Raw genomic sequence first — 144,179 nt, 5'->3', positions numbered from 1 at the left:
AGCAGCCACCTTCCACTCCATCCACCTTATCCATCCCTTGTTTTCACCATCACCTTCACTAGTTTTTCATCATTTTTCATAGAAATCCTTCTAAGCACATTAAGTGAATCCAGCCATCTACTATCTTTGATATTGACTCCTGAGTGATCCTAGACCTTCTCCCACTCCATTCCACCCATCACACACCTTTCCTAGGCCTTCCATCACCTCTAATGCCTCACATTTTTCTCTCGGGTGTATCATGTACGTTTACACGGAATCCTGTAGGTTTCTAGTACATCCTGTAGGTTTTCCTAAAATGACCTGTTTTAAGACCGAATTGATGGAAAACCTCTAGTAAGTCACCAAAATCCTCCCAAGGGTCTTCCACACTATCTAACCATCTCATGCCCCTTCCATCCATCCTCAAACATCCTTAATTCACCTGCCACATCCACAAAAGAAATTTGTTTGCATACTTGATTTTGCAATAAAAGACAAAAAAAGAAAAAACAGATTTAGTTCAAGTCCCTTTACTTGCACATTAGTGATGCTTGATGCTTCTTACTTCTATAACTTAGATAGTAGCATTTGTTTCATGTTGATTTAGCATTTCTACCAAGCATAGTTTCTTAGTGGGTAATTAGGAAATGGTGTGATTTAGCATTACATGTCGACCTTCTCCATTATTGCAGTAGAGTAACTCTCTCTTAGAGTAGATTTACCTTTCTTCCATCAAATAATCAAGCTTCTTTTGACTCCATAGAAGTCTAGCTTGGATCCCCAGTGGTCTCTCACCAATTGAACAGTGACAATAAGCAGAACCATCACTTTTACTTGTGTATATAGCACTGTCACCTTCAAGTTTGTACGAACCACGGGTTGATAAAGTAAAGTTGGTAGCCCAGGAGTTGCAGCATCCTTGCTGCAATATTGGCGCTCATCAGCGATGCCTACGTATAATAAAATCGACATCTTTGCTGCAATGTAGGTTTTAACCCCGTACAAAAATTACCTGCATACGAATTCTAAAACACAGAAAATAAACAATGCGAGAGCATAACACATAAAACACATATACACAGAGATTTTCCCCTGGATCCCAAAACCGGGACTACTAGATTGATTTTTTCATTATGTTCCTTTCAATGTTAAAATACATATTTATATATGTTGAAGCATCCAATGCCATGGATCAAAAACCATCGCGTCCAAAACCATGGACTGAAAACCATCGCATCAAAAACCATGTGCGAAATCATGCACAAAACCATAGGTAGGTTTGCCCAACCTAATATAGGGTCCAAAAACAAAATTTTCCAGGGTGCTGGCTCGAACCCCATAGAGTGGGGTTACCTGCACCCCTTAAACCCCCTGTGACCCCCCCCCACTACGCAATCGGCGCAATGAAGGGCTACGTGGGCTAGTCGTGGAAAGAATATAACACAACCCAACATTCTCCCACTTGTTGTTTTCTTTCCGCAGGGGACCACAAGAGAACTTAGTCATTTATCCATTCCTGCAACGCCCATTGTTTCTCTACACCAAGAGAACTTCTCAGAGTTCACAGATTTTGTCAATGCATCTGCAATATTCTTCAAAGTGTCCACCTTTACCAGCACCACCTTTTTGTCTTCTATCATATCCTTCACAAAGTGATACTGAACATTAATGTGCTTTGTCTTTGAATGATATGTAGGGTTTTTTGCTAATAAAAATGCACTTTGATGGTCACAGTCTATCCTTATAGCTCCCTATACTAACGACATACTTGAACACAATCTCTGTAACCAAACTGCTTCCTTCCTTACATGAGTGTCTGCAATGTATTCTACCTCTGTAGTTGATAGTGCCACTACATATTGTTTCTTACTCTTCCAAATGAGTGCACCTCCAAATAGGTTTAACACATACCTACTTGTAGATCTTCTTTGATCCAAATCTCCAGACCAATCTGCATCAACAAAGCCATGAATATCTAACACTCTGTCCAATCCTGGTCTTCCTTGGTAGCACAAACCATAATCACTAGTGCCATGCAAATACCTAAAAACCTACTTCATTGTTGTCTAGTGCTCCTTCCCTGGTTTTGACATAAATCTGCTCAATACTCCCACTGCATGTGCAATTTCTGGTTTAGTACATACCATCGCATACATCAAGCTACCAATTGCACTTGCATATGGAACACGGAACATGTCCTCTTCCTCTTCTGGTGTCTTGGGACACTATTCAGCAGATAACTTTACACCTAAAAGAACAGGAACCTTCACCAGTTTACTATCATGCATATTAAACCTCTGCAATATTGTCTCGACATGCTTCCTCTCATTTAACCTTAGCTTCCTCTTTGCTAGATCTCTTTTAATTTCCATGCCCAAAATATAGTTTGCAGCACCAAGATCTTTCATGTCGAATTTGGAGGACAATTGGATCTTCAAATCCTGGATTATTTCTTTGTCATTTCCAACCAGCAACATATCATCCACATACAAGACCAGATAAATAACACGGTCACCAATTAATTTAAAATACACACAGTGATCTACTTTGCTTCTGGTGAAACCAAGTCCCCGTATAAATGTATCAAATTTCTGATACCACATCCTTAGTGACTGTTTTAACCCTTATAGAGACTTCTTTAACTTGCATACCAGTTCTTTCTTACCCTTCACCACAAAGCCTTCAGGTTGCTTCATGTATATCTCCTCTTCTAGATCCCGATGAAGAAATGTTGTCTTCACATCCATTTGTTCTACCTCAAAATCAAAAGCAGCAGCAATAGATAAAAGTAATCTAATAGAAGTTACCTTGGCAACAGGAGAAAAAATATCACCAAAATCAATTCCCGGCACCTGGGAATAACCTTTTGCTACCAATTGAGCTTTGTATTTCTCCACCTTTCCTTTTGCATGTGTCTTCTTCTTGAACACCCATTTGCTTCCAATGGGTTTCCTTCCAGCCGACAAATCCACCAGATCCCAAGCCTCGTTTTTGTGCAAATATGCCATTTCATCAACCATGGCCTTTTTCCAGAGTTTTCCATCCTCTGAATCTACTACTTCCTTCATAGTTTTGGGATCAACATCAGTAATAGATAAAGAAAATTTTGAACAAAAAGCAGATGGACTATACCTTTCTAGCTGCCTTCTTTCTCGAACTGATCTTCTCACACCCGGAGTTTGTGGCTCTTCATCTTCTGATTCCTCCTTTGTTGTAGAGTCTAATTCTTCCTCCTTAAGCTCAAACTCTATCTTCTCAGGTTCCTTTGGTTGGACTTCATGTTTAATAACATCTTTCACCTCTCTAAACACCACATCTTGGTTGTACACAACCTTCCTTATTACTCGGTTCCAAAGCTTATAATCCTTTAAACCATCCTTATACCCAATAAAGATGCAATTTTCAGATTTACTATCCAACTTGGTTCTTTTCTCCTTTGGAACATGAACATATGCATCACATCCAAATACCCTCAGATGTGAAAGAGAGGGTTTCTTACCAATCCGTACCTCTTGTGGAGTTTTATCCTCCAACACTAATGAAGGTGATCTATTGACCAAATAACATGTTGTCTCCACTGCCTCTACCCAAAATTCCTGTCCTAACCCGGCACCACTGAACATGCTTCTTTCCCCTTCCATCAATGTCTTGTTCATTCTTTCTGCAACTCCATTTTGCTCAGGTGTGTATGGAGTAGTCTTCTGCCGTTTTATACCACACTTCTTACGGAATTCTTCAAATTCCTTACTACAAAACTCTCCACCATTATCTGTCCTCAACACCTTTATCTTCTTCTCTGTCTGGGTTTCTACCAGAGCCTTAAATTCTTTAAACCTGTCGAAGAATTCAGATTTCTTCTTAAGGAAATATATCCATGTATTCCTTGAGAAGTCATCTATAAATGATACATATTACACAGACTTACCTAGTGATGGAACTTTCACAGGTCCAAACACATCACTTTGCACAAGTTCTAATATCTATTTCGCCCTCTTACCACCAGAGGGGAAACTCACCTGATTCTACTTCCCATATACACAATTTTCACAGAAATCAAAATCCAAAGAGCTATTACTCATAGCTTCTGCCATGAAGTATTCGAAGGCCCTTCTCTCCAATATGTCCAAGCCTTTGATTCCACAGCATGGTCTTCTCTCCAGAGACCACTATATTTTCTGCTCCACTTTCAAGAACCAAAGAACTATTGCACCCATCAACAACAGTGCTACCTTGCAGCTTGTAAAAAGTTCCAATTCAAACTCCCCGCATCAATACTAGTGCCCCTCGAACCATCTTGCAGGTATCCTTCTCGAACTCTGTTTTTACACCTACATCATCCAACTTGCTTATAGAAATCATATTTCTGGCTAATGCAGGAATACACAGAACATCCAGAAGTGTTCTAACCCTTCCACCTTGCAACTTCAACTTTAATTTTCCGCAACCAATGATTCTAGCCTTCCTGTCATCCCCCAAGAAGACATCACCACCATCATATTTCTCATACTCACATAACCAATCTCTATGGGGAGTAAAGTGAAAGGATGCACCTGAGTCAATCAACCATGCCTCATGATCTACATGTGTACTTGAAGAAACTAAGTACACATCTCCACCTTCATCTGAGGTGGTTTTTGCCTCTGCAGAAGGAGCATCATCAGATCCCTTTCCTTTGTCAGGAGCTTTAGATTTACAGTCCCTTTTGTAGTGCCCTTCCTTTCCCCATTTCCAGCAAACCACTTTTACATGTTTTCCTAGAGATTTAGATCTCCCTCTAGATTTAGATCTCCCACTCAATGACTTATTTTTGTTTCTATTCTAGGACCGTCCTTGTACAGACAAGGTATCACCATTCTGGCTCTCCATATTTTTCCATCTTATCTCCTCCGTCAGCAAGGATGATACTATTTCATCAAACTATAAGGCAGTTTCATTGCTACCTATTGCAATAACCAGACTATCCAATGAATCTGGTAGAGAACACAAAAAACTGAAGCACTTATCTTCATCTGAAATTTTAATATCAACAGATAATAACTGACTTACCACAGTATTAAATGCATTCATATGCTCTGTCACCGAGTCTCCATCTTTCATCCTCAGGTTATAAAAATTTTTCCGTAGGAATAGTTTATTCACCAGAGACTTAGATTGGTATAAAGTCCCTAACTTGTCACACAAAGCCTTCGCTGTAGCTTCCCCTAATACATTCAAAAATACTGAATCTGAGACACACAATCATATTGGGCTCTTTTCCTTCCGATCCAACTTCTTCCATTCTTCATCGGACACTCCTGTTGGTTTAGTACCTGGACCTACTGCGACCCACTGATATTTATCCACCAATAGATCCTCCATCTTGAGTTTCCATAACTAAAAACTCTGACCATTAAAATTCTCGGTCTCTATCTTTCCACTGCATGCCATCCTCTTTCACCACCAAAATCGATCCTGCATATCTCCCACTAAACAGGGTCTACCACAGGCCTGAGTGAAACCCCTCAGCAACAAAGGCATCCCCTTGAAGCCAAAACAGCTCTGATACCAAATGTAGGTTTAACCCCGTACAGAAATTACCTGCATACGAATTCTAAAACATAGAAAATAAACAATGCGAGAGAATAACACATAAAACACATATACACAGATATTTTCCCCTAGATCCCAAAACCGGGACTACAAACTTGATTTTTTCATTATGTTCCTTTCAATGTTACAATACATATTTATACATGCCGAAGCATCTAATACCATGGACCAAAAACCATCGCATCCAAAACCATGGACCGAAAACCATCGCGTTCAAAACCATGTGCGAAATCATGCACAAAACCATAGGTAGGTCCACCCAACCTAATATAGAATCCAAAAACAAAATTTTACGAGGCGCTGCCCCGAACCCATAGAGTGGGGTTACCTGCACCTCTAAAACCCCCTATGACCCCCCCCCCCCCCCCCCCGCTACGCAATCGACGCAATGAAGGGGCAACTCCACCCCCCTTCTAACCCCCCGAATTACTACGTGGACTAGTTGTGGAAAGAATATAACACAACCCAACAAGTTTCTCAGTGGGTAATTAGGAAATGGTATGATTTAGCATTACATGTCGAACTTCTCTATTATTGCAATAGAGTAACTCTCTCTTAAAGTAGATTTACCTTTCTTCCATCAAAGAATCAAGCTTCTTCTGACTCCATAGAATTCTGGCTTGGAACCCTAGTGGTCTCTCGTCATTTGAACAATGACAATAGGCAGAACCATCACTTTTACTTGTGTATACAGCACTGTCACCTCCAATTTTGTATGAACCCCGAGTTGATAAAGTAAAACTGGTAGCCCAAGAGTTGTAGCATCCTTGCTGCAATACTGGCGCTCATCAACAATGCCTACGTATAATAACATCGGCGAAATAGCTACTCTGTTTCTCTTCAATCACATCATTGCAAGATTTGGGGTACCATAGGCTTAGTTAAAAACCATGGGAATCATTTCTGTAATCACATGATGTCTAAGCTCACTACCAATTTGGGCCTTCACCATGAAATATCAACTCCCTACTACCCACAAGCGAATGGGAAAGTTGAAGTAATCAACAAAGTCTTTATAATGATGCTTTAGTGTATGATAGGGATCCAAAAATTGGATTGGCATCTTATCCTTTATGTATCCTTGTGGGAATATCGAACCTCTGTTCGAACTTCTACTGGATTCATGTCGTTTTAATTAGTGTATGGTCTGGAAGCAATCCTTCCTATTGAGTGTGAAATTCCATCTATGAAACTTGTTGTCGAACTCCTCCCTACCACTTTCGTAGAAGAAGAGCATCTCTTGCATCTAACACACTTAGATTAAATCTTACGCGATGTTGTGATGGACAATGAGGCCCATAAGAAATGCATTAAGACACAATACGATAATAATGTCAAGCCTCATGCCTTCTTGGAAGTTGACCTTGTCATGTTGTATGATCAAGAGTCTGACAAGTTAGGGACTTCAAAGTTTGAGCCAATGTGGCTAGGCCCATACATTATTAAATGTGTTCTTGCTAAAGGGGACTATGAGCTTATTGATTTTGATGGAGTTCCATAGGCAAAGCCCAGAAATTGGTTGTACCTTAAGAAATACTATGCTTAACATATTTTTATAGTTCACTGTGTACATATTGTCTATAGGTGTATTGAGTGTGTTTGCAGTGTGTCCCCTTCGAAGTTTCTTATCGTTTCTATTAATCTTTCTTTACATTTGATTTGTATTTGTTAGTGTCCCTTCAACCATATGTTGGTTACGTTGGTGGCGCTAGTCATGGTACTCAGAACCTTCCCTCTGCAACATGGGCTTTATATGCTCTAAATGGTGAGTTAGTGAGTTTACGAGGGATTTGTATCAATCGCTCTACCAATAACATCGTTGAGTATAGTGCAGTGATTGAGTTGTTGTTTGATGTTATTTCTCACTGTATTTTTCGTATAGTTGTCAGAATTTACTCACAACTTGTAGTACTACACTTGACTAATGTTTATTCACTTAGAAGTCCAACTATGATTTGTATGTTCTTAAGTGTTCACCTTCTGGAAAGACATTTTGATTATATCCAATATCAACACATTCCTAGAAGTCTAAACATGTTGACAGATGCATTGGAAAATAATGTTTTAGACAAACATTTGTGACATATTTAAATTCAATTCAATTCACATCACATACATTGAAAAAGATAATAGCACACATAAAGAAACATGGATACATAGATAGTTGTGTATATATAAAAAGTTTGTTTTTTAAAAAAGATGTGCTCGAGACACATATGGCCACGCAGTCTATCATATCGAAAATACATGTAGTCAAAATATGGATCTATAAGCCTCCTAGTTGACTAGTCCTAATGGCGCTCATGATAACAAACAATTGTGCAAGCTACTTTGCACAGCAGCTGGCTAATACGCTTGGGTACTCTGATAGTATGGCGTTGTAGTCTCATAGGGGTCTGATTAACCCTGATCTCTGGTATTCCATAAGTCAATCCCTTTATATGTCACTCGACCTCTGCGAGAGTCTTAGCCACGTTGAGATCCTGCAATACCTCTCAAGGCCCTGCAGCAACCTGTACTCCAAATTATGCCTACTGTGGGTCTCCAACACACTAAAGATATGGCGAACCCACTAGTTTAACAGGTCCAATGTCTACATGTAAAAATCGATATTTATTCTTGGATACATGAAAAATACCAAAAAAATGTAAAACCCAAAAATCTAAAAACAATCAAAATTATTTTGTTTTACCTATGTCACTCCATTTCTTGCCTTCAAGTAACACGAGCTCTGGATATTCATGGTAGTCCATCCCTGCATATGGATAGTCTTCAACCATAATGAGTTTCATACACAACCATTGTAAGAAGACAGATGTGAAACTCATGGAAGATGGGCCTGCATGTCTAGACAAGAGGTCTACCCACCGCCTCATCCATGGAGATCTAGGATCCAAAAGTGCGAGAGAGATATGTTCTAGGTAGAGTAATGGAATCCTCTCCAGAGTAAATGAGATTAAAATGGAACCATACCCATAATATTTCAATTGCCCATCTTTTTCCTTAGTGAGTTTTTCCTTCATGTTTGATAATACCCCTTCGCTCCAGTTGAACATTTTCTTCTCTATGCACTCTAATTTGTATTGAATTTGGGACATGTTAGCCAAATGAAAGGTTGCGTTGTTGGCTAATCTAGAAATAGTTAATAGGATTGTCTTGAAAGGAAAACATACAACATCCTTTATCTTGATTTTCCCATCTTTTGTTGGTTGAGATTGAGGACTATAGTATGTAGTAATATACTCCTTGATGGTCTCTCCACCCCTCCTCAGACCATATAGCAAGATAGGATCACCTCTCCTTGATAAACTTGTCAATAAATAAATGTCTTCTACATGTATGTTGAGCATATGTGCTCCAAACCTGAAGGATTGTGCCTGCACATCCCATGCCTGAACAAGATACTCTAATAGTTCCATCTGTTATCTCATTACAGGAAACCAAAAGAATTTCAGAAGTCCATTGTTTTTCAATGCTTGGATCGTCACCGGATCATTGGTAGCATCCATGTCTTGGACTTCATGTTCTCTTTCCCACCAAATCAAAGTCATTTTGTTTCAATGGATCCCTGAAATGTGATAAGAAAAATCATTAGAATAAATCTCATGCAAAAATATGAGAGAAATTTGAGTGAAAGGAGTAAAACATTTTTTTCAAATGTGCCCAATGCACCCTACTAAAGGGATATAGTGCGTTGTAGCACCCTCCAAAGTTAAATTTTTACCGGCCCAACGCATTGTTGGGGTGCATTGGGGATAGGGCACAAAATTAAATCCTTGAGTCACTCAAAACCAGAGAGAGAAAAAAATAAAAAATAAAAACAAAACAAAACAAAACAAAACAAAAACAAAAACAAAAACAAAAACAAAAACAAAACAAAACAAAACAAAAACAAAAACAAAAACAAAACAAAAACCAAAAACAAAAAACAAAAAACAAAAAACAAAAAAAACAAAACAAAACAAAAACAAAAAACCAAAAACAAAACAAAAAAAACAAAAACAAAAACAACAACAACAACAACAACAAAACAAAACAAAACAAAAACAAAAACCAGAACCATGAAAAGAAAGAGGAAGGCAAGATCTCCTACCTAGAAGTGATGGCACCGAAAATGATCCACCAGATTAGCTACGATCAGTTGTTGAAGATCGGGGGAAAAGTACAGTCAGATGTCACTCATCAAGAGGTAAAATGTGATGCTAAATGAAATTACATTTCTCCTATATATGGTCATTTTTAATGATTATTTTTTTATATTTTATTATTTTTACCTAATTTTACCATGTATCAGATATTTTTAATCTGTTGGTGATGTTGTGAGCAGGTTAACAAATATTTTAAGGAAATTATGATGTTTTTTAGTTGAAATAGATCATTTTGACTACATAGTATACTTTTATCACATTTTCAGGCTCTGTAAACTCACAAAAAAGGAATCCCCTGGAGTCCTTCTTCATATCTTTTCAGACTCCCTAAACATGAAAAGTTTGTCGAGCACTCGTCTTTTAGAACTCGTTAAAGTAAATGAAAAACTATCTCCTCAGTATAAATTTAACCCTTTTTCGGATTGAGATAAACTATTTACAAAAAAGGAATACCTTTGTCGAACATGGCTAAGAGGTTATCCTAAGTATTATTTTCTATCTTTTCGGACTCAACAAACTATTTACGAAAAGGAACCTTTGGAGTTTTCTTTTTCACCTCTTTTTAAAAATCTCTAAATATGAAAAAAAAAGTCAAGTTTCACCTTTGTTGGACTCATAAATGTTGAAGATGCAACAAGAATATCCTAATTTAATTTTGTCCTTGTAATTCCACATCACAAGATAACTTGTACAAGTTAACTAAGTTAACTTGACTTGGTTGGATCAATTAATATGAGTTGAGGGTCTAACTAGAGTCATGTAGAGTGTCTCCTACATTATAAGAGTCATGGTTGAGTTTATTTTGAGTTGTAATTAATTAATTTAGTTTAACTGAGTTAAAGTCAATTAAACTAGTTCCAACTAATGGAGGAACTAGTAGGAGGTCATACAGTGGGGTGTTGCTTCATGTGTTCAACCAGTTAACTGATGATTCACTCATAAATAACTCATGCATGTTAGATCTGAGAGTTACCTAGTTGATATTGGAGTTCAAGGGTAATGTACTATCAGTTGTATAATCATCTGAATTGTACAAGTGGTGCATGCAGTCAGAGGAAGGCCTATGAGGATTGCGCAATTCATATTGAGTAATTTCCATAATTAATAGGGTGCAAATTCTCAAGGAAATTGGGACTTGGGAAAGAAAAAATGGTTAGGTATTTGCCTAGGACTGTCTAGGAAGTTGTGAGACAAATAGAGATAGTGTAGAGGTGGCTCGGGCTTGAGAAAAGCATTGTAATCTTCTCATTTTTTTTACTAATGTAATACATAAATAGCAAGGGTGTTTAGTTGTTGATTTCCCCACGAAATCATTGTGTAATGTGTTTATTGAATTATTTCTCTTGTATGCTTCGTGATTTCGTGATCATTTAATTGTTTCCACTGATGAGTAGAGTAGATTCAAGTCTATTGTTTTAGTAAATTATAATTAGCAGTTTGAATCTACAAGGGATTTCTACATGTTATCATAATAGAAATCACTCTAGAAGAGGAGAATATGAGTTTACAGGTGAAATTGAATTTTCAGTATCATTCTTTAGATCCAGCAGGATTTCATTCCACAGATTGATACTCGAATATGCCCTTGAGGGTAGTTCGAACTATATTTCTTGGAAGAACAAGATGGAGGCAATGTTTGGCCTAAGCCTCCAACAACAAATGCTCAAAATCTGGCAGAGTGGAAGAAATGTGTTGCAAAGGCAAGGAGGATCATATTAGAAGGAGTTCAAGATCATATTGTCTCGAACCTCCATGGAAAGGATACAACATATGCAGTGTGGCAAGCCTTGATCAACTTGTTTCATAACAATAGTGACCACAGGAAGCTGGCACTGAAGGACAAGCTGCAAGAGATCAAGATGGAGAAGGGCGACACATTACCACAATACTTGAACAGGTTCACCCAATGTTGGGATGAGCTTGGGAGTGTCAGTATTACAGTTGTTAGAGATGATATGGTAATCCTAGAAATTTTAGGCCTTCCCAAGAGTTGGCATAGCTACCAGGATTCAGTAAATGGGAGGGAGCATCTACCAAAGTGGGATTGTTTTTTGTCCAACCTGGTGCAATAAGAGATAAGGTAGAGCACCAAATATGGAAGCTCATCAAAGCATGATGATGAGGAGAACTATGCCTTAGCTGGAAAGGAAATAAATTCCAATCCAAAGGAGATTCCAATTAGGGTGGCAAGAAGAAGGAATTTTTGAAGATTAAATGTTTTCATTATCATGAGCTGGGACATTATTCCACGAAGTGTCCGCACAATAAGGCTGACAAGAAGCCCTCAAGAGGAGCGGTAGGTGAAGCTCTTGCTTCACAATTCAAGTTGGATTTCACCCGCATTGCTTACATGGTGACATTGGTGATGGGTAGTGTGTGGTATTTGGATAGTGGAACCTCATTCCATATGACTGAAACAAAGAATTTTTCAGTGACTTAGAGGAGAAGGACCTCTAGATGCACACTAAAATTGGAGATGATGGAACGTATAGTGTGACCAACATCAGTACTGTTACTTTTCAGAGGGAGATTGGTTCTCCTCTCACATTAAAAAATGTCATGTATGTTCCAGGTCTCAAGAAGGATTTAGTTTCAGTTACTATGTTGGAGGACCATGGCTACGATGTGATATTTAGCAAAGGAAAGACTTTCCTTCATCACATAGCCACATCGCAAGTGAAGCAGATCAGGGTTCGGGTGAAGAACCTCTACAAATTGGATGTAGAATATTGTGCAAAATTGAGTACAAAAGTAGAGAAGGTGCAGAGCCAAGACATCGGTCAATTATGGCATAGAATATTGGGCCATCTTCACCATGGAGCTTTCAAGATCATGCAGTAGATTTCTATAAGACTTCCCAAGGGTGCACTAGAGCAGAGGCATACATGCATAGGGTGTAAATTAGGGAAGTACACCAAATCCACCTTCCATTATAAGAATAGTCAAGCACAAGTGATCCTTGAAAAATTTCACTTAGATGTGTGTGGACCATTCTTGATAGCCTCCACGACCAAGCACAGTTATTATGTAATATTTGTAGATGATTTCTCACGTAAGTGTTGGATTCTCTTCACATAGAAAAAAGATCAAACATTCTCTAAATTTTTTGAAGTTAAAGCACTTGTTGAGAAAGACACTGGTAGGAAAGTGAAGGCTATCAAGAGCAATAACAATGGAGAATATGTGCCAAATGAATTCAAGAAATTTTGTGCATCAGAAGGCATTCGATGGGAGTTAATAGCACCCAATAACCCACAACAGAATGGGGTGGCTGAAAGGAAGAAAATAAGTATTGTGGGAGATGTGCAGGTGATGTTGCATGATTAGGGCCTATCGTTGCACTTGTGGGATGAAGCATGAAACACAGTTGTATATGTTTAGAACAGGAGTCCTCATCGGATTCTCGGTATGAGTACACCAGAAGAAGATTTTTCAGGTAAGAAACTAGATGTGGCACACTTCAGGATCTTTGGTTCACCAATTTATTGTCATGTTACCAAGGATGCAAGAAAAAATCTAGAACTGATAGTTGAGTTGGACTTATTTGTGGGGTACACCGATACACCTCACAACTATCGGGTATACCTACCATCTCACAAGATGACAATGGTTCGTAGAGATGTGAATTTTGATGAAGAGAAGGCCATGAGATTTTCCCTTGAGAGGGATCTTCAGCTGCATGCATATGAAAATATTTTATCTCAAAAGGAAGAACCTCAAGACGATGTGGAGTAGCCACATGTAGAGGAGCAGAGAGTGGAAGCACCCACTGAAGCAGAGACTTCTAGAGATGGAATGAAGCACACCCGAGAAGCTAACATATTAAAGCGTGATGCTAGAGAGAATGTGTGAGCACCCACATCACAGCACAGACAGAGGAGATCACCAGATCGATACACTGGCTACATGGATTTGATGTCAAGCGAGAGTGTAGAGATTGATCCATCCTCATTCAAGGAAGAAGTGCAACAACCAGTATGGGTTGATTCCATAGTAGAGGAATATGACTCCATTATCAGAAACAGTGTTTGGGAAGTGATCCCAAGAATAGAAGGCAAGTCAGTGGTGAGTTCCATATAGATTTACAAGGTAAAGCAAGCATCATATGGGAGTGTGAAGAAACAAAAGGTCAGATTTGTATCCATAGGGTTCTCTCACATGGAGGGAATTGATTATGAGGAGAACTTTGCTCCAGTAGTAAGGTACTCTTCAATTAGATCTATTCTAGCACTTTCAGCATAGATGGGATGGAAGATACATCAAATGGATGTGAATATAGCATTCCTCAATGGGGTGATTGAGGAAGAGGTCTAAATTGAGCATCCAGAAGGATTTGATACCTTCAATAGAGAGTCACATGTGTGTAGACTCAAGTGAGCGTTGTATGGATTGAAATAAGCACCTCATGCTTGGTACACTAGGATTGATAGCTATTTCATGAGGTTGGGCTTCACCAAATTTAAGTAGATCCGAACCATTACCATATTCTGGTTGAAGGAAAATTATTGATTATAGTATAATATGTCGATGATTTAATTCTAATAGGTGATGAGAAGCTGGTAAAATTTTGCAAAGAGGATCTTGCAAGATAATTCTAGATTAAGGACATGGGGCCCATGCATTATTTCCTTGGTATGGAAGTATGGAAAGGAGATGGGGAATTGTTTGTCTCTCTGGACATGTATGCCAACGAGATACTGAAGAAGTTCCACTTAGAGAGAAGCAAAACCATGGAGACTCATCTAGCAAGAAATTGGAGGAAGGAAGATGTTACTTCAGGAGAAGTAGTGGAGGCTACTATTTACAACCAGCTTCTAGGTTCACTTATGTATTTTGTGAACACACGACCAAACATATATTTTGCAGTTAACCAGTTTAGTCAAGCAATGGTTAAGCCAATAAAACTGTATTGGAAGGCAACTAAACATGTGTTGAGATACCTCAAAAGCACCACTCAATTTGGTCTTTGGTACAAACAGACAAAGAGAGTGAAGATTCAAGGCTTCACAAATGTAGATTGTGCAGGGAGTCCATCAGACAAGAAGAGTACATCAGGGGGAATCTTCAGTATTGGGCCAGTAGCGGTTTCTTAGTAAAGCAAGAAGTAGATATTAGTTTCACTCAGTTCGGCAGAATCAGTGTACATGGCTGCTAGTCAAGCAGCTTGTGAGGCTATCTTGATGATGAAGTGTTGATGACTCTAAAATCGTCGCACCAACATTGGGGATAACCACCCGGTCCGGCCCTTAATGCAGTTCCTTTTCCATTTGGTATGGTGGCTCCAACTGGATAGTATGGGACCAATTTCCCAATAGAATGTGTTTTGATGAATTGGTGTTTGAGATATATAACAAAATGATAGATGGTTTGGACAATAAACTTATGAATAGATATATATATATATATATATATATATATATATATATATATATATATATATATATATATAGATATATATATATATATATATATATATATATATATATATTGATGACTCAGGTAATCCAATATCAATGCGATTTATAATGATTTCTGGAAATCAAATGCTAATGAAGATCAAACACTTGGCTACAGAAAGGTTAAGCATAAATGATGATCACTTTTAAACAAAGTGATATAAAACATATCGCATATCATAATAACATCAATTGTTAACATATGTGTTTAATAATATCAATTCAAACTTACTGAAAAGTGATGTAATGCAGAATTGTATGAAAATTCACATATAACAACAATATCGAATCAAAAGACTGTTTAATTGCATAACATGAAACAAAAAGACATTGATAAAAGTAGCATATGTATTTAAATACTCTTATGAAAGTAACAGTCTGGTTCGCTCTTCTTATTCTGAAAACTACAAAAAGATACAGAAATATAAGTCCTCTTGAAATCCCTTTACAACAAGTTTGAACCTTGATCCCTTCCTTCTACAAAAGTAAATTAAGAAGTGCAAAAATGCTATCTTCTTCAATCTAATTTTAATACAATTTCAGGAACCTTTATAAAATGACATGAAAGGGTATTTATAGTAAAAATAAAACAAATTGTTCGTAAAAGATGCTTGGAGTGGTTGGAACAGCCTCTCTCGAAATATGGGATTTCATGATTAAAATAGAATTGCAATAACTTTTAAAAAGATGCATTGCATCTATCATTCCTCCTGTGGCTTTAACTGACAAATCTCGAGCATCGTTTGGATCTCTGGTGGATGACTCATCCTAGCATGCAACTGACCTATGTACACTACATCTGAGAGTTCTGGCATCATGCAATTGGCTGCATCAGCAAGACATTTGATTGTCATTTGTTGGCTATGTGGTTTGACTAAATAAACCCAATGTGTATCCCAGTTGAGGTTTTTTAATTTTTTGAGTTTCTCCTCTCTGGTATTCAAATCTTGCTTCCATTGTTTTTCCAACACTTTTGCCTTTGGAAGATTTTCAGGAGAACACTCAAAAATTAAATTGGTGCTGTGTAAATTATCATTTATCAGCTCAATGATATTATTCCTTACTGCCCTGGCCCTTGAATTTGCTCTTTCTGCTTTGAGATTCTTCAATTACCTGCAATTTAGTAGCCCTTCCCTTTTCTCTGTTTTGCCAAGAGATGTAATATGTAATCTTGTCATCTGCATCCTCAAATTCCAACCTGGAATTGACCGCTTGATCTATCAGTGTGTTGGTTTTGATACATAATGGATGAATGAGGGATATCTTTTGGCAGAGTTGGGTTAGCTATTGTGATAAGAAATTATTTATTTCTAAGGCTTCCTTTATAAACTCTTCAACTTTGGGATTGTCTTTGAATTGCTCTATTGAGAGTTGCAACTACTTTGTTTGTTCGTCCTTAGATTTAATCTCTTCATGATGTGCCAGTTTTAGTTGTTCAAACTCTTGAGATAGTTGTTGTTGTCTTTCAATAGCCTACTGATCAATCCTCTATTTTTCCACCCTTAGTTGTTCTTCAAGTTGTTTAATCTTTTGATCCTTTTCCTTGATCAATTGATTAACTTTGGTTGCTTTATCAATTGTGGCGGTTGTATATGCCCCTACAAACTGAGATAATTAGGTCAATTCCTCAGAGGGATTGATTTCTGAATCTTTCCAAATGAAATTCATGGATTCATTTTGAGGAATTGTTGCTGATGCTTGGTCTATTTTTTTCTTTTTCCTTTGCCTTTTGACTACAGCTCTGTGTTTAGGGCTATAAAACACATCCAACAGTGGGATTTCCTCAATGCTCAATGTAATATCTGATGAAGAATACTTAGGGATAATCTCAGTTTCTATTATAGCTAATTCCTTGCTGGATGGTTTTTCAATCACAGGATCATGAATCATGGGCTATTGTCTTAAGGGGGATTGCGGTGTGATAACATTTTGGATATCACTTTGACCTTTGATCTGTTGATCAAATTGTTCCCATTCTTTGATCAATATCGGATCAATGTGAACATCTGTATCCAACTGTTCACTTGCCTTGTCACTCGTCTCGGCTGCACCAGAAGTTTTTTCTGTATCCTGCTCTATGCTTTGCTCTATTTGCTGGACGACTGGTGTAGTATTCAATAAGTCCAATGGTACTGTCTGAAGCCTTTGCGTCCTGTAGTGGATGAATTGGTCCATTTTTTTTGGTTCCAGCTTGATCTTTGCTAGGTGGATCACTTGTGTGAATGTCTCTACTAATCTAAATAAATCATCGAATTCATCTTTTTCATGGACGAATTGCTTAACCTTTACCTGAGTAGTAAAATTATAAGCAACTTTATTTGGGTCATACTGTCTTTTGGGAATAACCGCTAGGTTCAAACCCCTTATTTTCTAGGCTTCAATTTGGGCATGTTTATAGTCATGTAATGAATAGATGCCGCAGCGAACAGGGAAGGTAGGCCATAACTGTTTCTTGGAATCCTTGAGCTTTTTTGTGAGCCCTTTTTCAACTGTCTGACAAGCTATTTCCCTAGCTAATAGTTTGTCTGGAATGTAAAGAGGAAGGACATGCGGGTCGGTGATGCTACCAAAAACCCTAATGTATGTAAACATTTCTTCCCCAAACCAACTGCCAATTGAAGTTAGATCAATACTAGCGTCCTCGCACAGCCAAGGAGTTGGTCTATTAAAAATGGCCTGATGAATGGGTAGGATGAAACCGTGACAAATTTTGTAGAAATGTTTCTTATATTGGGACTTCCACAGGAATTTATGGTAAATATGGATAGGGGTTGGATCCTAGATAGTCCATTTCCATCCCATGATAGGAAAATCGGAATTGAAACAAATGGTATTGACTATATAGGCACTCATATAGAATGGGGGACAACTCGGGTGGTAACAAACCTATTTTTCCTATAGTCAAGTATTTGGATGGCCATTTTATCTAATAAGATGTTATCCCAATCCATCACAAAAGAGTTCAACACTGCTTCAATTAATGGAACCATTTCAACGGAAAACTTAGCAGAATTGGGGCTTCCAAATAATCTACACATCATTGCGGCAGCATAACAATATGGAGACGCTAGAGAGTCCACAGAATACATACCGGATGACTCGTGCTTGTGTTTCTTAAGGAAGTGCCTCCATTTCTTGATGGGGTCTGACTCTACTTCATTTTCCTTCAATAAAGCTTCAAGGAATGATTTATTATAGTACTTCTAAGGCTCTGGAAAATGATACATTTTCTTCAAGTCTTCAAGCTTGAAGGACCCAAACATTCTTCCATCAGCTGTGAAGAGCGTCATGTCCATTATATTGATGCTTTCAACTACCAATTTTACCATGTCATTGTATGACAAAATCTTTGGGCGGGCCGTTATTCAGTGAAGAAAAGAATCGGCTAAATCACCAAGTGTATTTTCTGACTCTACAGGTCCATCAGTCGTTGCATGTCCTTTTGTTACCTTTGGCTTTTCCATTTCTAGCATATCATATATACCTTCCCATGAAATTTTCCCACAATCCTGACATGTGGATCTAAGATCAACACGATTTTTTCTTGTCCTTCCACCATTGTAGGGGGGCCTTTCGTCTTTCGAGCTTTCTTTATCATTTTGGCTGGTTGCATACTTACATATTCAAACTGCAAAAATATGAAACAGAGAACAGCAAAATACTAAAACTTTCAGAGCGGCTAATGCTTGAAAAGATAGTGGTGATATTAGTACAGATGAAAATCAGGGCAGAAGCATTTGATGCAAAAGATTTTGTATTATGAATTGATATTAACATGAAAGATGAAATATTTGAAGGACCGCAGTCATTATTATTCTTAATGCTTTGTCGTATCCAACGACGTGAAAATTTAATGCTCAATGAATAGATCGCATCACAGTTATCCTAAGGCCTTATTAGAATGTGTGCCATAAACTTTCCAGTTTTGCGATGAGCGATTTCAATAAATTATTTTAATATTTAAATAGCAATCACATTTCGCAAGTCGAGAGTTACAAGCGCCATGTCCTAAGAGTCTTTTGAATATCCGCGATTGCGATAAGTGATGACCTAGCACATGGAGTTGTGAAATTCCTTATTTAACCACCCACATCATATTTTCCCTTTATTATTATTGAACCACTTTATTATATTTTAACATCGCATCGCGCATCCTTGAGGTGAGTATCACTTATTTCCACTGGGATTGCGATATGTGATCAATATATATCGCATCACAAGTTTTCGGGTCTGGCTTCCCTTTGGTTTTCGGCGATATGCGAATGCGAGAATCTTATCGCATCGCAAAGTTTTAATGGTCCGTTAAAGCTTATTTATTAGAATCAGCGATATGTGATATGCAATAGTTTTATCGCATCGCATGTTTATCAATGAATTGCTTTAAGAAGCCCAACGATTAGGATTTTGCGGTAACTTCACATCGCAACATTAATATTTATATTGAAGGCTTTTTAGCCTTAAGCGATTGCGATTTCCGATGTTTGATTTTTTTAGAGAGTTTTTTGAAGCACTTTTTCTTTAAAAAGCAAGAAATAAAGCAATTTATTTCTATATAAAGGTTTTATTGCTTTTTACAATCTAAAGGGACCCTATTTCCTATTTAGCATCTAAGAATAAGATTAAGAAAAATTTGAAATGGGGGGGTTGTTGTATAGCACGACAAGAAGATCCTTGTTGGGTTATTTTGTCAGTATATGGATCCTACAGTGATTTAATGTGACAATCAAAGTTGTATCACACTCTCTAAGAATCCATTTTTTCATGATCAGTCCAAGCATATCGACATTCGGTATCAAAATCTATGATATTGTGTGCAGAGGAGAATCATGTTATTGGAGTACATTCCTACAGAGGAATAGGATGCAGACATCTTGAATAAGCATTATCAAGAGGAAAATTCGAGTTCCATAGAGGCAGGATTGGGGTATTTGATAATCACTTTCTTGTTGACAGGGAGTGTTGAAAATGCAACAACAAAATCCTAATTTACTTTTGTCCTTGAATTAAATTAGGAATAAAATTGTAATTCCACATCAAAAGACAACTTGTACGAGTTAACTAAATTAATTTGACTTAGTTGGCTTAGTTAATTTGAGGCGAGGGTTTAGCTAGAGTCATGTAAAGTGTCTCCTACATTATAGGATCCCTGGTTGATTTTATTTTGAGTTGTAATTAATTAATTCAGTTTAACCGAGTTAGATTCAATTAAACTAGTTCCAACTGATGAAGGAACTAGTAGGAGGTCATACAGTGGGGTGTTGCTTCATATGTTCAACCAGTTAATTGATGATTCACTCACAAATAACTCATGCATGTCAAATCTCAGAGTTACCCAGTTGAGATTGGAGTTCAAGGGTAGTGTACTATCAATTGTATAATCATTTGAATTGTACAGGTGGTGTTTGAATTCAGAGGAAGGCCTATGAGGATTGCAGAATTCATATTGAGGAATTTCCCTAATTAATAGGGGCTAATTCCAAAGGAAACAACGCAAGGAAATAGGGACTTGGGCAAGTGATAAACTGGTTAAGTATTGGGCTCGACTTGTCTAGGAAGTTATGAGACAAATAGAGATAGTGTAGAGGTTGCTTGAGCTTGAGAAAAGCATTGTAATCTTCTCATATTTTCTAACTAATGCAATAAACAGATAAAAAGGGGTTTTAGCTCTGGAATTCCCGAGGAAATAATTGTTAAATGTGTTGATTGAATTCTTTCTCTTGTATTCTTCATGATTTTGCAATCGTTTAATTGTTTATGCTAATGAGTAGAGTAGATTCAAGTCTATTGCTTTAGTAAATTACAATTAACAGTTTGAAACCACAAAGAATTTCTACATTAAAAACATCAAACTATGATGGACATGTTGAACATGATGAGACCGAACCACTCCTTCTTAGGGTTCGTTAAAAATACTCAAAGGGATTCATCCGAAGGATGAACTTACAGATCAAGCATATGTTATGCTCCTCAATCTTATTAAAAAATAAAGAGGTACTGACTAGAAATGGTTGGAGAAATTTGGAAAACAGAGTAATCTACCTATTAATGGTTGCGAGCTGCTCTTGAATATGACACTCTTCAACTTCATCTCTGTGGTTGTTGGGTTGGGAAATCTGCTTGTATTTTTGGTTCATCACACCATATCAAAGCCTTCGTATTTGGTTTTGGGTCAATGCTTCCAACTCCATTCAGTGTTTTTGATATGTTCAAGAGAAGTCATTTAGTTGATATCTGCTACAATGCTCCTAAGCCTTCATTCATGTCTATCGTTCCTGAACTAGTTTTTTATCAACATCGTTCTGTCTCAAATCTTGATACAGGTTTCATGTCATTGATGGGGGATACATCAAGGCCCTCCTGCAATAGGTTACTTCTTGTCATCGTCAGCTCATTATCCAGGAAGTTGACTTAGAAACTTCCTTCATTACATTGGGGCTTGCATACATCAATGGAAATTTTCCTCGCTCTCGGTGACAGGTTTTCATCATTTTCCTTCGACCTAAATATTTTGTGTGGTGTTAAACTTCAACTCACTCATTCACACCATGCAAATTGTATTTTGGTACCTTCAAAGCCATTAACATCATTGGTGGTTTCTCTCACATCCGTTAATGGCTTAGATCATTGGCCTATAATCAAATAGTGTCTACTATGTTTGACTTCATCTCATTCATTTGCATTGTTAGAATCCTACATTGAATGATCGAGTGAATGAGATAGAAGACCTTCGATCTAGTTTCATCCATCCAAGCTACGATTTCAGGAATAATTCAAGATTACAGATTATGATGGTTATGATCATACAGACAGTCATCCAGGAATGGGTCCACTCTTTTTCATCAGTGGATGTGAATTATTGATCATTATGCATGTAATATTAGTTTATGTGTTGATCATGGTATGCCTCCCTCAACAAATATATCATGATGAAAATGTATTGTAACAAATGATTATCTCGACTAGTTGCTCTTGATGCAGACTTGTCACAAGGTAAAGAACTTCAGTCACCAACTTCCATTTCAGACTTTGTACTTTAGGGGGGAATCTATTATAGGCCATTTTGTCACATATGGTTAATATGCCTACAAACCGAATCAATCGACATCTGTGAACATGTTGTCATCATCCCTTCACAAAGACATAAGCATGACCTTTCCAAAAAGTTCGAGTTTCTAGGATTAATAGATCAAAATCAATGTTTTTATCCTCATCACACCCAGTCCCTTTAGCCACCTGTGTTCAACACTAGTTTCTCCCTTCTGTGCCAGCGTTGTTCAGCGCTAGTTGCTCCATTTAATAGGTGCACTGATTCTAGAAATTCGGGAAAATTAAAAATAATTTTGAATATTCCTCTTCCAGAAGCTTCCAAGGGTTGTTTTAACCATTTACCATGATAAGAAGCTCAAATCCTATATGATCCTACCTTGGATACTTCACCTCTTATCCCTTGAGCTCATCTTCCCATCATAAGTGGATCTTAAGTTTATTATGGTAAATCCTAAATTAGCATCCTTCTCCTATAAATTTATTGTCATCCATAGCATCAGGGTTGGATTTTAGAGATTTATTGTGCCCTTATGTTGCTGCCTTGAACCTAAAGGAGTCATCATCTTCATGCATTAGGTTTGATATTGATATGTGTTTTATGACAAGGAAGAACAAGTCAACTTGGGGAGACATCTACAAGATCAACTATTATTTATGGTTGTAAACTCTCTCCTAATTCTATTAATACAAAGGGTATATTGTTTTCCTATATGTGTTTTATTATGTTTATATTCAAGTACTTCAATGCCTTGTTGATTCACTGAATAGAGATGTTAGACTATGCTACTTGGTTATTGTAGATCCTTTTCTTGTTTTAGGCGTGTGTGTAGGTTCTAATTATAGCACTTGGAGCTACAATTGGAGCTTACAAGCGAGGAGGAAGGAAATATTGTTACATATTCGAGGTAGGCCTCTTTCTATTCTCTAACTTCTCTAAGGAAACCTCTATATTATTTGTCTTTTGTTGTCCTATACTAGTCCACTCGGTCTAGGGAATTGACCTTTGTCTGCAATCGTAAATTCTGCATAACATAAACGAAATCACTTGAACTCCTAAACTGAAACTAGCATGAGAAAGAACTATTTTCATTTGATGAATATATAACTAAAGAAGGGAGGGAGTTTCAAACAATGATGCAGAAAACAACAACTTCCAAACAATATCTTCAAATTTATTATTCCAATTCAACGGTTGAAAGCCCTAATGCATGAGAAAATGAAACTCTCTTTTCTCTTTATTTCAATCTTCAATGTAAAGAAAAATGAAAATATGACAAGATTATTGAATCAAAAAGAATTCAAATAGACTGGAATTGTAATATGAAAAGAATTTTAATATATCAATAACCAATTCAAATGATAAATACCGTTTGTGAGAAGAAGAAGCAAAACAAAGAAATCTCTTTATCAAAAAGGCAATCACACTCAATTTTACACAAGTTATTTGCTTTACAAAGACCTTGGATAGACCAGAGACTCAGGAAGACACTGCAAACAAAACATAATTTAGAGCGAGATAGGAAAAATGCATTTTTTGTATTTTTTAGGGATCATTATAGGGACATTATAGGAACCAATGAAATGGGTCACATTTACTGAATTGGACAAGTGCATTAGGTCACACTACCTTAGAATAAAAAGTGCGATGGGGTAGATTCACTCAAAACACGAGAGAAAAACCCTAACTAAGCTTGAAATCAAACTTTCCTAAGTCTAATGACAGTCTGAACAAGACAAATAGATTCAACTACATAGTTCCTAAAGGCTATGGAAAATAAAACCACTAAAGAACATCTTGTTCCCCAGTATGGTCACCAAGTTGTTTTGTGGAAAAATTACTTCTACTGATAAAATTAATCTCCCTAGATGTAGTGGCTTATCCTAGAAACAACCAAGACAAAACTACAATGTTTTTCCTTAGAGATGTTTGAAATATGAAAGAAAAAACTACTTGGAATCCAATGCAAGCTTCCTTCTTCTCCTTACTTGTTAGCTCCAACTCCAACTCCAATTTCTAAAAGTGGAACCTACAAATCATCCAAAACAAGAAAGAGAACAAAATATACAAGATAACATATACAAAAAACTATAAATAATAAGTCTAGGATTCATGTTCTACATATGCATAATTAAGACATAATGTATAGGAGAAACAATGCACTTTTGTATTAATAATGGCAGGAAAAGATTACAACCCTTGTAGGCCTTGACTTTGTGAATCTCTCCCAAATTTATTGTCCTTCCTTTGCCACAATGGTAAGCCTTCAATCACACCTAAAGCACATGGATGGATCATGGACCTCTAGACACAAATGGGCAGCATAAAGGCATAATCAGAGTCTCCAAAATCCAACCCAGACTCTATGGCGGGTGTTGGATTTATAGGGTAAATGAGGCGGTTTTGGATTTACCATTATAGGGTTTAGGTCCAATTTAGAAGGAGGTAATTTCTATGAGATAAGAGATAAGACCTCGTAAGTTGGAGTTCAAGATCAGATCCAACATTAAATGGTTAAATCCACTCTCGAAGCTTGTATAGAGAGAAACTTCAAAATTATCTTTTATTTTTCCTCATTTCCAAGAGTTCATCACACTTTTTGTGAAGGAACCTGTGATGACCAGTGCAAGTTGCATGTGTGCAAACTGCACCATCGTAGTTTGTCTTAAGGGTAAGTGTGATAATCTCACAAATTAGGGTTTTAAGCCAATGTAAACAAATATTCTTGTCACTTCTTGAAAGGGAATGCTTTTTTATTTGTAGGGGATGATTACAAGGTGTAAACAGATGATGATAGATCCAGGTTCAAGGCCATTTGTTTGAATGCAAAAAAATGACTTGTAACAAGTAGAATACTAGAAAGCTCGTCACTAAATCAAATGAGCCTTAAATATTGTAAACAGATAGACCCATAGTATATCACATACCCTTTATTTGATAGTTGTCCTTGCATAATCTTGGTCGATATAGCCCCAAAGATGTAGCTCCAACTCCTAGCACTTGCTTCTTACACACAAGATAACAAGAACACCAATATAAAACCATTTTAAGCAATAGGAATTTTGGCTACTATTTGATCTAACCTAATCTACTCAATAAAGGTTAGATATACCAAATTTTTTTCCCATAAAAGGTTGAATACACAAGATAATGAAGCATAAAATCATATAGATATATATCCATAATAAGAGACACATTACATCAACCAGGTTTTTTTACATTGAGTCCCAATCGAAGGTCTCCTAGATTCTTACTTCAATTTCTCTTTGGCCCTCATACAAATATGAATGCTTCAATCTCTAAAGGTTGTTGCAGAAGATTCAACCAACACTTAAAGAATCAACAAAATAATAAAATAAATTAAAAAAAATTTTTATGAATAAATAATAATTAAAAATACTTGAGTGCATGAATACCTGAATGAGCTCCTCTTGGTTTCAAGAATAATTTATTGGAGTAGTCTAATCTTGGATCAAACCTCCCTTGATTTGACAGAGCAGCAGTGAAGTCAACATTGACTTTGTTGTTGCTCTGTTGGATCAAGGGAGGTTTGCTCCAAGATTATTCGAATCCTAATTTATTCTCTACTAAACAAGGCCAACCATGTGAAGGTGGAAACTCTTATGGCCCCTCCAGCCCTCGCAACATCACTCTCAATTCCCCAATACCCAATCTATCTACTAGAAAATAGTTGAAAGCAACATATTAAGATCCATGCATAAACACTAGACAACCAGAAAAATCATAAAGAAACATATATCAATCATTCATTAACATAAAACATTCTTCATTCATTTATTAATCGTAGACACAAAATACTTCATCTTAATAAATTTTATCGTCAAAAATACGTTTTCATAATATGGTACATGATGTTTCTAATTATATTTTTTTTTACATGAATTGAGAAAGGAGGACATCAGTTTCTTCTTCCCCTTCAATTTTTATGGTCTCTAGAACTCTTATTGACAACCTCATCATGTGCTCACAACATGGAGGTTGTTGCAATAGGGGTGAATGATCAACTACAATAAGAAAGACATATGAAATTGATATTTTTTGCTATTAGTATTACAATTATTTCATTAATAAAAGGACCATTAGAGTGTTCTTTACCTACTTGAGTAGCGGAGGCAAGCAGAGTAGTTTCTTGTCTAGCCTCATCCTCTACCTGCTCTGTAGTTGAAACAAGAAAGGTTATAATTAATACACCATTTGCAATTAAATATTTTTAATTGTAATCATCTTTCTAAATGAAGAAAAGGTGAGGCTACCCAACAATTCAAAGAACTCATTCAAAGGCAATATCAATATCATTGAAGTAGTTCATTAATACTAAAAAGTAGCTTTGCAATGTAATTATTTACCTAGTGCACTAGTCGACACCATTGGAATGGCTACCCTGTGCTCCTCTTCTAGTAGAGGATCCTCATGTATGATAGGCTCTTCCATTCAAAGCACAAAATTTATAAGTACACAATTGTAAATTACAATCGTTAAATTTATAATCACAATGATAAAATTACTCTCAAGGGCCTCATCTAAAGCAATATCATGGGGCTGCATAGGATAACTATGTTCTAGTTGTACTCCACTATCAATTGATGATTCTTTATATTGCTACTCCCCTATTTAAAACAAAGAAACACATTAAATTTATGTACGATATAAAACATGATTGTATTTTATAAGTAATGAAAGGTTATTGTGGATTGATATTTATTTATCGTGTCCTTCAAATTGGATCTCAAAGTTTTTCCCATTTTTATTCAGGTATCATCAACAGCTTAAAATAAAAACTTGAAACCAAGCAAGAAGTCTTCCTATGTGGCTTGGGTTCCAAACTCGTCAACCTCCAATGCATAAGAGTATTGGTTTTTTTATTGGCTAGCACAATTCCCAAACAATTAGAAGGCGATATAACAAATAATATTGTTAATATTTTTGGGTTCTTACAACTTATGCATGTAACTTTGAATATTCTCCCTAGCCTAGTTTGTGTTTCCCATGTTTCTCAAGCCTTTCCTTGGTGGCTTTCGAAGTTTTGGGGAGCCTATGAAAAGTTTCAAGTATGTTATATACTACAATTTTATTTAAAACTAAATAAAATTAAAAGTATTGAATTGAAAATGTAATTTACCTTGGTGCACCAGGTGGTGTTTTTCCTTCTTTTCTTTGTTTCTTCTCCTCTGCATCGACAATGAGGGCCTTCCATTCCCTCAGAGGAATCATGGGCGGATGCTCATACCTAGATTTATTTTCCAAGTGACCCCTATACATGTCTCGTATATATTTTAAATAGTTATCGACTGCAACGCTGACCACACTCTTATTGAAGGTATATACCCCAAAGAGACCTTCATAGTAGTCCATAAACTCTTTCTTCAAGTTGAATTTTTTGGATTTCCACCCTGTGTATATGGTGGGCCCAAAAATCAACAATGATTTGTCATTCATGTGTTTATAGAACAAGTTGTTTCCTACATGCAAAAAGATACGATCATTAGTTTGGAAATAATAATCTAGATTATTTATATTTGAGAGACAACATGAAATAGATAGAACATTAATAATTACTCAGGAATTTTGGTGTATTTATTGGAATTCCTTGCTCATTCACCAAAAATGTGCACCGTGTTGGTAACATGTGATGATCCAAGAAATGAACCCATAGTGTCATCAATAGTATCACCTCTGCCACCACCTCTAGAAGTTGGTTGTGTGTTTACCTTTGGGGGCACGTGCTCATGGGTCAAAGCCAAAGGTGTGGACCAAGTATGACTATTGGGATTATGACTACTTGAAGGTGGATAATTGAATAGCCTCGCAGGTATATGTTGGCTCGTGGTGGTTGGACGTTATGGTGTCTCTGCTAAAAAATCCTAGAAAAGAAAGAAAATTCTTTATGATTAGATAATATAAAATTTAAAAAAACAAATAATTCAACTTATGACATAAAAAAACACCACTTTAAAATATGGTTATTACCTCATATCTCTTTAGATTTTCATTTAGGATGTGCATCATATGTTTCATCTTCAAGAATTTTATCTCTAATGTGAATCAAGCGAACAAGTTCTTTGTTTGTTTTAACCACAATATTTGTTATTGTTTTGAATGGGTTGGGTGAATCAAACAACTCCTCCTCATCAAACCAATCACGATCACTATGTTCATGTCCCTCATACTACATATTTCAACAAAAGAAAATTTGTTTCAATTATTTAAACAAGTAATCAATTTCACATTTAATGTGAATTGAAATCATTAATTTCTACCTATTCTGACTCTGCTGGCACTTTTCCACGATCATCCTGCCACATTATAATATAATTTTTGGCTTAATAAATACATAATAAATCAGATAAAGACCAATTTGGACTCTAGTTAATTGGATTATATATACACATTATTATAAAAAAGTTAGCTGCAAATTCATTTATTTACCACTCAAAAATGAAAAATGGAAATATATATGAATTTTGTATAAGTCATCATATGATGTTCATTGGCCATGAAATTTTGATACATACCACCCCCATAATAGAAATATTGATTTTATTTATTCGATTCAAGTTTTAATTGATAAACAAGTCTTCTCTTGCAACTATTGATTTTATTGTGCATATGAATATGTGGTTTACTTCATGTCCCTCAAATATGTAATTGGATTCCTTATTTGTTGTGTCGAGTACTATTTATAAACCTTGCAATATTCCCCAATGCTTTTAGACTTCCGTCAATATAAATAGATGCTCCTTTATTTTTATCAGTGTCTCTTAGTTGTATATAATTTGAAACCACTTTGTATCTTTGCATACCTCATGTATATTGGACCAACTACATCCAATAATTGTAATTGTAACTGGGTTCGAAATACTCCATTAATTCAGTTAATCCATCATAACAAACCTTTATTACATCCATGGAAAATAGCCCCAAACCATGTAACAATGATGGAGCAATCTGATATATCCTCTCATTGAAGCAAAAATTAGTGTTTACTTGAGGAAGGTCCTTAGGTACCCATCATTTCACTCGATGTTTGTACCTCAAGGTCACTTCAATGTCATGTATGCTCTCAGCATCATAAGAACATGACCCCCTTCAGCAAGAAAAAATTCCATGTGTCTATAGAACTTTATTCTAATATGCTCACCTTTAGTTGATCTTTGTCTATTAGACATAGCATATCTTTAACACTTCCTCCACTCTACCTATAAAATCCCTGGGTTAAAAGTTCATGTAATAAAGTTAATAAAGGAAAAATAAGACCAAGTTCATGGGACACATATTCCAAGTTGAATGTTGGGAAAAACATCCTAGTGGGCATCAATTGTTGTTTATTATGTCTAAGGGTAAATTGGCAAAGGAAATGGCAAAGGTTTTGAAAAGGAAAAAGGACATTATTGGCATTTATTTTTTGAAAATAAAGTAAAGTAAGAGAAAAGGGAGGTGAAAGGTCACAGATTGCATGTGAGGAGGAAATTGAAGGAAAATAGAGGAAAAATGAAGAAACTAGAGGCATAAATAATAAAAAGACATCAGAGCATCAGTTTGCGGCCTTTTGTTAGTTTTGTTTTGGAATTAACCTCATAGAGGAGAAAAGCACCAAGAGGAGAATGAAAGCAATCAAGAAAAGGAAGGACAAGGAAAGTGAAGGAAAGCAAGGATCAAACAAGGAAAGTTTGGATCAATCGGCTTCAATGGGAATATTTGCATGTAACAGGTTGCATGTATGATTTCCTAGCTAGTTTTGGCATGCATGGTATATGCATGTGTGTATTTGGTTCATTTGTTGTCAGTGGCATGGGTTTTGCCAGGTTTTGACAATTGTTTTAGCCTTGCCTTACCATTTCTAGATAGCCATGGTGTGATGGGAAAGGGATGCTGAAGGAATATTGAGGCATCTAAGCTTGGTTTGGTTTTATGATCTTAAGACCATCTTAGGTGAGATCACGGTAGTGTGAGGGTGGAGGTAATTTCACCTCTGGATTCCCTTGGTTGTTTATGGATTGGTTTATCCCGTGAGATCCCACATTCATGCTTGGAATATGACACAAGGGTGATTGGCTGAAAGAAATATTTGGTTGAGCGCAATCTATAGTCGGGTGGTACGTGGAAGTCCCTGACTTGGTTAGCTTTTGCATATGTTAATAAGAGCTAAGTTCCTCTTGTATTTTATGATTAAATGTACTTGTTATTATGTGGCTTTAATGGTTGTTATGTCATTGTTATTTATCTAGATATATGTTGGTTATAAGCATGGTTTTATGACAGGTCCAAGTTATGCCTCTTATCATGTTTGGTTGATAAATGAATGGTTATTAAATGCGTGACCTAATATATGTTATTGTAGCTATTGTGAGAGGGAATTATTCCTTCTTGTTAAACTTCATATAAGTTCCAGATCCCTATGTTTAGATGTGAATTCATGACCAACAAATCTCGTGTTCTCAATGTGTTTATCGGAATGGCAGTCATGGTTAGGCCGAGTTAGGTCAAGTCCTTATCTAATTTTTGTGTATCTTTATATGTATGTCATTCATCATTCTAGAAGTTCTCATCAAGTTCTGGGCAGGGGTCTGGAGACTAGCCCTAGAAAAGTGGCTTAGATCTTGCGGTCGCTGCATTGAAATGATTGAAAAAGTATACAACCGCTAGGATGCAATCTCATGAGAGCAAATGAAGGGTATCAGCTAATAGCTTTCCTTGTCATGGGAGTGACTAAGAGCCCAGGTCAATGACAAAGAAAGGTAACTCAAAGGTTGGGCATGTGGAGTGGTTGGTTAGCTCCTAGGGATCTTGTAGCACCTAAGGGAGGTTAGTAAGGTCTTGTTTTGTCGACTCCATTTCCTTAAGGATATCTAGGAGGTTGACTCATGTCATAGTAACCCTCATCTCATGTTTACCTCAGGCAAGCCGGTGAAAGTGAGTAGATATGAGAGGAGGTGTTACACCACTTGAACTTCCCTTGCTTGAGGAGATAGATCTCACAAGTACCTTTTTGGTTGTGCCTACATTTCATCGAATGAGAGAAGCATTTAGTGAGTTGATGGCCTGTAACATGGAGCTTATTTCTATCCAAAAAAATTTGAAGGTGCTTCAAGGTGGTTATCTAGTTGGAAGCAATCTAAGAGAACCTCATTGACTCACAATATGGTTCATCATAGATTTGGTAGCTGAGAGATCCAAAAAGAACAGTGCACATGTATATAACAATAATAAATATAATTTAAGGTCACAGTCAAGCCAAAAACCAAAATGGTGTATGAAAATACCTTATTTTTTGGACAAGGGAACCCTTTCCATGTAGTGATTTGATTGTTAAAGTGTATGTAGGTGTACATACTCTACCCCCACCCACCCCACCAAACATATTTGAACTTGTGACCTCTTAGGAGGGAAAACATGTATGTATGTATGTTGTGCCAAGTACAAGGGCCAAGAATATGTATGTTGTGCTAAGAATATGAGGAAAAATATGCATCTTTGTAGACCTATTTGTGGGATGTAATTACACGAAGGAAGTATGGGTCAAGTATTTAACATTGTTGAATGGAACACATAAATGGGAAAGGAACTCCTTATTAGAAGTATTCAAAACCTTCTATGAGGATAAGGATGTATGTAAAAATAGATCTTTCCCAATTATTATTTGTTGGGATATATGGAGGTCTATAGATGAGATTAGTTTCAAATATGCCCCATTATCTTCAATATAAGTATACTGGGGTGAAATTCTACCATGAATAATACATAGACATTGTGAAGAACAAGTAAGAGCATCAAATTAATCCTTTTTGTGGGTGATTATTCCCACCCATGTGGCTTCTTTGATGGTGCTTCCCTAGAAAATATAAGTAAATATGATGCATGGGATTGTCTTTATTTTAGTTCCTCTAATTATATATCTTTTTCATTGGATCTTGGATAAGGGACCAATAACTGGGCCAATTTATCAACCCTAATAGCCATTCTCGGATTAGCCATTAATGAGAGTGTTTTTGGAAGCATGAACAACACTGAGAGGGGGGTGAATTAATATTGTTCGTGGATCATGAGTTTAAAACTTTTCACCCTTTTAACAATTTACTCAATCATGCATTAGTTTACTGGAAACACATTAATCAATTAACCAACAGTAAAACATGTATAACCATGTGAAACATGAATAAGCATAAATAAAGCATGAGAGCATCAATGATCAACACATAGACATCATCACATAAGGAAACTGAATATTAGGTAGAAAACCCAACTGGGAAAAAGCATTGTTGTTGCTGACTTCATCTGCTTATTATTATTATTAAAAATATTCTTCTTTACATCATATACATTGGCCACCAACAGTGTGCAAGCCATAACTTTCTAATCAAGCAAGCACAAGTTATGGCTTGCACACTACTTTGTGAACTTTGAAACACACCACTTGCTAGAAGCCACCACTCCCACAACTTTGTAGGCCACCACCTGTTGGATTCCCCAACACCCAGTATTCTATATAGCTACCATTTGATGGAAGCCACTACTCCCAAGTTCTCAGGCCTCTACTTGAAGGATGTCGCTACACCCTAAATTCACAAGCCACCACTTATTTGGAAAACCACCACTTTCCCACTGAAGGCCCCAACCTTCAAGCTCCTCTTGTGGACCTCGTTTCACAATATTTCATACTAGATCTAATGCTCTTGTGAGCCACATTTTGTCCATTTTCATAATGGAATCACAACATCTCTTCCACTCAATAAACAATGCAATCTACATACAAAACTTTGCAACACAATCAACCTTTGCAATATAATCAACTCACAAAATCAATCTTCTCATAAAACTAAATAACCCAACAACAACATACAATATAAATCTCAACGTCATACTTAGACATCACTAATATACTCCATCAGTCATACAAACCACATACAATGATGCTACAACAATATACTTTTCAATGGAACCCCTGCAACAATACTCAGATCAGTAGCACACTATCATAAACATCAGTAACAAATGGAAGCAATACAATATGCAACACAAGCATGTTAGACATATAGATATACAATAGATCCATAATCCTCTAACATATGCTCCAAATCTAATCTCAGATCTGCACTCTATCTCTGCATTATTGTAGCTTACTTTCTCATACTATCCAACCCCTTCTATTGCACACTCCAACATTTTTATCAATGATGAAAGATGCAATCAATACAAATCACTAATTTGTAATATCATTGGCTTTATCACCTTCTAGAATGTGGACCAACTCAATTTTACTCTATACCATCAAAAACATTGGGAAAATCCCCTGAAATATTCTTAGTAAATTATGTTCATGCACAAATCAGAATTTTTCACCTACATGCATCATCACTAGGATTGTACTAGAACCCCGGGATGATCAACACAAGGATAGTGTGAGCACCCAAGGAGGTTACTGATATCCTCGCTCTGTGTTATTTATCGTCCCAATGAAGTTGCTCTATCTTAGGGAAAATCAAACTTTCTTTTCCCAAAAATCGTTTCTGTTGTAACATCACTTCCTCAAGCACCTCCAAGACTTGTACACACCTCAACAACACTTCAACAAGCCTTTGTCAGTTGTATTCCATAATATGGTGTATCTGGTTTGCTGAAGGATGTTGAAGTTTTTAAGAGGTATCTATTTTTGCAGTAGTTTCAGGATGTATTTCTAGTAGAGATCTCAGAGCTACCGCCTCATAGGGAATTGGACTTTTCTGTTGAGTTGATTTCGGGAGCAGCACCAGCATCGAAAGCACTGTATAGGATGAGAACTCTAGAGTTGGTGGAATTGAAGTTTTAGATTAAGGAAATTATTGATAAGGGATACATTACGCCAAGTGTGTCACCTTGGGGTGCACCAATATTGTTTGTGAAGAAGAAGGATGGTACTCTCAAGTTGTGTATTGATTATAGGTAGTTGAACAGGGTGATGATCAAGAACATGTACCCTTTCGTGCAGATTGATGACTTGTTTGATCAATTGAAGGGAGAAGCAATGTTGTCAAAGATTGATTTTAGACTGGGATACCATCAAGTACGCATCAAAGAAGAAGACATCTACAAGACTAATTTCTGGACCAGGTATGGGCATTATGAGTTTGTTGTGATTCCTTTTGGTTTGACTAATGCTCTAGCTACTTTCATGTGTTTGATGAATAATGTGTTGTGTCCTTATCTAGACAAGTTTGTGATAGTATTCTTTGATGACATATTGATATATTCTAAGAATGAGGAAGAGCATGTAGAACATCTAGCAGCGGTATTGATATTGTAAGAGAGCATCATTTGTAAGTGTAGTTTCTTTTAGGTAGAAGTTCATTATTTGGGGCATTTCGTTTCCAAGGAAGGTATAACAGTGGACCCAAACAAGATCAAAGTTATCATGGAATGGGAAACTCCTAGGAATGTGGACGAGGTCAGATAATTCATGGGACTATCAAGTTATTACAGGAGGTTCATCAGGAAATTCTCATCGGTATCTTGTCCTATTACATCATTGCAGAGAAAAGGAAAGAATTTTGAATGGACAGAGGAATGTGCAGCTAGTTTTGATAAGTTGAAGCAATTGCTTACAAATTCTCTAGTTATAAAGATTGTATATCGAGATAAAGAGTTTTTCTTATGTATAGATGCTTTCAAAAGAGGACTTGGTTGAGTTTTGATGGAGGAAGGACAGGTAGTATGCTACAAGTCAAGGAAACTAAATGAGCATGAGCAAAACTATGTGACTCATGACTTGGAGTTGGCAGGGATTATTCATGAATTGAAGATGTGGAGGCCCTATCTTCTTGGTAGGAGGTTCATTTTTATGAGTGATCATAGTGGGTTGAATTACTTGTTTGACCAACGTAATTTGAATTCCAAGAAAGCGAGCTAGTTAGCTATGCTCAGTGAATTTGACTTCGACATGAGGTACATTAAGAAAAGGAGAACAAGGTTGCAGATACTCTTAGTATAAGAGTGTAGGTAAATCACATTGTAGCTATGATTTCATATGAGACAAATTTATAGGAGTGAATCTTACAGGTAGGACAACATGATGACAGGTATTAGCAGCTTAAGCACAGGTTACAACAATAGAGTACAGGTAATAAAGATGTGGATTAGCATCTCATGAAAGATGGTTTTATGATATTTAGGGACAATATCTATATGCCAGACAATGGTGAGCTCAAGAAGATTATCTTAAGGGAATTTCATGTCAAAATATATTCAGTTTACCCAAGATATCAAAAGACTTTGACAACTATGAAGAAGTTCTACTATTTTCTGAATCTGAAGAAATAGGTGGTTGAGTTCGTCACTAGGATTTTGGATTGTCAAGTGGTAAAAGCATAGTGTGAGAATCCATGTGATTTATTACAACCAATTCTAATTCTAGAGTTGGAAATGGGAGGCTATGTGCATGGATTTCATTACATGTGAACAGACATCATGATTCTATTATGGTTGTGGTTGACAGGCTGGCTACAGTAGCTCAATCCATTCCAATTAATTCTAATAATTCAGTGGTTTGAGGTAGCTCATATTTTCATCAGGGATATATTGAGACTGCATGGTGTTCCTAAGAAGATTGTGTCAAACAGAGATGCCAAGTTCACTTCTAGGTTGTAGAAAGAGTCGTTTGCAGGTTTGGAGACAGAGTTAGCTTTCAGTATAGCCTATCATTCGCAAACAGATGGATAGACAGAGAGGGTTAACAAAATTCTTGAGGATATGTTGAGGATGTACGTCATGCATCAGCAGCGAAAGTGGGACAAGTATCTACCACTAGTAGAGTTTTCTTACAATAATGGGTATTAGGATTCCTTGAGGATGAGTCTGTTTAAGGCACTTTATGGGCAGAGTTGTAATAAGCCTATCAGTTGGATTGTTCCAGTGAACAGGATGTTGATTTGATCGGACATGTTGTCAGAGGTGGAACAGGAAATGCAAGTTATCAAGAACAATCTAAAGGTACTGCAGTATAGGCAAAAGAGTTATGCAGATCAGCACAAGGCATTTTAGGAGTTTCAAGTTGGGGATCATGTGTACTTGCATATCAAACCCAAGAAGAGATCCTTAAGGATTGGTTCATGTGCTAAGATGGCACCTTAATTTTGCGGGCCTTTCAAGATCCTTAAGAGGATTGGACCAGTGGCCTATCGACTTACACTGCCTCTGATAGTGAAATTCCACGATGTTTTTCCATGTTTCATTGCTTAAGAAGTATGTAAAGGATGGTGATCATGTAATTAATAGGTATGTATTGCAGGTGGGACCAGAAGGAGAATTACAACTAGAACCTCAGTTCATATTGCAGCGGAAACATCTCATGCTCCAAAAAGAGAAATCGAGTAGTATAAAGTGCAGTGGAAGAAATTTGGGCCTGAAGAAGCTACATGGGAGATGGTTGATCAGATGCAGACTATGTATCCTTATCTATTTGTTGTTTAAGCGAACGTATTATGGTATATGTGCTTGATGTTGTGTTATGGTTATGTATATATATATGTTGTAAATACTGCATCGAGTTGTGTTATAAAGCTCCAATAAGTGGCATGGTGTTTATGTTATGATGGTCATGGTATTGATAGTATGATATGATGTAAATGTTGCATCAAGTTGTTTTATAAAACTCCATAGGAAACATGTATTTTCTAGTTTATAGGTGTCATTGATTAATTTATGGCTAAGGAAATTGGCAAAGGCAAAGAGGCATTAAATGGCATTTATTTATGAAAATAATGGAAAATAGGAGAAAAGGGAGATGAAAAGTCACATATTTGTATGTGAGGAAAATTGAAGGGAAAATGAAGAAAATTGAGGCCTCAATGATAAAAAGGATTTTGAGGATTAGTTCACAGCTTTTGTCAATGTGTGATCCTTTTAACAATTTTTGGGTGGAGCTCTCTTCTATTCTCTCACTCTCTCATACTCTTGCACACATAGAGTATTCTTGGAGAATTCTTGGAGCACTCTAGTTTTCACATGGATTGGAGAAAGAAGGCAAAGGAAAGTAGGAAAGTGCAAGGGAACAAGTGGATCAGCAACTATAGTCAGGTAGCTTCACAGGTAATAGGTTGCATGTATGATTACCTTGCTAATTTATGGATGCATGGTATATGCATGTGGTTATCCGGTTATGTGTTGTCATTGGAATGGAAGATTCCCTAGATTGATAGTGTTTTTATCCTTGTCTTTCCATTTCCTCGATAGTCATGGTGTTGTGGGTTTTTCCACTTGATTATTTTGTGATTGGTGCTCATAATTCATTATGGTTGTGGGTTGGAACAAACACTTTGGAAACCCTAGAATAGCTTGGGTTGAGTTACTAGTCCTAGAGCTTAGGTTGGGACAAACGCTCTATAGCTCTTGGTGGGTTGAGTCACTAGTCCCTGGAGTCGGGTTGGACAAATGCTTTGGAGCCCTGGAAGGTTGTAGGTTGAGTTACTACTTCCTAGAACCCTAGGCAACTTGGGTAGAGACTAATCTGGTTGGTGTTAATGATGTCTGACCCTGAGGTGGAATCACTGGTTGAGGGTTGAGGAGGTTTGGCCTCTGGAAGCCCTGGTTTGGTTTTTTTTTGGCTTATTCTATGATATCCCACATTCATGTTTTGAATGGTGATTGTTTGAAAGAGAGATTTGGTTCAGCCTAATCTATGGTCGGGTGGTACATGGAAGTCCCTGACTTGGTTGGTATTTTCATATCTTAATAAGAGTTATTATTCTATTGTGATTCATGTATATTTTTAGCGATTACGTTAGTGTTATTACACTTGTGTTTCCATGGTTTCTATGTTGGTTATTTTCTGGTTATATGATGTGTATCATCCATGGCTCTTGTCATAATTGGTTAGTTATTGATTCGTTGATGAATGTATGGACTAATAAATGTTGTTGCAACTATGTGAAGACAACATAGGTCCTTCTTGGTGACTCTCAAATAATCTCATACCATTTATTATGATCAAATATGCATTCATGACCTAGAACTTAAATGTTTTTCATTTGCTTGACGAAATTTTTGTTATGTTCTAGGTAGTCTAGGTTAAGTTTTTCCTCTAAGTTTAAATGTATAGCCTTGTTTTTATGTCACTCATGATTCTGAGAAATGTCAGGCAATTTTGAGCAGTGGTATGGAGACTGACCTGGAATTGTGGCTCAGATCTTGGGACCGCACCCTCTGAACAGGACAATTTGGGTCACAATCACACTCAGGTAGTCTTGTGAGTATAGTTGGAGGCCTTTAGCCACATGGAGGCCTTATCATGCATGCATTTGGGAGTTAAGTAGTGTGAAAAGGATCCCCATCTTAGGGTTTGGTCACCTTGGGTGTTTCTTTGGCCCTTGAGTGTCATGTAGACCTGAGGGATGTTATGAGTTGTCATTTTGTCGTCAGTTTATAAGCCCCACTTCCTTAATTGGAGCTGGGAGGTTGGGTCATGTTGTAATAACTCTTCATCTCATGTTTACCTAAGAAGGCTAGCGAAAGTGGGTAAATGCAGGAGGGGTGGTTACACAATTTATCTACTATTAAATATTTGAAAGCAACATAGTAAGAATCAAGCATAACTGCAAATTACTAAGAAAACAAAATTTTAAGGTAAATGAAAGAGGACAAATCAATTGAAAAATATAAACATGTGCCTTGTACATTTCAACATTTTGATATCATTAATCTTATTCTTCATCCAAGTCAACATATGTATCATTTGGTTTAGAATTGATGTTGATCAAAGGATTGACCATATCAACACCATGATCAATTTCATCATTTCCAATCAGATCATAGTCATTATCATCATCAAGAACATTTTATCCTACATTTCATTTGACTTCTTCAGGTTCTGCATCTGACAATACATTATTGACATCATCTTCATCTAGAACTTGTCTTAAATAACATCTTCATATGATACATGAAGTAACTACTCGTATACTATTAAAATTGGCAACTAGGGAAAAACTCCATGTGGGTCATCTTATTTATGGCAGCTAATATTTTTCCTGGATCCCTCTCATCGATAGGTGTAGTATTAATCTAAATATCATCCGATTCTGATAAGTATTCATGAAGATATGAATTTATTTGTGTTATTGGACAAATCGTCAAGGTTGGCCAACAACCAAATAACCCCCACATGTGCTCAACGTTTTAGTATAAAAGGAGATGACTTGAGAGTCATTTCACACACACTTCACTCTTGATTTATTTCCACTTGCTTTGGGTTTTAGTGGAAGAGAAATCTAGGAGGATGAAGCCCTAGACGGAGTCAAAAGGAGAAGGCTCTAAGCTGCCCTAATGGAGATCAAATCACAGCTATGGTAGGGACCTATACGCTGACCTAAAGGAGCCCTTACCTTTAACGCAATCACGGAAGTAGTTTTAACGCAGCTATGGAGGAGGCCTTAACAAGGTGGATATATTATATGGTGAAGAAGGCTACATGCTGCCTCATATGCAGGTCTATTCTGCCCTAGCTGCAAGTCTATCCTGCCCTAGCTAGAGGTCCATGATGCCCTAGCTATAGACCACTTCAAGTGACTGAATTGTTGGAAGGAGGGCCATGGATCTAGGGCTGAGAGGGTAGGCTACTAGGTCGAGTAAAGGAGGAGCTAAACGCTAGAAATTAAGTCATTGTTTGGGCACGTTGAGGAGACAAAAAGCTACTGCAAGCTAGGCTGCAAGCCATAGCAAGTTGTTGGAGTTATTCTAGGGCTCCATTGAGGTGGACAAACCCTCAAGAGGACAACTTGACATGGAGGAGCCTCTCCTAGGTTGGTCGTAGCACTAGAGGGCTAGTATTGCTAACTAATAGTGGGATAGTAGTGCTAGTAGTGTGACAGCATGGTTCAGTAATGTCACAAGGCACAGCAATGCCACTTGGACAGAAAAGTGGCAAACATAGTGCAACAATGCCACATAGGAGTAGCAAAAGCACATTGGGACATCAGTGGCAAGCATGGTGCTGCAAGCACATTGGGACAGCAACATGGTAAGTGGTACAGAAAGGACATGGTGCTCGATGGAGCATGGTAAATAGGACAGCAAGGACATGGTCCTTGTTGGAGCATGGTACTTGGGGCAGCAAGCAATCATGGTGCAGCAATGAGATGTGACAACATTGTGATAAGGTGCAGCATGATGTGGAATGTTGTTGCATAATGATGGGCATCGTAACAAAGCGAAGTGTAGCATGTTGTGTGCAACACTTGCAAAGAGCAGTACAATGATATTAAATGCTACAATGAGATGCAGCATGATGGGCACAGTGAGGTACAGGATGAGGTAACACTAGTGAGTGCAGCAAGATGATAAGGTACAATAAGATGTTGTATTACAGGAAGGTGTAGCATAAGGTGCAACAGTATGGTGTGTGCAACATGGTAATGAGGTCTAGCATAGTGATGATGGGTGCAGCATGGTGCAGCATGATGACGAGGTGCAGCACTATGGTGGGCGATGGAGTCACCTTGGAGAATCATTTGAAGTAGCATGTCTTCAACTGAGTTCAGCTACCTCATGTATTATCTTCTTAGAGATGATCTATGCTCTTATTTAGATAAGTCAAAGTGTTGACTTCTGTTGTATATGTACTATCTCTCTCTCTCTCTCTGTTGAACTATTGAAGAACATATAAGAAGAATTGATCAAGGGTTCTCCACATTGGGGTTTGTCCCTAGCTAGCGCCACATCTTGTGTCCTCTTGTCTTGGCTTGTCTTCTGCGATTTATTTTTATGTTCTATCTGCAATTTACTATTATGTTGATGTGATTGCTAATCTGGAAAATATATTGAGCTAATCATGAAAATTGAAATAAATTGCTCTAAGCATAGAACATACCTAAAATTAACATATACATCACATTATTCTACTATATCATCTACTTTTGCTACATTATACTCTACCCTCCTTCCTCTTGGATCATATCTAACAACATATGACCAACCCCCTCTACCTAGAACATCTGAGTAAAATACTTGTTCGCATCGGCTTGGAAGTACATAGTGATTTGTTCCTGGCTCAAATGACCTTGTATAACCAATGTAAATTCATTATCATGCTAAATATTAGTTATATCGGGATCACATTCATTCATTCGTAGCTTGTACCATTTGACGCCAAACAAAATGAATTGGAAAGAATTAAATTCAAACTCAAGTATGTCATCCAAATACCTATTATAGCTCATTTTGTCACATCTACTCAAAATTCTTGAAAACCATATCAGTCAACATCCTTAAACACTTTGTCATAATCCCTTTGTAAAGCCCTAAGCATTGCCTCTCCAAAAAATTTGAGTTTCTAGGTCAATCAACTCAAAAACTATGTTTCTAGCCCCAACACACCTTGTATTCCTATCCACCTACAATGGTTACAAGCTGCATAGATGAGCATATGCACTAATTAGCGTAGGTTGATCTACTCTGTAGATGTATTGATTCTAGAATTTTGGGAAAAAAAAAATCGAATCTTCTTCTTCCAAAAGCTTCTAAGGTGGTTTTAACCATTTACCATGGAAAGAGATCTCGAATCCCTATTTGATCCTACTCTAGTGGTCTTATCTCTTATCCCTAGAGTTTAATTTCCCATATATTTGGATCTCAAGCCTATATTGGTGAATCCTAAACTACCACTTTCACCCTATAAGTTTATTGCCTCCCATAGAGTTTGGGTTGGATATTGGAGATTATTAGTGCCCTCATGATACTACTTTGAGCTTAAGGAGTCATCATCCATTTATGCATTACAGTTGAGTGAGAAGGCTTGCTTTGTGGCAAGGAAGGACAAGACAATTGGGGAGAAATCTACAAAGTCAGCTTCTATATATGGTTGTAATTCTCTCCTTTATTTATTAATACAAAAAGCACTCTATTTTCCTATACTTGTGTCATGTTGATGCTTATGTATTTCAATGTCACGTTGACTCATTGATTAGATATGTTGGATTATGCTATGTGGATATTGTAGTTTCCTTACGTGTTTTAATCTTTGTTGTAGGTTCCATTTATAATGTGAGGAGCTAGAGTTGGAGCTTACAAGCAAGGAGAAGAGGAGGACTTACTACAGATTCCAGGTAGGTCTATTTTTCGTATTTCAATCTCTCTAAGGAAAACATAGATCTTTTTCTCTCTATTGTTCTAGATCATATCACTAGATCTAGGGAGTTCATTTTTTTCCACATAAGTGGTTCCATAAAACATACCCATAGTATCGCTTTTTAGAGACTTGTGGACATGTGCCACTTCTAGAGGAAACATTAGTGACCTGCAAGACTACAGTTATCCCACAATCAGAAGTTTCCCTCTTTTCATCCAATTGTTTGACGTGAAATTTACAGCCATTATAGCACATAACCTTGTGGTTTTCAACTGCAACATGCCAAACACATAACAAGAGGCATTGTAAATTAATAAACATATTATATAAATTGGAAAGTATATGAAAAAAACACACACTTGCATTCACATTAATAATTTATAAAATAACTTAATAAAATATTGCAGGTTGAAAGTGCATGTTTGCATGTTTATCTTTCAAACCATTTACTAAATCAATTTCGCTCTACATAATATTGGTAAGTCCTTTACGATGAGCTTCTAGAACCAATGTAGACACCTCTTCCCATGATAACCTATCATCACATTGTATACATCTTTCAATCCATACCTTCATCCAATCAAGGTTGTTTGCAATGTACATATGTAGTGCATCCCACTCTCGACCAACTTTATTATAAAATCACAATTCACCAATAAATATTAGTTACCATGGTCAATATTAATAATTGATAAATGAATAAAAATTAAATAATTATGATATGAACAAAAAGGAAAATTTATATGTATTATAAATAATATCCACATCATTTAATTACCACCCTTTGCTTATTCTACCTTTCCTCAGTAGGTGCTCCCCTTCAAATTTTTTGATGGAGTTCACATCCCAAATGCAATGAACATGCATGTTTGTTGATAATTTAGGAAGATGTTGACTAATATACACCATGGATTGATATACCATATATCCCTCAACCCTAGAACCCACAGGACATGTTATATTTCTAACCAAAGCCTTAAATGATTTCAAGTGCCTCTCCACCATCCACATTGACCTTGTGTGTACAAGTCCACACAATTCAATCTCCTCAACTTTGTGTATGATATAGTGTTCTTGTGCATTGAAAATTTTCGAAGGTAAATACTTTTTTATTTTACACATTAGCCAAGGAATTTCTCTCTTCCAATAATTTATATCTTCTTTATGGATTTATTTCAATGAAAACCATCTACGAATGATATAAGCAAATAACATATTTCATAAAACATAATATATTTAAGTACAAGTAAAACGCATGTCATTAAGTTGAACAACAAATTGGAAAAACAATTTTCATATAGATCGTTGCTTACCTCATGTATTTCCCAAAATCATATATAGTTTGTTTGACGTTGTTGTCGAAGTTGTTTGGGAGAGAGAGAGATAGAACATACTATAACAATAAAAATGAATCGTATTCGTTTAATCCAAAACAAAAAACAAAAAACTATGAAGATATATACCAATATAAATATTATATATAACAAAATAATTACCTTAATGAAGTTATGCCAATCATTTGTTTTTACCTCACCAAAATAACCTTTCTTTATTAAGAATTTTGTATGTTTGAAGAAAAACCTATGGGAAATTTAATTCTTTAAATGACCTCTTTTACATCATCGCTTTGCTTCTCTATTAATCAACATGGAAGGTTATTTCAGTCTCCGTTGTTATTTGATCAGGTTACACTTTGCATTACATGATTGGATTCTTGAATGTCACTACAAATTTTAAGGATTCTTTCTTTATCCCTCCTACCATCTATGATTCACCATAATGTTTCTGTCACATTCTTCCTGATATGCATTGTATCAAATAAATGAACTATTCATAGGTCCTCATAGTAGGGAAACCTCATGAATTGAGTCATATAACCTTTCACTCCTCGTGGAAGCCCATTATTAATACCTTCATGATGAAGCATAGAAGAAATCACAAAAATAATTATCAAATACGATGAAATAGATTATATAAAATCAAAATCAAAATCAAAACATTACATATATGATACATAAACAAATTGCATACCTTAATTACTTCTATTATATTCCAACTTCCATAGGTGAGGTGTCATTCTTTGTGGTTTTAATAAAGTCTTTTCTTTCCCATTGAAAATGTGTTTTTCAATAGTGCAATGCATATGGTTATGTTGACGATGTTGGACTCACCAACATTCAAGGGATATTCCCGATATGAAGTCCCAACTAGACCTCAAACTGTTTGGAGTAGGATTCCCAGCAGTGGGTGGTAGTGTAATGCCTTGATCGTGGTAGTGCGCAGAGGTAAGTGTGAAAACTTTGGGTGAGAGCAAGTGTGTGACCCTGTTAGCTTTGTTGTGCAAAGGCATCAAAAATGGATTCAAACACTCTCAAAGGTTGCAATTACACTTATAAATATGCCAAAGGATCCATGGTTGCTGTTCAAATTCTCAAATTATGGCTAAAAGTCTTCCACCGATCGAAAAAATTGCAAGGGGAAAGCCCTTTGGAGGGCAGAAATACACTATCGGGAGGTGGAAATACCCCAAAAACCATGTAAAAATCAAAAGCGCAGGCTTAAGGATCCGCATCAATCTCAGCCGTTGGATCTGGCCGATCAACGGTCCAGATCGCGTCGGCATATCGCAAGTCGGGGGAGGCAGCGGCAGCGACATGATACATCGTCGATGAGCGATCGCCGATATCGCATCGGCGTATCACTATCGGCATTTACAATGGAGCATGGGCCTTTTATGTTTGCGATCCGATGGGCCGGACCCGACGGCCATACAATACTCCATTTCATATTATTTTGGGTCCGCACCCTTCACGTTTTTAATGTTTTTATGTATTTTCTTTGTATAAAGAAATTACAAAGGAGGCCTTGGGCAGATGCCGATTGCGATGGAGTTCGGACCCGATGGCCCGGACCCGATATTTTATGAATCATTGCTTATAAAATTTCAAATCCGCGCTTAATACATTTTCAATGGTTTTGGGCGCATTTTCTGTGTATAAGGAAATATAAAAAATACAAAGGATGGGCTTGTTATAATATGAATTGCGACCCTAAAGGCGAACCCGATAGTTGGATGAACCATGCATGCACCTCTTAAAAGTCAAAGTTGAAGCAATGATGGGTAGGAATGAACAGTTTGGGCAGTGTTTCACTGCTTTAAAGCAGCACAGTCATAATGGAGTTGTTTTTAATGATCAGCAGCAGAAATTAATGAGCAGTATGGCCAAGGAGGAAGCAGGACACCTCTGGGGAGTTCAGAGCATTCAACTGTTATGGTTCCATTGGTATTTCACGCCATCTGCTCAAAGGAGGACTACAGAGCACCAGAGAGGTCAAATCCATTTATATCACAGCCAGATTTGTATCAGCAGCCCCATTTTTGAATGTAAATGTGGTTGGTGGCCATTTATGGGCTCCTCCACGCATAGCTAACAGGGAGATTGTGTAATGAGACACCATATATACTGAAAAAAGAGATGTAGTGGGATTGATGAGTTTTTGATGAATGATAGTTTTTGTTGTTGCATTTAACTTCTGGAGATTGTTGCATTTAACTTCTGGAGACTGTAAATACTATGAGACCTGCAGCTTCTGGTCTTGATCTCCATTAATACAAGCTTCTTTTGGTGTCATATGCTCACCTTCCACTTCTCTTTTTTGTTCCAGGCTGTGCCTGCTTGCATTTGTTTGATGTGCTGTGTATTTTAATATCAGAGGGGCTGTCATCCCACCTCTATGTTATAATTTAGTGGTCCATTGAAATTGCTTGCAGATTGCTATTGCTTTGACCTCAGGGAGCTGTCATCCTGCCTGTGTGTTAAACAATAGTTTCACAGATATTATAACTGATTGCAGCTGGCCATCATAGGGTCCTGTGCATCTGCTGGTGCAATTAGTCTTCTCCATTATCACCTATACCTTAAACTGAGAGTAGTTGGTAGTTGAAAGCCTTGTAGTTTGGGGGTCTTCACCCATGTCTGGGGATAGTCATAGTAGGAGTGGTTATCTGGCTTAAATGTGCAGCATATCTTCATTTATCTATCATCTTATCCAACCATAATTGTTGAATTTTTAATGTTCCTGAGCATCACTGATTTACAACCTAGGTGAGTTTCTTGGGGTGATAACATTAATTGGTGCTATTGCCGAGGAGAGGAGAATTGGAGCTCAAGCTTCCCTCGGAAAACGACATAGTTTCAAGCTTTGATGACAGACAATGTTTGAACACAGTATTGGTTGTAATCTTCTGTCTAGCGACTCCATTGGTGGAAGACCATCCTTTGGTGACTCCACTTTGAAGTTCTAGCTCAGTTTGTGAGGCATACTAGAAGAAATCTGCAGAAATCTCCAGCTGAACCATTGCATGACCCTGAGAAAGTTGTTAAATCGAAGAAATCATCACAGAAAGGGGCATCAGGATCAGGTAAGCCTAAAAACTCCAATTTATCTTTGAAAGATGAGTTTATAACTGAAGAATTACAGCTTGAAGTCTTAGAGCCCAGTACTGTTAATAAAGAAATTATTTCAGAGATTAGTTCAGCCCCTTGTGCAGTTAGTTCCCCTTTGAATCTCAGTCCAAAGAAAGCTTCCTATACTGTCCAAAACATCCCAATATCTCTGCCATCCATTACATTATTTCCTACTGCTCCATCTGCTAGTGTTCTTCCACATATTCAAAACATGGCAGGACAACAAGCCCCTACTAGGATTGAGAGGATTGTTGCTGCTAGATATGGACCTTTGGTATTGCCTGTGCCTCTAAATCCTATGCCTGTGGGAGAATATCAAAAATATATGCCTAAATTTACTGGAACAGAGGGAGTGACAGCAGAAGAACATCTTGAAGCCTTTTACAGTTATGCTGATAATTTAGATATAAATGAGAATGATGTATGGATGAGAGTTTTTGTCCAGAGCCTTGATGGAGAGGCTAGGAAGTGGTTTAGAGAATTACCCCAAAGATCCATAACAGATATTGAAGCATTAGATGAGGTATTTTTGAAGCAATGGGGAGATAAGAAGGACTCGTTGCATTATCATACAGAGTTTGGAAACTTGAAAAGACAAAAGGGTGAATCTTTGCCTGACTTCAATAAGAGATTTAATAAGATGTATAGTAAAATACCAGCTGAGGTAAAGCCTACCCCCACTGCTGCCAAACTCACATATGCCAATGCTTTTGACTCTGATTTCTGCTTATTGTTGAGAGAAAGACGATGTGCTACTCTGGGGGATATGCAAGAGGCAGCCCTGGAGGTGGAATCCAATATTTTGGCAGCAGAGAAGTTAAAGAGTCAAGTTGATAGAAGAAGGCCGAGAGGTGAGGCTTCTTCTTCCCCTGCCTCAACTTCAGAGCCTAAATTAGAGAAAATGACTAAAATGATCGAGTCATTGGCTGCTGAAATTTCTAAGTTAAAGGTTGAGCAGACTTCAGGCAAAACAAGGCAGCAAAACACATTTGCTCCAAGAAATACAAACCCATTTAGAAAAGCAAATGAGCAGCCACAAATTATGCAAATGGTTGAAGAAGCAAAAGAATATCATAAAGTAAAAGCTCCCTTTCAAAATGTAGTCATGGAGGGGGAACAATTTGAAGAAGATGAGGATGAAATTCACTACTTGGAGGATAAAGGCAGCGCTGCATTTTTAACATTGGCCAAATATGAAGAGTCATTACTGCAAGAGCAAAACAATCAGAGGTGGGACAGTGGTGTTGTTCTGCAATCTGGTGAGCAACAGCAAAGATATAATCTAAGATCCAATGCAAAGAATGTCAAAGAAAATGTTGCACAAGAAGCAGCTGCTCAAACAATGCCACAGAATAGCAGGCAAAGAAGACCAGCAGCTGATCCTATCACCCTCAAAGCTCCAGTTCAAGAGGTAAAAACTGTTGATAAAGTATTCTCTTCTTTTAGTTTTGAGTCAGAAATTCAGAAATTGAAAATATCCATGCCTCTGGCTGAATTGGTGAAGAGTGAATTATTCAGAAAACCCATCCTTGAAGCCCTTGAACTAGAATCTAAACAAACCTCCATTGACTCTGTCAATTTGCAAGATGACAAGCCTGCTATTGTGCTTAGCCCCATGATTGAACCTGCTGATAATAGTTCTCCATCTTTCTATGTTTCATTAACTATCCATGATAAAATCCTCCACAATTGCCTGCTAGACACAGGGGCCAGCCACAATCTAATGCCTAAAATGGTCATGGAAGATTTAGGCCTTGATATCACTAGACCTTATCATGATTTGTTCTCTTTTGATTCAAGGAAGGTAAAATGCCTTGGATTAATTAAGGATCCGGCCATTACCTTAACCCAGCTACCCATGAAAAGTATGATGATGGATATAGTGGTGGCTGATGTTCCTCCGAAGTTTGGTATGTTGTTGTCTAGAGGATGGATGAAAAGACTAGGTGGGACATTGCAGAATGATCTATCTTATGCAATTGTTCCAGTGTTTGGAGGAGAGAGCAGGAGGTTATATAGAGAAGCACAGCTGGCATATATCATGAGTGATGAGAAGAATCCTACAAACCATCCCATATATGTAGTGGACACTGATTTTGGAGCTTGCATTCTCCAAATAGAAGAATCTCATAAGGCTGCATTGCAGATCAGGAAACCAACAGCTCAGGCTGAGCATGATACAGGTGGTCAGATTTGGGAGATATTCTTTGATGGAGCGTGTACCAAGGAGACTGCATGAGCAGGGGTGGTGCTAGTATCTCCACAACAAGAAACAGTTCAGTTGTCTCTAAAGCTGGTTTTTCAGGTGACAAACAACATAGTAGAGTATGAAGCACTGTTGTTGGGTCTTCATGAAGCCAAAGATAGAGGAATAAAAAATCTGAATGTGTTTGGAGATGCTGATCTGATAATCCAGCAAGTAAATAAAACATTCTAAGCAAAGAATCCAAGGCTGAGAGCTTATAGAGATGAGGTATGGAGAGTCAAAGAGTTCTTTGATTTTTTCTGCATTTCATATATTCCTAGAGCCCAAAATCAGCTTGCTGATTCCCTTGTTGTCTCTGCTAGTTTTTTCATCCCTCCATCACCTCGCAAACTAGTTTATGAGGTACAAATGAAGTATAGACCCTCTGTGCCTGATAATGTTCACCATTGGAAGGTTTTTGATGATGATGATGAGTTAAATAGGTTCCTTCAAGTCATTGAAGAGTTCCCTGAAATGCATATTGACCAAAATAATGATGCTTTGTTAGAGGATCCCAAGGCCCAACTTAGAAATAAAAGTGGCAAGAATAGCATAGTCCAGCTTCCTAGCAATCATATCCCTAAGGGTCTAATTCCTCTTGAGAGATTGTTTGACCACAATGATGTGTCTTACAAAGCTGCCCAAAAAGAAGATCAGTCTACAGTTTGTAAGCATGATATAGGAAATCCAGGTCAGCCCAAATCCATAAATCTGTCCACTAATTTATCTGCTGATCAGAGTGCTAAATATTGAAAATTAATGAGGCAATTTGCTGATGTGTTCGCTTGGGAATACAGTGATCTGAAAACATATGACAGGAATATAATTCAGCATAAAATTATGCTTGAGAAAGACACTATTCCTTTCAAACAAAAGCTGAGACCAATGAATCATATGCTCCTTCCTCTGGTTGAGAAAGAAATTAAAAAGTTGTTGGCTACTAAGATTATAGTGCCTCTCAGATATTCTAAATGGGTGGCCAATCTGGTTGTTGTGAGGAAGAAGAATGGAGAAATCAGACTCTGCGTTGATTTCAGGAATCTAAATAAATGCTCTAAAAAGGATAACTATCCCCTGCCAAAAATGGAGCATTTGTTGCAGCAAGTCTCAGGTGCCAAAGTGATGTCTTTTATAGATGGATTTTCAGGCTTTAATCAAATCGTTGTGCATCCATATGATCAAGAGAAGACAGCATTTACCACTCCTTGGGGCATGTTCATGTATGCCAAAATGCCATTTGGGCTGATGAATGTTGGAGCCACCTTTCAGCGCACTATGGATATTGCTTTTGTGGGAGAAAAAGATAAATTCGTGCTGATATATCTTGATGACATAACTGTTTATTCTGGCAGCCATCATGATCATCTATAGCATTTAAAGAAGGTGTTTTTAAAGTGCAGGAAATTTGGAATTTCACTCAATCCCAAAAAATCCCAATTTGCTTTAGAAGAAGGCAAACTGTTGGAGCATGTAGTGTCTGCTACAGGTGTTCAGATTGACCCAGAAAGAGTCAAAGCGATTCAAGCCTTGACTCTTCCAAGATCAAAGAAAGATATACTATCTTTTCTGGGCAAAATTAACTTTGTAAGGAGGTTCATTCCTAATTTTGCATAGTTGGTTAAGCACATAACCTCCATGTTGAAAAAAGGAGCAGAGGTAAAGTGGACTGATGAGGCCATAAAATCATTCGAGTCCATTAAGATGGCTATTGTGGAAGCTCCTACTTTGATAAGCCCTGATTATAGCAAGGAGTTTCATCTATTCTCATTTTCCTCTAAGGATACCATTGCAGTTGTCTTGTTGCAACAAGATGAAGCAAGGCAAGAGCATCCAGTGGCCTTTTTCAGCAAGAATCTGAGTGATGCTAAACTAAGGTATGATATTATTGAAAAGCAGGCTTATGCTCTTATCAAATCTTTGAAAGCTTTCAAAGTATACATCTTGCATTCCAAAATAGTTGCATATGTGCCTTCTGCTGCAATAAAGGATGTCTTAACGCAACCTGATGTTGATGGAAAAAGAGCGAAATGGATTGCAAAAATGATAGAGCTTAACATAGAGCTAAAGCCCACCAAGCTGGTAAGAGGTCAGGGGCTTGCCAAGTTATTGGCTGAAGAAAATTGCAGATCTTTGGACATCGATTTCTTGTTCAATGTAGAAGAAAATGGTCTAATGCAAGAGCATGAAACTGCTGAAACACAAAGAGGACAGTCAGTGGCCGAGAACCTAGCTTCATGTAGCTGGTATGCTGGAATAATTAATTTCCTGCTAAAGCTAGAAGTTCCTTCACAATTTTCTCAAAGTCAAGTAAGAACGTTAAAGCTCAAGGCAATGAAATATTGCATAAATGATAGCTTGCTTTATTGGAGGGATCCATATGGAGTGCTTTTAAGATGTCTGGACAAGGAACAGTCAATAGAAGTTATGCAGCTCCATAACAGCATGTGTGGAGGACATCATTATTGGAGAACTACAGCCCAAAAAATTCTCAGAGCTGGGTACTATTGGCCCTCTTTAGTTTCTGATGCATTTGCTTTTGTTAAATCTTGTGACAGGTGCCAAAGATTTGAAGGTAAGCAACAGTTAAAATCCCTGCCTCTAAAGCCAATAATTGCAAAAGGACCTTTTCAGCAGTGGGGCTTGGATTTCATTGGTGAAATCAACCCACACTCCAGTGGCCAGCACAGGTGGATATTAGTTGCCACTGATTATTTCACAAAATGGATTGAAGCAATTCCAACAAGGAAGGCTGATCGTAATGTGGTCATGAAATTCTTATCAGAAAACATTTTCAGCAGATTTGGTTGCCCATACAAGCTTATAACAGATAATGCAGCAACCTTCAAGGCAAAAGAGTTGGTGGAAATGTGTGATTCAATGGGCATTAAACTTGTTCATTCCACCTCCTATTACCCCCAAGGGAATGGTCTAGCAGAATCCTCTAATAAAAGTCTGATTAGAATTATTAAGAAGCTGTTAGAGGAAAATAAGAAGAATTGGGATGCCAAGCTCAAGTATGAGCTTTGGGCAGACAGAGTGACCATCAAGAGATCTACAGGCTGCTCTCCTTTCAAGCTAGTATATGGTACCGATGTTTTTTTTCCAATTCAACTTACCCTCTCTGTGGCAAAGTTGCTCCAAACAGCGCAGAATGAAGAAGATGATATGGGAAATAGAATCACTGATTTAACATAATTGTATCAGATCAGAGAGCAGTTGAATGAAAAAGCTACAGCACATCAGAAAAAGATCAAGTCTTTGACAAGAAGGCAAAAAGAAATAATTTGCAGGTTGGGGATTTGGTTCTAAAATGGGATGCATTTAAAGAAAAGAAAGGTAATCATCGGAAATTTGATGCTCTCTGGACAGGCCCTTTCATCATTTCACAGATTCAAGGGAACAATACCTTCATACTGAAAAGTATGGGAGGAGAACCAGTCTTTGATGGCCCAGTTAATGGGCGGTTTTTGAAAAACTATGTGATTTAAGGTCTTTGGGCCTTAAAAGCTGTAAATATTTTGCTTTTATCAGTTTTTAGTATAGCTGTAGTAGACTCCATGCCCAATGGAACACTAGGAATTTTGGCTAATTTGTTTGTTGTTGCAAAGGCACTGATCTATAGGTTCTTGAGACCTCACAGGGAGGATCTCATCCCCAGAAGGAGTCAGTTTTAGCTTTGTTGTGCAAAGGCATCAAAAATGGATTCAAACACTCTCAAAGGTTGCAATTACACTTATAAATATGCCAAAGGATCCATGGTTGCTGTTCAAATTCTCAAATTATGGCTAAAAGTCTTCCACCGATCGAAAAAATTGCAAGGGGAAAGCCCTTTGGAGGGCAGAAATACACTATCGGGAGGTGGAAATACCCCAAAAACCATGTAAAAATCAAAAGCGCAGGCTTAAGGATCCGCATCAATCTCAGTCGTTGGATCTGGCCGATCAACGGTCTAGATCGCTTCGGCATATCGCAAGTCGGGGGAGGCAGCGGCAGCAACATACATCGCCGAGGAGCGATCGCCGATATCGCATCGGCGTATCGCTATCGGCATTTACAATGGAGCATGGGCCTTTTATGTTTGCGATCCGATGGGCCGGACCCGACGGCCATACAATACTCCATTTCATATTATTTCGGGTCCGCGCCCTTCGCGTTTTTAATGTTTTTATGTATTTTCTTTGTATAAAGAAATTACAAAGGAGGCCTTGGGCAGATGCCGATTACGATGGAGTTTGGACCCGATGGCCCGGACCCGATATTTTATGAATCATTGCTTATAAAATTTCAAATCCGCGCTTAAGCCATTTTCAATGGTTTTGGGCGCATTTTCTATGTATAAGGAAATATAAAAAATACAAAGGATGGGCCTATTATAATATGAATTGCGACCCTAAAGGTGAACCCGATAGTTGGATGAACCATGCATGCACCTATTAAAAGTCAAATTTGAAGCAATGATGGGCGGGAATGAATAGTTTGGGCAGCGTTTCACTGCTTTAAAGCAGCACAGCCATAATGGAACCATTTTTAATGATCAGCAGCAGAAATTAATGAGCAGTATGGCGGAGGAGGAAGCAGGACACCTCTGGGGAGTTCAGAGCATTCAATGGTTATGGTTCCGTTGGTATTTCATGCCACCTACTCAAAGGATGACTGCAGAGCACCAGAGAGGTCAAATCCATTTACAGCACAGCCAGATTTTTATCAGCAGCCCCATTTCTGAATGTAAATGTGGTTGGTGGCCATTTATGGGCTCCTCCACGCATAGCTAACAGGGAGATTGTGTAATGAGACACCATATATACTGAAAAAAGAGATGTAGTGAGATTGATGAGTTTTTTATGAATGATAGTTTTTGTTGTTGCATTTAACTTCTGGAGAATGTAAATACTATGAGACCTGCAGCTTCTGGTCTTGATCTCCATTAATACAAGCTTCTTTTGCTTTCATATGCTCACCTTCCACTTCTCTTTTTTGTTCCAGGCTGTGCCTGCTTGCATTTGTTTGATGTGCTGTGGATTTTAATATCAGAGGGGTTGTCATCCCACCTCTATGTTATAATTTAGTGGTCCATTGAAATTGCTTGCAGATTGTTGTTGCTTTGACCCCAGGGAGATGTCGTCCTGCCTGTGTGTTAAACAATAGTTTCACAGATCTTATAATTGATTGCAGCTGGCCATCACAGGGTCCTGTGCATCTGCTAGTGCAATTAGTCTTCTCCATTATCACCTTTACCTTAAACTGTGAGTATTTGGTAGTTGAAAGCCTTGTAGTTTGGGGGTCTTCACCCATGTCTGGGGATAGTCATAGTAGGAGTGGTTATCTGGCTTAAATGTGCAACATATCTTCATTTATCTATCATCTTATCCAACCATAATTGTTGAATTTTTAATGTTCCTGAGCATCACTGATTTACAACCTAGGTGAGTTTCTTGGGGTGATAACAGACCCTGTGAAGAGTCAAGTGTGATTCATGAAGGTTCTAACACACATAGGGGAAAAGGAAGTGTGCCCCTTAGAAGCCTTTAATAGTACGTAGATTGAAAGGAACACACGAGCGGAATAACATCACAAGCTAAAATACGAAATAGTCCACAAATTAAAGTGATGGATTAATCCAACAACACGCATTCAACAAGATTCATACAATTGTATACAAAGTAGTTCATAAGAAAATGCGTAAGTTAAACAACATACATTGCTAAAGCAACCAAAATAGTCCAACTACAATAACAACATATGCATGAAATCGTGTTGGCTCTGATATTATTATTATAAGTGAAAGTTCCATCCATACATACACCATTGATGACCACTAGCCCCAATAGTTGAACATTAAAATCAAGAACACCTACTCCTCCATAGAAGTATACTCGCTCTACATTGTGGAGAAGCCAAGGCTTGTCACAATGCTCCCAAGCCTTTTCCAAGCCTAAGTCTAGCCAAAATTTTGGCTCCCAAAATCTCGTTCTATGAGTTATGAGGTTCTATTTATAACAAAGGGTGGGGTGACCCCTGACATCCCCTTTTATGACACTTTGACTACCCTCATGACTCTTCAACTTATTTATAAGTAATTCATTACATAACATGATGACTTCTCACATTCCACTAATGACACTTGGAAATTCACTTACAACATATTTACAAATAATATTACAAATTCCACACGTACCCATGTAAGACGAAATAGGCAAGAGATGGCCTAATAAGACAAAACACTATTACTCCGAAGTTTGGGGAAATACCAACTTAGAAACCTCCACTTAGTGCTTCTCAGTCACATATTGATGACAAGATTGGTACTGCATGATGGTGTCTTCCTGAGAAAGGACTCTTGCCTCCATGACATTTGGGTATATGGTCTCAGAACTTGTATCTAACTCATTCTGAAGCATGAGCAACATGGTGTTGACCTTAACAGGACCACTGATGTACTTCTACATGTTGTTGACTTTTAGCTCCAAGTTTTCCTTGGTGGCCTCTCGTCTTAGTTGCTCAACATACTCATCATTCTCTAGTCGGACTTGGTTCTTGTGTTTAGCATTAGTGAGGGAACCTGCATCTGTTCACTCTCTTCCTCGGCTGCTGGTTGTTCCGGCTCATCAACCTGTATTGACGTTGTTTTCTCTGTCATTGTACCTTGCCTTTGTTCTTCTTCCTGATATGCTTCTCTTATTTTTCTTTCCTCATTGGCTCTTGTACTTCCTTCAGTTCTTGTTCTGCTTGCTGCAATCTTAGTTCTGCTACCTGCAAGCTCTTCTTTTCTCTCTTCCTCTACTCTGTTGTCTGTGTCCTTTGTTTCCTTTTTCTTCTGCTACCAAAGCTACATGCATGAATATTGAATCTTCTTTCACTCTGCAACTTTTTTCTCCCTTTATTATGTCAGCAACTTCCTCCTTCCCTGATCTTGTACTGGATTGTTTCCTTTTTCCACTGTTGTTGGAATTTTTGCCATGTTAGTGTTGACTTCTTTTTCTATGAACACTTGAGTGTCCACATATATTGGTGAGTAAACTAGCACTTGTTCAAATTCTTCCCCTGTGCTTCTTTCAGTGGTATCCCTTGAAGCAACTCTCTTTGGTTCCATGGTAAAATTACTAATGGAAATAAGTGCTTCACGAGTGTTGTACCTATGGGACAGAAAGGACACTCATGGCAAGCAAATATTAGCTCTTACAAATATAACTTCATAGCATAATCAAGCAGCAATCAGGGCATCTGATGAGAGGGGTTGCACAATTTTTACTGACAAGGGCGACTGACTCATTGTGGGAACTACACACTACGCAGTCCCAACAGTCAGTGTGGAAGCTTGATGACTGGAACTGCATAATGTGCAGTTCAGCCTGGGCTAGGGCCTGGGAGGGACTGCACATCGCACACTCCAGTGGCCAAGCTGGGAGACTGGATCCTCGAATTGCACAATGCATAGTTGGATCCAGCCTAGGTCATGCTCTGCACATTTCCAGAGACCAAGATAGAGGCTTGAGTCCCTAGATTGTGTAGTGCATGTTGTGCGTAGTGAGATCCGGGAAAGGGAAACCCAGATCTGCCCAAGGGAGTGTGAAAAATCAAGCAGATCTAAAGGATGGTGTTATGTTGAGTGTAGAGCTAACTAAGTGTTGATGCATGCACGTGAAACAAGTGCAACAATTGATTAAATTTAAGGAAAATGAAGCATGTCAAGAGAGTCGCCACAACAACGACCATTGGTGAAAAAATGGGAAAACTCATGCGACACTTGGGAAATGCAATCTATAACTTGAAACAACACTTCTACAAGCTAAAACAAGTTAAAATGCCAACAGTCGTTCAAATAAACAAGTGAAACAACACTCACACAAGCTAAACAACAAAAAGCGACAGAAAAAGCAACAAAAGACAATCAAAGCAAAACTCACCCAAAAAAGCAATGAAAATGCTCTGAAGGCTCCTTGATCTCCTCGAGAATGCTATAGATTGATGATTAAATGTACAAATGAGCTCTAGAGACATCCAACACATAGAATTTATCAAATTGGAATTTATGACGCGCATGCTTGAGATCAAGGAAAAAAGCGACACTTGGCCGAAACTTCTAAGGATACTAATGTGCCACCTTCGGGAAACTAATAATAGATCCCTACTTCCTAGGGATGCTTCTTGCCCTTTAGTTTTCTTTCTTTTCCAAGGGGGGAGGGGAACCTTACATGCATTTCCTGGAAATATTAAACAGTTCTAGGAAGGATTGGGCAACTCTCTGGCTCATGCACTGTGTAGTTTCTGAGCACAGTGGGTTCTACGCAATTTCTGGGTTGAGTGGCTATGGGTTTCCTCTCATGTCTTGCAAAATTTTCCAGCTCAAGGTTGGTTTCAACTAGCACTACGCAATTCTTGAGCTCAAGGCTCACTGTCATCTTGGACTATGCAATTCTCGAGAGCAAGGCTAGTTGCCCTCAAGGATTGCACAGTTATCTAAGGCAATCCTGGAATTGGATGAAAACCAAGTCAAGAGATCGGCTTGTGGATTAGATAGTAAACCAAGTAAGCAAACCCAAGCCAAGATGCAAAGGATGAGGCTTAATCAAAGCACAAGTACATGGATCAGTGCAAGATGAGATGTTTTGATTTATAAGGGAGGCTCCAAAATGAAGCATAAGCAAAATTTTGGTGGGTGGTTGTAACTAATACAATAGGTTCTTAGAGAGGAAGTGCATACATTCATCAAACACCTCATTTCCTAAAAAAATTGAACAGTGATATTCCATCTTAGGGCCACAAAATGGACGTGTAAATTCACCCTTTGTTTGAACACCTACATTAAGAGATCGATTAATGTCAAGTATATGAAGGTGCTATTTAAAAAACATGCATGATATATTCAAATAATTATATACTATTAAAGTGCAATATTGGAATGTTCCATACCACAAAAGTGTGTTAGTCCTAATGCATCATGAATTGTCCATACAAGTATTCCATGGAATTGAAATTGCATTTGCCTTATTTGTTTACAGATGTCATACATAGTGATGTCGCTCATGTGCCGACCCATAACTTTAGTAACTCATCGATAAGAGGCTCGATATATACATTCATATCTTTAACTTGGGACTTACCTAATAATTATTTGTTTCGCGTAATTACTACCATGATATGTATGTATATAAGTAAATAAACAAATATAAAATATGATGCAACAAACAAGACATAAAATGTTATATTCCAAAATTGATGTAAACAAATACCTAGAAAAATCAATGTCAACATTATGTGCTCCCTCTTTATTGACATCCAAGGAGGAAGGTTATTGTTGATAACAAATATTGGCCACACTGAGTAAATAGACCTAAGCTCTCCAAACAGATTAACAACGTTAACTACCAATGCAAGCCTAACATTACAAAGTTCATCTTTAAAATGCAGTCATTTTTCCTCAATTTCCCTTAATGCATAACCATTTGTAGAAATTCAAAGAACACCATCTCCACTTCTCTTCTGTACATGGTAATCCATAATTTTTTTTATGCTTTCACACTTGGAAAATCTCTACAAACATGGAATTATGGCAATATGATGAAGAACCTTTTGAGGCACCTTTTTTGCTATTTGATTAGTTCAATATCTACTGCTCTAACATTGCGGGTAATTTTTTTCAATGCATGTTGTCCATAATATATAATATGGTCATTAGAACATTCATCTATAGCTTGATACTCCATTCCAATTTCTTTCATAATGGAATATAAATCTTGGTATGTGAGAGATAAAATATTTGACAATGGCAACAAAATTTCACCTAAAAATCTAGAACATAAAAATCACTAGTTAATGTAAAGAATATTAATTGTAAACATTCCATTCATATTTTACACATTAATTAACATAAAAGGGGGGGGAAATTAACCTGTATGCATAATATGTGATGAAGCACATTACACACCTTAGAATTTGTGTCATACAAGTGTTTGACAAACCATTCAAAACCGTTTAAGTTCACTAACTATAATGTAGTGGGGAGAAGATTTGCTTTCGAGCCTCCATAAAGTGGAGTCATTGTCTTTTCTATCAAATGTCCATCAATAATATTATTATCATTTCCCTCATCCTCATCATTGACTGGTCAAGCGAACAAGTCTTGGATCAATTCATTTTTCCCATCATCTTGAACTATGTTATTATTGTCATCTTATTCTATAGGATCATTAACTTAATCTTCAATAGTTTCTCCATGTTTCTTAGCTTGTACAAAATTTCTACTACTACTTGGGGCATTCAAAGACCAACTAGGGGGCCAGGTTGACTTTATAATTAGAAATAATCTATAACCCCTCACCCCACATTTACCCGCTTTCACAAGCTCTCTAGGGTAAACATGAGATGAGTGTTACTATGACATGACCTGACCTCCAAGTTCCAATTATGGAAGTGGGGCCTACAAATCATAAACTTTTTTATACCTCTCAGGAGCACTAGATCACCTAGAAGTTATTCCACAACTTTTGATGATTATTTCCTGAGCTAGAACTTGTTTTACATACCAAACACCCCAACCACGCCCTTGACATACTGTGCATGCAGTTATGGGGATCCAACTACACCCATAAGCCTAGCTACTAATGGTTATGAGCCTAATTCCAAATTTTTGTGCCAGTAGTTGCGATATTTGTGCCACTTTTTTAGGTTAGGCTCCACACCACTGCCCTTAACTACCTATACCTTTCTAGAAACATAAGAAAGATGATAAAAAAATCAAAACTTGAGCAAGAATTTGACTAGAACATGCCTAGGGATTGATATACATTTCATCAAACATATGGCAAACATGAAAGCTATAGGTCATGAATGCATATCTAATCATAAACATATAAACTTCATCTGAGAATCATGAAGAAGGCTCAATGCCCTCTCAAGCTAGCAAAGCCCTGAGAGATGCCCCCTTGAAATATAACATAATGGAAAAACAGGCCTTGGCTTTAGTCAAAGCCATGAAATATTTTAGGGTATACATCTTATATTCTCACATAGTAGCCTACAATCCCAATTCAGTAGTAAAAGACATCCTAACTCAGGATGGTCCTGATGGAAAGAGGGGAAATTGGATTGCTACTATCTTAGAGTGTGATATAGAAATTAAACCTACAAAGTTAATTAAGGCCCAAGGTTTAGCCAAGCTCATGGCTGAATTGAACTGTCAGACCTTGGATATAAACTTTATCGCAGCAATAGATAATGAAGAGGAGATGGTGACTCCACTAATCAGCCAGGCCTTTCTTGAATCACCATGGTATGCTGATATTATTTATGTTTTACTAAATTTACAAGCTCCTCCTGAATTATCTAGGACTAAAAGCAGGTTTTTAAAGATGAAATCCTTAAGATTTTGTATATTAGACAATGTTTTGTTTTGGAGATACCATGAAGGTATTCTTCTCAATTTCTTATTAAAAGAATAATCTAATAAAGTTTTACAAGAGTTTCATGTAGGTGACTGTGGAGGACACCTTTATTGGAAGACTACTGCAGATAAAATCCTTAGAGTTGGTTTCTACTAGCTTACCTTGTTTGCTGATGTCAAAAGATATGTGACCTCCTATCACAAATGTCAAATTTTTTAGGGAAAGAAAAAACTCTTACCTTTACCCCTCAAGCCAATCTCTGCTAGAATACCTTTTCAACAATGGGGTCTAGACTTCATTGGTGAAATTCACCCACCCTCCTCTACCCAACACAAATGGATCCTCACAGCCATAGACTACTTCAAAAAATGGATAGAGGCCATACCTTCAAGGCAAGCCACAGATACTGTTATCATAACCTTCCTTGAAACCAATATTCTATCAAGATTTGGATGTCCAACTAAGCTCATTACTGATAATGCAGCAACCTTTAAATCCAAAAGAATGATAGATTTATGCAATAAATACCATATCACCCTTGGCCATTCCACAGCATATTACCCTCAAGGTAATGGATTGGCAGAATCCTCAAACAAAAGCCTAGTAAATATCATCAAGAAGTTACTAGAGGACAATAAGAAAACTTGGAATAAAAAGCTAGTCAATGCCTTATGGGCAAACAGATTGACTACTAAGAAATCAATTGGTACTTCTCCCTATCAACTAGTTTATGAAATGGAAGTTGTCTTTCCATCCTCTTTGGGAGTACCAGTAATGAAGTTACTTCAAGAAATACAGGTTGAACCAAATAGTATCCAAAGAAGAATCAACCAAACTATTCATCTACAACAAACAAGAGAAGAGGTCTATTTCAGATCTCAAGTTGTGCAAGAAAAGATTAAGAAGATTTTTTATAAGAGAGCCAAGGCTAAATATTTCTACATTGGTGACAAATTGCTCAAGTGAGACTCAAGGGGGGAAGATAAAGGAAAACATGTGAAAATTTGATTTCCTATGGAAAGGTCCCTATGTCATTTATGCTTATAGAGGAAATAATGCTTTCTTCTTGAGAGAAATTGATGGTACAGATGCAGAAGGTGGGCTAGTGAATGGTCGAATGCTAAAACATTACTCTGAACCTAATTACTAATTTTCATTTGTGTATATTCTATTTTTAAAATTTTAGTTTGGATTGGATAATGATCTTTGAAGTTGAAGCCCGACAAAGCCCTAAGCTTTAAAAGATTCACTATCATAAGTATCAATAATGCAGATTCATAGAAGGACACTTTGCAAGGCAACATCAACAACAATTCAAAGGCTATTGATCTCTAAAGTTCTTGACATTTCACAAGGAAATGCCATCCCCAAGTGGAGCCACTGTTAGGTTCCTATACCAATAGGAGTCATAATTTTGAATGACTAAGGTTAAGCCTTGTAATATTGTACATACCTTTGCATTCTGCAAATGTTTTCCATATTATAAAATTAAAAAATGTAAAGAGGGTATGTCCTAAAAGAAAAATCAAAGGACAAAAAGAATAAGAGAAGGTAAAAAAAAAATGAAAATATATGAACCCCAAAAACAAAAAGACCATGAAAGTGTGCAATTCTAAATGCCACTACTATTTGCTTTTATGCATAATAATGATTGTGTGAAACTTGTTATTCATGCCACAATCCATGGTAATCAAACAATTTAATCTTGGTTATTTCATGCTTTGAATTTTATGTTTATAGATTAGATAATAAAATATGACCAAACAGTTTAATCTTGGCAGATCATAGTTAGGTAGAAAAAATAAAAAGAGCTCATAAGCTTAATCTAAGCCCTTGGATGATATAAGGTTAGAATTAGATAGATTACTTTTCAAAAGAAAAATAGATGAATAAGGGTTTGCTAGCCTAAATGCACCCAAAAAAATGAAGAAAATATGTTAGAGGTAAGAAATGGGTAAGTAGAAGAAAGTTTGTCGAACTACAAAGTTAATTGGATCAAAGCACATGCATCATGCTTAGACACATCTTTCAACATGTATGGTCGATTATGAAAGCAAAGACAGATTTACAAGTTCATGTGATTAACTCCCCCTTATTCATTTTTCCCCTATACTTACTAATTTCCTATCTACAAGTATGTTCAAGTACTTTTAATCCTACAAGTCAAAGAGGCTCAAAGCATTTCTCTCACTTTTGGTGGGACCGGACCCTCGGCTTAATCACTTATGGACACAAGTACTAGAATCCCCTTCATAAAATCCATTTCCCCTCATCATCCTAGGAAAATCCATTTTCCTAAGGTTTAAACTCAATTTACCTAAGAAAAATGGAAACCCCCCATGTAAATCCCTTTTCGCTCAAAAAAAACCCACAAAAATCCTTTTATCCTAAGTATAAAGCTAAATGCACAAATACATACTTTTTACCTTTTTACTAAGGAAAAACCCACTCTGCCATCGCATTTCATATTAATTATTATTTTTATTGTATAAATCCAATATAACCCTTTTTCACGTATAATAATTAAACCCATATGTAAATACCCGAACCCTTAGTTTTAATAAAAACTATATGAATTACCCATATCTCGATACAACTTTACTTAATTTACATAATCCTGGTAAACCCAAGTTAATCTCGACATTAACCTCACCTGATTCCCTAATCCCACGATTAAGCCCCACCCGATCACTTAACCCAGGATTTATTCCTAAGTTAATCCCAAACTATCGTGATTAAAACCCCTGGGCCCCCCCCCAACTCCCGTTCATTTCCTCCGCACAGCTTCTCCACCCGACTACCGTCAGATCACAATCGTCCAAATCTAACGAACCACAGCCATATTGGTTGAGCCCGATAGCCTACCTTTACCCGCCCGATAAGGCGGTTTTCCCCGACCCCCTGATGGCTACATGTCAAGCTCCGGCATACATCGGGTGACCCCTCCTAAAAACCGCCCACGCCACAAAAGCGGTGCGACGACCCTTAAAACTGCCTCCCCGCCAACCCAATAAACCGCCTATCCTCTGTAAATATGAAATTTCGCACCTTACTTGAAAATTTTCCCGTTAAAGACTTTAAACCTTGAAAACCCATGTTTTCAAGCCTTTCGCCCGTTTAACAATGTAAACCCATAAAACCCTTCAGCGCCACCCTGAACCTCTGTGATGCAATTCCACCTCCATTCACGTCCAAAACACTACCACGACCCCTTTCCCAGGCATCCCTGTGCAAATGAAGCCATCAAGAGTCCTTCGAGCCATTCGAAGTTTTCTTAATTATTATTGAATTTTGCAAATAATCAGTCGAAGACCAGAGCTTGGATAAACAGTTCTGATACTAGTCACAAAACTTGTTTACTCCAAGACTCGACCAGAAACCTGTTAAAATCCTATATTCAGAAGAAGAAGACCCATTATACAAGGAACAGAAGATGAAGACAATTACACACAGAGCCAAGAAGAAAACACTTATACAGAGCATGGACAGTCAAAACAGAGGAACCAGACTGAAGATGCAGTTAGAAGACAAATAAATAAAACATACAGAGGCTTGATCAATATCCCGTTCCCGATGCTCATACACGTAAAAACTATGGAATTGATTGTTGAAATACACAGTAAAAAGTTAAATTGTACAGTAAAAGGGAAAGACACAGAAAGGATAAAGACAGGTCATCAGAGTGAAAGAGTATCAGTGATAGAGAGTATCAAATGAAAGCCAAAAGTAAATAAAACCTCCAGCGTAATGATTCAAACAACAAAGAGCATAAAGAGCTAAAATCAAACCATAACAGCCAGTAATACCACAATAAATGGGACAGCATGAAAGCAGTTCAATAGCTGCCTCTATCTTCCTGCGAGAAGATATTTGTATTTCCTAGATTAAATCTCAAGTCAGTTTGAGATATTTGTAATAAAACCTTAGTATAAATACTTCACAATTCGAAGTATGTAGGGTGGATTCTTAGACATTTCTATAGATTTCTTGATCGAAAGACTGTAAAGCCATTGGAGCATTGATTGAGCCAGCAAGTTGGATTGATGAATAAAGACCAGATATTTCAAAGGATTCATGTGCAAAGCGAAGTGTAGACAAGTATTTTCTCACGTTGTTGTTATCTCTTAAATTTTTTCCATATTTTTTATCTAAATCTGAATGCAATAAATAGAGTATTGTATCAAAATTTGTTTAATTACACACTGTTATAACAGTTAGGAAAATACATGTTTTCTACTGATAATCTAAGTTAAGGAATTCTTAATTGCTCCTTAGTTTAGGTTGTTTCTTTATAATCTATAGCAAAGGATTCTTAATTGCCCTTTGTTTCTGATTACCCTCTGTTCCTCGTTTCAATTCCTGACTGAGAATTCTTAATTTCTCTCTCACCCTGGTTAAAACCTTTTCACCCCTCTGGCCTAAAGACCTGCACTCTACTATGTTATCTTGCCCTTTGAAAATTCCCTTTAATGAGTTGATCTAGTCCTACTGCTCTTTTCTTGACTCCATATGCCCAATGGTCTAGAGACATCATTCTATCCATCTGTTTAAAGAACCCCACCACCCAATCTTCAATACAAATCAAAAACCCCTTGAACATTAAGAACTAGCCTAAAATCCTGTCAAACAAAGGTAAATCATATATAGAGAGCCCTCTCTGGACTTAGGTTGGCTAGAGCCTATGCCCAAAAGTTGGTTTGTGATTACCTCGGTCATTTTCTTTATTCTAATAACTTCTAGAAAAAATTCTGAGTGATAACAGTGCCCACAAGAAAAGTGAAGATGAGCAGGGTTTCAAGCTTCTAACTGCCTCATCCATCAACCTTAAAAAGCATCTTCCCATACGTTGTTCACTTAACATGGCAAAGAGTAGTGGGGAAAACCACTTGGGACCACTTTGAAGGGTATGAAAAGAGATTGCAAATCAGTTCTTCTACTTATGCCAAATGCAAATATATTTGAATTCTTTAATTGATTAAGTTCATACTTAATGCAATGGGATCAAACTCATTCTTGCGAAAATCTTATTTGAAAAGTAAACATTAGAGAAAATTTACCTTCCTATATCTCCTTTATATTTTTCCTCTCATAACTTTGAATAAATGGAAGCTTCTTTGATCTCCTTTCAAAAGCATTTTGAAAGATTTGTTCTCCACCAAGTGGCAGTTGAATCTACAAGTAATGTTGCATGCCATAGAAAATTACTCCAGTTATCACATCATTCACTTTCCCTCTTAAAGAATTATTTATCAATTTTATGTTCTCCAAGCGAAATGTAGCAAAATAAAAAGAAATGGGCATAGGTTCGACATCAGGAGGTCCTCGAATATGCAATCCATCTAGTTATTCTCAGTGAAGATATTATTACATCAACAATCGTGTACCATACTAAGGTAAGAAATACAAGAGTGTGTGATAAAAAATAGTTGTAATGGACTGCTTTGAGGAACTCGGGGATGTAGTATAACTATGCTTGACAGTAGGAAGTGTTTGTGGAAGATCAGAATTATCGACTTTGCTGGCAATAATAAACAATGTAGACATGAAATAAATTCCATCTCTGAGGGGATGTTGGGCCTAGAAAACCAAGGCAGTTCGAGATATAATCATCTACTCATTCATCATATGATTCCTCACTAGTTGGGACGTTCTCTACCATCCAAACATTCTTCATAACAAAAAAATGATAAGTGTTAACTAATCCTTCGGGATTGTTATTGGATATTGTATAATATGTAATTAGTTTTACATTCTGTTTTTAGGGTTAATAAGTTACCGAGACACAGTTGTCTTGTACCTAGATTTCACATGTATAAATAAGTAATTTTATCATTAATATGACACTCTTTTCTTGTGCTCTTTCATTGTGTTTTTTCATTGTGGAGTTTATTTGGGCTTGTACAGTGGTATCAGAGCCTCGTTGAGTTGTTCCTAAACTCCATGTATTTGAAGTCTATGGTAAAGGAGACACGAAGCGTGAAGACTGTGAAGATAGAGTGCAGTAGAAGGTTAATCCAGTGGAGAAATGCAGTGGGATGCCCAAACTCTTGACTCTCTGTAAGTTTCATATATTTCAGTCATAATGAAAGACAATTGGAGAAATTGACTGGCAAAAATTTTTTTTAGTAATTACATTTACTGCAATAAACAAGAGTTTAATCACAGTGTTTTCATTTACCAGAGTAAACATGAGTTTAATGACAATAAAATTTATGAAGGATAATAAGATACATTTACTGTAAACGGGATATGTATGAAGTATACAAAGTTTAAATGATACAAGTTTTTTATAGAAAGATTTCTGAAGAATACAAATTTTTTTCTGAAGAATACAATTTTTTTATTGAAAAGGATACAAAGTTTGAATGATACAAGTTTTCTACAAAAAGATTTCTGAAGAATACAAAAAATTTTACTAAAATGTTTTACTGAAGTTGAAGTATATATATTTTGGTGACTTGAATAAAACTTATAATTGAAGAGTGGTCAATTTTCTTGCGAGGATATATATTTTTTGGTTTCTGGTGATTTGAAATACATATTTTTTTAAGAGGCCATTGGTAAAATAAAATTTAATTTTGAAGGCTAATAAGATTTGAACCTAGCTCTTTGCTGGGTTATTTTTGAAACTTACCACTAAACCACAAACCCAACTTTGTTAAAATAAGAGGAGCAACAAATTTATATCTTTTCAGAAGTATTGCATCTATTTTGAATTTGAAAGGATTTGAAGAATATTTGGCTACATAAAAATTATGACTTCAATAGTTTCCATAGTTGGAGTTGTTCTTAATGGAAAGGAAAATTATCAAGAGTGGTTTAGAAAGCTTAAAAGTGCCCTTGTTTTTAACGATTTGTGGGAAGTTTTTCAAGGAAAGAAGGATAGTGATGGAAAAGAAATTGCACCAGAGCCGCCTGATAATGAGAAGCAACATGCAATTTGGGAGACAAAAGACAACAAGGCATATGCATTAATAACTGCATCGGTGACAGAAGAGGTAAGCAGATATATCATTTCTTGTGGTATTGCATTCGAAGCACTAAAGAAGTTGAAAGAATTGTATGATTCACACTCAGAACTCGAAATTATTCAGTTATTGTTAAAGTTGTTTAATTTGGAGATGAAGGATAATGATCCTTTGAAGAGTGCCTCTAAAATAAAAGCCATTTTTCATGATATAGAAGCCACTGGAATTAAAGTAGATTTACAACTTACAGCTTTTATAAAATTCCTTCACCCTGTCTATTCAAACTATTTGGAATCTCTCCAAGCTAGTGGGCAGTTAAAAGACATTACATTTGATAAACTAGTAAGCAAAATAGCTGAGAGAGAAAAAGCCTTTGGGAAGAAAGAGGCTCCACCTAAATCTAATGTAGAAATTGTGTGCCTTGCGCAAAATGATCAACAGTCTCATGTTGAAACTTCTAGAGGTGATAAAACTAGTAGAGGTCATGGTAGGAGAAATTATAGAGGCAGGGGAGGCAAAAATAATCAGGGAGACAGACAACAAAGGAATTTTAATGATAAACCAACTATCAAATGTTTTAGATGTGGTAAAATTGGTCATACTTCTACTAACTGTAAAATCCCTTGGGAGAAAGTCAGTGAAAGGAGAGAACAATTAAATGAAAAGAAAGATCAACCACCACCAGACAAGGGAAAATCATCAGAGTTTGCACATTACATTGTTGCTCACTGTAATTTTAATATGAATGATGTTTTCAACACTGCATTTTCTTCATGGCGAGATACTTGGATTTTGGATTCAGGAGCCACTTGTCACATGACATTTAGGAGAGATTTTTTTGAAACATTCAGTGACGATATTGATGGTGTTATTTACTTTGCTGACAAGTCTCAAATTAAACCATCTAGAATTGGATCTATTCATTTGAAGATATTGAATTTTGCAGATTATGTTCTATAGGATGTACTTTACATTCCATAGTTTCAACGAAATTTGATGTCTCTTATCCATATTTGACAGCAAGGGCATTCTATTCATATATTTGATGGAATTATCGAGATAAGAAGAGCATCTGATCATGCAATTGTTATGATTGGTGTGGAAGAAGGTACGCTTTTAAAATCAAATGGTACTTCATCTACTAATTTTCGTGAAAATTATGTTCTTTTAGCACAGCAAAGTAATATCCTGTCTCCCATCTTGTTGTCGCATGCTCAATTTGATCACATCAATTATGGCAGCATCAAAATTATGAAAAAGCAAGGTATTAAAGGTCTTTCAACAGTTCCAAGAAATATTATACCTTGTGATGCTTGTATTCTAGGAAAGCATTGTAAGAAAACTTTTCATATTTCTTCTTTCAGATCTTCATGAAAATTAGATCTCATACATTCAGATTTATGTGGACCTATGCATGTTGCAACTGCAAATGGACATAAATATGTGTCGACATTTATTGATGATTACCTGAGAATGTGTTGGGTGTATTTGCTGAAGAATAAGTCACAAATGTTTGATGTTTTTAAATTTTTTCATTTGATGATTAAAAATGAAACTCAACAGAATAAAGGCATTCTCAGAATTGATAATGGTGGCAAGTACACTTCTCATGCTTTTGAGCAATACTTGAAGGACAATGGAATCAAACATTAGACTACCATACCTTATAATCCACAACAGAATAGCGTCACAAAACGTATGAATAGAACTTTGCTTAATATGGCTAGATCTATGATGTTCTTTAAGAATGTTAAGTTCATGTTTTGGGGAGAAGCAATGCTTTGTGCAGCTTTGATTTGCAATCATTGTCCTTCTTATGTCATCAATAATAAATATCCTTACGAAATGTGGTATAATCGTCTTCATGTTGTTCAACATTTTAGAGTCTTTGGTTCTCTATGCTATGCATTAATTTGTAAACATCAATGTAACAATTTGTGTACTAGGAGTCACAAATGTATTTTCTTAGGATATTCTACTACTTCCAAAGCTTATAGATTGTATGATGAGGAGAATAAGAAGTTCATTCTTTCCAGAGATGTTATTTTCCTTGAATCAGATAAAAGTAATTCCACTGTTGATAAGCAACTGGCTCATTTGGAGAAATTTGCATCTAAGAAGTTCTATTTTGAATATGATAATGTTGTTCCACACACTGAAGGGGGGGTTCCCATTCTGGATCAGTCTGTGGTTCTTCCATCTTTGACTCATGAGAATGTTATTGTTGAAGAAAATTTGGATGATAGTAATGTTTCTGCAGGACCAAAAATTGCTCTTGAAGAGCCTGTTCTTGAGCCTGTTTTTCAAGATGAGCAACCATCACAACCACTTCAGCAACCTTTACGAAGATCTACATGTGCTCGAAAAGTTCCAAGCAAGTATGACGATTTTGAAACAAGAATGTCTTCTAAAGGTGATTCAGGTAATGTTTCTCATGATTGTGAATTCAATCATTGTACAATTAGCAAACCTAATTGTTTTGAAGAATCGGCTAATTGTGATGAATGGAAGGATGCAATGCAAAAGGAATACAATGCACTTATTAAGAATGGAACTTGGAGGTTAGTGGATCCTCCTGCAGGTGTTAAACCCATTTTTTGCAAAAGGGTGTATAAGATCAAGTACAAAGCAATGGTTTTCTTGATAAAGACAAGGCAAGACTTGTAGCATAAGGCTACGCTAAGAAGGAAGGTGTTGACTACACAGAGACATTTGCTCCTACAGCAAAATGGGGCACAATTAGAACTTTGTTTTCTCTTGCAGCTCAGAATAGCTAGAAGATACACCATATGGATGTTAAAACTACTTTTTTGAATGGTGATTTGAAGGAGGATGTTTATATGTTTCAGCCTGAAGGTTTTGTTGTTAAAGGCAAAGAGCAAAAGGTATGCAAATTGGTTAAGGCTTTGTATGGAATGAAACAAACATCTCGTGCATGGTATGAAAAGTTAACTGAACACCTTATCAAGTTGAATTATAAGTTATTTGATCTAGATGATGAAACTCTTTTTGTTAAGAAAATTGGAAAGTCAGTTGTATATTTGGTTGTGTATGTAGATGATTTGATGATCACAGGAAACAATGATGACTATATAGCATCCGTTAAAAGAGAATTATTGAAATTTTTTGACATGACAGATTTGGGTTTATTACATTATTATTTAGGGATTGAAGTTGATCAGAAACCCAAATATATTTTAATTTCTAAAAAAAAGTATATTGGAGAGCTATTGGATAGATTTGGGATGCAAGATTGTAATCCTCTCGCTACTCCTATGGAGTAGAATTTGAAGCTTACTTCCACTGAGGAAGTATGTTTGAAGACCCAACGAAGTACAGGAAACTTGTTGGAAGTTTGAATTTTCTAACTACTACTCGACCTGACATAGCTTTTGTTGTAGGGATACTTTCCAAGTTCATGCATAAGCCATGTGAAGGCCATTGGAATGCAGCAAAGCGAGTGCTCAAGTATTTGAAAGGCACTTGAACATATGGCATCAAATATTCCAAAGTTTCAGATTTCCATCTCACCGACTATTCAAATTATGTTTTTGATGGAGACAAGGAGAATGGAGTCTTTACTTCTAGTTATTTGATGAGTCTTGGATCAACAGCGATCAGTTGGATATCGCACAAACAATATATTCTTGCTGATTCTACCACCAAATCTGAATATGTTGCAGCAGCTCAAGCTACAAAAGAAATCATTTGGCTTCGCAAAATACTTGAAGACTTGCAGGAAAAACAAAAGAATTCAACTCCACTACTCGTCGACAACTCTTCTACAATTCAGTTGGCCAATAATCCCAAGTTTCATGATCGAAGCAAGCATATTAACACCAAATATCACTTGATTCAACATTATGTAGAGGACAAAGTTATTCATCTGACACATTGTCCTACTTTAGAATAGATCGCAGACATATTTACAAAGCCACTGGGACGTGAAAAGTTTGAAAAATTCAGAATGTTACTCGACATGTCAGATGTCCCTTCGGATTAAGGGGGGAATGTTAACTAATCCTTCGGGATTGTTATTGTATATTGTATAATATGTAATTAGTTTTACATTCTGTTTTTACGGTTAATAAGTTACCGAGACACAATTGTCTCGTACCTAGATTTCACATGTATAAATAAGTAATTTTATCATTAATATGATGTTCTTTCCTTGTGATCTTTCATTGTGTTATTTCATTGTGGAGTTTATTTGGGCTTGTACAATAAGCACCATAGGTTTTGATTAAATAAAAAAATCCGGTCATAATGCACCATTGGGTCAAACCATCGATAATCATTAATGGATTCCTAAAACAGTCATTGTCATGTGAAAGATGGGAGGTTTCCATGTTTTCATAAACTTTAGGAATATCAACAAGACTTGACCTCTTTTTTCTTCTTCCAAAGCACTCCTTGTTGTCTCCAACTAATCAGTTGCTTCAAGAATCCATCTTTTAGGCACACATGGCAGAGCAACATCACATGCATAATTAGTTGTTAAGGTTCATAAATAAACTAATCCACATGATCCAATGCAGAACTTTCATTTGCATGCTTATATCATAGATTTCGATAGTTGTTATATAAAGGTTCCAAATATTGATAAACATTATTGGTTTACCAACAAGGTGCAAATACAAAGCTCCAAATATTTGACATCCTTGTAATGTCATCATAAGGGACATGAATGTAGTAGCCTTTTTGTTTTCCATTTATGTCCTATATAGCCATCAAACACCTTGTCGATTTCAAATGATGTGCAACACCATTTTTTTTATAATAAAAATACAGCGAATGTAGTGAATTTTGATCAAATAATTCTCTCACAAATTCCTCGATGCAATTTGCAACCACCACCATTTGATTTGGTTTGAAATCCTTCTCTATTGCTTCCTATGCAAAACGTGCAATAAAATACCACAAACTTCAACATATGATCATCTACCTGTTGTTGTTTTATTCCCCTTTTGTTTAAATAAAGCGATATGTCCGACATGGATGGTGGGAAGGCACAAAGAATTATATAAATACTACTATCAAAACCCATTTAATTCAAAAATAAAGGTTTGGACTTGCAATTAATGGGGTAGACCTTTGACGAATTTCAATGTACAATGCATAATATGAATCACAATATGCATCACACTTTGATAATGATAGGAGGGTCGAAAAGGCACAATTTTTTTGTAAGATAAAGAATGATTATATACATCTGCATTAGCAAAGCATCAAAGTCCCGAAAGCTTTGAAATATGAGAGATCACCCTTTTAACATAGAATCATAGGCTCAACACACCCTTTTCTCTTTAGGATAAAAGTAGACTTTAGATATTCCTTATCACGGCCAAGAAAATACTTGAATCAATTTTTAAATAGCGTTGACTTGTAAACAAAACTTTGTTTCGATGTGGAGGGATTTTGTTTACTTTGAGAACTCAATGCATAGGTTAGGTCATTTTATTTTTTTTTCCTTTTTTTGGAGGTAGGAAGAGAGGGAGTCCTTTTCTTTTCTTCAATGACGCAAAACGTGTAAGACTTGTGAAACAAACACAACATGGAGGAATGGGTATGGGAGTACTGGAAATTCAATTGCGAGATTTAGGAATGAAATTAGAATGTAGTGAGGCAAGGGATATATTCGAGACCGCATTGGTAACATTGATGAAGTGTCATCAACATTTGCCAACCAACAAGTCTGTGTTGGTTCTAGGGGCACATAAATGAAGCTTCCAAGAAACTGAGGAGGTGCAATGATAAGAATGTAGAGGAGATGAAGGAAGCGGGACAAAGTGTGAAACATTAGGGATTAGAACAAGAGGACATTAGTGTAGTAGAAGACGAGTCTTCAAAGGGTTACAAAGGGAAAACAGGTTTACTCAGAATGAAAGAAAGAAGGGGGAAGCAGAGAAGATCCACATGTGCGGTTGACATTGCTTTCGAGCGGGAGCCTTCACACGAGCGGATCAAAGTTGGTTCCTGTGAGGTATGCAAAAATGAGCATGGGAGGCATGTAAAGTTTTTCTGTTTTCCCTGTTCTCATCAAAAAATTAGTACGATAGTGATAAGTAATGCAAAACATTTGATAGAAGCAAAACTAAATTGGCAGAAGTAAGTGTAACATAAAGGGAAGGAAAAGTTTAAAATGATGTTGAAAGAAACAAAAACAAGTAAAAGAAAGTAAATTTTTTTGTTTTTACATATTACAATGTCTTTGTTTTTATTTATTTTTAAGAATGTTAATTTATGTGCAAGTTTAAGAATTCAAGGCTTTCTTATGACCAAACCAGGTGAAACTCAGCATAGATAAAAGTGTCTTAAATCTTGCATGTGAGATTAATGTCTTGTAGGGTGGTACTCAAGTGAGGACTATTGTTCCGCCAACCAACAAGTGTAGGTGGCAATGGCAATGGCTTTACAAGAAGGCAGAAGTATTGTTGGCTACATTGCATGATATGCCAACCAACAAGTGTGCACTTACATTCGCATACCATACTAGAAAGACAAAAATATTCATGCACAATGAGCTCAAAGCTAATACTAAGAGATTATCGATGCACTATTGGTCATACTTTTCATCACAAACAAAAGGGGGTGTGAATGCATGACATGTTTCAGACTTGAACATTTCATGTTCAGTCGATCGAACTAAAGAAGCATCCCCAAAACCAAAAACAAATTCTTCCTTCTCAACTTCATTAAAGAGTATCTCGACGTCTATATCATGAGAGGAGGGAGCATCTCCAAGATTTAAAGAGGGGACTTATTTTTTAGGTTCGTTACAGAACAATTCATCATCTTCCATGTCATGATAGGGGTTTTCACAATTAAGACTCGAATCTTCGCAAGCAAGGACTTCCTCAAGGAGTTCATTAAAGAAAGTATTTTCTTCCATACCATGAAAAAATTCTTGAGAATAAAAGTTCGACTCATCATCGTATTTGTAATAAATAGCATTCCCATTAGGATAAAGAAGGTTGAAACTAGCTTTAGGTTCATGGTCATTATCGCATATACGAGGTTCAAAATATTCTTGAAAAACCAAGTCATCAAATGGATAGATATAACATAAGGTTTATTTTTTGATTAGGCAAGGATCAAGAACACCCTATTAACATGGATTAGGAATCACAAGTTAAAAACCTATATACACCCATCCATATGTTTAGACCTGGTTTTCCTTCGCTAGCTGATGAGCCCCAAACATGGATAATTATATGGGGTCATTCAACCTCCTAATTCGACTTAATCCACCATTCTCATTAGTTTATTGTTTTTTTTTTTATTATATTTATGCTAATCGAGTGAATTGGGTTAGTCATTATGCCAACAAGTCTAATGGGTGCTTTGTGCAGATTTTTAGTCAATTTTGAGACAAAATCAAAGGTTTTAATGAGCACTTGGCAGCCAAATTCATGGAAGAACAAGGGAGAGGATTTGTAGGAAGGTGTCCCCTTCATTTACGGGCCCTTAACTCGAATTCTCCACCATCAGCTCGGAGTTCAAGGGCCACCAAATCAATTATCACAAGGGCATCCGAGCAAGTGCTAGTAAAAGTGTTGTTAACTACAAGTTTTGGCAGCCGAGTTCCTAAAGTTTAGGAGGGTTGTTGGGGTCCTCAATTTGTATAAATAAGAGGGCTTAGGGCCTCATTTCATTAAGTCACTTTGTAGGCAGAAGTTAGCTAGTTTGTAGTTCGATTTTAGTCATTCTTTTAGTCATTTTTTAGGCAGTAGGTTAGCTCTGCATTTCAGCACATTTTCCAGTTTTCCTTGTGGACAATTTTTGGAATGTAACTATTCTTTTGATCAATAAAGATGAATCCAGCTTTGCACCAGCTCTTAATCTCTCTTAGGAGGCTGTAGCTCTTGGGGTTGGGCCCATATCAAGTTCCCAGTACCTCCTTTGTTTACTTTTATGTGTTTTTGTTGCATTCTTAGAATAAAATCTGCTATTTAGATTTAAATCTTGTTTTGTTGTTTAGGTTGCTTTTGATAATTAAAAAAGGCTTTTCATGTTCAGATTTAGTTGATAGGTTAATAACAGGGAAGATATTCAAAAAAAGGGCCATCAAGCACCTCTAATTTCACCTCTCCCTTAGTGGGATCAGGAGCTGGGATCAAGGTGACCTTGCTACCCACAAAAACACTGACTTTGCTTTGCCATGCAATCACTAGTGTTTGATTTTCATTTGTAGAAGCTGGTTAAATATTTAGATTTTTTCTTGCTTAGTTGCATAAGTTAGTATACATGGTTTCATTGCAGTTCAAATTCCTGTTCATTCTCTTTACTGTCAGCTAGATCAGATTAGGTCAACGTAACTAGGTCTTTGATTTTACAAGTCTTCGTTGGTTCAGTTGGAAAAACAACTTGCAGAGCACCTGTACCACTTCTCTACCTGCCCATACTCCATCAAACCCATCTGCTCCATCCCTCAACTCAGCTTCTTGCCTTACGTTTTCCATTTGCTCACATAACCCTAGTTTTTGTGCATCATTGCTTCAGTCCTCCTTGAACAAATCCAGCCATCTACACCTTTCCTCAACTTCATCCACCAAGTCCTGGACAACCTCCAACCCTTATCCTACCTCCATACCCACTCCTTCATCTTTATTCCTCCATCCATCCTCCAAAATCCCATTTTTGAACATCCTGTAGAAAAATTACAAACATCCTGTAGAACCCCTGCAGGCTTCCTGTAGAAGCTCACGAATGAGGTTTCTTGATAGCCAAACTTTGTGAAAATCTCTGGAAGGGTGTTAGGGACCCCTTAGGCCCTCTCTGAACCTTCCCAAACTCATCCAAGCATTTCCTCTCACCAATCCACCTCTGCACAGTCAAATCGCATGCATGATAATTATGGCAACTTATTCAAAAATACAAAAAGATGTTTTTTTTTTCAGATGTTACTGTAGAAGTAGCTTAGATACATGTATTTACCTTCCTAGAATTCAATGGCATTTCTTTCAGTAGCTTGCATCCTCTTTCTTGCATCGGTAGGGATAGCTGGTAAAATTAGGGTTTGTTAGGGTTTACGTTTCCTTTCAGCTTTCCAGTTTCTTTTTGCAAGTAGATCAGCCTTCTTTGAGTTAGCTTTCGTCCATCAGTTAAAAAGCTTCTTCTCAAAGCTCATAGAAGTTGGCTTAAGCTCCTAGTGGACTTTTGCAAGCTGACCAGGTGACAGTTGCGGCAAGAGCTAGTACTTGTGCATACAGCACCGTCGCTTCCAAGTTTGTTACGAACTACCAGGTTGATAAAATTAAAGAAGGGAGTCTCAGGAGTTGCAACATTACTGCTGCAATACTGGGGCTCACCACTCTTTTTGGCGCTGTTGCCGGGGAAGCGTCAGAGTATTGGTGATTACTGCTATTCTTCTATTTTCTACTACAACCTTCTGCTAAGTAGTTTATTTCATTTCCATTATGCAATTTCATTTCTGCAAAAGTAGATTAGACATTTCCTGCTTTCATAGATTAGCATTTCAATTCTACAAGCGTAGATTAGCATTTCAATTCCACAATTTCAATTCTGCGAGCGTATACTAGCATTTCATTCCTACAATTTCATTTGAGAAAAATAGATTAGTCCTTTCCTGCTTTCATTTCAATTCCGCATTTTCATTTCAGCAAGATACTTAGTTGCAGTTCAATCTATTCTAGTTTTTGCAGGTACAAGCAGAAAAAGAAACAAAAGTCAACCAAAAAGATTTCATTTCATGCCTGGTAGGAGTAGAGATAAGTTAGAAAAATGTTTGCACAACACCCCCCACTACGTCACACAGCCAACCTTCTCTCTTCTTCGATGGCTATGATTAAGAAGAACCCCTAGGTGGACATCAAGACATATTTGAAGAACCCCTAGGGGAGAAGAAGAAGAAATCATTCCTCTGGAGCAAATGGCTACAAACAGAAATGTTGGGAGCAGTACCTTATCCAAAAATGAATTTTCAAATCAGATGGAATATTTCAAGAGCAATATGAGGCAGTTTCTTGCCATGCAATTGGATACCTTACAGATCCAAAGGAAGCAAGAGGAAGCCAAGAGGGCTTTGGCCATCTTTTTTCCTAAGTGCACTAGAAAGCATCCTAGGAACGAATGTCCATTGCACTCCATAGAAGTTTGTTTTGTCTGTGAAGAAGACCATCCAACGAATCAGTGCCCTTCCTTGCTTAGAATTAAAGCTGCATATCAGAGAGCCAAGGGAGCCACTGAATCACTCTATTATATAAACCAAAGGAGGCCACATGGACCCATACCTTACCAGTAGGGAATGCAAGGGACATCCTAGACCTATTACGATCCTTATCAAGCCACTTCCATGCCTTCTTGGGGTCCCCCTACTCATCCTTCCTGGTCCACACCCCCTCCTTGGTTGTATCCTCCTCAATACCATGCTTCTCCAGTTGCTCATTCATTTCACTCTTATGCTCAGCCACAGCCTCAGTGGAATGTACCTCATCAAAGGTGGGGACCCCAGTATAACTCTCCTCCCACTCCTTTGCCTCCACCACCTGCTCAACCGCAACCATCGCCTCCTCCTCCACCAAGGCAGCCCCAAATGCCTACCCAACCACAACCCCATCCACATCCATCTCAAATATACGCCCCCACTCAGCTACCCATACCACCATTTCCAAACCTGTCCATTGGAGTAGCTCAACACAATTGCAATGCTGAGACACAACATGTCCAAATGACTCCTCTTGAGCTCAATGATCTTCACCATAGCTCAGGAAGAGTGTTGCAAAGCAAAGATTATATTGACAACATTGAAGGACCAAAGGCAAAAGAAGATTCAAGAGAGGAGATCAAAGAACCATGGGCTGCACTTGATGAAGTGAAGAGATCAGAATCAGAGATCGAGAAAGCTCCCTCATGGTTACCATCAAATCCTCCATGTAGTCAAGAGAAAAATCGGCAAAAAGAGGAAGATGAGAAGGTCATGATAGAAGGTGACATGAAGAATGATCCAGATCAGCAAGAAGACCAAGGATATCAAAGCTATATTGAGATATGGTTTCAGACGGTCACTAAGTTGCAGTGGTACTCTCTTCCTCAGCTATGTTTGATCCCTTCAAAGTCAGATCATTTGGTCTCTGAAATCTGGATAGGTGTCAAAGCATGCATTTCAAGCCTCCACATCATTTTGTCTCTAATCTCGATGTGCACATGGCTCCATTGGAAGTATTCTTATACTTGAAAATGATTTTGTTTTTCAAGTAGGGTATGGTAGAAAAAAAAAAAAAAAATGGAAAAATGGAAATAAGAGGAAAAATCTAAGGTGAAAACCTCCTCGGAGGCGCCTTAGATTGGCTCATTGATTGAAAACCTCCATGAGGCGGTCAATGGGTTGAAACAAAAGAAGAAAAAAAAGACAAAATAAAAAGAGAATAAGATCCCTGGGTGAAAACCTCCCTTGGAGGCGCCCAAGGCAGGCAATTAGGGTGAAAACCTCCATGAGGCGCCCTAGTTGTTTTCAAAAAAAAAGAAAAAGGAAAAAAGAAAGCAGGACTAATCTCTGTGAAAAATTGCAAGTTGCAGTGAATACTTTGTAGGAAAAGAGGGGCGCGCAAAACGAGGACAGGAGTCTGTACCAGGCTCCAGGACATCCCTTCAGACACTCCCTCCATGGCCACTCACCTCTCCTAGGATTTGGTCACATTCAGGTCAGGATTTGGCTTTCTACAGGAAGTTCCAGGCTTTTCTACAGGAAGTTCCAAGCGTTTCTACAGGAAGTTCTGAAACATCCTGTAGAACCTTCGGACGAACCAAATTCAATTTTAAAAGGGAATCTGATGGTTGGAATCTGTTGGTTAGGCCTACAAGCACCCCTGTTTCCATCCCTCACCTTTCTCCATCATTTTTTCCACCTCATTGTGCTTCTACAGGAAGTTCCTGTAGAAATTAAAGGAAGCTAGAAATGGATTTCAAAAAGGTATTTTGCGAACATGCTAGCTTCCTCAAGGGTTCAGAAGTCCTCCTGCTATCTTCAAACTCCTCCTCCATCATCTCCATGCCTGCATCACAGCCCAAGCTCATTTTTTCTACCATGCAAAAACTTGCAAAATGCTTTGAAGAAAAAATACATAGAACAGAATTTGTTTTTTCCCTAGCTTGAAAATCGTGGATCCATTTGCAAAATTGTTACAGGGGGAGTTGTATAGGGACAATGGAAACATGCCCGAGCAATTTCAGCCCATTCCGATGCACGGTTTCCAAGAAACCAGCCTCCATCACCTTCAGCCATTTTTACATTTTCTCCATATCCGTGCATTCGTTTCAAAACCTGTTTCATGGGGAGATGCACATGGGTGATAGTAGCCTACCCAAGCAGTTTCAGCCGATTCCAATGCACGGTTTCCGAGAAATTGATCTCTGTAATCTTCAACCATTTTCCGTTTTTCTCGAAATATGTGCATCCATTGATCGCAATTTTTCTATGGGAGGTGCATAATGATGATAGGAACATGCTCAGCAAGTTTCAGATCGATCCGATCTATCGTTCGGGAGCAATGGCGAAAACAAGTTTCAGTCCTGTGAAAATTCGACATCAGCAGCTTGAGGGTGCAGATCTGAACGTGAAGCCAGCTCCTACAGCATGGATCTGGCCAGAGGATACCTGCACAACAAAAAACAGCCATGAATCAGCAGCCAAGCCATCATGCAACCACAGAAACCAGTGCATGCAGCAAATGAAAGGCCACAACACCTCACAGCAACCATTCGACTTCCAGGTATGTGACTAAAACTCATTCCTCTATTGCATAAATCTAATTTAAAAACTACATGAACGAATGGAATGGTGGGATTAAGCCATGAATCTAGCAAGGTTAACCCGACATTGCCTTCTCTAGCGCTCAGCCGGAAGTCATGCAGTACACGTGGACAGTCGACTCACGTGAAAATTAAAACCACCGGGAGTGTTGGCCATTTAAACCTCAGTGCAATTGATGGCAGTTATTACAGGGGGAAAACACACAGTTCATGAACAACACTACCATCTGCATGTGGCCACGTACACCTGGCCACTTCACTCCCTCACCACAAATCACGCAGCAATTACAAAAATGCTCGGCTGACTCTCACCACCCTCTATTCAACTGTGGTCACAACTAGAGCATGCGTCCACCACGTCCAGATCAGTTAACCAGTGGTCCTCTGCAAGATTCCTGCCTGATTTCTTGAGATTTCTGTCGTTTTTAAAAAAAATCCCACCTATCGGGCTCTACAGGAAGCACAGTTTCGTTCTACAGGAAGTCTTCTACAGGAAACGCGGAAAAAAACCATGCAGGAAGAAAACCTGGGATTTTCAGCGAATTTCAAGCTCCAAAAGAGGTAGGATCAGGGAAACTTCATTGTGCATGATTTGTTGGTGCAAAATGGTGAATTGAACACGGAATTAAATTTAAAAAATGAGAGGAAAAGTCTATCTGCACATTGAAAAAAGTGAAAAGTCTACTTGCATATTTTCTGAGTTCTACACAGTTCTTTTTTCCCGCTGCATTCGAAGTCTGGCTTCTTCTTTCTCACCTTCTTCTGAAAAGAGAGATGCAACCATAGGAACTAAGCCTGTGTGAAAGAATGAATTTGCAAGACTGTCCACTTTCTAGAAGAAAAAAACTATGTTATTTGTTCTCTGATTGGTCAAAAAAAATGATTTCTTTTCAAAAAATAAGAAGCAAATTCAGGTTGGAAAAGTTTGAAAGAGGAAAAATTGGAAGTTGTTTTTGTGAAAAACACGAAAATTCCAGGAGTAATAACAAGTTTACAAGAGGGGCAATGAGTTGTCTTTTTAGAAGAAAACATGGGTTTTTGACTTCAAGAGAAAAAGAAAACAAACAGTTTTATTTGTTGCATGTTTATGCAAAAGAAGCGATGCAATTCTAGGGAAGAATCAAGCCTGAAGAATGTGAAAAAACCAATGATGAGGGAGCACAAATCATTCAAGCAGAGGGCAAAACAAAGGAAGAACAGAAAATAAAAATACTACAACAGAGAAAGCAGAAGCTAAACAAGATGAGAAGAAAGCCAAAACAGAGCGTGAGGAAGCAAGCTAACAGAGGCAGAGAAGACAAAAGAAGAGGGAAAAAAAGGAGGAAGATCCACATCCAGCCAAGCAGACCAAAACAATGAAGACCGTTTCTACAGGAAGCCAGAAAACCGTTTCTACAGGAAGACAGAAAACAGTCAGCACAGGATTTTCTACAGGAAGTCTGGAAAAAGGGAAACAGAAGGAAAAATCGCCTGAGATTTAGCCAGGGAGGTAGCAACTGTGATGGCCACCCTAAGCACATCTCCAAAGAAAAAAGGGAAGTGGAAGAGGGAGCCTTCCATGTATTTTAAGGCAAGAAGGAGCATGAGGATAAAGACTGGCAGACCCCAGCCACCGTCAAAAGAACCAATCACGATTGTAGACACCCCAGCTACACAAAAGGAGAGGTCTCCCTCCAAGGCATCCATCACTTATGAATGGGGAATCCCAAAGACATCCACCTAGAGAGAAAGAATAAAAATGTTGGACACAAAGGCCTCCCTACAGGATGTTGAGACAGTTCTACAGGAAGCTGAGAATTCTCTAGGAAAAGGAGCATAGGCAGTGGGAAGAAGCAGAGAGAAAAGCATGGTTTCATGACCGAGAAGAGGACATCACTTCAGAAGCTTGACATGACAGGGAGGCCACCAAGGCCATCAAAGATGGAGAGATGGATTAGTTGCTCAGAGGATGATCAACACTTTCAGTAGGGGAGTGATGATGAGCCCCAAAAATGGATAATTATATGGGCTCATTCAACCTCCTAATTCGATTTAATCCACCATTCTCATTAGTTTATTGCATGTTTTTTATTATATTTATGCTAATAGAGTGAATTGGGTTAGTCATTATGCCAACAAGTCTAATGGGTGCTTTGTGCAGATATTTAGTCAATTTTGAGACAAAATTAAAGGTTTTAATGAGCACTTGGCAGCCAAATTCATGGAAGAACAAGGGAGAGGATTTGTAGGAAGGTGTCCCCTTCATTTATGGGCCCTTAACTCGAATTCTCCACCGTCATCTCGGAGTTCAAGGGCCACCAAATCAATTATCACAAGGGCAGTCGAGCAAGTGCTAGTAAAAGTGTTGTTAACTACAAGTTTTGGCAGCCGAGTTCCTAAAGTTTAGGAGGGTTGTTGGGGTCCTCAATTTGTATAAATAAGAGGGCTTAGGGCCTCATTTTAGTTAGTCACTTTGTAGGAAGAAGTTAGCTAGTTTGTAGTTCGATTTTAGTCATTTTTTAGGCAGTAGGTTAGCTCTGCATTTCAGCACATTTTCAAGTTTTCCTTGTGGACAGTTTTTGGAATGTAACTATTCTTTTGATCAATAAAGATGAATCCATCTTTGCACCAGCTCTAAATCTCTATTAGGATGTTGTAGCTCTTGGGGTTGGGCCCATCTCAAATTCCCAGTACCTCCTTTGTTTACTTTTATGTGTTTTTGTTTCATTCTTAGAATAAAATCTGCTATTTAGATTTAAATCTTGTTTTGTTGTTTAGGTTGCTTTTGATGATTAAAAAAGGCTTTTCATGTTCAGATTTAGTTGATAGGTTAATAACAGGGAAGATCTTCAGAAAAAGGGCCATCAAGCACCTCTGATTTCACCTCTCCCTCAATGAGATTAGGAGTTGGGATCAAGGTGACCTTGCTGCCCACAAAAACACCAACTTTGCTTTGCCATGCAATCACTAGTGTTTGATTTTCATTTGTAGAAGTTGGTTACATGTTCAGATTTTTGCTTGCTTAGTTGCATAAGTTAGTATACATGGTTTCATTGCAGTTCAAACTCATGTTCATTCTCTTTACTATCAGCTAGATCATATTAGGTCAACGTAACTAGGTCTTTGATTTTACAAGTCTTCGTTGGTTCAGTTGGAAAAACAACTTGCAGAGCACCTGTACCACTTCTCTACCTGCCCATACTCCATCAAACCCATCTGCTCCATCCCTCAACTCAGCTTCTTGCCTTACGTTTGCCATTTGCTCACATAACCCTAGTTTTTGTGCATCATTGCTTCAGTCCTCCTTAAACAAATCCATCCATCTACATCTTTCCTCAACTCCATCCACCAAGTCCTGGACCACCTCCAACCCTTATCCTACCTCCATACCCACTCCTTCATCTTTCTTCCTCCATCCATCCTCCAAAATCCCATTTCTAAACATCCTGTAAAAAAATTACAGACATCCTGTAGAAGCTCACGAATGAGGTTTCTTGATAGCCAAACTCTGTGAAACTCTCTGGAAGGGTGTTAGGGACCCCTTAGGCCCTCTCTGAACCTTCCCGGCCTCCTCCAAGCATTTCCTCTCGCCAATCCACCTCTGCACAGTCAAAACAGTCAAATTGCATGCATGATAATTCTGGCAACTTATTCAAAAATACAAAAAGATGTTTTTTTTTAGATGTTACTGTAGAAGTAGCTTAGATACATGTATTTACCTTCCTAGAAGTCAATGGCATTTCTTTCAGTAGCTTGCATCCTCTTTCTTGCATCGGTAGGGATAGCTGGTAAAATTAGGGTTTGCTAGGGTTTACGTTTCCTTTCAGCTTTCCAGTTTCTTTTTGCAAGTAGATCAGCCTTCTTTGAGTTAGCTTTTGTCCATCAGTTAAAAAGCTTCTTCTCAAAGCTCATAGAAGTTGGCTTAAGCTCCTAGCGTACTTGTGCCAGCTGACCAGGTGATAGCTGCGGAAAGAGCTAGTATTTGTGCATACAACACCGTCGCTTCCAAGTTTGTTATGAACTACCGGGTTGATAAAATTAAAGAAGGGAGTCTCAGGAGTTGCAGCATTATTGTTGCAATATTGGGGCTCACCACTAGCTTGTACTGCCTCTTGGCCTCAAAGAGAATTTGGCAAGTTGAAGGGTCATATGTACTCTCACAAAAACTACACAAGAGTTCAAAATGCAGAAAGTAAGGAAAATCACTGATGGGTTTCTCAAAGAGAGGATTCCTAACAAGATTAGGGCTCTACTCTTCTTCCTCTCTAAGATTGTAAGGCAAAACAAGCAGGAGGCGGTATGAAGGTCATCAACTCTTCTTGATTGGAAAAAAATCAATGATTTTGTTAACATGGTCATGGGAAGACTCTGAAGGAAGGCCAATAAAGATGGGGCAAAGATGTGAAGGCAAGCGATTAATTAACACTTGGAAAGAGTTGGGAATGATTTTAGAAGCGAAAACCAAGGAGAGCGAACTTAATCACTTTCCAATATGGTCCATATGATGTTGATGTTTTGAAATGGGTCACTTTGGACACCAACACCTTTGGACTTCTCGACAGCTTGTGAGAAGCATGGGGAACACTTGCCCTATTGTTTTAATCTGCTTGAGCAAGGTAGAGTGGCGCAACTCAACCCTCTCCCTTGTCAAAGGAGTCGCAACTAACTAGGAACAATCTTGTAGCTAGCAACCCTAATTGATGAAAGAAAAAGAAAACATAAATCTAACTACCCTAACCCTATGTTAAAAAAAGAATTGACTACAATATAGTTTATATAAGAGAAATTAAAAAATTACACCTTCTCTTATTTATGAACCAAATATTCAAATACATAAATCATTGGTCAAATTAGTGAACACATATTTAAATGTTAATTGTTTCTTGTATGGTTAATTGTTGCTTAAATGTATGTTATTATGTAATAGAAATTTTAGTCAATTATATAAAATGTGTAACTAAGCAGTGAGTAAGATTTATTTTAAATAATAATCAAGCATTAAAACATATTGTAATCATTCTAAAATTAAAACAACTATAAATTATGTACAAAATATAAAAGCTAGATTAAAAGAAATAAAACTCGAACAAAGTTTAAAATAACTAAGGCAAAGAGGAAAGAAAAACTAAATGTTAGGTTGTTAGTTGACCAATTATGTACCAGAACATGGGTTAATGTAAAAACGGGTAAAAAAAGTAAATAAACAAAATTTACATCACATCATAAGTTAAATATATATAATACAGAATTATGCATGTAAAAAGAAATAAAACAACACATTTATATAGAAAACAGTAAAACTAAATTCCAAAATTACTAAAAGAAACAAAGGCCAAAAAAAAAAGGAAAAAAATTATTAAGCTTTCATCATCTACGTATCTAGGATGGAATATGTGTGAGAATAAAAAGGTGATACATAGTCAAATTTAAATTGATCAATAGGGAAGAAGAAGATCATATCCTACAAAACCATCATATAGTTAATACCAATTTTAATGATAAAAATAGTGGAAAAGAATGCAAAATAAATATCTTTACCTTTGTCCGAGAACACTCCAAAGAGGAAACCTACTAATCAATAATGACATCATATAAATAGAGATTCAATTGCACGAAAAAAGAACTTGAAATAAAAGAAAGAAAGCTCACTGACTGATCATGCCCTAAATCATGAATGGGGAAACATTTGGATAAGAAAAGGTGAGAATCCTTGTGTTGAATAAGCTGCTTGCTTTTATAGATATATTGAGATTAACAAATGGCTACATCTTTCTTGAGAAATTGGCCCAACTAATGGATGAACTCAAATAGTTGCATTCATTAAACTATCTAGCAATGGTTTGTTTACTTCTTACTTTACTTCATCGCTCCTCATTATATAAAATATACATTTAAGAACATGTTTATTTATTTAATTAAACACACTTTTGCATGTTATATATATATATATATACACCGATGTGGCTTTGCAGTGATAGACATATCCTCCTGACATTTTGATTTGATCTCATCTTGCTCGAAGTGCCGAAATTTCAAGTTCAATCTGTTGATCTTCCTTAATTCACTCTTTCATTTGTTGCCTCTACATTAACAATCAGCAGATCGCACACACAAGGAAGATGAATATGAGTAGGGTTTTAAGCTTCTAATTGCCTCATCCATCAACCTTAAAAAACATCTTCCCATTCGTTGAATAATATGGCAAAGAATAACGGGGAAGACCTATTGGGACCACTTTGAAGGCTACAAAAAGAAACTGGAAATCAAATCTTCTACTTATGTCAAATGTAAATATATTTGGATTTGGATAATGATTAAGCCCATGCTTAATGCAATGGGATTACACTCATTCTTATGAAAAGTTGATTCGAAAAGTAAATATTAGATAAATTTGGCTTTCACATATCTCCTTTATATTTTTCCTTTCATAACTTCAAATAAATCGAAGCTTCTTTGATCTCTTTTCATAAGCATTTTGCAAGATTTGTTCTCCAATAGGTGATAGCGAAATCTGCAAGTAATGTTGCATGCCATAGAAAAGTACTCCAATTATCACATCATTCGTTATCCCTCCTAAAGAATTCTTTATATATCTGATGTTCTCCTGGTGAAATGTAGTAGAAGAAAAAGTAGTGGGCATGCATTCAACACCGGGAGGTCCTCAAATAGGCAATTGGGTATCATCAATCCATCCAGTTGTTCTTAGTGATGAGTTTATTACATCAGCAATCGTGTGCAATACCAAAGTAAGAAATACTAGACTGTGTGATAAAAATAGTTGCAACGGACTTCTTTGAGGGATGTAGCATAACTAGGCTTGATAGTAGGAAATGTTAGTGGAAGATTCGAATTGTCGACACTACTGGAAATAGTAAACAATGTAGACATGAATTAAGTGTCATCTTTGAGGGGACGATGAATCTTGATAACCAGAGTAGCTCTGGCCTTACTCGTTTTATAATTCAAAAGGTGGAATTCTTAGAGAGGTTGCGACTGATCGAGAGTGGGCAATTTGGAGATATAATCATCCACCCATTTGTCGTATGATTCCTTGCCAGGAGGGAACTTTGGAATAAATATGTGGTCATCGATGTTCATTATCGTTTTCTGTTAAGCTCCATTAATTTTGCACAATTGCTGCCTACAATTATGGAATTTAAATTGCAGTATTTCCTTAACTTATGGAAACCAACTGCAGTAGTTTCCTTAAGTTAAGAAAATCAACTGCAATTACTAAATTTATTATTGGGAGCTACTAAAGTGGTCCATCACTTTGATTCGAGTTCTCTGCCTTGATTTGTGGGACATCTAACACATAGCTATTAGAAGCTTGATGGAAGCTTAGCTATATGTTCATCTGTTTGGTCCCCAAGCTCATATCTCAATCCCCTTCAGTTTTACACCATCTAGCTGAGATAGCAGAGCTTGGAAGTGCCTTCAGATTTTCTGCATTCTTTTCCTTTTGCTTGCGCAGTTAGAGCGTGGTTTTTCATAAAGAAGTTGCATCAAGAGTTTCACCAATGGCTGGAGGTAATTCGTATCCCTGGGCATTAAGTTTTAATGATTCTTTGAGTTTATTCCGCATGCAGAATCGTTGTTTAAATTTTCTAACATTTTCTACCATCCCAAATCTCCTCACGGCCAAAAATGACAGGCATCGTAGAGTTTGATTAAATAACAAAAGTTGGGCATTCTGGGCCTTTGGGTCAAACCATCGATCATCGTTAATGGATTCCTAATACAGTCATGATCCTGTAAAAGTTGGGAGTTTTCCACATTTGCATCAACTTTAGGAACAATCCTCATGGGATTGGGTGAGAAATTTCGTAAAAGTTGGGAGTTTTCCACATTTGCATCAACTTTAGGAACAATCCTCATGGTATTGGGTGAGAATTTCGTAAACATGTAAATTAAGAGTTAGAATAGCAAGAGACATTGGAATATGAATCCTAAAGGTCATATATCTTCTTGTTATATAATCATGTTTACATTAATCAAAGAAATTCAAGAGTTATCCATTGGCCTAACAGCTTTTACCATATTATTGTTCTTTTTGTTATATTTATTTGTGTCTGTGTTTCATTTCCTTTCCTACATTTCATTTCATTCCTTGTACAACTCAGATTACTCAAACTAGCTTTCAAGATTTCAAACTCCAATTCTCAAAATTGGGTCTTGCCAATAAAATTGCTCTTCTAACTTGATTCCTTCAATTTTTCCACTTTGAAAGCATTAAAATGGATAACAAATTGCATAATGATCCAATTCAGATCAACCACTCATGCATTTGTTATCAATATAGTAAATATCCATGTCATTTAGAGATAAAAGAATGTGGTTCACATTTCTATGTGAACAATTATTAAAATAATAAGAATAGAATTTATTAATATATGGGAGGGATCCAATACCTTGAGTTCCAATATTTTTTATTGTTTAGGTTGAATTTTGTAATGGTACTCAACTCAATAAATCTTAGAATTTATGAAGACATGGATACATAAAAACAATATTTTGTCCATTGGATTTATCTCAGGTAGTTGGCAGGGATGTTGTTCTCTTCTTCACTCACGTTAATTCCTACAAATTATATGATGAGCTTTATAGTAATGTTTAAAAATAATTTCATTAAATTATAGCCCATAGAAAAATATGTTTATACTTTATCACTAAAAAAAATTAAAATGTACTTTAAAAAATGACATATCACCACTTTTTGAAATAAATGTATAAGCAAACACTAAAAGCATGAATATGTCATTGGGAAAACTTGAACTTTAGTAAAACTTGAAACTTGGTAAGACCAATATTAACTACTCACTCAAAAACAACATTAACCAGAAGGATGTTTTTGAAACTTGGTAAGACAAATATTAACTCGACCCAAAAACATCATTAACAAAAAAAAAAGTGTTTTTGGAAGATAAATACTTTCTTTTATCAACTCCCACATATTTTTAAGTGTTCTTAACTAGTAGAAGAGCAATTTGACTTTGTGTTCGTAGTTTCCCCTCTCTATGTATAGAGTGAGGAACGATCACTCAATATAGTATAATCACATAACCTTCATTTATATGATAATTATTGGTTGGAAAAAAATTGCCTTTGCTAAACAATATGAATAACCTTGCTAATTTAGATATTCTTTTTAACCTAAAAAGGGGAAAGATAAAATCATATTCACCACTGTGATAGTGAGTGTGCTTCCGTATACATACTTTGCAAATATGTGAAAGACTCCTTGTGGGGTGATATTCTTTCAAGAGTTTTGACAAACACGTTATAAATAATCTCATACTATTAGCCATGAAGCAAGGTTTCGACAATAATCTCTTAACAACCTCTTACTATCGACCTTTAAGACATGGATTCATTGGAGACAATACACTTTAATGATGGGATTAAGCTAAATTGTTCACTTAGCACGAAAAGCAAGTAGATCAAGGCACTGCAAGGTAAATTAAAACCTAGTAGTAAGAGTGAATTTGTGAACGCAAGGATTAAGGTCCATTAGGTGGGTAGTGGAAAGGTTTGTGGCTGTCTTCAATGGGGTTTTGATGAAGAAGTACACATGATGTTTGTGAAGGAAAAAGTAAGAGAGTCCTTTAAAATTATTGAAAATTTAAGTGAAGTAACTGCTTGTGATGGGTGGACATAGATATGTGAAGTTTTTTGAAAATGGTTATGGTTTCATTTTCATGCAAAAGTATCATATTAGATAAAAACACTAAAATACTTTAAACATTCGACACTATCAACACTGTCAGATGCAAAGTTTAATACAAATTAGTAGTTAAACTTTGTATGTGATTCTTTAGCATTTTTATTTAATTTACAACAATAATTTGATATTATTATTATTTATATAAAGTTGAAGATAAAAGTGAAATAGTAACCTTATGTATTTTAATCGTAATCTTTTAACCATTTTTATAAAAAAAAAAAAAAATTAATCATAATTTTTAACTATGTTTATTGTGTATAATTTTTTTTTGTTTTAGGTATTTTAATCATAGTTTTTAACTATGTTTATTGTGTATAAACATTTAAATGTATATGGATTAATAAAAATTTAGTATAAGGCATGTTGTAGTGTTTTTATAGATTCCACAATAATAAACATAATAGATTTTTGCGAACAAATAATTCATATATAAGTTCAAAGTTTACTATAATAGCCAAAATAAAATGGTTAGCAGTTTGTATAGCCACAATGCATTTCGAAGATCCATAATGGGTTGTAAATTATTATTATGATAATTGTATATAAAATATTCTATGGATATGCATGCAATATTGATGCATGATTTTTAGATATTTGTGCAATAATTTTTTATTCTTAAGTTTGGTAGGAAATCTATCCAAAAATTAAGTATTTGAAAATAATTCATAAGTGAGTAAATAGCATATTTACTATGAGTTAAATCTCACATAATATACAAAATGGATAGGAATAATAATCTGGAGTTATGTTTTGCATTGGATCCATAATGGGTTGTAAATTATTATTATTTTGTAAGAAAGAGAGTAACTTCATATCTATATTAGCAAAAGGGAAACCAAAGGATCCCTTAATGAGAGGGTTGTAAATTAATATTATTATGATAATAGTATATACTTCATTATCTTCTCCCGCCTCATATTGATTGTTGCAATAAATCATTATAATAAAATATTTTATGGATATGATTTCAATATTCATGCATGATTTTTAGATATTTAAATCTTTGAAAATAGTTTATACTCAAGTACATAATATATTTACCATCAATTATTTCCCACCATAATTTAAGCAGTCTTTACATACAAAATAGATAGGAATAAGATGTAAATAAATATACTTCCCACCATTATTTACTTTTTCTTAAACACTTATATATGAGTAAAACTATAAATGTGTAGACTTACTAGTGGTTATTACCCATCAAAATTTATGCAAGCCTTTGTGCCCAAGTAATTTAACTATCCACTTCACATCTCAATTTATTAGTTCGTGATAAAGCAAGACTATAGAATTAGATTTTTCCTATTAACCACTATTAATTTAGTTCAATCAATATTTACCAAAACATAATTTATAATTTGAGTGGCAAGGACTCAAATGTTGTACCACAATTTTTAAAATAGTCTTTGCATGTCAGGTCTTCTAATTTTTTCATCTAGAAGGTATGAAAATAAATAACGAATTGAATGATAATCCAAACTATATTAGGTTAAAATTATCAACATTTCAAGGCTCCAAGCCTATCTCAGACACAAATTAATTGTAATTTTGGAAACTAAAATATTTTCAAATATAAATATAAAATATTAAGCATTAGAACAAATATTTCAAGTTATACATCTTGAGAAGAGGATGCAATCCTTATATTATAACATAGAATTACAATTCTTTATTTTCTTCATTTCTTCTCAAAGAGGTAAGAGCTAAAACATTGGGAGAAAGATTTAATGTCAGCTTATACCACAACAAAAATAGTTATGCCTAGCCTGCATGGGGTAGCTCAAGTGGTAGTAGACGTGGAAATGAAGTCTCACTGAATCGGAAGTCTTGGGTTCAAATCTTGGACTACCCTTCCCCCGTAGCGGGGTGTGTAATGGACATGAAAATTGGAGAGTCCTACCAAGCTTACCAAAAAAAAAAAAAGTTATGCCTTATGAAATCACTTCATCTTAGTTTAACAATTTAGTCTCCTCTTAACATTATCGAAATACGCCATTTATAAATTTATTAATATGTAATAAGCAATAATTCAAAACATCTTTCTATAATTTGAGTAACATCACAACATAACTAGATATATTTTAAGTACCCGTAGGTTTTGAACTAATAATCTTAACATCAAGGAGTGTCTCAACAATACACCCAATGATCAAGGAGTGTCTCAACAATACACCCAATGATTGTCAAGGAGTGTCTTAATAATACACTCAATGGTCGTTAAGGAGTGTCTTAACAATATACCCAATGACCATGTATTCAAAACCTAGTGGACAAAATGTAGGACGTTTGAAAAGTTTGTAACTGCCTCACCACTTATTTACCCACTTTAACCTGCTCACTAGGGTAAACATGAGATGAGAGTTATTGTGTGTGACATGATTCCCAAGATGCACCTATGGAAAATGGGGTCCACGTGTCTAGAATTAACTGCAAAAACTCAGTGACATGTGATCACATTGTTATTAGCCTAACATGACCCAACACTATTTCTTTTCAAATTTGTTTCCTTAAATTTAACACAACTTTCTATTTTTGGCATTTTTTGGGTTCTAAACTTTCGAGGTCGTTTTGAGAGCCTAAACGACATTTTTAGGAAAACTAAGAGACTAGACAATTACCAAATTTTGTTTCACAAATTTTCTTCTCGGCCTCCTCATGAAGATCTTCGAAATGAGGTTGTTGGGATAAGGAATTACTGAGAGGGGGGTGAATCAGAAATTGTGAGGTTATTAAAAATTTATGCTCAATTCTTATATTTCCTTTGACTTGTTGTTGGGTCCCTATAATACTAGTGATTAACCCATTACTATTGTAGTTATACCCCTTATTTATATTGGTGTGCCCCTATTACCCCCATATTGTTATTTATGTGCCCCATAGAATCCCTCTATTGTTATTTTTGTGGCTTTATATTATTATTGTTAGGTCGGCTGGATTATATTGTGACTCCTTAGACTCCTATATATAGAAAGGAGGTTTTGTCATTTGTATCATCTAAGAATTGTTCATTTATGTAATGTAAAGGAGGTTTCCCCCTCGAAGAGGCTGAATTCTAAGGCGTTGATCTATCTTTTCTATATTTTCTTGAGCTGGTTTCATAACATTTGGTATCAGAGCTTTGGATTCTAGGGTTTCGCTGCTCCAAACAGGTCATCGTGGCATTTTCACTATAACCTTTTTCTGTGACGTTTCAGAAGTCTCAAAAAAAACCCATTTGAGAAGAAATCGCGCTGAACCTTGGGTCCGAATTTCAGAGCTTTTCGCGCGATATTTGCGGAGATATGATCTGAGGAAGTTGGTCTTTTTGCAGACTCCTGAATTACATTCAAAACAGGTGACCTGGGGAAAATCGTCATAACTTTCTTTCTGGGGATCGGATTGAAATTTCGTAAGAAGGTACAGAAAGAGGACAGACTGTAGTTTTTTGTGTGTGTGTTTTAGATTCAAAGGTTGAAACAGTGACCCGTGGCACGTCGTATAAGTTTGCTCTATTGAACCAGTCTAAAAGCAAGTCATTGTGGGAGATTTCACATAACTCTTCCTTGGAGAATCCAATTTGGCTCAGACTTGTGGCATTGGAAAGAGGACGCAGAAGGCTACTACAGGGAGCAATTTTAGAACTGGATGATCCGAAATTACAGAGAGACATCAGATTCAATATCAGGCTTCTATAAAGTGAAAAAAAGTGTGTAGTTTTTTTTTTTAAATTTTTGTGTAAGCTTGGTTTAACGGAATTCAAAGGGCATAGTAAAGCATAATTATCGGTAACTGATGCCCCGAGGAAAGAAAATGCAAACACCTATTAAGGAACCTGAAAGCTCTAGCATGACTTATGAAGAGGAAGAAATGCTACATGATATATCAAAATTACAAGAACAAGTGCAACAAATGTCACGCTCACAAAAGCTAACAGAAGCTAAGATAAGTGGCGTGGAATCTAAGATAAATGGCGTGGAATCTAAGATAAAGGGCATGGAAGCAGATGGAGGACTTGATGGTAGATTTGAAGATAGATTTGAAGACAGACATGGAAGAATTGAAGAAGTTGCTACAAGAAAGGGTCACTAATGGTGAAAAGGTAGTAAAAGAAACTCATGATGAGAACAAAAGAAATGTTAATCATGATTCCATAGACGCTAATGTTGGATCGAAGAATCACCATATTCCAAAAATCGATATGAGGAAGTTTGATGGCAAGGATCCTGCCACATGGATATTACAGATGGAGCAATTCTTCGATCTCAATAATGTGCAAAACGCACAAAAGGTACGTATGGCAACTGTATATTTGGAACCAAATCAGTTTGTATGGTATCAATGGCTTTGCTCTCGTAAACAATTTATCACTTGGGCAATTTTTACGGAAGAATTGATAGCACATTATGAAGATACAAAAAGCAACACTTTTTTAGCCAATTGATAAGTCTCAAACAAAAGGGTTCAGTAATGGAGCACATTGAGGAGTTCCAAAAATTGAACATAAGGGTAAAAGATATTCCAGAGGAGCATAGGATTGATTTTTTCATAGGGTCTTTAAAGGATAATATCCAACATGATGTTCGCCTTTGGGAACCTGATTCATTAGAGAAGGCATTCAGGTTAGCAAGAAAAATGGAAAGCAAAATTATGGCAACCAGGAAGCATACCACTCACAACTATAAAGACGGAAGTGTTGTTGCCCTTAGTCTTCCACAACCAATAAGGTTGACACCACAACAATTGGAAGAAAAAAGAGCAAAAGGGCTTTGTTACAGTTGTGATAGCAAATACACTAAAGGTCATAAGTGTGCTGAGAAGAAATTATTCTACATAGATTGTGAAGAGGACGAAGAAAAGGAGCAAGAAAGGTCAAAAGAAGAAGATATACTCCAGGAACAAAGCCTAGATGAAGAACAAATAAATCCGACCATATCTTGTAATGCATTGGCGGGAATTACCACTCCTCAAACCATCAAGATAGAAGGACAAATCAAGAAGAAAAAGGTAATAGTGTTGATTGATTCAGGAAGCACCCACAATTTTATTCATTGTAGGGTAGCAAAAGAATTGAATTGCTTCCTATATCCAGCACCAGAGTGTCAAGTGATGATTGCAAATGGAGGAACAATAAATTGCTCTGGAAAGTGCCATAATATCAAGCTATCCATGGGAGAATATGTATTGACTAGCCCAATGCTTTCCATTCCAATGGGAGGTGCTGATGTTGTACTAGGAGTCCAATGGCTACAATCCTTGGGTACAATAGCTTTTAATTTTCAAGAACTTTTCATAAAATTTTCTACGGAAGGAAAGGAAGTTGAATTAAGGGGTATTGCAGGGAAACCGGGAAAGATAATCAGCTCTAATGGCATGACTAAGCTTCTTAAAAAGGAGCAAAGAGGTGTAATTGCACAATTATGTTCGCTAGATGTTTCCACATTGGAATCATCTATTTCTCCAGATCTCCAAAATGTCCTGGACAATCATTCCAAGGTATTTGAGACTCCCAAAGGTCTCCCACCTATGCGTGATCATGATCATGCTATTCATCTGATTCCAGGAAGTGTTCCTCCAAACATCAGGCCGTACAGATATCCCTATGCCCAAAAAAGTGAAATTGAACGTATGGTTGCAGAAATGCTAGAGGCTGGTATAATTCAACCAAGTCAAAGTTCTTTCTCAGCTCCAGTAGTATTGGTGCACAAGAAGGATGGATCATGGCGCATGTGTCCGGATTATAGGGAGCTCAACAAGCTCACTATTAAAGATAAGTTCCCCATTCCTGTTATTGATGAATTATTGGATGAATTGCATGGATCAATTTACTTCACCAAGTTGGATCTTCGTTCGGGATATCATCAAATCAGAATGAAGATTGAAGACATTCCAAAACGGCATTTAGAACTCATGAGGGTCATTATGAATTTTTGGTCATGCCTTTTGGCCTTACCAATGCACCTTCAACATTTCAAGGTTTGATGAATTCAATTTTCAAACCATTCCTTAGAAAATTTGTGTTAGTATTTTTTGATGATATACTAATCTACAGCAAGTCTTGGAAGGATCATGTTGAACATGTTGACAGGGTGCTACAACTATTGGAGGAGAAACAATTATATGCAAAAAGATCCAAATTTTCTTTGGAGTCCAGGAGGTGGAATATTTGGGTCATATTGTATCTCATGAAGGAGTTAAGGTAGACCCTAGCAAAATTAAAGCCATTAAGGAATGGAAAATCCCCACATCCATAAAGCATCTGCGAGGATTTCTTGGGTTGACAGGGTATTATCGCAAGTTTGTTAAGAATTATGGGAGAATAGCAGCACCTCTGACAACATTATTGAAGAAAGATTCATTTTCATGGACTCCGGAAGCAACAAAGGCCTTTGAACATCTTAAAGAGGCAATGTGCCAAGCACCGGTCTTAGCTACACCGACTTCACAAAAACCTTTATTGTGGAATGTGATGCTTCAGGAAATGGAATTGGTGTTGTTCTAATGCAAGATGAAAGACCCATTGCTTTTGAAAGTCGTCCAATCAAGGGAAAGTTTTTAAGCAAAGCTATTTATGAGAAGGAAATGTTGGCAATACTCCATGCACTTAAGAAATGGCGACCCTACCTAATGGGAAGACACTTCAAGGTAAAAACGGATCATGATAGCCTTAAATACTTTTTAGAACAAAGATTATCCTCTGAAGAGCAACAAAAGTGGGTCACAAAGATGTTGGGTTATGACTTTGAAATCATCTACAAAAAAGGGAAGCAAAATGTGGTGGCAGATGCACTCTCAAGAAAGGATGAGGATGTGGAAGCATTGTTGTGTGCCATTTCTATTATCCAACCAGATTGGATAAACGAAGCAAGGGAGGAATGGAAGAACGACGAAGAAGTGTGGGCACTTATTCGAAAGCTACAACAAGATTCCAGTACTTCTGATACATTTAGCTGGAAAAATGATTCGTTATGGTACAAAGATCGCTTATACCTCTGTAAGAATTCCCAGCTAAAACAAAAGATTCTTATGGAATTGCACACTTCTCCCTTAGGAGGGCACTCAGGATTTTTAAAAACTTACCACAGGGTTAAGAAGGAATTTTTTTGGGATGGCCTTAAATCAGATATTCAAAAGTTTGTGGCGGAATGTTTGGTTTGCCAGCAAAATAAAGTTGAAACAATTAAGACACTGGGTCTATTACAACCTTTATCCATTCCAAGCCAACGTTGGGAGGAGGTTTCAATGGATTTTATCACAGGTTTACCCAAGTCTGAGGGAAAGAGTGTCATCATGGTGGTAGTTGACAGACTTACCAAGTATGCACACTTTTGTGCATTATCACATCCATTTAAAGCCAGTACAGTTTCTACTGCATTTATGGAAACAATTCAAAAGCTACATGGAAACCCAAAGATTATTGTAAGTGACAGAGATCCCATTTTCACTGGAAATTTTTGGACAGAATTATTTTCTTGTCTTGGTACTCAGTTAGCTCATAGCTCATCTTATCATCCTCAATCTGATGGGCAAACTGAGATAGTAAACAAATGTTTGGAAGGATATCTTCGTTGCTTTGTATCTGATAAACAGACACAATGGGTCAAATGGTTGCCTCTGGCTGAATGGTGGTATAACACTTCCTTCCATACAGCAACAAAAATGACCCCATTTATGGCACTTTATGGGTATCAACCACCATCCATCACATCATATTTAAGAGAAAATTCTAAGGTTCAGGCAGTGGAACATCACATCGAACATCAACAACAAGTCCTCCAACTCTTAAAGGATAACCTCGTGTTGGCACAAAATAGAATGAAACAACAGGCAGATCAACATTGCAGTGAAAGAAGTTTTGATGTAGGTGATTGGGTATTCCTACGGCTACAACCATATAAGCAAATGTCCCTAAAGCAAGCTAAGAAGGATAATAAATTATCACCAAAGTATTATGGTCCGTACAAGGTGTTGCAAAAGATTGGTACTATGGCATACAAATTGGAGCTTCCTGCAGCTTCTCGATTGCACCCAGTTTTCCATGTTTCATGTTTAAAGAAGGTTATAGGTGACAAGCTCCCAATTCAAACAATATTGCCAGAACTTGACGAGGAAGGAAAAATTATATTGGAACCGGAAGCAGTCACAGAAACAAGAACTCGACAGCTACGAAATCGATCAATTTCAGAGTATCTTATCAAGTGGAAGAACTTATCCGCTGAAGATTCCACATGGGAGGATGAGAATTTTATGCAGAAGTATCCAGAACTACTCAAGCGTTGAGGACAACACTTTTTTGAAGGAGAGGGGCATGTTGGGTCCCTATAATACTAGTGATTACCCCATTACTATTGTAGTTATACCCCTTATTTATATTGTTGTGCCCCTATTACCCCCATATTGTTATTTATGTGCCCCATAGAATCCCTCTATTGTTATTTTTGTGGCTTTATATTATTATTGTTAGGTCGGCTGGATTATATTGTGACTCATTAGACTCCTATATATAGAAAGGAGGTTTTGTCATTTGTATCATCCAAGAATTGTTCATTTATGTAATGTAAAGGAGGTTGCCCCCTCGAAGAGGCTGAATTCTAAGGTGTTGATCTATCTTTTCTATATTTTCTTGAGCTGGTTTCATAACACTTGTGCTAGTTATTAGTAAGAGAATTCAGACTATAATTTAAATGTGCAGTAAAGCAACATATTCACATGAGTACACATTGCATCAATTGAGTAGCACACACATATTAACATAGGTATTTTTTACCAAAGGGAGAAACCACCAATCTGTTTGTTATTATGATGTAATTTAAACACCAATTTAAACACATCAAGTTGTTTGTGAGCACCCACTCATAGGAGGCCCCAACCCCCTTCAGAGAGTAAGCCACCACTTACCAAGAGGCAACAACCTCTTATGAATGTAGGTCACTACCTGCTCTAGCCACTGATCTACTTTTCATACAATTTTCAGACTAAAAACAAAGGCATATACAAATTCTCATAAATATAAGCCTGACTTACTATTGTACCAGCTCCTTCCCTTCACCTCTATAGCTCCACTGCTCAAAAAGCTCTAGCCTCGACCCTCTGCTCTGTTGTAACATAGTTAACTCTCTTCTCCTCTCTCACTAAAACTCGACACAATTGTTGTATTCCCCCAAATTGCTTCAAAAGAAAATCTGAGTTTTGTTCCTCTTTTGCACAAAGGTCGATGTTATTTATGTTGTTCTCCTGCGACATCTATTATTTTTTTTGCTCAATCCTTGATAATGTGCTTTTGCATGGCTTTTTCTGTTGTTGTTCCATCAAAAATACAAGACCACTACAACTGTATTAAGAGGATTGGGTACCTATGAATTCTCCACACTTATGAATTTAATCCCAGACTATCTTGTACACTCAACAAGTACCTTTATTGAATTCATCCTACGCAAATTACTTGGTCCTCCATTCCTCTTAAATGCCCACAGAGCACAAAATGTACTTCAGGTATGTCTTTTCTTCCTGCTCTAGCTGCAGCACACCATTAGAGCTCATAAACTCACTAGTATGGTGTCCATGAGCCATCTTCCACATTAAATTTATTGTGGCGTGCAAGTGAGAACAAGGGAGGTTTGTTTTAGTAGTAGCCATTAATACAATGGCACCAACCTCTCTGTGCACATTTACTACAGTTGTCAACCCATTTGTCCTTTTTATATTGTGCCCTTGAGCTATCGATTCATCCATGACTGTGACATTCTTCCAAGTATGGCACATAGGCTAAAGAGTTGCCGACTCGTTCATACCACAACATAGAACATTTATGAGATAGATCTTGGATGCCCTGGTGCCTGTAGCTTTCCTCTAAATGAAATTTCATAAGACTTATGGACTTACAAGTTTCCGGGCATTGGCCCACTAGAGTGCACCACTTCCAATGTCGTTTAGTTGCCCTAATCCCTTTAAAATTTGCTCATAGTTCTTTGCTTTATTCATAGCTTGAAGTCCCTTAGTCACCAGAACACATGAAATCTCCATAAACCAAGTATTGGGTGTGTCTATCGATAATTGAAAGATTTTTAAATGTTGACAAGAACGTTTTTCACCCATATCTATTATTTTCCACAAAACTCTGACGCTTTGTCCTCCTTTTTAAATTTCTTATGGGCTTTTGAGCCTCCAAATACTGCCCCCACTACCTCAAGTTGATGCCATCCCGTAACCCTTTTAAATAAACCTCCAAGCTTCCAAGCCTTCTAGGTTTCTAGGGTTTTGGGATTCCTGCTACCATGAGTCACAACAATCCCATAATTTTATTAAATAAGCTAAAGAGGTTCTAGGGTTCTGGGATTTCAGGCTTCCCACTACCCTATCTCAATGCAATCTCATAATTTTATTAAATAATTATATGGGCTTCTAGGCCTTCTGGGGTTCTGGGCACTGCTACTAAGGGATTCAAGGTCCTAACTATGAATGATCATTGCTTTTGGTCCATAGGGCCATTTGCAAGCTTTTGCGTACCATTGGAAAGATATTTCCAATGACTGTCCAACTATGCTATTTTCATTAGAATTTGAATTGATATCTTGAGACATAATCTCCTCCAAATTATGGAACTCCCAAGCCATCATATTCATCTTTTGTGGCTTCTCTACTAAGCCTACTACTGTAATGATTCTCTATAGAAGACTATAACGACCATGGGACTCCCCCTGAGTTGTTTTCTCATCAACGCCAATATTTGTTACCTCTAATTTTAATGTTAATCGGGTTGACATCAATGCCAACATACCAAGTGCCACCAACCATTCAGACACTGTGAACTATACAACAATCTCCCCCTTTGGCATTAATGGCAACAAACCAAGCTCCCCTGAAACCAGACATTGTTTTCTCCATCGTTTTTCTTCTCCTTAGCACAAATAAACTTCTCCCCCTTTGTCATCAATGGTAAAGGATTCTCTTGAAATATCCCCTGAGACACTACAACCTACTCTTCACTTCATTCCACAAGATGAGTAGCTACCAACACCCATTATAATTGAGTCATTTGGATGGAAGGGTCACCACTTCTATCTATTGCTAGAGATACACAAAGGGCTCTCTTGCAAGTGGCTTAGTGAATATTTGAACAAGTTGTTCTTTAGTGGCCACATATTCAAGTCTAACAACATTATTAACAACTTGTTCTCTTAAGAAATAAAACTTGATAGGAATGTTCTTAGTTTTGAAGTGCATGATAGGATTCTTAGAAATGTTGATAACACTAGTGTTGTCACACATGATTGGAATTGGATCAGTCAAATATACCTCAATTTCCTTCAAGATCTACTTCATCTAGAGAATTTGTGTGCAACAAGTAGCAACCAAAATATACTCTAGTTCAGCAGTTGATAGAGAGATGGAGTCTTGTTTCTTACTGACCAAAGATACTAAGCAATCTCCTAAAAAGAATGTTGCACTAGAGGTGCTCTTCCTATCATCAATATTGCTTGCCCAATCAGCATCATTATATGCATTCAATTTAAACTCTCTGCTTCTAGCATACCACAACCCATAGTTTGTTGTCCCTTGCAGGTATTTGAAAATCCTTTTGACAATAATGACATGGTTTTCACAGGGGAAAGATTGAAATCTAGCTACCAGACCTACTACTTGCATGATGTCTGGTCTAGATGTTGTAAGATACAAGCTTCCTATCATTGATTTGTAGTCAGTCTGATTTACCAGAGATGTCTCATCCTCTTTGCATTACTTACAACGTATAACCATGGGGGTACTGACTGGCTTGCAATCCTCTAGTCCAAATTTCTTCAGAGTTTCCCACAAGTACATAGATTGGGAGATGAAGATTTCATCCTTTAATTGAGAGATTTGCAGCCCTAAGAAAAAAGATAGTTATCCTATCATGAACATCTCAAACTTTGTCTGCATACAATTTGGAAATTTATGACCCAACTGCTCCAGATCACTACCAAAGATTATGTCATCTGCATACACTACCATGATCAACAGGTGGTCATATTCAAACTTTATATATAGATTTTTATCTGCAATTATACTCTTAAATCCTTGTTGTTGAAGGTATCTATCCAATCTAGCATACCAGGATTTTGTGGCCTATTTGAGCCCGTATAAGGCCTTTTTCATTTTGCAAACAAACCCTTCATTTTCTATGAGCATGAACCCCTTTGGATGCTCAATATAAAATTCTTCTTCCATATCTCCATTGACAAAGTTTGACTTCACATCCATCTGATACACTTTGATGTTTTTATGACTAGTAAAAGCAAGAAATGTTTTGATCGCTTCTAGTCTTGCTACAAGTGCAAAGGTTTCTTCAAAACCTACTCCCTTTATTTGGGCATATCCTTTGTAGACTAAATGAGCTTTATTCCAAACCACTTGACCTTGCTCATTTAGTTTATTTTTGAAGACCCATTTGGTGCCTAAGAACATTTTTCTCTTCGGGTCTTGGAATATGCTCTGAAGTGTTATTCTTCTTGATTTAATCCAACTCTTCATTCATTACTTTTATCTAGGATTTATCCTCACTTGCTTGACTAAGATTCTTGGGCTCAATTTGAGATAGCAAAGCAAGGGTTATGTAGCTTGAGTTTCTAAGGAATCTCCTCCTAGTTTGAACACCAAGTCTTTGATCACCAATAATTTGGCTTTCTGGATGTTGTTTTTGTACATACCTTAAGGGAGTTTTGGACCTTAGTGTTGTACGTATTTATGCATCTTCATAATTTGCTTCTGATTATGCTTGATCTAAGAATCTAGTGGATGAACTTTATTCTCTATCTGAGTTCATGTTTCTTTTGGAAGACTTGGATTGTGGTATTATTTCATCCACTACTATATCAATGCAGTCCTCAACTCTCTTTGTCCTTTTGTTGTAGCATATGTATCCTTTACTTCGGGCTGAGTACCCGAGAAATATACCCTCATCAGCACAGGAGTCAAAATTTCCAGGATTTTTATCATTCCTTTTGATAAAGCATTTGCTCCCAAACACCTTGTAGTGTTTTACTGATGCGGGTCTCCCTTTCCATAGCTCGTAAGGAGTCTTATCACTATTAGGTATGAGTTGTGTTCTATATGCAAGGTACATTGTTTCTTGTGTTTCTTCCCCCCAAAAGGTGAGAGGTACACCTAATTCATCCATCATAGATCTGGCTATATCTTGAATCATTCTATTCTTTCCCTTTGCTACTCCATTTTGTTGTGGATTTCTAGCCATAGAATATTTCCTCCTTATGCCATGCTCTTCACATTATTCTTCAAAATATCTTGAAGTGTATTCTCCCCCTCTGTTTGATATTAAGCATTTGATCTTTAGATCCTTCTCATTCTCTACTTGAGCTTTAAATGTCTTAAAATGTTTAAGAGCTTCTGATTTCTCTTTTAAGAGCATTATCCATGTGGCTCTAGTAAAATCATCAATAAGCAACATAAAATACCTTTCTCCTCTTGGGATTTTTTCCCTGATTGGAATACAAATATCAGTGTGAATTAGCTCCAGAGGTTTAGATGAAGAGAACTCCTTTGTCTTGAAATGAGTCCTAGTTTTCTTACAAAATTGAAAAGACTTACAGATTGAATTATCAGGCCTTGACAGTCTTGGCAATCCTCTTACAACTCCTATCTTGTTGACTTTTATCAAACTGTCAAAATTCATATGACCAAGTCTCTTATGCCACAACTGGGTTTTATTTTTCTTGCTCAAATAGCATCTTACTCTAGAATCATAAAACATATATACATTATTAGGAGTTTTGATTGCTTTTCCCACCAAATTTCCATTATTTTCATGTTAGATCTCACAATATTTGGATCAAAATGTCACATTATAGCCATTGACACACATATTGCTCACACTAAGCAAGTTGTGATTGAGACCTGCTACATACAATACATTATGAGCTTTAGTCTTTTAATTAAGACTAATTATGCCCTTGCCCTTAATTTTTGTTGGAGCATTTTTTCTGAATGTGTCATTGTTCCCTTTCTCCTTATCTTTTAGAGGCAAGAATTTAATTTTATCCCAATTCATATGCTTGGAACAACCACTATCCACATACCATTTGTTTTATTAATCATGTGTTGAAAAAGCAAGTCCACATTCCATGTTCTTGCCAGACTTATGTTTCCAATTCTTCTTATCCTTTTGAAAAATTGTCGACCAAGCATTGTTGAATTTAGATGAATACTCAAATCAACTTATGAATTCACTTGCCTTGTGCCCAAAATTATTACATATGAAGCATTCAACTTTATCAATCAAGGGATAGAAGGGAATTCTATTTCTAGGAGGAGAGTTTTGAGATCTATAATTCTGATACTTATTATATCTGAAGTTTTCATCTCTTTCAACTTTGACCCTTCAACAATCAATAGCTTTATGTCCAAAGATATGTAATTTATAACAATGACCATAAAACAAATTATAGTGCTTGAAGTTGGAAATTACATGAGTTTGTACATGAAGGTACCTATGTTGTCTTCCTGACTGATTCATTCTCCATTAGTATGACTCCTTTGAGGCATTGGAATTATTGTTCCACTGATGGGATCCTCTCTTGCTTGTTATCTTTTTATCTTCCTTGATTATTTCTTGATTCACCTTTGCATAAATCTTAGGTTCCACAAATCTTGCGGACCTGAAGGTCATCTTTCTCATAGAGGATTCATGTGGTCTAGAATATCTCAAACTTGCCTTGTTTTCTAGAGATCTTTGACTATTCAAAATTTGATCTATATTTTTTTTCCCTTATGCAAACTTTTCATTTACACCCTTCTCAGTCTCTAATCTCTCAAGATCTGTTCTCGGAGAGATAAATTTTGTCTTGAGACTCTGACAATTTTCTTCCCATTGATCGATTAGATCACTAAGAACTTCTTCTTTTCGTTTTGCTTCTTCTAATTTGACTTCTAGGGACATAATTTCTTCTTTGCATGTTTATGAGATCATCTCCTTCTTTACTTTGAACAACTCATGCTTTAGATGTTTGTTCTCTTCTTTTAGTTTCTCACATGTTCTTTTATTTTTCTTCTAGTCGAAGAGCTTAGTTGTCTTTACTTTAATGTCTTCTTCAAGTTTTTCTTTTTGATAAAAAATTTCTCATTGTTTGAGTTATACATACCTTCTTCAGTATGTTGCAACTGTTCTTTTAGCTATTTGTTTTATCTTCTATCATTTTTTAACTCATCAAGAGTGCTGGTGAGTTCCCCTTCAAATTCCACCTCTCCTTCTTCTTCTTCTTCTTCTTCTTCTTTAAAGTTTGTATTATTTGGTTTCTTGGAGTCAGCTCCAAATTCCATGAGTAACCACTCATTTGACTCATCCTCTAAAGTATTTTCGCTATATGATTTTGGTGTTGAGCTATCCTCTTTGGAATAGAGCCCCTTCTTCTTAGAGAGACTCTTCTTTTGATGTTTTTGAGCTTTTCATCTTAATGTCTAATCATATTCTTTTTCTGTCTTTTATTTGTAAGGGAATTTGGATGAAAAATGTCCAAATCTTTAACAATAAAATCATTTGAAGGTCAGCTTCCCTTTATACTTTCCTAAGCCATGCTTTAGTTTCTTGGCAAGGTGAGCCAAATCTTGATCAAATTCGCAACTAGAAAAATCTTGATGATCTTTGTGCTCCTTAGCCTTCTTGGACACTTTTAAGGCTACATCCTTTGGTTCAGACCTCTCTTTTCCTAGTCTCATCTCATAAGTTGTGAGAGTACCAAGTAGCTGGTCCATTGTGAGACTTTTCAGATTATAAATTTCTTCAATGGCAAAGATTTTGGCATTAAATTTCATAGGTAGAGATCTTAACACTTTTTGAACTACTATATATTCTTTGATAGCTTCACCAATTCCTCTAACCATATTGGTTACTTCATAAAATTTGAGGAAGTATTATGTTATGATTTCTTCCTCACTCATTCTTAGGCTTTCAAATCTCATTCTGAAGGTTTGAAGTTTGGCCTACTTGAATTTATCATGTTCTTCATGACTCTGGTTGAGCTTGACCCATACTTCCTTAGCAAACTTACAGTGCATAACTTTTACAAGTTTGGATTGACTAAGGCCAAAGAGAATGGCATTCTTGGCTTTAACATTTCCATACATGTTTCTAACATATGCATCTGTGGGAACAACATCAGGGACAACATAATCTACCAGTACATAGCTCCAAACATCTACTCCTAGGGATATAAGATAGGCTTCCATCCTAACTTTCCAAAAGGCATAGTTTGTCCGATCAAAGATTGGTATCTTACTCAAGTAAGCATTGTCGCTCTCTTGCCTAGACATAATTCCTTATGGATCTACCTTCTAGTGGTTAAATTGTTCCTGAAGGAACCGAATCTAATACAAATTTTTGGGATAAGGAATTATTGAGAGGGGGGTGAATCAGTAATTGTGAGGTTATTAAAAAATTTATGCTCAATTCTTACATTTCCTTTAACTTCTGTTATTTATTTGTAAGAGCATTCAGACTACAATTTAAATGTGCAGTAGAGAAAACTATTCACATGAGCACACAATTCATCCATTGAGAAGCATACACATATTGACACAGGAAATTTTTTATGTGGAAACCCAAAGGGAGAAATCCACCAATATGTTTGTTGTTATGATGTAATTTAAGCATCCGCATAATTACATATAGTTGTTTGTGAGCACCCACTCACATGACACCCCAATCCCCTTCAGATAGCAAGCCACCACTTGCCAAGAGGCACCAACCTCTTGTGAATGTAGGTCACTACTTCTCTAGCCATTGTTCTACTTTTCATACAATTTTCAGACTGAAAACAGAGGCATATACATATGCTTAGAAATATGAGCCTGACTTATTGTTGTACTAGCTCCTTCCCTTCAACTCTATAACTCCACTGCTCAATAAGCTCTAGTGTCAACCCTCTGCTTTGTTGTAAACACAGTTAAATCTCTACACTTGACTCTTTTCTCCTCTCTCACTCAAACTCAACACAATTGTTGTATTCCCCCAGATTGATTCAAATGAAAATCTAAGTTTTGTTCCTCTTCTACACAAAATTCGATGTTATCTTTTTTTTCCTGTTGCAATCTTTATTGTTTATGTTTCTCAGCACTTGATAGTGTGCTTCTGCATGGCTCTGTCTGTTGTTGTTCCATCAAAACTGCAAGACCACTGCAACTGCATTAAGAGGAATGGGTACCTGTGAATTCTCCACACTTGTGAATTTAATCTCAGTCTATCCTGCACACTCAACAAGTACCTTTATTGAATTAAGCCTGCATAGATTACTTGGTCCTCCATTCCTCTTAAATGCCCATAGACCACAGAATGTACTTCAGGTATGTCTCTTCTTCCTGCTCTAGCTGCAGCACACCATCAGAGCTCATAAACTCACTAGTATGGTGTCCCTGAGCCATATTCCACATTAATTTTATCGTGGTGTGCAAGTGAGAACAAGGGAGGCTTGTTTCAACAGTTGCCATTAATACAATGGCACTAACCTCTTTGTGCACATTTACTTCAATTGTTGAGCCATTCATCATATGTATATTGTTCCCTTGAGATGTTGATTCATCCATGACTATGACACACTACCAAGTATGGCACAAAGGTTGAGTAGCTACCAACTCATTCTTACCATAGCATAGAACCTTGTTGAGATGAATCCTAGATGCCCTGGTACTCGTAGCTTTTCTCTAAATGCAATTTCATAAGACTTATGGGCTTTCAGGAAGTGGCCTACTAGAGTGCACCACTTCCAATCCAGCTTGGTTTCCATAATCCCTTTAAATGCTTGCCTGCGGCTCTTTGCTTCATTCATAGCTCGAAGGCCCTTAGTCACTGGAATATGTGAAATATTCACAAAACAAGTCCTGTGTGCATCTATCGATAATTGACAGATTTTCAAATGTCGGCAAGAATTTCCATCACCCGTCTATGTTATTTGCTGCAAAATCCCAGTACTTTATCCTCTCGTTTTTTATTTCTTATGGGCTTTCGAGCTTTTGGCCTTCTAGGCCTTCAAGGACTCTGGGCTTCCCACTACCCCAGGTCAATGCAATACCATAATTTTATTAAATAAGCCTCTGGGATTACGAGCCTTTTGGGGTTCCAGGCTTCCTACTATCCCCGGCTCAATGCAATCCCATAATTTTATTAAAGAACCCTCCATGATTCCGGGCCTTCCATGGTTTCAGGCACTACTACTAAGAGCTTCAAGGTCCTAACTATGACTGATCATTATTTTTGATCTAGAGGGCCATTTGCAGGTTTCCACATACCATTGGAAATATATTTAGGACTATCCAACTATGTTACTTTCATGAGAATCTAAATTAATCTCTTGAGACATAATCCCCTCAAAATTCACGGGCTCACCAACCATCATAGTCATCTTTATGACTTCTCCAACAAGCTTGCTACTGTGATGATTCTCTACAGAAGATTGCAACAACCATGGGAATCCCCATGAGTTTCCTACTCATCAACACAACATACGGTGCCTCTAATATTAATGTTAATTTGGTTGACATCAATGCTAACATACTAAGTGCCACCAACCATTCAGACATTGTCAATTGTCCAACAGAGGTATTATGATAGTCAAACGAAGATCATATGCCAAAGATCCATATTCCAAGCATGAATGTGGGATCTCATGGAATAAGCTCAAACAAAACCAACCAGGGCTTCCATAGGCCAAACCACCTCAACCCTCAACCATAGTGATTTCACCTCTATGTTATTTTTTGTAGCATTGAATGTGTTATAGCCTTGAAATTTCTTGGAGAGGATAGAATACATGAGATCTTCAAAACCCAAAAATTGTTTCTGGCAATTCCACCTAGAAATGACTTAATTAGATTATTAGTTAGTTTTTAAATATTTCCTAAGTCTAAACTTAGGGAATATGGCTAATTAATCAAAATTAATTAAGTCAAGGTGTGAATGTTATAGAAACTCACACGGATTGACTTCAAGTTAATCCTAGCCATCAATTAAGATCTAATCTTGACCGTTGAAGTTTCAACGGAGGATTATAAGAAGAAGTCGATGGGGCTTGGAGAAATCACTTGTGTAGTTCGATTTCATGAGCGTATCGATGTCCTGAGTAGCAGCATTCAATTATTGAAGGGAGAGCTAGTTAAATCGAAGCAATGAGATAGGGGCATGTACATTGAAGCCGGAGGAAGATTTCCAGTTCCGGTGAGTGCATTTTCAGAGAGGCGGAGAAGCAACAATGAGGCTGACGCAGAGCAGTGTGGTAGCCTCTAGAGGCAACGTCAAATTGCTGGGGAGAAGCAGAATTTCAGTGCCAGAAGTTGGGCAGTGGTTCTAAAGACCAAGAGAGATGTTTTCCCAGACAGCAGTTGGTTAGACAACTTGAGGAGAAGTTGTTCCAAGCTAAAAGTAACAACAACTGCACTAGGATGACATAGTGACTATGCAGAGGCAGTTTGGACGGCTCAATTTGAGTTGAGGTCAATGTCAAGATTTGCCTGTGGAGTGAAGAATTTCTCCTCGCTAGATTTTCTTGCCAGTATTTCTCTGTAGGATTTCCAGTTTCGACATCCATTTGTACTCAGTTTATTTCACTGCTGCATAATAATAAAACCCTCAATTGTTGCACTGGTTTTCCCAAGTTGGGTATTTCCAGGGACATTGGTCTAAAATTGATTGTGTCATTTTATGTGTGTGCTAGTATTTCTTCCAGTGTTTATTTCTCTGCAGTTTATTTGTGAAGGTTACAGTGTGATTGATTCAATATTTGTTGTAGCACACAGTAAATAAATTGTTAGGAATTAATTTAACAATTAGAAGAATTATTTCCAGCTGCTGCAATAGGAATCGGGTTTCTGATTTTTCACACTCTATAGTCCGGAAATCACTAACATCAACTAGATCGGTCTCTACCCAAGTTGTCCAAGGCTCCAGGAACTAGTAACTCAACCCACAACCTCACATGGCTCCAAAGAATTTGTTCCAACCACAACTCTAGGAACCAGTAGCTTAACCCACCAAGGGATCTAGAGTGTTTGTCCCAACCTACAACTCTAGGAACTAGTAACTCAACCCAAATTGTTCTAGGGCTTCCAGAGTGTTTGTTCCAACCCGTGTCCATTGGGAACCTTAGCACCAATCAGGAAAAATAAGTGGAAAACCCCACAACACCATGGCTATCTAGAAAATCCAAGGCAAGGTTGAAACCACTATCAATCAAGTAAAATATCCATGTCAATGGCAACGCATAACCAAAGAATCACATACATACACCATGCATCCAAAAATCAACAAGGAAAACACACATGCAACATGTTACCTGCAAAGCAATATAGTTGTAGCTATTGATCCAACTATTTCATTGTGATCTTTGCTTCCCTTTTCCTTCCTTCTCTAATCCAATTGAATCCATAAGTGCTCCAAAAATGCTCTAAGTGTGCAAGAGTATGTGATCAGGGGCTCAAAATTATGCTAAAAATCAAAGTGTTAGAATTTTGTTAACTTAGCTTCAAATTGAAGAGCTTTTCATTCTAATTCCAACGGTGCGAATGTCACTCAAATTTGAGCTCGTACGCAGAAGTTAGAGCAAGCCAAAGTTCAGGTTTGACTTAGACACATGGCAGGATTGGATGACATGGCAGACCCTTCAACGAATGAGGAGGCGCCAAGTGGCAGGCCTTCGTTGGCCCCCGCATATCACAAGTCATAGGTGGATCGTGTTAAAGAATCAGCCCTCAAGCAGGGAAGGGTTGCAATGCGATAAACCACAATCACACATTGGTAAAGGGAGTGAAGTAGGACAGAATCGACCCTCGGTGAGATCATGGTTGTGATGTGATTGTTAGCTCTGCTACAGATTGCCAATAATTCAAAGAAGCCGGAGTAAGCTTGGTCCTCTGTTTTAGCTCAAAAGAAGCCTAGGCAAGGGTTCCTGCCACCCTCCACCTTATTCATCCTCATTTCTGCTTTTTCCCGGGGTTCCTTTGTTTAAAACCGCATATAAGAGCTTTTGCTCTTAGCCCTGAGCGTAGAGTTAATGTTTCCATATAACTATTTCCTCATAATCGTGTGCTTTTACAAAGTCAAATAACTTGCGGCTTCCCCTGTCACATCAGTCCCGTTAACGTGTTATCTCTTTCCACCGTGAGATCTAATGGTAGTCGCTCCTACCGATCGTGCAAGTTGCCCACTCGTTAACACGAGGGGAAAGCGGTTTCCCGCCCGTCACCTCCGCCACGTGTCGCGCGTTGAGTGGGATCGTACGGGTTTATACGGAAACCGCCGCAGCTCCAAAGGCGGTGCGGGGAATACCACTTACCACCGTCTCGCCCATCCCCGCGCATTATCTCCCGCGTGCTTTCGCCTCCCGATCACCGTCGGATCTACCCGACCGCGATCCAACGGCCCTCGTTTGTCTCGATCTCACGTCTCCCGATAGCCACTGCAAACCGTTTCCCGATGTCGATCCAACGGTTGATCTTTATCCACCATGTTTCTGCCATGCTACCCATGTCCATAGCCTGTCCAGTGTACCCGAAGGAGGAAGAAGGCCAGAATCTAGTACCTGGTGCATTAAATCCTCAACAACTGCATTTAACAAGTAAGCATGGCCGAGAAGGAAAAAGGACAGCTTCGAGCAGATTTGAGCATTTATCAATTATGGAATGTCTTCCACATTGCACTCCACCTGCTCAAGAAGGACAATAGAGTACCAGAGAATATAAAATTCCTTCATTAAAGCATCAGATTGTAGCAGAGGCCCATTTTGGATAGTTAATGTGGTTGGTGGTCCATTATGACCCCTCTACGCATTGTATAGCAGAACATTTTGTAATCAACCTCTATATATACCCAGAAACAAGAAGTAATGAGGGTTGATGGATGTTATTTTGATGTAAGTTTCAACCTCTGGAGACTGTAACTACTGTGATACCTGCAGCGTCTGGTCTTCATTTTCAGCTAATACAAGCTTCTTTTGTTGTTAATTCCTCACTTTCCACTTCTATTCTGTTCTAGGTTATGCCTGTTATGCATATGTTCATGTGCACTTGATATTTAGCATTAGAGGGGCTGTCATCCCACCTCTGTGTTGAACTCTAGTATGTATCATTGAATGTGCTATGCAGGTTCCTGTTTACTTAGTGCCAGAGAGCTATCATCTTGTCTGTGCATTAGGAAATAGATTTGCAAACCTCTTACTGGTTGCAGGCGGCCATCACATGGTCTTGTGCATCTGCTGGTGTGGTCAGTATTCTCCATGTTCACTTAATCCTCAAAATGTGAGTAATTGGTGGTCTAAAGCCTTATAGTCTGGGGTGTTCACCCATGTCTCGGGTTAAGCATAGTAGAAGTGGTTATCTGGCTTGAATATGCATCATTCCTTCCATTCATCCACGTATTTCCAACATTTTTGTTGAGTTTGTAATGTTCCCGAGCATCTCTGAAATACAACCTAGGAGAGTTTCTTGAGGTGATAACATTAATTGGCACCGTTGCCGGGGAGAGGAGATTGAAGCTCAGCTTCCCTGGGAGAACGACACAGTTCCAAATTTTGATGATAGACAAGGTTTGGACACATTTTCTGGTTGTAATCATCTATCTGGCGACTCCATTGGAGGAATACCAACCTTTGGCGACTCCACAGTATAGTCCCGGCTCAGTTTGTGAGGCATACTCGAAGAAATCCTCAGAAATCACCAGCTGAACCAGTGTCTGACCCTGAGAAGATCATTAATCCGAAGAAAACATCACCGAAAGGGGCGTCAGGATCAGGTAAGCCTACGAAATCTCATGCATCGCTGAAAGATAAAGTTATAGCTGAAGATATACAGTTTGAAGAATTAGAGCCCAACACTGTTAGTAATGAAATTCCTTCAGAGATTAATACAGCCCCTTGTTCAGTTAGTTCCCCTTTGAATCTCAGTCCAAAGAAAACTTCCCGTACATTTCATAACATCCCTTTGTCCCTATCATCCATTTCATTGTTTCAAACTGCTCAATCTGCCAGTGTTCTTCCGCACACCCCAGTCATGGCAGGACAGCAAGCACCTACGAAGATGGAAAGAATTATCGCTGCTAGATATGGGCCCTTAGTTTTACCTGCTCCTTTGAATGCCATGCCTGCAGGAGAGTATCAAAAATATATGCCTAAATTCACTGGTACAGAGGGAGTAACAGCAGAAGAACACCTTGAGGCTTTTTATAGTTATGCTGATAACTTAGACATAAGTGAAAATGATGTGTGGATGAGAGTTTTTTTTCAGAGCCTCGATGGTGAGGCTAAGAAGTGGTTCAGAGAATTAGCCCCTAGATCTATTACTGATATTGAATCCTTATATGAAGCATTTTTGAAGCACTGGGGAGATAAAAAAGATTTGTTATATTATCATACTGAGTTTGGTAACCTGAAGAGGGAAAATGGGAAATTATTGCCTGATTTTAATAAAAGATTCAATCATATGTATAGTAAGATACCAGCTGAGGTAAAGCCTACCCCCACCTCTGCCAAACTCACTTATGCCAATGCTTTTGACTCTGATCTCTACCTATTATTGAGAGAAAGAAGATGTGCCACTCTAGCTGACATGCAGGATGGAACATTAGAGGTGGAATCTAATATTATGGCTTCAGAAAATCTCAAAATTCATGCTGATAAAAGGAGGCAGAGAGGTGAGGCTTCTTCTTCCTATGCTTCATCCTCAGAGGCTAAATTAGATAAAATGACCAAGATGATAGAGTCAATGGCTGCTGAAATATCTAAGTTGAAGGTTGAGCAGAATTCAGGAAAGACTAGACAACATAACACATTTGCTCCAAGAAATCCCAATCCATTCAGAAGAGCAAATGAACAATTACAAATAATCAAGAGGGGAAAAGAAACAAATGAAGAACAAAAGGTTAAGGCTCCTTTCCAGAATGTAGTCATGGAGGAGGAACAGTTTGAAGATGAAGATGAAATTCATTGCATGGAAGATAAAGGGAGTGCTGCCTTTTTTACATTGGCTGCATACGAAGAATGACTGTTGTAGCACCAAATAAGTCAAGAGTGGGACAGAGAGGCTGTTCTGCAAACTGGTGAACAGCAAAGATATAATCTGAGATCAAATGCAAAAAATGTCAAGGAGAATCCTGCCCAAAGAGCTGTTGTCCAAACAGAGTCACAGAATATCAGGCAGAGAAGACCAGCAGCTAACCCAATCATCCTCAAAGCTCCAGTTCAAGAGGTAATAGGTTCTGATAAGTTACCTTCCTCTTTCAGCCTTGAGTCAGAAGTCCAGAAGTTAAAAATATTTGTGCCTCTGGTAGAGTTGATAAAGAGTGAAGTATTTAGAAAGCCTATCCTTGAAGCCCTTGAGCTGGAAACCACACAAACCTCCACTGACTCTATCAATTTGCAAGATGAAAAACCTATCATTGTGCTTAGCCCCATGATTGAACCTGCTGATAATAATTCCCCATCATTTTATGTCTCCTTGACCATTCATGATAAAATCCTCCACAATTGCCTACTAGACACAGGGGCCAGCCACAATTTGATGCCTAAAGCTGTCATGGAAGAGTTAGGCCTTGACATCACCAGACCATATCATGATTTATTTTCATTTGATTCAAGGAAAGTGAAATGCCTAGGATTAATCAAGGACCTGGCCATTAACCTAATCCAGTTGCCCATGAAGAGTATGATGATGGATATTGTGGTAGCAGATGTCCCTCCTAAGTTTGGCATGCTGTTGTCTAGAGGATGGATTAAGAGACTAGGTGGGACATTACAGAATGATCTATCTTATGCCACTATCCCAGTTTTTGGAGGAGAAAGCAAGAGATTGTATAGAGAAGCACAGCTTGCATACATCATCAGTGATGAGAAGAATCCTTGTAATCATCCCATATATGTCGTGGACACTGATTTTGGAGCATGTATTCTCCAAATAGAAGAATCTCAGAAGGCCTCAATGTAGCTTAGGAAACCAGTGAATTAGGGTGAGAAAGAGCAAGGTAGTCAAGTTTGGGAGATGTTCTTTGATGGTGCATGTTCCAGGGAGACTACAGGAGTAGGGGTGGTGCTAATATCTCCAGAACAAAAAAGCACACAACTGTCTTTTAAGCTGGCTTTCCAAGTCACTAATAACATATCAGAATATGAGGCTCTGATATTGGGCCTTAACGCAGCAAAATATAGAGGAATCAGGAACATAAAGGTGTTTGGAGATGCTGATTTGATCATTCAGCAAATAAATAAAACATTTCATGCAAAGCACCCAAGGCTGAAAGCATACAAAGATGAGGTATGGGGAATCAGATATTCTTTTGATTATTTTTGTATTTCATATATCCTTAGAGCCAAAAATCGGCTTGCTAATTCCCCTGTTGTGTCTGCTAGTCTGTTTATCCCTCCCATGCCTCCCAGAATAGTGTATGAAGTCCAAATGAAATATAGACCATCCTTGCCTGATAATGTCCAGCATTGGAAAGTTTTCGATGTTGATGATGAGATAAATAGGTTTCTGCAAGTCATTGATGAGTTTTCTGAAATTCAAATTGACCAAGAAAAGGCAGCCTTGGAAGAAAAACCCCAATCCCATCTTAGAAATAAAATTGGCAAAGATAGCATTGTCCAGCTTCCCAGCAATCATATTCCTAAGGGTTTAATTCCTATAGAAAAACTGTTTGACCAGAATGATGTGCCTTACAAGGTTTCCCAGAAAGAAGACCAATCTGCAGTCTGTAAGCATGACATAGGGAGTCTAGGTCAGCCTAGATACATAAATCTATCCACTCATCTGTCTGCTGACCAAAATACTGAATACTGCAATTTAGTGAGGCAATTTGCTGACGTGTTTGCCTAGGAATATAGTGATCTAAAAACGTATGATAAGAAGATAATCCAGCATAAAATCCCTCTGGAGAAAGATACCATACCTTTCAAACAGAAGCTGAGACCAATAAATCCTATGCTTCTTCCTCTGATTGAAAAAGAAATTAAAAAGATATTGGCTGCCAAGATCATAGTCCCTCTCAGATATTCAAAATGGGTAGCCAATTTGGTGGTAGTGAGGAAGAAAAGTGGAGAAATCAGACTGTGTGTTGATTTCCGAAACTTAAATAAGTGCTCTAAGAAAGACAATTATCCCTTACCCAAGATGGAGCACTTGTTGTAGAAGGTCTCAGGAGCCAAAGTAATGTCTTTCTTGGATGGATTTTCAGGGTTTAATCAAATTGTTTTTCATCCAGATGATCAAGAGAAGACTGCATTCACCACTCCTTGGGGTACTTTTATGTATTCCAAGATGCCTTTTGGGTTGATGAATGCTGGAGCAACCTTTCAGAGAGCTATGGATATAGCATTTGTAGGAGAGAAGGATAAATTTGTCCTTATCTACCTTGATGATATAAAAGTATACTCCAGCAGCCATCAAAACCATTTGTAGCATTTGAGAAAGGTGTTCCTGAAGTGCAGAAGATTTGGGATTTCAGTCAATCCTAAAAAATCACAATTTTCTTTAGAAGAAGGCAATCTATTAGGACATATTGTTTCTGTTGCAGGTGTCTGAATTGACCCAGAAAGAGTAAAGGCAATACAGACTTTGTATGTCCTGAGATCAAAGAAAGATATCCATTCCTTTCTGGGTAAGATTAATTTTGTGAGGAGATTTATACCAAATTTTGCATAACTGGTGAAGCATGTTACCTCCATGTTGAAGAAAGGGTCGAGGTCAGATGGACTGATGCAGCAAGAAAATCATTTGAGTCTATTAAAAAAGCTATTATGGAAGCTCCCACTCTAAGCAGCCCAAATTACAGCAAGGAGTTCTATATATTTTCATTTGCCTATGAAGACACCATTGCAGCAGTGTTATTGCAAGCAGATGAAGAAGGTTCAGAACATCTAGGGGAATTTTTTAGCAAAAGCTTAAGGGATGTTGAACTAAGATATGACATTGTTGAAAAACAAGCATATGCTCTTATCAAATTCTTGAAAGCTTTCAGAGTTTACATTCTGCATTCCAAGATAATTGCATATGTACCCTCTGCTACAATAAAAGATGTCTTGACACAACCTGATGCTGATGGAAGAAGGGCTAAATGGATTGCAAAGCTAATTGAATTTAATATAGAACTGAAGCCCACCAAGCTGGTCAGAGGTCAGGGTCTTGCCAGGTTGTTAGCTGAAGAGAATTGCATAACTTTGGACATACATTGCATGGGCATAATTGCAGAAAATGGTCAAGCAGAAGAAAAGAAAGCAGTTGAACCGGAGAGAAAGCAGCCAGAGGCAGAAAATCTAGCTTCTTGTGATTGGTATTCTACAATAATTAATTTCTTGCTGAAGCTAGAAATCCCTTCAGGCTTACTCAAAGTCAAGCCAGAACTATAAAGCTTAAGGCAGCTAAATATTGCATTAATGAAAATCTACTCTATTGGAGGGATCCATCTGGAGTGCTTTTGAGGTGTCTGGACAAAGAACAGTCAATAGAATTCATGCAGCAGTTTCATTCCAGCATGTGTGGAGGACACCATTATTGGAAAACTATAGCCCATAAAATCCTCAGAGCTGGATATTACTGGCCCTCTTTATTTTCTGATGTATTTTCATTTGTTAAATCTTGTGACAGGGGCTAAAGATTTGAAGGCAGACAGCAGTTGAAGTCCCTGCCCTTAAAACCAATACATGCAAAAGGACCTTTTCAGCAGTCGGGCTTGGATTTCATTGGAGAAATCAATCCACATTCCAGTGGCCAGCACAGATGGATATTAGTAGCCACTGACTATTTTACTAAGTGGATTGAAGCAATCCCTACCAGAAAGGTTGATCATAATGTGGTCATGAAGTTTTTAATTGAAAATACTTTTACCAGGTTTGGTTGTCCACATAAATTAGTCACAGATAATGCAACAACCTTCAGGGCAAAAGAATTGGTGGAAATGTGTGATTCAATGGGTATTAAACTGGTTCATTCCACCTCATATTATCCTCAAGGAAATGGTCTAGCAGAATCCTCTAATAAAAGCCTGATAAGGATAATTAAGAAGTTGTTAGAGGACAATAAAAAGAATTGGGATTCTAAGCTCAAGTATGCACTATGGGCTGACAGAGTGACCATTAAAAGATCCACAGGCAATTCTCCTTTTAAGCTGGTATATGGCATTGAGGCTGTATTCCCAATTCAATTAACTCTCCCTGTGGTAAAGTTCCTGCAACCAGAACAGAATGAGGAAGAAGACATGGCACGAAGGATCACTGATTTGGCAGAGGTACATCAAATCAGAGAACAACTGGTTGAAAGGGCTGTAGCACATCAGAAAAAGATCAAGGAAGCTTTTGACAAAAGGACAAAATCAGACAATTTTCAGGTTGGAGACTTGGTTCTGAAGTGGGATGCATTGAAGGAAAAGAAGGGCAATCATGGGAAGTTTGATGCTTTCTGGACAGGGCCTTTTATTATTTCTCATATTCAAGGGAACAACACCTTCATACTGAAAAGTATGGGAGGAGAGGCAGTTTTTGATGGCCCAGTTAATGGGCGTTTTCTAAAAAATTATGTTGTTTAAGGTCTTTTGGCCTTAAAGTTGTAAATATTTTGTTTTATCAGTTTAGTGTAAGCAAAGTAGACTCCATGCCCAATGGAACACTAGGAATTTTGCTAATTTGTTTTCATCAGGAAGGCATTGATCTACAGGTTCTTGAGACCTCACAGGGAGGATATCATCCCCAGAAGGAGCTAGAGTGTTAGCTTTGCTACAGATTGCTGATAATTCAAAGCAACTGGAGTAAGCTTGATCCTTTGTTTTAGCTCAAAAGACGCCTATGCTAGGGTTCCAACCACCCTCCACCTTGTTCATCCTCATTTCTACTTTTTCCCGAGGTTCGTTTGTTTAAAACCGCATATAAGAGATTTTTCTCTTAGCCTCGAGTGTAGAGTTAATGTTGCCATATAAATCTTTCCTCATAATCGTGCACTTTTACAAAGTCAACTAACCGCGGCTTTCCCTGTCACATCAGTCCCGTTAACCCGTTATCTCTTTCCACCGTCGATCGCATCCACCGTGAGATCTAACGGTAGTTTCTCCTCCTGATCGCACGAGTTGCCCACTCGTTAACGCGTAGGGAAAGCGGTTTCCTGCCCGTCACATCTGCCACGTGTCGCGCATTGAGTGGGATCGCGCGGGTTTATACGGAAACCACCGCAGCTCCAAAGGTGGTGCGGGGAATACCGCTTACCGTCGTCATGCCCGTCCCCGCGTGTTATCTCCTACGTGCTTTCGCCTCCCGATCATCGTCGGATCTACCCGACCGCGATCCAACGGCCCTCGTTTGTCCCGATCTCACTTCTCCTGATAGCCATTGTAAATCGTTTCCCAGCGTCGATCCACACGATCCAACAGTTGATCTTTATCCACCATGCTTCCACCATGTTGCCCATGTCCATAGCTTGTCCAGTGTACCCGAAGGAGGAAGGAGGCCAGAATCCAATACCTGGCACATTAAATCCTCAGCAACTGCATTCAACAAATAAGCATGGCGGAGAAGGAAAAAGGACAGCTTCGAGCATATTTGAGCATTTATCAGTTATGGAATGTCTTCCATATTGCACTCCACCTACTCAAGAAGGACAACAGAGTACCAGAGAATATCAAATTCCTTCATTAAAGCAGCAGATTGTAGCAGAGGCCCATTTTGGATAGTTAATGTGGTTGGTGGTCCATTATGACCCCTCCACGCATTATATAGTAGAAATTTTTGTAATCAACCTCTATATATACCCAGAAACAAGATGTAATGAGGGTTGATGGATGTTATTTTGATGTAAGGTTCAACTTCTGGAGACTATAACTAATGTGATACCTGCAATGTCTGGTCTTCATTTTCAGCTAATACAAGCTTCTTTTGTTGTTAATTGCTCACTTTCCACTTTGATTCTGTTCTAGGTTGTGCCTATTATGCATTTGTTCATGTGCTCTTGATATTTAGCATTAGAGGGGCTACCATCCCACCTCTATGTTGAAATCTAGTATGTATCATTGAATGTGATATGCAGGTTTCTGTTTACTTAGTGCCAGAGAGCTGCCATCCTGTCTGTGCATTAGGAAATAGATTTGCAGACCTCTTACTGGTTGCAGCCGGCCATCACATGGTCTTGTGCATTTGCTGGTGTGGTTAGTATTCTCCATGTTCACTTAATCCTCAAACTGTGAGTAATTTTTGGTCTAAAGCCTTGTAGTCTGGGGGTGTTCACCCATGTCTTGGGTTAATCATAGTAGAAGTGGTTATCTGGCTTGAATATGTATCATTCCTTCCATTCATCCACGTATTTCCAACATTTTTGTTGAGTTTGTAATGTTCCCGAGCATCTCTGAAATACAACCTAGGAGAGTTTCTTGGGGTGATAACAGTGATATCGCAATTGCAAATCACAATATTGCACAGTCCCGCATATCCAATACCATTGGTTTTCCATCGATCGTGATATCCCAAATGCGATAAGGTTATAGGCTCTGGTTAATACTCTCGTCGGGTCTACGCACATCGCAATCACACATCGTCGCAGTGTTCACAGACCTTAAGCTTCTGGTCCTTGCCGATTGTGATTTTTGATTCTGTCGATAAATTATGGCCTGCCACATGGCAAAATTTTCTCCTAGTTGGCAGTTTTTGGGGCTAATCTGTAGGATCATGCTTGATGTGGAGATAATTGTGGGACGAATAATGGGAAAACTAGGAGAAGTCATAACTTCTTCAATTTTCCACCAAATTGGTTGCAAAAATAGGCTAGTTAGTCATTTTGAGTATTATGAACTCATTGGGACAGGTTTCGGAGGCATTTGAGCATTGTAAACACACTTTTGTTGTAATTTTGAGCATAATAGAGAGGCCCAAGCATTGGAAGCTGGACCAAGGAGATGTAGCCCAGGAGGGGTGAACTCCTTATCAAATCTATGTGTTGTGTGTTATATTTTGATGTTCTTTGTTGTTATTTTGTTGTTGTTAAGCATATGTTTTATCTTAAATTGTTTATAACATTTACATAATAATCTCCCATGGGAATCAGTTAATTAAGCAAAAATGGTGAATCCTTAAGCATTTGATAAGCAAATGATAAGCATCTTGGGTTTTATTCTGAATGGGGAATTAGCACATCATTACTAATATGCTCCATTTCAGATCAGTATGAGAGAATGAGAGTGTGAGAGGGTGAACTAGAGCTCCACCACATAACTGTCAAAAAGTTAAACCAACAAAAGCTGTGAACTGATTTTCTAAAGCCTTTTTATCATTGATGCCTCTATTTTCTTAATTTCCCTTACATGCCAATTTGTGTCTCTTCACCTTCCTTTTCTTCTATTTTCCTTTATTTTTATAAATAAATGCCAATTATTACTACTTTTCCTTTGTCAATGCCTTCGCCAATTTTCGTAGCCATTAATTAATCACAAGTGATACAAACTAAAGTGTTTTTCCCAACACTTAGTTTGGAATACATGTCCCATGACCTTGGTCTTATTTTATTTACATGAAAAATCAATGAGTGGTTGTTACAAGATTGTACACAATTTGTTTAAAGAAAGCTCAATCAACAAGATAACTAACTATAACAACCTACACACAAAAAAACCTAGATACATATTTCTGTGTCAAGGATACAATGTTTCAAAACAAGGTCAAGATGTCTCTTTAATTTTTTGAGACACACATATGTACATCTATTATTTTTTATATTAATACCTATATTGGTTTTTAATGTTATATTTTATTATTCTAAAATACCATTTAACAACTAAAAACCTATAACATGCTTTACATATATTTTGAGGCTTAAAAGCATCTTACAAAATTTAGAAAGATTAAAATAAATATCATTTCTCCCTACATGTAATATTTAAGTAGGCAAAAACCCCCAAGCGGCAGCTCAACTGCCAATGGCCATGTAAATGAAGTATTATGTGCAAGGAGGTCCAGTGTTGAAACCTCCTGACTTATCCATGCAAGCGGAAGGAACATATGTATGTACCTTGAATTATAGTGGCGATGGTTGGAATCGACCCTGTATCACACGAGTGAAAAACTGACCCATTTGTTGATTCCTCTCCCTCTCTCACTATATATATATATATATATATATATATATATATATATATATATATATATATATATATATAGAGAGAGAGAGAGAGAGAGAGAGAGAGAGAGAGAGACAAAATCCCACTTTTAATAGAAACAACTAGATAAAAAAATGTCAATAAAGTATAATTACAACCACTCTAAAAGCAACTTAACCCTTTCGCTCCCTTGGATTTTAAGAGCACCACATAAGAACAAGTTTTCCTAGAGAATGATCAAGCAACTGAGTTTTTAAGCTCTAGATAATGAAGTTCAATATATATAAATGGAAATTGAAGGTGAACATTTAAATGGATGAAAGTTGGTGTTTAAATATTCCTCAAGGATCTACTTATTTTTGCCATTATTTTTAATAATAAGGGATGTGTTGCATGGGATCCACTTATAATATCGTGACTCTCATCTCACATTTGGGTAAACCATAATTCTATATTTTTATGTCTTACTACCTTTTTAGGTTATTTTATGGTGCACTTATTAAGTTAGGAAAGAGAAAATTATTCCTACATGAGTCTATAATATTTGCAGGTGTAATAGAGAGAAGAGGGATTCAACTAGTTAAAAAATATTTTATCATCTTAGACTTAGTATAATATAACAATATTATACAAAATATTAGTTAACCATAGAGAAATATTTATATTATATTATATTATATTGAACATAATATTATAATTGTTGGGCATGGCATCCCCTAAGGGAAGTTTTGGGGCTTAAAGCCTAGTTTTTGGTTAAAAGTTGTAAATCCGATGTAAAGACTCCACATTTTGTGGGCGTGGAGTGCGAAGTTGTAAATGAGTCATAGGGTTGTCTGCCCTCAATTCTATAATGTAATGTCAGCTTTAGAGATCTACCTATGGTCTGTGGACCATGGGATTGTATAAATAGAGCGAGGCTCTAAGTAGTTGATAGATAAGATAATAGAACTAGAGTAACCATGGAATAGAAAGATAGCAGAAGATCTAAGTGTAGAGTCTAGTCTTTGGGTCGTAGAGTAGAAGAAGGCTCTGCAACTAAGTGCGCAGAGGCCTAGTAGTCAACAGCTGAGTGTGCAGACCCCTGTAGCTGAGTGCGCATGGAGAGTGGAATTTGTAATTGTTGAAGCATTAATAAAGAGAAGTTTTACATCAATTCTATGTATTTATTTCCTATTTTCTGTGTCAAATATATTGGGTATAAATTGCATTTTTGTTGTCTATATGGTGCATGAACATATCTGATTGTGTTGATTAAGTAAATGTGAGATAAGGTATTTGTTTACATGAAGTTAACTAAAAATTGTAAGAAGATAAGTAAGATACGCGGTGTAGCTTGGGGAAATAGCACAGATCGTTGCCCTAGCAACATGAAAGCATCCCATCCCCTAGTTAGGGTTGCGCGAAATCCGATCCTAACAGATCGCGAAGGTCTCGCAGGTCAAGACAGTGCGCGAAGCGACCTGCGTGAAGGTAGAAACAGTTGGATTAAATTGACCCCTTAGACATCTCCAAGGTGCAGAAACTTGGTTCCAGCATCCCCCCATACTACTTCGGGTGAGACTTCAGTCCGTGCACCGCGGGCTAATGCCAAAAGGGCCAGTAATGTAGGGATTTTTTTGTCTAATTAAATCTGAACCTGGATCAGGCCCCATCAAGCCAACAAATGGTTCCATTGCAGGGATCGAAATCTACATAGAGATGTCTGATGTCATATCATTGGAATCGAACTAAGAAGTAAATTGAAGGTTGGTTGACAAGAGGATTTACGAGTTCGCGGAGCAAGAGAACAAAAACCCACAGCTGACAAAAGAAGAGTGGTTAGACTGCTACATGTACACAGATACCCACGAAATCTTCTTTGCGCCTTTTCCTACTGAGTTGTACGAGTGGATCGTGAAGCTAGCAGATAGCCAAGGAAGGTGGAAACTCAAAAATCTTATTGTGTGGACCCCAGAGTTAGTGCGAAGGTTGGAAGCATCGAAGGATAAGATCGCGCGGATCGTTGATCACTGGCTTGATCAAATTATAGGAGGATTCATTACTGAGTTCGCGGTTGACACCTTAGTTAGCTACAGCGAGGTAGAGTGACACTTTCTCAAGGGACCGCGAGGTAAGTACGTAAAGTCTCTGAATACTTGGATTAAAATGTTATTGTGTGAAAAGAGGGTTATGCAATTACCTTGATGTTCGGGGCTACGCGAAGTGGAAAAACTTACAGGAACAAAGGAAATAAGGGACCAGAAACTAACCCCTTGATTTCACCTCTGCGAGGGGACGAGGAAGAACTTGCAAAGATCTTGCCGCGAAGTATGATCCATCTGATAAGGCAAAGAATTTTGCGAATACCAACCCCACCCACATCACCAGTAGCTTCACCACCTTCACCTCCATATTCACTCGTACCACCTCCGCCACCACCGCAAGTCAATATGGCAAGCACAATAAAGTTTCCTGTGTTCAAGGGATTAGGAAATGAGGATCCGAACCAATTTTGGTTCGCGGTAAGAGCCGTATGGGAAGTGCAGGGACTTACAAATGACAATATAAAGAAAATGACACTGGTTAGTACCCTGCAGGACCGTGCATTGACCTGGTATATTAAGCACTCCAATGATAATCCAAATGTGGGAATCGCGAATATCCAAGTAGCGCTAAACAAAGAATTTAGTAGGCTGAAGTTTGAATCACAGTCGATAATTGGATTCAAAGAAATCATGATGCTACCAAGTGAGACTCCTTGGGAGTTGGATTAGAGGTTGAATTGTGCGATTCGTGAAGCTAATATGAATCTGATGAATGGACAACATCGCGAATATTTTGTAGCATTGTTAATGCCACATTTAAGGAGCGTGCTATCGCAGCAGAAGTTAACGACCCAGGCAGAGGCCTTAGAAATCGCAGTGAGGCTGTGTGAGACCCTGATGAAGGATCCTAACTTAGGAGTTCAATAGATCCACGCGCAGTTGAAGAATTTATGCCTGGAGATGCAAAGTCTGAAACAGGATAGAATAGCTTGACTAGAAGTGCACAAAGAGGTGTGGTGCGTAAAATGCAAGGGTTAGGGTCATGATAAGGACCACTGCCCGGTGTTCTCAAATTACCTCGTGGGAGGAGGACCAATGCCAATAAGGCCGAAATCACAAGCATGACCTAGCGTGGCACTTGCCTTGTGGTGGGCGATTTGCCAAATAGGTGGAAAACACGCTACGGACAACTATCATTTGTTACAAAATTATACACAAAATTCGCAACAATTGTTCCTGTAATTTTTGTAGGTCGGTGGGACACTATGAGTGCACTTGTAGGAGCTATGAGTTGATCATGGATAGAACTCCCACCTACAGAGTTCAGGCTGAATTGCGGCCCCTAGATCAGAATGCAGGAGTGGCGCGAACCAGATTTTAGGGGCACAGATGAGGCCGAGGCAGAGGAGGACCTAGAAGAGGTCGCAGTCAGTTGATATGCTACAATTGCGAAGGGCTAGGACATTATGCCTGTGATTGTACGAATCTGATGCGATCATCGTGTTTATATTGCACCTTTTTTGATCATGAGACGGAAGATTGTCCTACGCTGATAGCTAGGATACGTGAAAAAGGAGCGCTACCGCCTCCCCCAACTCAGAACTTGCAGATGATGAGGTCTGAGCCGTGCAAGGAAGATCTGAATGTGAACATTGTGCTCTGAAGTGGAGTCATGATGGGATATGATAAGGGAAAACAACCAGAAGATATTACTTGGGTTTGCAAAGCTCTGGCAAAAGAAGCAGAGTTTGATTTGGAGCACACTCGGGAAACCTTCATGGAAGCTAAGAAGAGCTTCATTGGTGCCTCCACTTCAAGAAGAAAAAATAAACTAGAGCCAGAGATGGACCCATCTATACTTACGATGTTCCTGTAAACATGCATGAAGTTACTGCGCGACAGTAACGTTGTAAAAGGATTACAGGAACTCATTAACATATGCACTGGGACCGCGCCAGGAGAACCGCATGTAGTCTGGAAGATTGGAAAGCATAAGACAAGAACAGGAAGAGAAATGAGGTTAACCGCACAGATTGGAGAATATGAGATGGACCAAGTAATTCTGGATTTAGGATCGGACGTGAATGTTCTGCCAAAGCAGACATGGGAGCACATGGGGAGGCCTACGTTGCAGTGGTCTCCTATTCAGCTGCGAATGGCGAACCAGCAGAAGATAATACCCATGGGGCGATTGCAGGGAGTCACTGTGGATATTGAGGGAATGAGCACGCTAGCAGACTTTGAAGTGATAAAGATTGTTGATGACAGAAATTCCTACCTCACGCTCTTAGGAATTGATTGGGCCACTGACATTAATGGGGTGATTAATCTGAAGAAGCGCAAGATGATTTGTGAGAAGAAGTCACTACGTGTAATTATACCTCTAGACCCTGTTGAAGGATCGCGTTATACAGAGCCGGTGCGTGAATATGAAAGCGATGATGATTTGGATTGCATCTATAAGATAATAGCGCGAAACCAAGACTGGGTGAATCCCACTTCGGATGGATGGCTTGCATGGGAACACGAGAGTTCTTGTACTTTGGATTCAAATGAGGAAATGGAGTGATGGTAGAATCGATCACATGAGGTGACTACACTAAATTGTAATATGATGACAAGTTCGCTGCGTTGCACATCGACAGAAGTAAGAGACTTGCCTACTTATGATGGGTTAAGTGAGGTAGATACCTTCTTGGATAAATTTGAAAGGGAGGTTCCAAAAAATCAACGCTTCCAGGCCTTAGACTGGGTACTACGTGTTACGCCTGTGAGATGGTGGGGTATGCACAAAGGGATCTTTGAGGACTGGTGCGAATGTAGTAGAATGATGTGAGCGCATTTTGGGAAGCCTAAGATGCGAGTAACAAACAAATATGATGGACGGGATGATCCGTGCGCACACCTGGCCAAGTGGACGAAGGTCTATGGAGAAAAGCCACAACTTGAGTGGGTGCACCTATTATGTCATATCCTAGATGTTATACCCATGAATTGGTATATAGAGATGGAGCTCTGCCATGGGACAGGTGAATGGGATATCCCGCATGAAGGGTTCATGATGACCTTCAGTTTTGAGGATGGATGGGGGGACAGTATTGATGAAGCATTACAAGAGATAAAAGCAACCATCTTTAGGATACTGCGGGAGCCTTTAGACCTAAGTCAGCCTGAATGGGCTACTCAGCTGAGTTGCGCGCTAGAATGTTATAATGTAACTGTTGAAGAGGAGGATGAGGATCCGAGGAATATTAACATTCTAGAAATAGAAGGCCATCATGAGGTTCAAGGACCACAGATTGAGAACCCTGACATAACCGCACTGGTAAAAATGAAGCAAGTGAACATTGGTACAGAGGCCGAACCTAAGTTTTCAAAGCTCGGCGACTACTGGGACAACGCGATGGTGGATAAGGTCGCTGAGTTACTCCGTGAGTACTAGGACTTATTCCCAACCAAGTTTACAGATTTAAAGGGAATCATCGGAGATTTAGGAATGATGAGGATCACGTTAAAACCCGACATGAAGCCAGTTAAGCAGAGGCCTTACCGCTTAAATCCGAAATACAAGCAGAAGATCTATGTAGAGCTAGACAAAATGCTCGCAGCAGGAATCATTGAGCCGGTGGAAGAATCCGAATGGGTAAGTCCAATGGTGGTGTAGGAAAAGAAGCAGAAGGATGAGATAAGAATATGCGTGGATCTTAGAAAATTGAATGATGTTTGTGTGCATAATCCATTCCCAACTCCATTCATGGATGAGGTGTTGGACAATGTCGGTGGGCAAGAAGCATATTCTTTCACTGACGGGTTCTCAGGGTACCACCAAATCAAAATAGCGCCGGAGGATAGGAGAAAGACATATTCGCAACCGAGTGGGGTTGCTTTCAATACATTGTCATGCCGTTTGGGTTGAAGAATGCACCGGCCATATTTTCGCGTGTGGTTGTTGTAGCATTCAAGGAATATATTCATAAGTTCTTGGAGGTTTATTTTGATGATTGGACTGTATTTGGGCTGGTTAAGCGCCATGTAGTGAGCTTACGCTTGATGCTGGATACCTATCGAAGATACCAAATCGTGCTTAATCTTAAGAAGTGTGTGTTTCTTGTTCCTTTTGGGAACCTATTGGGACATGTGGTTTGCATACAGGGATTGTTGGTAGATCCCGTGAAGATTGAGGTGATTCTGAATTTGGAAGCACTGCGAAGTGTGAAACAACTGTGCGCTACTCTGGAACATACATAGTACTACAATAAGTTTATCAAAAGTTATGCCCAAATCACCACACTAATGGAGAAACTGTTGAAGAAAGATGTTACATTCTGTTGGAACGATGACTGCAAGAAAAGCCTGGATATATTGAAGGAAAATATGGTCACTGCACCGATTCTTGTCTTCCCAAACTGGAAAAAAGAGTTTCATGTCCATGTTGACACATCATGTATAGCGTTGGGAGTAGTACTAATTCAGGATGGTGGAGAGGGCTTGGATCACCCTATCACGTTCGTAAGTCACAGATTATCTAAAGCAGAAAAGAACTATTCCACCACTGAATGCGAGGGACTGGCTATGGTGTATACGCTCCAGAAGTATTGAAACTACTTGCTAGGAGGTCACTTTAAGATGTATACAAATCATTTCGTGCTGAAGTACTTGGTCAATAAGCTTGTGTTGGGGGGGCACATATGTAGATGGCTTTTATTGTTCCAAGAATATGACTTTGAAGCTGTTGTGAAACTTGGATGAACGCGCGACCAGATCACCTCTCGCACATTGAGACAGGAGCGGAACCTACTAGTCTGGAGGAAGGATTACCTAACGTGCAGCTCTTTGTTGTGCGTGTAGCAGATGGAAATTTTGAAGATGTAATTCACTTTCTCACGATTGGAACTGCGTCGAAAGGATACTCTGCCCAACAGAAGAAGGAACTAGTGGTGCGCGGAGCAGATTTCTCTATCCTTGCGAGGCACCTATATAAGATGGGGAATGATCAGATACTGCGAAGGTATGTACTTGAATTTGAGCTAATCAATATCCTCGCAGACGCTCATGGGGGCGCTGCGGGAGGACATTATGTAGGGAGAGCGACTGCGTAGAATATTCTTTGTGCAGGGTTGTGGTGGCCTACCCTTCATCAGGATTGAAAAGCACATTGCAAGGCCTATGATGTATTTCAAAGAACAGGTAAACCATCGCGGAGAGACGAGATTCCTTTGAATCTGTAAATGATGTTGCAGCCCTTTGAAAAGTGGGCGATCGACTTCGTAGGACCTATCAAACCTCAAGGAAAAACAGGCGCAAGATATACTATCACTGCAACAGAGTACCTGACTCGTTGGGCAGAAGCGCAGCCGGTAAAATATTGTATAGCTGCGACGGTCGCAAAGTTTATGTTTGAACACGTCTTGATGCAATTCAGATGTCTGAAGATTTTGATGAGCGATCGTGATACACATTTCCTAAACGAGACGATCAACGCGCTGACAGAAGAGTTTCATGGGTATCATCAGAAAAGCACACCATATCACCCACAAGCTAATGGGACATTAGAAGTATATAACAAAGTAGTGGAGATTGCGCTGACCAAGGTATGTAATGCACAACGAAGTGATTGGGACCTGCGCGTACCCGCATTATTATGGGCTTATCGGACGACATGCAAGAAGCTGACGGAACAGACACCTTTTAGGCTTGTCTATGGTGTGGAAGCTATAATGCCGATGGAATACATCATGCCTAGTCTGCGCATAGCAGCTCTCACAGGTATGACGAACCGCAGAGGCTTGGAGGAGAGGCTCGTGTAGTTGGAGGAATTCGAGGAAGAATGATTTTTGGTTGGCTTTCACCAACAAGTACAAAAGCAGCGCAAAAAGACCTGGCACGATCAACATATTAAGTTGTGCACCTTTAAGGTGAACAATTTGGTGTTACTGTATGATAGTAAGTTTGATAAATTCCCGGGAAAACTCAGAGGAGGTATGTTATTAAGGAGGTCACAGGAGGAGGCGCGGTGCAGTTGGTAAAGTTAAATGGAGAACCTTTCCCAGGAAAAGTGAATGGCAGTCGGTTGAAGCCATACACGGGTGGCCCGACTATCTGACTAGCCGACAGAAGCACAATCTTAGCACTCCAAGTAGCTGAAAGGAGGCACAGGACTATCAACAGGTGTAGGGCAGCAGTTTAGCGACAACAGTATCTAAACAGCGCATCCAGGAAGTGCAGCAGGCAGTTGCTCAATGAGTTGCTGATCTTGCAGTAGTCCAAGCAAAGTTAGGAGGTCTCTGTGAGAAGATCTTCGCACCGACATAGTGACTCGAGGGTGAAACACGGTGTTTGTCTTGGGGGCCTGTTGGGCACAGGATCCCTCAATGGAAGTTTTGGGGCTTAAATCCCACTTTTTGGTTAAAAGTTGTAAATCCGATGTAAATCAGAAGAGAATAAAATATATGTAATTTGTTGGGGATTATAACCATAGGAAATTTAATTCGAGAATGTAAAGGAGTAAATGGCGTTTGAACATTCCAACTATTAATCTTGTTGTAGGTTAGACAAAATCTAGCATCAAAAAGGTATAAACATGACAACTAAGGCGTGTCAACAACAAATGGAGAAACAAAGGTAGTCACAACAAATGACAATTAATCAGATGAAAGAAAAAATTGAGTGAAAAAAGAGTATATCAGAGAGCATAACGACAAATAAGGAAAAACAAATGTCAATTAAGAGCAAATAATACAAGGAAAATGCACAAAAAAAAAAAAAACCAAAAAAAAAGGCAAAGGAAATGACAACTCGAGCATGAAGAACATAGGAAACAACAAAGAGCATACCAACAAAGAAAACAATATTTAACCCACTTAGGCATAATAAAAGATGTCGAATAAAATCCTATGAAAAAAAGAAATTTAAAATATATCTATGCCCAAGCTCAACTTGTAACTCATACTGATATGAATATTGCACATAAAAAAATTCTAATCCTATTTCATTGTTTGCATTAAATGCATTGATTTCAATGTATGCACAAAGTAATTATTGACAATGTTCATTGATTTCTATGTTATAGTAATCATAATCCTAGACATATATTAATTAAAAATAAACAAGAAATATCTTAGATCCATCTTGATCATAAATCTAAATCCATCTTAAATAGAAATTAACAACAAAGAGCAAGTTGACAAAGAGACATTAAAAATGACAACTTAAGAGTTTCAATGAACAATGGAGAAACTAAGATAGTCACAAAAAATGACAACTGAACAACAACAAGATAAGATGAAAGAAAAAAATGAATAACAAAGAGTATATCAAAGAGCATATTGACAAAGAGGGGCACAACAAATGACAATTGAAGAGTGTCAAGAGCAAATAGTATAAGAAAACACATAACAAGGAGGCAATAAAAAAGGCAAATGAAATGGCAACCCCATGAGCATGAAGAAAAGAGAAAATGAAAAGCTAAACAACAAAGAGCATACCAACAAAGAAAATGATATTCAACCAACTCATGCATAGTACAAGATGTAGAAAAAAATTCTAAGAAAAAAAGTAATTTGAAAGATATATATACCCAAGCTCAACCTATAACTCTCACTAATATGAATAGTTCAATTGGAAAATACGTGATAGGATTTATCGATTAGCTCAAGTTCAAATGTGTTATGTGCATGAGGAGTCATATGTTGGAGTTTAGGTATTTGGTACAAATACAAGTACAATGTGAAGGAGATGTAAAAAGGAAGGAACTCATCAAATTAATCTTAGACATATTTAATATATTTAAAATGATTAGATTAATCAAATATTTGAAAATTATTGTGTGGCCACGCACCATTGAAATTAGCCTAGATTCATCTCAACTCTGGATCTATCAAGCATCGAGAGGGATCAAACCTCTTGAGGTGCAAACATTTCTCAAGTTTTACACTAAAAAGAGGTTTTCCCCTCGAAAGATTTAATTTCTCTCCAAGCTTAATAGATCCGGATTTGATATGGATCTAAGTTAGTAAACTAATGCAACCATATAAATTAAATGGTTGGTAAGTGTCGATACACATCAATTCATAATAAGCATCAAAACACTTCATCATACATCTCAAGTTGTTAAAAATTAATAAAATCATAAAAACTCACTGAGTTATAATTTTATTTAAATAATAATAATAATCATTAATTATGAAAAATATCAATATATAAGTTAAACATATATACAATTTTAAGAAACATGTAACAAGATTCTTAACCTTAGATATTCATCCCCACTTTATCATGGAGATTCTTCATTTGTGAATAGATTTTATTACAATACCATGGACCAATACCATGGCTTATCAATGCCACATACTTAAAAAACCATAATTCATTCCATATTACATTTTTAATTAAAAAATTTAATTAAAAAAGACAAAAAAACATAACTACTTTGGAAATAAATATCAAAATTTAATTTATATATACTACTAATTTTATGAAGGTTAAATCTCTACTATTCACTTAATAGTAATTAAATTAAAATTTTAAAAATCTTGTTTCAAAATAATAATAAAAAATTTTCTTCCAATTCCAAAATTAAACATTATTCCAATTCCAAAATTAAACTATATTTTTTTCCTTTAATTTTTTTCCCAAGTGATAAGAATGCTCACTGAAATTTTAATATTAATGAAAAATTCTTAATACCATTACACATATTCATCCAACTCTGATGCATCTTGCATGATATCCACATTCACAAGGTTGCATCTCTCCCTTTTAACCGAATCCAATGTGATTGGGATGATTTCATCTCTCCCTTTGATGTGTTTTTGGCAATCATATTGATTTTTACATTGATAAGTGATTTCTTTGTCGGCTTGGGGTGGGCAAACATTGTTCACCCCAACCATTGGGAGATTTTCATTTTCGCCCTTCCAACTAATTAAAATTTTCCATTTGTTCGTCCTTCCAGCTAATTAAAAGTTTCCATCCAAATTACCGCCCCATTGCCTTCATGAAATGACAGTTGGGACGCAACCTTCTAGAAAATGTAATGGCCTCGCTAGGATTTGTCCCATTGCTCCATCCTCTAGTCTGAACGAGTGTGACATCTGGTGAATGTTAGGTCCCTATACTACTAGTGTAACCCCTTATTGTTATTAGTACAACCCCCTTATTATATTGTTGTGCCCATGTAGTCCCCATATTGTTATTATTGTGCCCCATAGAAGCCCACTATTGTTATTATTGTGCCCTTACATTGTTATTGTTATGTCGGCTCTGATTATATTATGACCCCTTAGACTCCTATATATAGAAAGGAGGTCTTGTCATTTAAATCATCCAAAAAAATTTCATTTGTGTAATGTAAAGGAGGTTGCCCCCTCGGAAAGGCTTATTTCTAAGGTGTTGGTCTATCTTTTCTATCTTTTTGGTGAGTTGGTTTCATAACATTTGGTATCAGAGCTTTGGATTCTAGGGTTTGGCTGCTCCAAACAGGTCATCAATGTTTTTCTGTGACTTTTCAGAAGCTAAAAACAAAAACCATTTGAGAAAAAATATCGCTGAACTTCGGGTCCAAATTTTAGATCTTGTCGTGCTATATTTACAAATATATGATCTGAGGAAGTTAGGGTTTTTCCAAGCTCCTGAATTTCATCTAAAATAGGTCATTGTGGTATTTTCGCTATAACCTTTTCACTATGAAGTTTCAGAAGCTAAAGAAAAAACCTATTTGAGAAGCAATCGTTCTGAATCTCGAGTCCGAATGTCAGATCTTGTCTCGCTATATTTTCGGATATATAATCTGAGGAAGTTAGGGTTGTTGCAGACTCCCGAATTACATCCTAAACAGGTGACCTTGGGAAAATCGTCATAACTTTCTCTCTGAGCAACAAATTGAAATTTCGTAAGAAGTTGCAGAAATAGGACGGACTGTAGTTTTTTGTGCATAGTTTTCAGATCTGAAGGTCGAAACAGTGACACGTGGCACGTCGTACAAGTTCGCTCTACTAAAACATTATATAATCAGGTCATCTTAGGAGATTGGGCATAACTCTTTCTTGGAGAATCAAATTCTGATAAGACTTGTGGGGTTAGAAAGAGGACTCAAAGGGCTACTGCAAGAGACAATTTCAGAACTTTGAGATCTGAAAGTATAGAGTTACATTCATTTCAAGATCGAGCTCCTGAAATCAAGAAAAGGCGATATGAGGAAGTTTGATGGAAAGGATCCAGTAAATTGGATATTACAGATGGAGCAATTTGATCTACATGGTGTACCACTGTTGTAAAAGGTATGTATTGCATCTTCATATTTAGAACCGGATCAATTTTTATGGTATAAAGGGCTTTGTTCTCGTAAACAACTTGTTACGTGGTCAATTTTCACGGAGGAAATGATAGCACATTATGAGGATACAAAGAGCAACACCTTCTTTAGAGCAACACCACAACAATTGGAAGAAAAAGGAGAAAAAGGGCTTTTTTACAAAGTGGAAAACAAAATTATGGCAACAAGGAAGTCTACCCCTCACAACTATAAAGATGGAAGTGTTGTTTCTCCTAGCCTTCCACAACCTACAAGGGTTACACCACAACAATTGGAAGAAAAAAAGAAAAAGGGCTTTGTTACAATTGTGATAACAAATACATTAAAGGTCATAAATGTGCTGAGAAGAAATTATTTTACATTGATTGTGGAGAGGAGGAATAAAAGGATCAAGAAACTTCAAAAGAAGAGTATATACACCAAGAACCAACCCCAGAGAAAGAAGAAATGAATCCGACCATATCTAGTAAAGCATTGGAAAGAATTACCACTCCTAAAACTCTCAAGATAGAAGGACATATAAAGAAGAAAAAGGTTCAAGAAGTGAAAGATCACATCAAGAAAGAAGAAATGAATCTGGCCATATATTGTAATTCATTGGACGGAATTACCACTCCTCAAACTATCAATATAGAAGGACATATCAAGAAGAAAAATGTTCAAGAATTTAAAGATCACATCGAGTCTCAAGAAATCAATCCGACCATATCTTGTAATGCATTAGAAGAAATTACCACTCCTCAAACTATCAAGATAGAAGGACATATCAAGAAGAAAAAGGTAAGAGTGTTGATTGATTCGGGCAGTACCCATAATTTTATTGATTGTAAGATAGCCAAGGAATTGAATTACTTCCTATATCCAGCACCGGAGTGTCAAGTGATGGTTTCAAGTGGAGGAACCATAAATTGCTCTGGAAAGTGCCATAATATCAAGCTATCCATGGGATAATATGTATTGAATAGCCCAATGCTTTCCATTCCAATGGGTGGTGTTGATGTTTTACTAGGAGTCCAATGGCTACAATCTTTGGGTACGATAGCTTTTAATTTTCAAGAACTTTTCTTGAAATTCTTTTGGGAAGGAAAGGAAGTTGAATTGTGGGGTATCGAAGGAAAACCTGGAAAGATAATCAACTCTAACAGCATGACAAAGCTTCTAAATAAAGAACAACGCGGTATAATTGCACAATTATGTTCACTAGAGGATCCCAAATCGAAATCATGTATTTCTCCAGATCTCCAAAATGTTTTGGACAATCATTCAAAGGTATTTGAAACTCCCAAAGGCCTCCCACCTATTCATGATCATGATCATGTTATTCATTTGATTCCATGAAGTGTTCCTTCAAACATCAGGCCTTACATATATCCATATTCCCAAAGGAGTGGGAACGCATTCAAAAGTTGCAGAAGATCCCAACTCAAACAGTATTGCGAGAACTTGAAAAGGAAGGAAAAATCATATTGGAACTTGAAGCAGTCACAGAACCGAGAAATCGAAAGCTACGAAATAGATCAATTTCAGAGTATCTCATCAAGTGGAATAACTTACCCGTTGAAGATTCCACATGGGAGGACAAGAATTTATATAAAAGCATCAAGATTCACTCAAGCGTTGAGGACAACACTTTTTGAAGGAGAGGGGCATGTTAGGTCCCTATACTACTAGTGTAACCCCTTATTGTTATTAGTACAACCCCCTTATTATATTGTTGTGCCCATGTAGTCCCCATATTGTTTATTGTGCCCCATAGAAGCCCATTATTGTTATTATTGTGTCCTTACATTATTATTGTTATATCGGCTCTGATTATATTATGACCCCTTAGACTCCTATATATAGAAAGGAGGTCTTGTCATTTAAATCATCCAAGAATTGTTCATTTGTGTAATGTAAATGAGGTTGCCCCCTCAAAGACGCTTATTTCTAAGGCGTTGATCTATCTTTTCTATCTTTTTGGTGAGTTTATTTCATAACAGTGAAGGTGTTATGAAACCAGCTCACAAAAAGATAGAAAAGAGAGATCAACGCCTTAGAATTCAGCCTCTTCGAGGGGGCAACCTCCTTTACATTACACAAATGAGCAATTCTTGGATGATTTAAATGACAAAACCTCCTTTCTATATATAGGAGTCTAAGGAGTCACAATATAACCTAGCTGACCTAACAATAATAATATAAAGCCACAAAAATAACAATAGAGGGATTCTATGGGGCACAGTAATAACAATATGGGGACAATAGGGGCACAACAATATTAATAAGGGATACAACTACAATAGTAATGGAGTAATCACTAGTATTATAGGGACCCAACATGCCCCTCCCCTTCAAAAAAGTGTTGTACTCAACGCTTCAGTAGTTCTGCATGCTTCTGTATAAAATTCTCATCCTCCCATGTGGAATCTTCAGCGGATAATTTCTTCCACTTGATAAGATACTCTGAAATTGATCGATTTCGTAACTGCCAAGTTCTTGTTTCTGTGACTGCTTCTAGTTCCAATATAATTTTTCCTTCCTCATCAAGTCCTCGCAATATTGTTTGAACTGGGTGCTTATTGCCTATAACCTTTTTTAAACATGAAACATGGAAAACTGGGTGCAATCGAGAAGCTGTAGGAAGCTCCAATTTGTATGCCATAGTACCAATCTTTTGCAACACCTTATATGGACCATAATACTTTGGTGATAATTTATTATCCTTCTTAGCTTGCTTGAGGACATTTGCTTATATGGTTGTAGCCGTAGGAACACCCAATCACCTACATCAAAACTTCTTTCGCAGCGATGTTGATCTACCTGTTGTTTCATTCTATTTTGTGCCAATGTGAGGTTATCTTTTAAGAGTTGGAGGACATGAGGTTGATGTTCGATGTGATGTTCCACTGCTTGAACCTTAGAATTTTCTCTTAAATATGATGTGATGGATGGTGGCTGATATCCATATAAAGTGCCATAAATGGGGTCATTTTTGTTGTTGTATGGAAGGAAGTTTTATACCACCATTCAGCCAGAGGCAACCATTTGACCCATTGTGTCTATTTATCATATACAAAGCAACGAAGATATCCTTCCAAACATTTGTTTACTATCTCAGTTTGCCCATCATATTGAGGATGATAAGATGAGCTATGAGCTAACTGAGTACCAAGACAAGAAAATAATTCTATCCAAAAATTTCCAGTGAAAATGGGATTTCTGTCACTTACAATAATATTTGGGTTTCCATGTAGATTTTGAATTGTTTCCATAAATGCAGTAGAAACTATACTGGCTTTAAATGGATGTGATAATGCACAAAAGTGTGCATACTTGGTAAGTCTATCAACTACCACCATGATGACACTCTTTCCCTCAGATTTGGGTAAACCTGTGATAAAATCCAATTAAACCTCCTCCCAACGTTGGCTTGGAATGGATAAAGGTTGTAATAGACCCGATGTCTTAATTGTTTCAACTTTATTTTGTTGGAAAACCAAACATTCCACCACAAACTTTTGAATATCTGATTTAAGGCCCTCCCAAAAAAATTCCTTCTTAACCCTATGGTAATTTTTTAAAGATCCTGAGTGCCCTCCTAAGGGAGAAGTGTGCAATTCTATAAGAATCTTTTGTTTTAGCTGGGAATTCTTACAGAGGTATAAGCGATCTTTGTACCATAACGAATCATTTTGCCAGCTAAATGTATTAAACATACTGGAGTCTTGTTGTAACTTTCGAATAAGTGCCCACACTTCTTCGTCATTCTTCCATTCCTCCCTTGCTTCGTTTATCCAATCTGGTTGGATAATAGAAATGGCTCACAACAATGCTTCCACATCCTCATCCTTTCTTGAGAGTGCATCTGCCACCACCTTTTGCTTCCCTTTTTTGTAGATGATTTCAAAGTCATAACCCAACATCTTTGTGACCCACTTTTGTTGCTCTTCAGAGGATAATCTTTGTTCTAAAAAGTATTTAAGGCTATCATGATCCGTTTTTACCTTGAAGTGTCTTCCCATTAGGTAGGGTCGCCATTTCTTAAGTGCATGGAGTATTGCCAACATTTCCCTCTCATAAATAGCTTTGTGTAAAAACTTTCCCTTGATTAGACAACTTTTGAAAGCAATGGTTCTTTCATCTTGCATTAAAACAGCACCAATTCCATTTCCTGAAGCATCACATTCCACAATAAATGTTTTTGTGAAGTCTGGTGTAGCTAAGACCGGTGCTTGGCACATTGCCTCTTTAAGATGCTCGAAGGCCTTTGTTGCTTCTAGAGTCCATGAAAAGGCATATTTCTTCAATAATGTTGTTAGAGGTGCTTCTATTCTCCCATAATTCTTTACAAACTTGCGATAATACCCTGTCAACCCGAGAAATCCTCGCAGATGCTTTATGGGTGTGGGGATTTTCCATTCCTTAATGGCTTTAATTTTTCTAGGGTCTACCTTAACTCCTCCATGATACAATATGACCCAAATATTCCACCTCTTGTACTCCAAAGAAACATTTGGATCTTTTTGCATATAATTGTTTCTCCTCCAATAGTTGTAGCACACTGTCAACATGTTCAACATGATCCTTCCAAGACTTGTTGTAGATTAGTATATCATCAAAAAATACTAACACAAATTTTCTAAGGAATGGTTTGAAAATGGAATTCATCAAACCTTGAAATGTTGAAGGTGCATTGGTAAGGCCAAAAGGCATGACCAAAAATTCATAATGACCCTCATGAGTTCTAAATGTTGTTTTCGGAATGTCTTTAGTCTTCATTCTGATTTGATGATATCCTGAACGAAGATCCAACTTGGTGAAGTAAATTGATCCATGCAATTCATCCAGTAATTCATCAATGACAGGAATGGGAAACTTATCTTTAATAGTGAGCTTGTTGAGCTCCCTATAATCCGGACACATGCGCCATGATCCATCCTTCTTGTGCACCAATACTACTGGAGCAAAGAAAGAACTTTGACTCGGTTGAATTATACCAGCCTCTAGCATTTCTGCAACCATACGTTCAATTTCACTCTTTTGGGCATAGGGATATATGTATGGCCTAATGTTTGGAGGAACACTTCCTGGAATCAGATGAATAGCATGATCATGATCACGAATAGGTGGGAGACCTTTGGGAGTCTCAAATACCTTGGAATGATTGTCCAAGACTTTTTGGAGATCTGGAGAAATAGATGATTCCAATGTGGAAACATCTAGCGAACATAATTGTGCAATTACACCTCTTTGTTCCTTTTTTAGAAGCTTTGTCATACCATTAGAGTTGATTATCTTTCCTAGTTTCCCTGCAATACCCCTTAATTCAACTTCCTTTCCTTCCACAGATAATTTCATGAAAAGTTCTTGAAAATTAAAAGCTATTGTACCCAAGGATTGTAGCCATTGGACTCCTAGCACAACATCAGCACCTTCCATTGGAATGGAAAGCATTGGGCTAGTCAATACATATTCTCCCATGGATAGCTTGATATTATGGCACTTTCCAGAGCAATTTATTGTTCCTCCATTTGCAACCATCACTTGACACTCTGGTGCTAGATATAAGAATCAATTCAATTCTTTTGCTACCTTACAATGAATAAAATTGTGGGTACTTCCTGAATCAATCAACACTATTACCTTTTTCTTCTTGATTTGTCCTTCTATCTTGATGGTTTGAGGAGTGGTAATTCCCGCCAATGCATTACAAGATATGGTCAGATTCATTTCTTCTTTATCTAGGCTTTGTTCCTGGAGTATATCCTCTTCTTTTGACCTTTCTTGCTCCTTTTCTTCTTCCTCTTCACAATCTATGTAGAATAATTTCTTCTCAGCACACTTATGACCTTTAGTGTATTTGCTATCACAACTGTAACAAAGCCCTTTTGCTCTTTTTTCTTCCAATCATTGTGGTGTCAACCTTATAGTTTGTGGAAGACTATGGGCAACAACACTTCCATATTTATAGTTGTGAGTGGTATGCTTCCTGGTTGCCATAATTTTGCTTTCCATTTTTCTTGCTAACCTGAATGCCTTCTCTAATGAATCAGGTTCCCAAAGGTGAACATCATGTTGGATATTATCCTTTAAAGTCCCTATGAACACATCAATCCTATGCTCCTTTGGAATATGTTTTTACCCTTATGTTCAATTTTTGAAACTCCTCAATGTGCTCCATTATTGAACCCTTTTGTTTGAGACTTATCATTTGGCTAAAAAAAGTGTTGCTTTTTGTATCCCCATAATGTGTTGTTAATTCTTCCGTAAAAATTGCCCAAGTAATAATTTGTTTATGAGAGAAAATCCATTGATACCATACAAACTGATTTGGTTCCAAATATAAAGTTTCAATACATACCTTTTGTGTGTTTTGCACATTATTGAGATCGAAAAATTGCTCCATTTGTAATATCCATGTTGCGGGATCCTTGCCATCAAACTTCCTCATATCAATTTTTGGAATATGGTGGGTCTTCAATCCAACATTAGAGTCTATGGAATCATAATTAACATTTCTTTTGTTCTCATCATGAGTTTCCTTTACTACCCTTTCACCATTAGTGACCATTTCTTGTAGCAAATTATTCATATTTATCTTCAATTCTTCCATCTTATCATCCATGCCATCAATTTTAGCATCCATGCCATTCATCTTAGCTTCCATGCCATCCATCTTAGCTTCTACGCTTTTCTTTAAACAATCCATCTTAGCTTCTACACCTTTCTTTAAACCATCCATCTTAGCTTCTACATCTTTCCTTAAACCATCCATCTTAGATTCTGTTGCTTTTTGTGCAAGTGACACTTGTTGCACTTGGTCTCATAATTTTGATATATCATGTTGCATTTCTTCCTCTTCTTCATGATTCATGCTAGAGCTTTCAAGTTGCTTACTAGGTGTTTGCATTTTCTTTCCTCGGGGCATCAATTACCGATTCAAACTAATTTTTCAAACCAAGCTTATGTAAAAATTTAAAAAAAACTACACACATTTTTTTCACTTTGTAGAAGCTTGATATTGAATCTGATGTATCTCTGCAATTTCAGATTATCCAGTTCTAAAATTGTGACCTGTAGTAGCCCTTTATGTCCTCTTTCTAATGCCACCAGTCTGATCCAAATTGGATTCTCCACGGAAGAGTTAGGCACAATCTCCCAAGATGACCTGATTATAGACTAGTTCTGTAGAGCGAACTTGTACGACATGCCACGAGTCACTGTTTCAACCTTTGGATCTGAAAATTATATAAAGGAAAGTACAGTCCGTACTTTTTTTGTACCTTCTTACGAAATTTCAATCCGATGCTCAAAGAGAAAGTTATGATGATTTTCCCCAGGTCACCTGTTTGGAATGTAATTCAGGAGTCTGCAAAAAGACCAACTTCCTCAGATCATATCTCCGCAAATATAGCGCGAAAATCTCTGAAATTCGGATCCAAGATTTAGAACGATGTCTTCTCAAATGGGTTTTTGTTTTAGCTTTTGAAACATCGCAAAAAAAAAAGTTATAGTGAAAATTCCACGATGACCTTTTTGGAGCAACAAAACCCTAGAATCCAAAGCTCTGATACCAAATGTTATGAAACCAGCTCACAAAAAGATAGAAAAGAGAGATCAACGCCTTAGAATTCAGCCTCTTCGAGGGGGAAACCTCCTTTACATTACACAAATGAGCAATTCTTGGATGATTCAAATGACAAAACCTCCTTTCTATATATAGGAGTCTAAGGAGTCACAATATAACCCAGCCGACCTAACAATAATAATATAAAGCCACAAAAATAACAATAGAGGGATTCTATGGGGCACAGTAATAACAATATGGGGACAATAGGGGCACAACAATATTAATAAGGGATACAACTACAATAGTAATGGGGTAATCACTTGTATTATAGGGACCCAACAGAAGGTAGTCAAAGAACAAAAAGTGTCCATGAGACGGTGCAGAGACCTCACACTGTTTGTTTGATGGAATGTGCCTAGTAATATTGCGAGGTCGCGATGGTGGAATTATTTGAGGGTGGGTTGGTTGAGGTTTGTTTCGGGGGTTGTTATCATGGACCTTGAGCCCAAAACCATGGACAGTGTGATATCAGGCCCTTATGGTCAGATATTCAGGCCTGACAACTTTGTTTTTGACCAGTCTAGACCTGGTAACAACTGCGCCAAGGGCCATTACACTGAAGGGGTTGAACTCATATATTTTTTGTTGGATGTCGTCGGGAAAGAGGTCGGTCTAGACCTGGTAACAATGTCGGTTTGGACCTGATAACAACTACGCCAAGGGCCATTACAGTAAAGGGGTTGAACTTGTCAATTTTTTTTCTGGTCATTTACTAGGCCTCTTAGCCCTCCCTGAAAGACAAATATGTCCACTACAATTTCACAGAAAATGTTGTGGCCTGAATAGAGAGAAAATACCCCAATTCTATACATAATACTAGCCCGTACTTGCTCCTTCTGCCCTAGGCCTATACCTTGTGTCCATTACTCCTTTCACTTTTTTGTTTCTACCTCTAGGTGTGGCTGCAACTCCTACAATGGCCACCTTAAGTCTTACCAATCTAACTTTGGGGATCCCTATTATTGCGGATAGGAGTTTCAGATCCACGAACTTTGAACAAAGAATCCTGGAGGAATATAAGCAATCGAAGCATAAAATAAATAAGGAGAAGAACGAAGATTTTTCCCATTCTCACCAATCCACAATAATACCTATGTAACTACGACAGATGCTTCTCCTGCTCCCTATGGCTCTGCCATTAGGGAATCTGATGTCTTTTCTCTCCTTTCCCACCTATGCAGGATCAATTGGTGGTTATAGTGCAATGGATTATAGGTAAACTCCATCTAGTTCATAAATAACATAGTAAATACCTCCTTCTCTCTGTATGCCCTTTTGTTGTTTTGTGGATAAATGATAACACGCAAAAATTTCCTCATTACCCGAATTGCTAAATGGGATCACTGAGGTGGTGGTCAACTAAGGGGATAGGACTGATTGTGAAATTAGCTAATTACATCTCTGTATATTTCAGAGTTATTGAGAAGGGAATTGTTCTATAGTTCTAACACAATCTGGATCGATCATTCATTCATGCATTATGATATCATCCAATTTGTTTCCATTGTGCTCAGAACAAATCGACGAGTGAGTGTGAAATTACATATCTAAAGGAAGGTCATTACGAAGGAGTAAGCCTTATCCATTACATCTAGATGCAGGATATTTCCCCAAAGGTCTTATGAAGGAGCAAGCATGGGAGGGCCGGATGCATAAGGGAAATGCCTAGCATTGTCATATGCATCCATGTTTCTGGTTGAGGCTTTGTTTACTATTATTTTGTACCCTTCTCTTACCGTAAAATCATGAGTGCGATAGGTTAGAGAAAAAGGGCTCCAAAGAAAATGGCATATTGTGTTTTTTTGGCCTCTCAGCGTTCTTATTCATTGAATAAGCATTAAATCATTTTCTTGTATTTTGCAGAAGGCTAATCAAAGTAAGCACATGGATTCCAAAGTAGCCAAGGTGTGCTTTGCCTTACTTTAACTAAGTGGTGAACTTGATATGATTAGATTTATTGTACATTTGATTTGATTTGATTTAAAATGAGGAGGCAAGGGGTGGGCCTGTCCTTACTTTAACTACATTTGATTTCTGAGTAGTGAATCTTGTCTTTGTGTTTGTGATACTTATTTTTGTATTCTACTAAAGACAAAAACAATACAACATGCTTCTTGCACATACTTTGATGTATTCTTGTTTGGTCTTCCTATATTCTTACAGACTAATGTGGTCAATGTTTCTTATTGTTCTGTTGTATTGCTAAGGAGAAAAGTAATCCTCTATCTCTCTTTGGTTGTTAGGTTGTTGTTGGTTGTTAGAACCTGACTCCATCGTAGGATATACTTGAATATAAAAC

This window comes from Pinus tabuliformis, chromosome 7, assembly GCF_031772625.1.
Source record: "Pinus tabuliformis cultivar Carrire ecotype Pingquan chromosome 7, CPIR1, whole genome shotgun sequence".
Classification (NCBI taxonomy): domain Eukaryota; kingdom Viridiplantae; phylum Streptophyta; class Pinopsida; order Pinales; family Pinaceae; genus Pinus; species Pinus tabuliformis.
This window is presented reverse-complemented; position numbering follows the sequence as displayed.